The sequence below is a fragment of the Rhinatrema bivittatum genome, chromosome 18, assembly GCF_901001135.1.
Source record: "Rhinatrema bivittatum chromosome 18, aRhiBiv1.1, whole genome shotgun sequence".
Classification (NCBI taxonomy): domain Eukaryota; kingdom Metazoa; phylum Chordata; class Amphibia; order Gymnophiona; family Rhinatrematidae; genus Rhinatrema; species Rhinatrema bivittatum.
In genome coordinates this window covers 58,105,828-58,228,490 of record NC_042632.1, presented here as the reverse complement: position 1 = coordinate 58,228,490, position 122,663 = coordinate 58,105,828, and the positions used below count along the sequence as shown (strand labels likewise).

Here is a 122,663-nt window from a genome sequence, read left to right as displayed (position 1 = left end):
ATCCCGAACACTATATCCAAACCCATCGCAGACATCATAAACTCCTCCCTCTCTTCAGGCTCTGTCCCAGATGCTCTTAAACAAGCTATTGTCAAGCCCCTCCTAAAAAAACCAACACTAGACCCTAAAGACCCCGCTAACTTCCGCCCTATCTCTAACCTGCCCTTCCTATCCAAAATTATGGAAAAGATTGTAAACATCCAACTTACAGAATATCTAGAAAGCAACAACATTCTGCATCCAGCCCAATACGGCTTCCGTAAATACCTCAATACAGAAACCCTCCTGCTCTCCCTCACGGACCACTTACTCATAGGCATGGACCGAGGCAACTGTTACCTCCTCGCCCTACTCGACATCTCAGCTGCCTTTGATACCATCAACCATAACCTCCTCATCAACCGGCTATCCGAAATAGGCATCTCAGGCCTAGCCCTACTATGGTTTAAATCCTACTTATCTAACAGAAAGTTCTCCGTCAAGATAGGAAACGCCAACTCCACACTCTATCCCTTGTCTCAAGGTGTCCCACAAGGCTCCTCCCTCTCCTCCACCCTTTTCAACATTTATCTCACACCTCTATGTCAGCTCCTCACAGACCTCGGCCTCAAATTCTACCTCTATGCAGATGACGTTCAAATCGTCATTCCCATTCACAACTCTCTCTCAGATGCCCTTGCCTTCTGGAACACATGTCTTGCCAACATCAATGACTTCCTCACCAACATCCACCTCGCTCTAAACTCCTCCAAAACAGAGCTGCTCCTTATCTCTCCTCACCTCCCTCCCAAACCACCGATCTCCAACGATCCAGCTTTCAACGTCATAACACCCCAACCCACAGTAAGAGACGTTGGGGTTATCATAGATCAACAACTCAATCTCAAAAAACAGATCAACTCCATCCTCAAAGAAGGTTTCTTCAAGCTTCACATCCTGAAGAAACTCAGACCCCTCCTCCACTATCATGACTTCCGCACCGTCGTCCAAGCCACCCTTTCCTCATAGCTGGACTACTGTAATGCCCTCTTCCTTGGCCTACCCTCCTCCACCACCAAGCCCTTACAAATGCTCCAGAATGCCATCGCCAGGGTCATCACCAACTCAAGGAAAGCTGATCACATTACCCCAATACTCAAAGAACTCCACTGGCTCCCCATCGCATCCCGAATTCTCTTCAAAATTCTAACCATAGTGCACAAGTCCATCCACTCGCACAATTCCAATTGGTTGGATGAACCCCTTCGTCCTATACGCACTGAACGACCCACTCGCACTGTCAACAAAGGCACCCTCTCCATTCCCCCTTTGAAAAAAGCCCACCTCTCCTCTACTAGGGACCGTGCACTATCCATTGCAGGCCCTAAACAATGGAACACCCTCCCTACCACTCTCAGGCTAGAGCCATGTTACGCCAAGTTCAGAAAAAAACTTAAAACATGGCTCTTCCGACAAGCCTACCCTGATTAAGTACACCGACTTCTGCAAGTATCTTGCCTACGCCTTGTATATTCCTGTAAATAGTCCGTTGCAGTTTTTATTTATTGCTTTAATTCCTCCACCTCCTGCTCTTTGTATACTCCTCCTTGTTCGCCCTCCCTGTTCATTGTAATTTCTACCTTTAAAGTTACATTGTAAACCGGTATGATGTATGCATACTAATACCGGTATATAAAAGTTTTTAAATAAATAAATAAATAAATAACTCATTACACACATAAAATGTACCCAGTTATAAAGAGGTGGTGACGGAGGATTCCTAGGGGTGTGGTTACATGTTATCCAGATAACTCATTACACACATAAAATGTACCCAGTTATAAAGAGGTGGTGACGGAGGATTCCTAGGGGTGTGGTTACATTTTATCCAGATAACTCATTACACACATAAAATGTACCCAGTTATAAAGAGGTGGTGACGGAGGATTCCTAGGGGTGTGGTTACATTTTATCCAGATAACTCATTACACACATAAAATGTACCCAGTTATAAAGAGGTGGTGACGGGGATTCCTAGGGGTGTGGTTACATTTTATCCAGATAACTCATTACACACATAAAATGTACCCAGTTATAAAGAGGTGATGACGGAGGATTCCTAGGGGTGTGGTTACATTTTATCCAGATAACTCATTACACACATAAAATGTACCCAGTTATAAAGAGGTGGTGACGGAGGATTCCTAGGGGTGTGGTTACATTTTATCCAGATAACTCATTACACACATAAAATGTACCCAGTTATAAAGAGGTGGTGATGGAGGATTCCTAGGGGTGTGGTTACATTTTATCCAGATAACTCATTACACACATAAAATGTACCCAGTTATAAAGAGGTGGTGACGGAGGATTCCTAGGGGTGTGGTTACATTTTATCCAGATAACTCATTACACAGATAAAATGTACCCAGTTATAAAGAGGTGGTGACGGAGGATTCCTAGGGGTGTGGTTACATTTTATCCAGATAACTCATTACACACATAAAATGTACCCAGTTATAAAGAGGTGGTGACTGAGGTTCCTAGGGGTGTGGTTACATTTTATCCAGATAACTCATTACACACATAAAATGTACCCAGTTATAAAGAGGTGGTGACGGAGGATTCCTAGGGGTGTGGTTACATGTTATCCAGATAACTCATTACACACATAAAATGTACCCAGTTATAAAGAGGTGGTGACGGAGGATTCCTAGGGGTGTGGTTACATTTTATCCAGATAACTCATTACACACATAAAATGTACCCAGTTATAAAGAGGTGGTGACGGAGGATTCCTAGGGGTGTGGTTACATGTTATCCAGATAACTCATTACACACATAAAATGTACCCAGTTATAAAGAGGTGGTGATGGAGGATTCCTAGGGGTGTGGTTACATTTTATCCAGATAACTCATTACACACATAAAATGTACCCAGATACAAAGAGGTGGTGATAGAGGCTTTCAGGGTCATGGTTACATTTTATCTGGACAACTCATTACCTGTACAGAATTTACCTGGATAAAAATCAGTAATGATGGCGTCATTTTGGAGACATGGTTACATTTTAGTTAGTGAGCACAGACTACCTAATTAAATTTGATCAAAAAAATCTTTGCCTTACAGTTACCCAGAAAACTTCATGTGGGTGTCCTTAGGCACGCACCTATCCGGGGGTTTTCCACTAAATATCCAAGTAAAGTTATTTGGGTAACTTGTCTGCTCCCTGGCTGGCTGAATGTTGACCTCTGTAAAATAAGCATTACATCTGTCTGTGGATTTTATCTTCTCGCCTTTCCAAATGCAAGCTCTAGGCAAGTTACATTCAGGTATAGAAGGCATGTAACGTGCCCAAAGGCTTAGGATCTAATGGCCTCATTTACTAAGCATTTTTCCCATAGACATAAAATAGATATAAAAAAAAAAAGCTGCAGTAAGTAAGGATGATGATGAAGAGCAGCAGCAGCGGGATTTGAGCTCTCAGGCTGCTGTTCTACCATAGGGATACTCCTTTACTATATTGGTTTGTTACAAGTTTGGATTTGGATTTATGAAACTCTAAGACATCTCCATGTTTGTGTAACTTAAACATTTTTTCAAGATTGTTTATTATTAACTATTTGGTAAATGGGTGACCTTTTTAACACTTACTGTTGTAGTCCTGTGCTTAGTTTATGCTCTAAATAAACCTTTCTACCATAGTCGATGTTTGGAAAACATCTGCCGGTATTCACTGACTGCAAACCCAAAATAGAGGGAGTGAATGAAACCTGGAGAATATAATTACTGTGAGCACAAAATACTACTGTATTAGGACTGCACCACTTTCATCACACATCGCACAGGGCTCCCTGACTCTGCGAGCGTCTGTGTGCATTCACTGAAAACACAGAGGAAAGTTGTGCCACATCTGCACCCAGGCAATCTAAAAAGTTCTTAGTCCTTTCAAAGGTCTCATATTTTGCTAAGACTCCATGCATCTCAAACAAAGGGTCAAATATTTTTATTATAAATCACCCTGGATTCCAAGGAAGAAAAGGAGATACATAAATGTGAATATATTAAGTAAAAGTGTGCTGTGGACAGTTTTTTTTTCCTCTGTCAGAACAGCAGGAGCAGGTTTCTCTAGCATTGATCCCTGTATGAAATAGACCTTTAGAATATCTGCCTCAAGTGATGAGGTTTCCAAAATACTCCCAGCATCTCTTTCCATGCTTGCTTCTCTCTTGCTGCTGCTATTTCAGACTGTGCTGATCCTTTCTCCCAGATGTTAATGGCTAGGACTAGCTGAGACCAGAGATGAGCAAACTCACAGGTCTTTCTTGGAAATGAGCCTTTTGATGGGTGGGCGTAAGTGGAGCAGAGCTTGCTTGGGGAGGGGTGAATCCCTTTGCTGCCCATTAAAATGTTGAGGTCATAATGCAATGGAAGATTAGGAGAAACAGTTCATAGTTACCTAAGCGTAACCACAGAACACGCAGAAAATGGAAACCAGCACAACACCGTAGTTGCTTTAAAGTGTCCTAAACAGTCCCTCCCGCAGACATTGGACCCCTATCACTGCATTTATTGACAGGATCTGCTGGTAGCCAGAACTGCTGGGCTTGTCTGCACACAGCCTGAAGAATGTCAGACACTTCCACTAACCAGGAGGCCAATGAAATAAACCTGTGCTGAAATTCAGTGCACAATTTCTTATTGCAGGTGCTGGAAAAATGTAATTCCCGATGCAGTAAGCAAAGGATATGCAAAGGCACTGGGAGTTAAAAACATGAGCATTCTAAATCGGGTGGCTGGGAGGCTCTTTTAGAGGATTTATGCAAAATTTAAAAAATGCTTTCAACACAGAAAATATTTTTTGTGCAGAGAAATCATTTATGCACAGAAAACAGAAAGCTTGCACATCAGTGCTAGCACCGGAACTGCAGCTTCTGCCCATAGACTAACCTAGTGCTGGATACTTTACTCCACTTCACACCAGCAGTAAGATTTCAAGCACTATGAAAACTTAAGTTAAACTAGCGCTCCTCAATAGTTAATGCCTTCATTTGCATGGGATTTCCATGTGAGGGGCTAAGTTGTGTGTACAATTCTACGCACATTTCTTTATGAGCAAACCCAATTTACAATTAGCAGCTCACAGGAGTCTCACGTGCTCACCTCAGCTGCTGCTGGATGCTCCTGTTACAGCAGACACTGCCATCCCAGCCAGGCTACTGCCTCCCCTTGGGTGCACGCATAATATAGGCCCTGCAGCAGGAAACTCAGAGCACCACTTTCTGATGACATCAGCCCCATCGGGCTATTTAAATAAAGGCCTCGCTCAGCAATGTCTCCTGTCAAGAGCAGTACGTGTTGCTCCTGCGTTCCTGGTTCTTTGTTTCTGAATTCCTGTCCTCCAGCCTTGCCTAGCCCAGCCTTCTCGTCCATCCTTGGCCTGACTTCCTGATAGCGACTGCTTGCTTTGGACCTGACCATGATTATCTGTTGCCTGGTCTTGATCTCTTGCTTTGCATCTGAGCATATTGTCTGCCACCTGGACCTGACGTCTTGCCTTGCACCTGACTACGCTTGCTTACCACTTGCCCTGACCGTTGGCCTGTCCCAGTATCTCCCAGCCTGCTGCTCATCCTGACCCCTGCCTCTCTATACCACCCTTGAGACCCACCTAAGTCCTGGCAGCCACCAGAACCCAAGGGTTCAACCTGCGGGGGAGGTGGTTGCTGTAAACAAAGCTTCAGCCTGTCCCGCTTCAGAGCGCATTTGCCAGCTATCGGCGTAGATTCACCTACAAGGCTGCATCAACTATGCCACAGCATCAAGGGCTCCTACCCACACCAATCTTCACATCCACACTGAATCGGAAATAAAATTTGTGCACAAGAAATGTGCGCAGAACTGAAGATAAAACTGGGAATGCTGCTAAGCAGATCTTATTACATCAAGCCCATAACTTGAAACAAAGAGGCCAACAAAGAGAAAGATTTGCATAACTAAAAGTAAGTAATGCATGTGCACCCTAAACTGTGGGTCTGGACCCCAAATAAGGTCACAAAACCTTCAGCTGGGGGTCACAAGGGCCTCAAATAATAGCAATCTGCTGATGCCAGCAGCATTAGAGGAGGGAAAGAGGAAAGAAAGAAGTGAGAGGTGATCAGCTGGAAGGAAATGGAAGAGAAGAGGAAGAGTTGATGCTGAGAGGTGAGGGAGGGGATGGGGAATGAGAATGAGGAGGGAATAGGGCATGGGATGACTGGGCTGGGTTATAGGAAGATCTTGAGGGAGAAAGAGGATCAGCTGAGTGAATGTGAAAAAGGCTGGATGGGCTGGGGAGGTGATAGGAGCAAAGCTTGAGAAAGTTGTAATCCATTTAGCACATAATTTTGATATAAACAGAATATAAAACATTATAAAATAAATACATCATTCATCAAATGTGTTAGACTTACTGAGCGATAATCCCTATTTTTCACATCCTGTGTGAGAGTGAGAGAGAATCTACAAGGCAACTATTTATATCTCTATAGGAGGGCCACCTAATAGGTCAAAGTGAGGTGCTGGTGGTAGTTTAGGGGCCAATTTCTCATGTAAAGTGAGATATACGAACAGCACAGCACACCTTGGTGAGGATTTTATGTCATTTGTAGTGAGGAAAGCCTCAAAAAGATTACATTTCTATAACAGGGTACCATCAAGCTATGGTGAGATAACATAGTACAAAATGTCATCTTTTTGAGACTTTCCTCACCTCACCTCACCTCGACCTATCAGGTGGCCCTCCTATAGAGATATAAATAGGTACACACAGTGAGGCCCTCCCCAGAGGTTCTCTCTCTCTCCACTCCACTCCTCTCCTCTCTCCCTTCTCCCTCTCTTCCCTCTTCCTTCCCAAGCCCAAAAATGGCCAAAATGGAATTCCAAAAATGTATCACAAATTGCGTTATGGCCATTTCGGGCATATTGCCCAGCTTAACACCAGGAAAAAAGGCATAGTTAGTTCCGGTATTAAAATCAAGCGATAGCATGGATTATGCTATCGCATGGTGCTATATTGCCCCTGTTTTAACTAAATCCCACCAAAACTCCTCCCCCAATCCCGCCCACCTCAAAAATTTGCATTCGCACTATGTGCTACTATACCTTTTGTGTTAACGCCATAATGGAATTTTAATGAATGATGCAGTATGACTGAAAAAGTCCTACATTGGAGAATTCTGAATGAGAGAGGGATTTGTGAGAAAAATGTACTCAAAATAGTCCTAGGAAGCAAACAGATTCTCACCTTACTAACAAGGGGAGTCAGACCCTTGGGTACCCAGTTCTCAGACAGCAAAAAAATAAAAGTCAGGCAGGATGGAAGGGTATGCACCCATTCTCTTCCCATGGTCCTACCTGGGTCTTGGCCTTTTGGCTGAGAGAAGGTGACCTATCCAGGTTGGGTAACAGCAAATGACTGGCCCTGAGTTAGTGGAACTAAAATCACTAAAAGCTGAGAGTACGAAGGGCCTGAATCACTGAACACTAAACAAACCATGGGCCTAGTAGAGCTGAAAACCCAAGCCAGGAAAATCCCTTCTACCAAGGGAAAGGCACCGAAGGACAGTGGCAGATTGGGAGGGGACACCATCAGCAGATCAAACAGTCCTCTAGAAGAGTGTGGACCCAGTGGCAGATCAAGTGGTCCCCCAGGAAGAAGGGGACCCCAGCAGCAGGTCCAGAGGCATAGTTGGGTTTTCCAGAAGGGCATGGACCCAGCAACATTCCTGGAGGCAGTCACATCCCCAAGGAGGGCGTGGATCCCAGTGACATACTGGAAGGCAGTCAGGTCCCCAGGAGGGCGTGGATCCCAGTGACATACTGGAAGGCAGAGTCAGGCCCCCAGGAGGGCGTGGATCCCAGTGACATACTGGAAGGCAGTCAGGTCCCCAGGAGGGCGTGGACCCCAGTGACATACTGGAAGGCAGAGTCAGGTCCCCAGGAGGGCGTGGACCCCAGTGACATACTGGAAGGCAGAGTCAGGTCCCCAGGAGGGCGTGGACCCCAGTGACATACTGGAAGGCAGTCAGGTCCCCAGGAGGGCGTGGACCCCAGTGACATACTGGAAGGCAGAGTCAGGTCCCCAGGAGGGCGTGGACCCCAGTGACATACTGGAAGGCAGAGTCAGGTCCCCAGGAGGGCGTGGATCCCAGTGACATACTGGAAGGCAGAGTCAGGTCCCCAGGAGGGCGTGGACCCCAGTGACATACTGGAAGGCAGTCAGGTCCCCAGGAGGGCGTGGACCCCAGTGACATACTGGAAGGCAGTCAGGTCCCCAGGAGGGCGTGGACCCCAGTGACATACTGGAAGGCAGAGTCAGGTCCCCAGGAGGGCGTGGACCCCAGTGACATACTGGAAGGCAGAGTCAGGCCCCCAGGAGGGCGTGGACCCCAGTGACATACTGGAAGGCAGAGTCAGGTCCCCAGGAGGGCGTGGACCCCAGTGACATACTGGAAGGCAGAGTCAGGCCCCCAGGAGGGCGTGGACCCCAGTGACATACTGGAAGGCAGAGTCAGGCCCCCAGGAGGGCGTGGATCCCAGTGACATACTGGAAGGCAGAGTCAGGCCCCCAGGAGGGCGTGGATCCCAGTGACATACTGGAAGGCAGTCAGGTCCCCAGGAGGGCGTGGATCCCAGTGACATACTGGAAGGCAGAGTCAGGTCCCCAGGAGGGCGTGGACCCCAGTGACATACTGGAAGGCAGTCAGGTCCCCAGGAGGGCGTGGACCCCAGTGACATACTGGAAGGCAGTCAGGTCCCCAGGAGGGCGTGGACCCCAGTGACATACTGGAAGGCAGAGTCAGGTCCCCAGGAGGGCGTGGACCCCAGTGACATACTGGAAGGCAGAGTCAGGTCCCCAGGAGGGCGTGGATCCCAGTGACATACTGGAAAGCAGTCAGGTCCCCAGGAGGGCGTGGACCCCAGTGACATACTGGAAGGCAGTCAGGTCCCCAGGAGGGCGTGGACCCCAGTGACATACTGGAAGGCAGTCAGGTCCCCAGGAGGGCGTGGACCCCAGTGACATACTGGAAGGCAGAGTCAGGTCCCCAGGAGGGCGTGGACCCCAGTGACATACTGGAAGGCAGTCAGGCCCCCAGGAGGGCGTGGACCCCAGTGACATACTGGAAGGCAGTCAGGTCCCCAGGAGGGCGTGGACCCCAGTGACATACTGGAAGGCAGAGTCAGGTCCCCAGGAGGGCGTGGACCCCAGTGACATACTGGAAGGCAGTCAGGCCCCCAGGAGGGCGTGGACCCCAGTGACATACTGGAAGGCAGAGTCAGGTCCCCAGGAGGGCGTGGACCCCAGTGACATACTGGAAGGCAGTCAGGCCCCCAGGAGGGCGTGGACCCCAGTGACATACTGGAAGGCAGAGTCAGGCCCCCAGGAGGGCGTGGATCCCAGTGACATACTGGAAGGCAGAGTCAGGCCCCCAGGAGGGCGTGGACCCCAGTGACATACTGGAAGGCAGAGTCAGGTCCCCAGGAGGGCGTGGATCCCAGTGACATACTGGAAGGCAGAGTCAGGCCCCCAGGAGGGCGTGGACCCCAGTGACATACTGGAAGGCAGTCAGGCCCCCAGGAGGGCGTGGACCCCAGTGACATACTGGAAGGCAGAGTCAGGCCCCCAGGAGGGCGTGGACCCCAGTGACATACTGGAAGGCAGTCAGGTCCCCAGGAGGGCGTGGACCCCAGTGACATACTGGAAGGCAGTCAGGCCCCCAGGAGGGCGTGGACCCCAGTGACATACTGGAAGGCAGAGTCAGGCCCCCAGGAGGGCGTGGACCCCAGTGACATACTGGAAGGCAGAGTCAGGCCCCCAGGAGGGCGTGGACCCCAGTGACATACTGGAAGGCAGAGTCAGGCCCCCAGGAGGGCGTGGACCCCAGTGACATACTGGAAGGCAGAGTCAGGCCCCCAGGAGGGCGTGGACCCCAGTGACATACTGGAAGGCAGAGTCAGGCCCCCAGGAGGGCGTGGACCCCAGTGACATACTGGAAGGCAGAGTCAGGTCCCCAGGAGGGCGTGGACCCCAGTGACATACTGGAAGGCAGAGTCAGGCCCCCAGGAGGGCGTGGACCCCAGTGACATACTGGAAGGCAGAGTCAGGCCCCCAGGAGGGCGTGGACCCCAGTGACATACTGGAAGGCAGAGTCAGGCCCCTAGGAGGGCGTGGACCCCAGTGACATACTGGAAGGCAGAGTCAGGCCCCCAGGAGGGCGTGGATCCCAGTGACATACTGGAAGGCAGAGTCAGGCCCCCAGGAGGGCGTGGACCCCAGTGACATACTGGAAGGCAGTTAGGTCCCCAGGAGGGCGTGGACCCCAGTGACATACTGGAAGGCAGAGTCAGGCCCCCAGGAGGGCGTGGACCCCAGTGACATACTGGAAGGCAGTCAGGTCCCCAGGAGGGCGTGGACCCCAGTGACATACTGGAAGGCAGTTAGGTCCCCAGGAGGGCGTGGACCCCAGTGACATACTGGAAGGCAGTTAGGTCCCCAGGAGGGCGTGGACCCCAGTGACATACTGGAAGGCAGAGTCAGGCCCCCAGGAGGGCGTGGACCCCAGTGACATACTGGAAGGCAGTCAGGTCCTCAGGAGGGCGTGGACCCCAGTGACATACTGGAAGGCAGTTAGGTCCCCAGGAGGGCGTGGACCCCAGTGACATACTGGAAGGCAGAGTCAGGCCCCCAGGAGGGCGTGGACCCCAGTGACATACTGGAAGGCAGAGTCAGGCCCCCAGGAGGGCGTGGATCCCAGTGACATACTGGAAGGCAGAGTCAGGTCCCCAGGAGGGCGTGGACCCCAGTGACATACTGGAAGGCAGAGTCAGGTCCCCAGGAGGGCGTGGACCCCAGTGACATACTGGAAGGCAGTCAGGTCCCCAGGAGGGCGTGGACCCCAGTGACATACTGGAAGGCAGAGTCAGGTCCCCAGGAGGGCGTGGACCCCAGTGACATACTGGAAGGCAGAGTCAGGTCCCCAGGAGGGCGTGGACCCCAGTGACATACTGGAAGGCAGAGTCAGGCCCCCAGGAGGGCGTGGACCCCAGTGACATACTGGAAGGCAGTTAGGTCCCCAGGAGGGCGTGGATCCCAGTGACATACTGGAAGGCAGAGTCAGGCCCCCAGGAGGGCGTGGACCCCAGTGACATACTGGAAGGCAGTTAGGTCCCCAGGAGGGCGTGGACCCCAGTGACATACTGGAAGGCAGAGTCAGGCCCCCAGGAGGGCGTGGACCCCAGTGACATACTGGAAGGCAGTTAGGTCCCCAGGAGGGCGTGGACCCCAGTGACATACTGGAAGGCAGAGTCAGGCCCCCAGGAGGGCGTGGATCCCAGTGACATACTGGAAGGCAGAGTCAGGTCCCCAGGAGGGCGTGGACCCCAGTGACATACTGGAAGGCAGAGTCAGGTCCCCAGGAGGGCGTGGATCCCAGTGACATACTGGAAGGCAGAGTCAGGCCCCCAGGAGGGCGTGGACCCCAGTGACATACTGGAAGGCAGAGTCAGGCCCCCAGGAGGGCGTGGACCCCAGTGACATACTGGAAGGCAGAGTCAGGCCCCCAGGAGGGCGTGGACCCCAGTGACATACTGGAAGGCAGAGTCAGGCCCCCAGGAGGGCGTGGACCCCAGCATTGGCATGGACCTTTCAGCAGAGCAGAAACAGCACTGAGGAGACAGCAGAGGTTTAGATACAATGGACCCCCCAGGCCAATAATGCCCACCAGCCCAGTTTCATATTTTCACACGGGTGAGATTTTGGAAAACAAAAATAGGAAATATGTGAATCCTAAAAGCCTTCCAGTGATAGGGTGAAGGGGAGTTAAGGGGTGAAGAGGGTTTGATGGGGGTGGTGAAAAGGTGACTTATCAAACCTCCCCCCGCCCTTCCTCTTCCCCTATCATTGCAAGGCTTGTAGGACGCACTTATATTTTCTGTGATGTCATCTTTGGCTCCTTCTGTCCTGACCTGAGGAAGGGCTTGCAGGCCTCAGAGCTGATCAAGAAATGTATTCACTTAGTCCAATGAAAAGGTCTCCCTTTATATATTTTGTTAACCTTAATTTCCATGTATTCTGGTGCACATGACTTTATAGCAAAACATGAGAGAATTAAGTGGTTGATTAACTGCCACAGATTTCATCTTACTTTGGGAAAATAGTATCAGATATTCAAGTTCTTCTGGTCAATTTGGGAGGCATTCAAAGTGACACCTTGCCTAGAATAAAAATAGTTAGGGCTCATAGGAGGCAGAGCCAAAGTACACTCTCTTTAATGCCCTCTGCCTTGCCCCCAAATCGTTTAAAAGGAGATATTCATTCCCTCTTACTTTTTTTTTGTCTCCTGGAACCTTCAGCCTTAAATAAATGTTCTTCAGCTCCAAGGAGCAGAAAGCCATAGTAACATAGGGATGGCAGCAGAAAAAGACCAACTGACTCAGCCAGTCTGTCAAATTATTCTTGCCCACACAAACGTATAATAATTAATCTGTTTTTCCAGTTTCAGAGATTGTCCTTCACTAATTAACTGATCTGCATGGGTGCGAGCAGAGGAGCAAAGTCCTAATGCAAAACAGAGAAAACTGCTTTGCAACTTCCCTGCTGCTGGTTCCAAAAGACATGAAGCCCTGATTTTCTGTTGCTGTAACCCGAAGGTGATGCACATGAGCTCTGGAGAACACACAGCTCCTTTCTTCAGTTGTGATATGTAGAAAGGACCTATATGTGGTAATCACATGACAGCAGAAAAAGACCATGCAGCCTATCTAGTTTGTCCATTCACACCAACTGCTCAGCCCTACAACCCCTACCACACAAACCCCCCTGTGCTTGCCTTCTCCTATGTTTCTTGAATTCGTATATTTCCTTATTTCCACCTCCTCCACCAGAAATATTTCCTTAGTCTCCCTCATTCCATGACCTCTCATTTTAGAGCCTTCCTTCCATTGAAAGAAGCTCAGCTCCTGTGCAATGATACCTCTGAGGTATTTAAATGTCTTTATCATATCTCCTCATCCCACCTTTCCTCAAGAGAATACAAGTTTAGATCTTTAAATCTATCCCCATGTGCTTTAGAACAAAGACCACTGCCCATTTCAGCAGCCCCCTCTGGCCCGACTCCATCCTGTTTATATCCATTTGAAGGTGGGGTCTCCAGAATTGTACTCAGTATTCCCAGTGAGGTCTCACCAGGGACCTGTACAGGGGCAGTGTCACCTCCCTTTTTCTGCTGACCATTCCTCTCCCTCTGCAGCCAAGCAGCTTTCTGACTTTTGTCATCTCCTTATGCAGCCTCGGATCCTGCGATCCATTGGATTCCAGAAGCTGCACTCTCCTCTGTTTCAGCAGTGATTCCATTAGTTTGCTCCCCACAGAGGTCAGACTCACTGGCCTGTAGTCCCAGCCTCCTCCTTACTTCCACTTTTATGAATAAGAACCACATCTGCACTTTTCCAGACTCTAAAGAAGCACTGAAAAGGTCACCAGCGGAGCTGCCAGGACATCTCTAACTTCCCTCTGTACCCTTGGATGAATCCCATCTGGCACCATCGCCTTATCTACTTTAAGTTTAGTTAGCTCCTCACAAACACTCTGTCCTGAAAATCAATTCATTTTCACATCCAGTCTTAAGGGTGTTGAATTTCTGTGGTCCTACTCTTGGCCCTTCTTCAGTGAACACTGAATAGAAAAAAATCTTAAATAATTCTGCTTTTTTCTCATCAGCCTCTATATATGCCTCCTCTTCACCTTTGAGTCTCACAATACCAGTTTTGCATTTCCTCCTATCACTAACACATCTGAAAAAAAATCTTGCTGCCACATTTTTTCCTATTTACAATATTTTTTAAATTTCTATTTATAATTTTCAAATTATACAAGCGTACACCTGAACAGAAATAGAAGACTTATTTTCAATACAAATAAACAAAAAAAGTTAAAAAAAATAACAACATTTGTGTTCAATTAACCCACAAGAAAAGGTAAAGCCATTGAGGGTATGACAATCAGGAAATGGAAAAGGTAGATTTACATATATCAAACAACACCTAAACCGCCATTAACAGTATTTAACCAGAATCTGCATTCCCTCCTCCCACCAATTGTTTAGAATCAAGAAAAAAGGAGAGCTGTGAGGATTCAAAAACAGTGCAGGTAGCTTGTTGAGATTTACCTATGCACTTACAAGGAAAACAAACCACAAAAAATGTACCTAGTGATATCTCGTCACATTTCCAAAAAATTGTTTTTGTTGCTCGAGTATTTTTCTACACACATCAGGATATATCCTATGAGGAAAGGCTGAAGAGGTTAGAGCTGTTCAGCTTGGAGAAGAGACGGCTGAGGGGGATATGATAGAGGTCTTTAAGATCATGAGAGGTCTTGAATAAGTAGATCTGACTCGATTATTTACACTTTCGAATAATACGACAACTAGGGGGCATTCCATGAAGTTAGCAAGTAGCACATTTAAGACAAATTGGAGAAAATTATCTTTCACTCAATGCACAATTAAGCTCTGGAATTTGTTGCCAGAGGATGTGGTTAGAGCAGTTAGTGTAGCTGGGCTCAAAAAAGGTTTGGATAGGTTCTTGGAGGAGAAGTCCATTAATGGCTATTAATCAAGTTTACTTAGGGAATAGCCACTGCTATTAATTGCATCAGTAGTATGGGATCTTCTTAGTTTTTGGGTACTTGCCAGGTTCTTGTGGCCTGGTTTGGCCTCTGTTGGAAACAGGATGCTGGGCTTGATGGACCCTTGGTCTGGCCCAGCATGGCAATTTCTTATGTTCTTATGAGCTCCCAGAAAAACAGCATCCTTATTAAAACTCAGTTTTACTCAAGTAAATGCACTTTGCCCATGTAAGTGGGCTTTTGAAAATTGCTACAATATCTGCCATTGAATTATCCATAGGATTTATTTGCATAAGTGCACTTTACTGGAGTAAATAGCTTTGGAAAATTGCTACAATAGTAGTTACATTTACACGCAAAACTCCTTACTGTATGACACATATTACAAATGCATGGTGTTAAGCTGCCTTGGATTTGGGATAAGGTGGCATATAAATGTTTTTAAATAAATAAATAAACTTACCTTTTCCAGACATTGTCACCTGTCTTCCTTTTTCTGCAATCTCTTGTAGTTTATGAGTGCTAACCTTTTCAGCTACTTCTTTAGAAAAACATAGTGGTTTATTTGTCTTCTTACCTCTGTTTACTTTTCTAACAAAAATGTTTGTTGCCTTTATAATATCTCCTAGAGATGTGAATCGGAACCGGTATTGGTTCTGATTCCGGTTCCGATTCACATCGTGAAATTTTTATCTTGCAGTCCGATTGGGTTTTTTTTTATCGGCTGCGCCCGAGCTGATAACCAAAAAATACAGCCGACTCTTTAAAATGAGTTTGTTAGTGTCCCCCACCCTCCAGACCCCCCCCCCCCCCCGAAAATTTTTTAAATACCTGGTGGTCCAGCGGGGGTCCTGGGAGCATTCTCCCGTGCTCGGGCCGTCGGCTGCCAGTAAACAAAATGGTGCTGATGGCTCTTTGCCCTTAGCATGTAACAGGGTATCCGTGCCATTGGCCGGTCCCTGTCACATGGTAGGAGCAATGGACGGCCGGTGCCATCTTTAAAAATGGCGAGGGGCATCCAGTGCACCTGCCATGTGACAGGGGCCGACCAATGGCACCGATAGCCCCTGTCACATGGTAAGAGCAAAGGGCTATTGGCACCATTTTGATTAGTGGCAGCTGACAGCCCGAGCGTGGGAGAATGCTCCTGGGACCCCCGTTGGATCACCAGGTATTTAAATATTTTGGGGGGGTCCGGAGGGTGGGGGGATACTAAACTAATTTTAAAGGGTCAGTTTGTGTTTTTAGGTTGTGTCCTTTCTTCCCGCCCCCCCCCCCCCAATAACGATAAGAAAACCCACTAAATTAATCGTGGGGTTTCCTATTGCTATCAGGGACCCCCCGATATCTGACGATATTGAAAATATCAGACGATATTTTCAATCGTCAGATAAACAATTCACATCCCTAATATCTCCTTTTAGTTTTGCCCACTGCTTTTCTACTGAAGATGGTTTTCAAGGCTGATGGTTTGGGTGAACTGAACCAAATTACAGTGAACCTGGAGATGTAGTAGGCCAGACTGTCAAACAGAAAAGTAGCAAATCACCTGGACTGGATGGTATGCATCCTAGGGTACTGAAAGAACTTAAAAATGAAATTTGTGGCCTATTATTAAAATGATCCATTGTACATGAAGACTGGAGGGTGACCAGTGTAACCCCAATATTTAAAAAGGGCTCCAGTGGTGATCCAGGAAACTATAGACCAGTGAGCCTGACTTCAGTGCTGGGAAAAATAGTGGAAATTATTCTAAAGATCAAAATCACAGAATAAATAAATAGACATGGTTTAATGGGACACAGCCAGCATGGATTTATCTTGCCTCACAAATCTGCTACTTTTTTTTTTGAAGGGGTTAATAAACATGTGGACAAAGGTGAACCGGTAGATGTAGTGTATTTGGATTTTTAGAAAGCGTTTGACAAAGTCCCTCATGAGAGGCTTCTAAGAAAATTAAAAAGTTATGGGATAGGAGGCGATGTCCTTTCGTGGATTACAAACTGGTTAAAAGACAGGAAACAGAGAGTAGGATTAAATGGTCAATTTTCTCAGTGGAAAAGGGTAAACAGTGGACTGCCTCAGGGATCTGTACTGGGACCGGTGCTTTTCAATATATTTATAAATGATCAGGAAAGGAATACGACAAGTGAGGTTATCAAATTTACAGATGATACAAAATTATTCAGAGTAGTTAAATCACAAGCAGATTGTGATACATTACAGGAGGACCTTGCAAGACTGGAAGATTGGGCATCCAAATGGAAGATTAAATTTAATGTGGACAATTGCAAAGTGATGCATATAGAGAAAAATAACTCAGTATTTACATGATGCTAGATTCCATATTAGGCGTTATCGTCCAAGAGAAAGATGTAGGCATCATAGTGGATAATACATTGAAATTGTTGGCTCAGCATGCTGTGGCGATCAAAAAAGCAATCAAAATGTTAGGAATTGTTAGGAAGGGAATGGCAAATAAAATGGAGGATGTCATAATGCTTCTGTATCATTCTACAGAGTACTGCAGTTGGGATATCCCAGTCAACATCTGGAAGATTGAAATCCCCTAGCTCACAGCAGTCCTGGGAATATCCTCCATTAAATCTCTGTCCATCTCCTCTGTCTGTGATGGAGCTCGGTATATTACACCAGTATAAGTAGATGCTCCATTCCCTCTTTCCAGATGAAGCCACAGTGTTTCCTCCTTACCTCGTAAGCCCAGCAGTTCTGTTCCTTATATATAATGCCACGCTCCTCCCATCCTTCCTGAATAGATTGTAGCCCCTTGTCATGGTTTTCTGTGTAGCAGGTCTCCATTATAGCCGCTGTATCTAAATTGACCTCTTCCATGATTGCCTCTGGATCTGGGATTTTATTTTCCATACTATGATCATTAGGGCACATGACTTTCCAGATGCTGCCCTTTTCCCCTCATTCCTATACAATTGTTTACTTACCTGAATACTTTGTTTACCCTTCCCAGATATTCCTCCTCAGTACATTTTCCAGTCTGTCCTGGAAGATGCTTTGCCTTTTCTTTGATAGGTGAACCCCATCTATGCTCAGCACTCTCCTGGATGCATCTATACAAAATGCATTCATCTCCAGAATGTGAGCTTCCCTGCCTGTGCCTGTTTCCTTGCTGGGAGGATGAAGGAGAATACCAATTATGTTCCTGTCTGTTTTACTCTCTCTCCCAGTGCTATGAAGTCACTTTTGATCTGATCTGTGTAGTACCTAACAGTATGGATAAGATGCATTGGAGAATAGTCAACAGGTTTGATGATTCCCAGCAATCTCTCCACAATGGCACCCAGCAGACAGCTGGCTGGCAGATGGATGCTTCTGTGACCCTCAGAAAAGAGTCACCACCACCACTGTCCTTTGCTTTCTAGATACATGGTTCCTGATCCTGCAGCTTTCATCCTGGGACAGTTTCTCACCTGGTTCTTCAGCCCGCGTGAAGGTGGGGGTCAGGGTGAAGATTGCCTTGGGTACTCTGTATCCAGCTGTCATCTTTCCATTCAGTCTCTCCTTCCCCTCTGCTGGAGTTTTCCTTCTTAAACACCTCAAGAAGCAACTTCATCGATGTAGTCCTAAGCCTCACCACCCTCTCTCAGCTCTGCCACCTGTTTCCTGGATTAGTTGATCTGCAAGTGTATTTATTTAACACTGAACCAGCTCCTTGTTGTGGATTAGGATATCTGTCTGGACAGAGGCAGAACAAGTAACTGTTGACATGATGTTTTCCAGCCATCCTTCTAATTTACTTAAAAAGGATGTGCCAAATCCCCCGTGTTTACCTCAGGTGACCTGCAAGTTCAATGAGCTGGCTTTCTTTCTGCGAGTCCCTTTGTTTAGCCCTGCTTGCTTGTTCACATGTAATGGAGAAAGGTCTACAGGAAATAGTGCAGCAGGAACTCACAGCTGGTGCAGTCCCTGGCTCTCCCAGCAGGAGGTGCTGGCTGCGGGGGAGCTCACACACGGCTGCTCCTCTCTACTTTACTTAGCTGTGCATAAACCTTTTTGTTAGAGGTTAATCTTCCTTCTCCTCTGTTCTTGCTGTCATATTCTTAAAGCAGCTCTCACTGTAATAACTAAGAAGAGTTGGAACCTGCTTTGCCTGAAACAGACCCATTGAAAAGAAACATTTAATTAACTGGAAGCTGAAGAAATAATTGCTCATAGGCTCTGCGTTTTTCTTGCTGTTGTCTGCTTTGAAAGTATTTAAAATGAGGGCAGCATGAGGCTTCTCATTTATTGTTTAGCTCCCAGTTCATTTTAACCTCTTTTTACAAATGGGACACTTCAAGAAAAGTCTTGCCCAGAATCTTCCTTACTGGATGAAGTATTGCTCTGTCCATGGCTGAATTTGGTGCTTATTTATTTAACTTAATTACTCATTTACCCTTTACAGAGAAAACTGAAGTGGAGTACAACAAAATAATTTACAAAAACAGTAATTCAAAAATAACAAACAAAATATAAAACACACAACTGATTGCTTTCAAATATTCAGAATATTTTTTGTTTGTGAATTGTGATTGATTGAAATGTTTATCTGTAAGCACTAGAACTGGCTCATGAGATTTAATATGTGGATGTCCTGTAGAATTCAGATGCTGTGTGACACCCAATCTGACTCTCTCTCCAGATGTTTCTTTAAAATAACTTCCTGAGAGAGAGATGAGAGATATGGGTAGGCAGTGAGAGTATGTGTCTGTCCATCTGTCTGAGAGATGAGGAATATGGGTAGGCAGTGAGAGTATGACTGTCCATCTGTCAGAGAGATGAGGGATATGGGTAGGCAGTGAGAGTATGTGTCTCTCCGTCAGAGAGATGAGGGATATGGGTAGGCAGTGGGAGTATGACTCCATCCTTCTGTAAGAGAGATGAGGGATATGGATAGACAGTGAGAGTATGTGTCTGTCCTTCTGTCAGAGATGAGGGATATGGATAGGCAGTGAGAGTATGTGTCTGTCCTTCTGTCAGAGATGAGGGATATGGGTAGGCAGTGAGAGTATGTGTCTGTCCTTCTGTCAGAGATGAGGGATATGGGTAGGCAGTGAGAGTATGTGTCTGTCCTTCTGTCAGAGATGAGGGATAAGGGTAGGCAGTGAGTGCATGTGTCTGTCCTTCTGTCAGAGAGATGAGGGATATGGGTTGATTGTAGATCTGTCTGGGTGCTGTGACTTGGAAGGGGAGTGATTCTCAGTCTGTGATGCTGCTGTCTATACCTGACTCGTGTGGTGACACTGGTCAGCAAGCATTAATGAAGAACACAAGCAGCAGGAGGATGGATTCATCGTTCTTGCTGGAGCACTAGGGCTCAGTATACTGAATGGATCAGCTTTCTGCATCTCTGAGCTTGCACCAGCACATTCAACCTGCCCAGGAAGCTGCAGGAAATCTGGAAGAATGAGATCCTTTTTAGAAAGCAGACCTCGCTGGTCATCTGCCCGGCAGCTCTGCACTCGGTTCAGAAGCTCAACCAGACCTGTTAGAACAATATTTGGAGCAGAATTACTCAGTCTGTCCAGTCTTTCTATTGCTTTCAAGGCACTGATGTGATGAGACATCAACCTGGGCAGTGACATCACAACTCTATGACACTGGTGACCTCATCCTGGGCAAGATCTATTGTATCTACTAACTGTCCCCTCTGTCAAATCAGCACATCTCACGCAAGTAAGGGAAAGAGCACTGTCACTGGCTGGTCCTGTACTCTGGAATACCAAGCCACTCGAAATAAGACTGCAGAGAAATCTGAAACTATTCAAAACTAATCTGAAAACCTGGCTTTTTAAACAAGCATTTTATAAAGAGAAAGAAAAGGAGAAAAATAGTTGAGCGATAAGGATGCACCAAGCTAGAAGTTTTTAGTAACCTACATAAGCATATTAATGTTAAAATCAAACTGCCTAATTTGTTCCTAACAATCAGGTTTAACTTACACATCTATTTATTATTTTACATTGTTACCGTACTATGATGGCACACGAGTAATTTGTAATCTATACCACCCATATTTCTCTTTATCGTGCCCTTCTGTAAACCGTTGTGATGGTATTTAAACTTAACGACGGTATAGAAACTTTTTAAAATAAATAAATGTCCCAATGAGGCATTTTAACAGCATGACCTCATGAGTCACATGACCTGCATAAAGCACCAACAGACTGCCCAGCACTTTCTGAGCCATCCCAGGTGAAGCCTGGCTCTGCTGACATCATGCTCACCTTTTTCTCTATCCAAAACCCTGAGAAAATACTTCACCTTCTATATCCGTTGTCTGCCGATGTGAGAGATTCTTCCTGGGTGGAGTTCCCCTGCTTCTTGCAAAGACTGGAGAATTTAACAGGCAATCATCCCCTCCTGCCGACCCCATGGATGAAATCTGTGGTTTTCCTGCCTCTTCATGATTCACAGGGTTGGAGTCTCTCTGTAACCAAGCAAAACTTAGAAATGAAACATGTGATTATATAATTACTCTCTCATGAGGGTTTCATTTGGAAGAGACAAATCTGTCCCCAGAGAGAAATCCTGCCCATGCTCGAAGCTTTGCATAACAAATTCTGCTGGTGTCTGATACAGGGAGAGGGGCTCCCTCAGTCTGTGCTGGTGTCTGATACAAGGGAGGGGCTCCCTCAGTCTGTGCTGGTGTCAGATACAAGGGAGGGGCTCCCTCAGTCTGTGCTGGTGTCAGATACAGGAACAGAGGCTCCCTCAGTCTGTGCCGGTGTCAGATACAGGGAGAGGGGCTCCCTCAGTCTGTGCTGGTGTCAGATACAGGGGAGGGGCTCCCTCAGTCTGTGCTGGTGTCAGATACAGGGAGAGGGGCTCCCTCAGTCTGTGCCGGTGTCTGATACAGGGGGAGGGGCTCCCTCAGTCTGTGCCGGTGTCAGATACAGGGAGAGGGGCTCCCTCAGTCTGTGCTGGTGTCAGATACAGGGAGAGGGGCTCCCTCATTCTGTGCTGGTGTCTGATACAGGGGGAGGGGCTCCCTCAGTCTGTGCTGGTGTCTGATACAGGGAGAGGGGCTCCCTCAGTCTGTGCCGGTGTCTGATACAGGGAGAGGGGCTCCCTCAGTCTGTGCTGGTGTCTGATACAGGGAGAGGGGCTCCCTCAGTCTGTGCTGGTGTCTGATACAGGGAGAGGGGCTCCCTCAGTCTGTGCTGGTGTCAGATACAGGAACAGAGGCTCCCTCAGTCTGTGCTGGTGTCAGATACAGGGAGAGGGGCTCCCCTCATTCTGTGCTGGTGTCTGATACAGGGAGAGGGGCTCCCTCAGTCTGTGCCGGTGTCTGATACAGGGAGAGGGGCTCCCTCAGTCTGTGCTGGTGTCTGATACAGGGAGAGGAGCTCCCTCAGTCTGTGCTGGTGTCAGATACAAGGAGAGGGGCTCCCTCAGTCTGTGCTGGTGTCTGATACGAGGGAGGGGCTCCCTCAGTCTGTGCTGGTGTCTGATACAGGGAGAGGGTCTCCCTCAGTCTGTGCTGGTGTCTGATACAGGGGGAGGGGCTCCCTCAGTCTGTGCTGGTGTCTGATACAGGGAGAGGGGCTCCCTCAGTCTGTGCTGGTGTCATGATACAGGGGGAGGGGCTCCCTCAGTCTGTGCCTGGTGTCATGATACAGGGAGAGGGGCTCCCTCAGTCTGTGCTGGTGTCTGATACAGGGGAGAGGGGCTCCCTCAGTCTGTGCCTGGTGTCATGATACAGGGGGAGGGGCTCCCTCAGTCTGTGCTGGTGTCTGATACAGGGAGAGGGGCTCCCTCAGTCTGTGCTGGTGTCTGATACAGGGAACAGAGGCTCCCTCAGTCTGTGCTGGTGTCTGATACAGGGAGAGGGGCTCCCTCAGTCTGTGCTGGTGTCAGATACAGGAACAGAGGCTCCCTCAGTCTGTGCTGGTGTCTGATACAGGGAGAGGGGCTCCCTCAGTCTGTGCTGGTGTCTGATACAGGGAGAGGGGGCTCCCTCAGTCTGTGCTGGTGTCAGATACAGGAACAGAGGCTCCCTCAGTCTGTGCTGGTGTCTGATACAGGGAGAGGGGCTCCCTCAGTCTGTGCTGGTGTCTGATACAGGGAGAGGGGCTTCCTCAGTCTGTGCTGGTGTGAGGCACCATCAGACTTGTCTACAAATTTATGTTAATGCTGTTCCTTGGCTTTACAACCCCAAGTTTAGTCTAAAGATATTATCTTGGAGGTTCTTGCCTTTAGTTTGCTGCAACTAGATTGCTGGGAATCTCTCCTTCACCTACCAGTATTCACCATGACCGCTGGTTCTTTCCCTGCCTACTTCCTCATGAGTAATCTGTTTGCCTGTTCAGGATATTTTGTAACCATGCACCTGAAGACAACTTATCCTATGCTCTCCCACATCTGCAAAACACTGGCTCATAAGTATAAAAAGCAGAATAGTGAGAGCGTGAGTTGCTGAGCTGCTCTGGTCCAATACACACACGCACACCAATAAGGAGAAGGGAGCACACAGGCAGAAGCAACCCTCACGCCTCCGACCCCACCTGGCTTTGCTGCTGGATAGGCTTCTCCGCGGTTATACAGACATCGTCCATTCTTGTCTCTAGAAGACAAAAAATCCCAGAGTGAAATGATGAGATGTAAAATATGATCCCTGCAGAATCTTATACATATTCAGCCCCTCACTGTGGTCTAGGTGTATCCTATGAAACCATCAAGTGCCCAACTAATACCCAAAATATACTTTGCACTGCGCTCGGCCTCTTCTTTATCTGTGCTCACGCGTTGGTCTCACTTATGGTCTGAAGAAAGGTCTTTAATACTTTTAGTAGCAGGACCTTCGATGGAGAGCAAGTTGTTGGATGTGTCCTGTATATAAGTGTTGAGTGGGCATCAAGGCGTTGGATCTGTCCTATACAAGACAGGCAGCAGGATGTCCCATATATCATGGGTGGCAGGTGTAGCCCATATATCATGGGTGGCAGGTGTAGCCCATATATGATGAGTGACAGGATGTTGGGTACGTGGCAGAGTGCTGGGAGTGTCCTGTGTAAGATGCGTGGCAGGGTATTGGGTGTATCCTGTACATGATGGGGGCAGGGTGCTGACTGTGTCTGTACATGATGGGTGGCAGGGTGCTAGGTGAACCCTATATATAAAATAGGTGGCAGGATGTTGGGTGTGTCCCATATATGATGGTTACCAAAGGAAGAAAGGATCAATAAACACCAGGAGTTCTTTACTGATCACAGAACGTAATAAAAGCCCGACTCAGGCCGAGTTTCGCTCATAGAGCTGCTTCAGGGGCTAGCAAGATAAACATATATGAAAACATGTAAATACAAATAAAGAACATATACACCAAACATACATAATTAAATCATATAAAATGATATGAAATAATATAGAGGAAAAACAAATGTAAAAAAAAGTTTTTAAAAGAATGACAAACTTAATCACAAAACAAAATGTTAATCAGCCGTGGTCTATAAAAATGTTATGAATAATTAGTATCTATATGAGTAAAACCACACGCAGTAGTATATGTTCACATATAAATTCTTGCATAAAATGAAAAGGTGCTGTCAATTAAATTGGTGCAATTAGAGTAAAAAGCTATAAAGATAGCTATTCATTCTCTAGCAGATGGCTTTTCTCCATGTATCAGGTGAACATTTTTCATTGAGTTGAAAAATGACTTTGTTGTCTCTATACGAAACAAAGTAGCATGTCATTTGAGCAGTTCTAACGATCTGTGGTTTTACTGAAAAGAGCAAGCAACAACCAACAGAACGAGTATAGCAGGACTCCTACTAATCAAGCAGATACTGTATCCACTCGTCGGCTAGACATAGAAGATAAATGAAGAATTTGCTACCTTAGAAGATGGAAGCACATTGCATTCAGAAACGTTTAAGCAAAGATAGTGCTGGGCTGTGCACCATGATTGCTATCAAAATGCATTGACTGAACAGTTATAGTAGAATTTTGCACACCTGGTCAGTCATACCTCAAGCATGGAAAAAATAGATATATTATATAAAAGAAATTTCCTTGAAAAACAGGATGACATATCTTTTGAAAGAAATCATTTGAAAAGAATCATTTGAAAACATTTTTTAACTGTGAGTAATCAGATTGTGCTTTTGACAGTTGCACTGTGAAGCAGCACTGTCAAAAGCACAATCTGATTACTCACAGTTAAAAAAAATTCTACTATAACTGTTCAGTCAATGCATTTTGATAGCAATCATGGTGCACAGTCCAGCACTATCTTTGCTTAAACGTTTCTGAATGGCATGTGCTTCCATCTTCTAAGGTAGCAAATTCTTCATTTATCTTCTATGTCTAGCCGACGAGTGGATACAGTATCTGCTTGATTAGTAGGAGTCCTGCTATACTCGTTCTGTTGGTTGCTGCTTGCTCTTTTCAGTAAAACCACAGATCGTTAGAACTGCTCAAATGACATGCTACTTTGTTTCGTATAGAGACAACAAAGTCATTTTTCAACTCAATGGAAAATGTTCACCTGATACATGGAGAAAAGCCATCTGCTAGAGCAGCGGTTCTCAACCGGAGCACGCGACACACTGGGTAGTGCGTCGCGTGCTCCGGGTCCCTCCCGCTGCCGTTGCCGCCGGGCTATCAAGACGTTCAAGCCCAGCGGGAACGGCAGCGGCGCTAAAAGAAGCTGTGGCACTTGTGGCTGGGCCTTTTCTTCTTCCCGCGCGCCCCCCCCCCCCCCCCGTGACCCGGAACAGGAAGTGATACGCGGTGCGCGGGAAGGAGAAAGAGCCGGCCCGTGCCGCGTGATAAAGTAGCAGCAGCAGCAGCGTCATCGGCCCCCGGGCAATCGAAGCAGCCGGAAATCAAGAAATGAGAGAGAGAGCAGCTTGAGCCTCCCGCGGCCGATGGGATTCTACTTTCTTGGCCTGCGGGGGCTGGAGGAGGAGGAGGCTGCAGTTTCCATTTGTGCCCCGGGGGGGGGGGGGGGGAGGAAGTGAGTGAGAGAAAGAAGCAGCCAGCCTGCGTGTGAGTGAGAGCCTGCGTGTGAGTGAGAGAAACTGGTCAGAGAGCTGATGTGTGTGTGTATGTGAGAGACAATGAAAGTGACTGATGTGTATGTGAGAGTGTGAGACATTAGTCAGGGAGGTGACTGATGTGTGTGTGTGAGAGAGAGAGAAAAAGCATGGAAGTGAGAGGTCTGGGTATGTGAGAAAGCAAGGGGGTAAGAAGCCTGGTGTTGGGGGGGAGGGGGTGTGTGTGTGAAAAAAAGCATGGGAGTGAGAAGCCTGATTATGTGAGAGAAAGAGCATGGGAGTGGGAAGCCTGTGTGTGTGTGCATGCATGAGAGAGAGACTGGTTGGTAAGGTGACGGGGTGTGTGAGAGAAAGAGACTGGTGTGTGTGAATGTGAGAGAAAGAATGTGATTCAGGGAATGAGAAGCCTGTGCAGTGGAGAGCGAGCATGGAAATGAGAGAGAGACTGGTGTGTGTGTGTGTGTGTGTGTGTATGTATGTATGTGGGTGTATGTATGTGGGTGTAACAGAGAAAGTGATTATGGGAATGAGAAGCCTGTGCATGTGAAGAGAGTGAACATGGGAGTGAGAAACCTGGGTGTGTGTGAGACACAGCATGTGAGGGAGAAGCCTGTATATGTAAGACAGAACATGGAAGTGGGAAGCCTGTGTGTGTATGCATGAGAGAGATCAGGTGATTGGTGTGTGTGTGTGTGTGTGTGTGTGAAAGAAAGTGATTATGGGAATGAGAAACCTGTGCATGTGAAGAGTGAGCATGGGAGTGAGAAACCTGGGTGTGTGTGAGACACAGCATGGGAGTGAGAAGCCTGTATATCTGAAAGAACATGGGAGTGGGAAGCCTGTGAGTGTGTATGCATGAGAGAGATCAGGTGACTGGTGTGTGTGTGAGAGAGAGACAGAAAGAAAGTGATTATAGAAATGAGAAGCCTGTGCATGTGGAGAGAACAAGCATGGGAGACTGGTGAGTGTGTGTGAGACAGAGAAAGTGATTATGAGAGTGAGAAGCCCGTATATGTAAGTAGAACACGGGAGTGGGAAGCATGTGTGTGTATGGCATGAGAGAAACTGTTCAGGAAGGTGACTGGTGTGTGTGTGTGTCAAAGACTGTTTGGGAGATGATTGGTGTGTGAGAGACAGAAACTGGTCATGGGGGCATGACTGGCATAGTGTGTGTGTGTGAGAGACATGGGCCCTAAGGAAGAGGACCATGAGTATAGAGCTTAGCCTCTACTGCTGCTTCTGCTGTGTGCTACGGCCTGCATGGAAGAGGAGCAGGAGAGCTGCTGGAGGGGGTAAGTAAAGGTGGCTTTTTAAGTTTATTTTTCTTGATGACTGCCATTTTAATTATTAATATTATGTGATGTGTCTGCTTTTTTTTGAAATATTTTATTGGTGTTTGGAGAATTTTTTAATAGTTTTTAATAGTTTTTTAATTGTTGGATGTTATTCTGTTCATAGCTATTTAGAAACATTTATTCTGCTTATTAGTATAGTTTTACAATTATTTCTGTGTGGGGATCTATAGCTGCTTGCTAGTTCTGTTTTCCTAATAAGAGGTGTATTGGTGTTTAGGGCCTGATTTAATATTTGTAGTGTTGCCTTTTCATAGATAGGGTTGCTCCTGTTTGAGTGTATTCCATAATACAGGTGTAACTGTGTGCGGATTCGTTTATGTGCATTACTACAGATCCTGGGAGTATGTTAGGTCGGTTCTGTGTCTGTTACCGAGATGAAATATTTTACTAGCATGTAAGAGTTTTATCAGTCTTATTTGTTGTGTTTTCTCAAGAGGACATGCATTGGTGGTAAACTGCTGTCTTTTCATAAGTAGGGCTATTGAGCCTGGAAGTAGAAGGAGTTTGAGTTGCTGTTACTGAGATGACACCAGAACCAGAATATCTTTTTTGTAGGGTGAGTTGTATGGGGAATGTCATAATTCTGCTTTACATCCATTATTGTGGGTCAGGGGGGTTCCCGTGGATGCAAACTGAACTTGTACATCTAGCCCCGTGACGATCATGGGTCAGTGTGTCACGCATGTGAGAACCATTTATTTATTTTATTTATTTAAGGTTTTTCTATACCGGCATTCATGAAAGCGTTCACATCATGCCGGTTTACATGAAACAGGGGTGTGAAGAACAAACCAAGAACATAACTAACGTGATGAAGAGATGCAGTTACAATTAACAGGGGCTGTAAACTGGGAGGAGGAAAAATAGAGAGAGAAAGAGGAGGTTAATTATATACAATAGTACAGTATATATACATAATCCGAAATATATAGTTGCTGAGTGGAGTCTTTAATGGTTGGCGTGTTAAGTGGAGTTCGGGAAGGCTTGCCTAAACAGCCATGTCTTAAGTCTTTTCCTAAAGTTAGTAGGCATGGCTCATTTCTGAGATCTGGTGGGATAGTGTTCCATAATTGTGGGGCCTGCTGTGGAGAAAGCTCGGTGTCTTAAGGTACTGTGGTTAGTGGTTTTGGTAGGTGGAACAATGAGGCATCCTTTGTAAGCTTCTCTGGTCGGTCTGTGGATATGTGTGGACGTAAAGGAATTTGTAGGTCAATTGTAGTGTGATGGTGAATGATTTTTGTATATTAAGGTGATAGATTTGTAAATTACTCTGAAATGAATTGGTAACAGTGGAGGTCTTTTAGGACTGGGGAGATATGGTCTCTTCTCCTGGTGTTAGTTATTAGTCTGGCTGCTGCATTTTAGACCATTTGGAGCGGTTTGGTGTGTAGGAGGAGGGGAGGCCAAGTAACGTAGAGTTACAATAGTCTAATTTGGAGAATATGAGAGCTTGGAGGATGGTTCTGAAGTCTTTGGTGTGGAAGAGGGGTCTTATCCTTTTTAAAACATGCAGCTTATAGAAGCAAGTCTTTGGTTGTTTTGTTTATGTGGGCTTTGAAGTTTAGTTTATTGTCAATTAGAACACCTAGATCTCTTACTTGAGTAGTTTGTAGGTTGGTTGGAAGACAAGTTGAAGGATTGTTGTTCTCCGGAGAAATGAGTAATAGTTCTGTTTTATTGGAGTTAAGTACCAGATTTAGGCTGTTGAGGAGGTTTTTGATTTCTTGATGACAGGACTCCCAGAAATCAAGTGTTTTTGAGTAAGATTCTTTGATGGGGATCAGTATTTGTATGTCGTCTGCATAAAGAAAGTGATTTAAGTTTGAGGTTGGTGAGGAGTTGACAAAGAGGCATGAGGTAAATATTAAAGAGTGTAGGGGATAAAGAGGAGCCTTGAGGGACTCCAATTGTCGAGTCGAAACGTGATGATTCTTTATTTTGGATTTTAACTTTATAACCTCTGTAGTGAGAAACGATTTGAACCAGGAGAGCGCCAATCCAGAAATTCCTATTGTAGATAATTGGTTTAAGAGAATAGAATGATTGACGGTATCAAGGCTGCTGAAAGATCTAGAAGGACCAATATGAAGGATTTGTCCCTTTGTCTATGCCAAGAGTAAGGAGGTCTGTGAGGGAGGTTGAGGAGGGATTCTGTGCCTAGTTCTTGCGGAATCCATATTGTGAGGCGTTATAGCAGTTTTGTTATCTTCAATGTAGTCTGATAATTGGGATTCACCAGCCTTTTCCATAATCTTGGCACTGAAAGGAAGATTGGCTATAGGTCGGTAATTGTTAGGGTCATTTGGTTCCAAGTTGGTTTTTTTTTAAGAGTGGTTGAGAGAGGCCTGTTTTGAGGTCTTCAGGGACGGCACTTGAGAGAGTGACAGTTGATGATGTCTGCCAGTGTTTTTGGATATAGTGTCTGGGATTGACCGAAGAAGTTTTAGTAGGGATATGGTCCGCTGGGTGCGAAGAAGGTTTCATTCTTCTAAGGATAGTTTGGATTTCGGCAGCTGTGGTAGGTTCAAGAATACGAGGTGATTGTTTTTGATGGGAGGCGAGTAGAAGAGCAGTAGAGATGATGGAAGGGGGCAATTTTGGAAGGAAGTTGAGTCAGAAGATTCGTGATTTTATTTTGAAAAAATAGTGCAAGTTCTTCAGCTTTAGATTGAGCTTGGTTACTAGGGCACTCTGGAGAGGGTATTTGGGTGAGGGTGGATACATAGTTGAATAGGGCTTTGGCGTCGAAGACCAAGTTGTGGATTTTAGAAGCATAAAAGTCTCTCTTTGATTTGTATGTGGAGGCCTTGTACTGGTGAAGCGTGAATTTGTAAGTTGAGAGTGTGTTGGCGTTTGGGGTTTTTCTCCAGTTGGATTCCTTTTGTCTTAAATTTTGTTTGAGCCTTCTGAGTTCGTTAGTGAACCATGGTTGTTTTTTGGAGGAGTTTGGGTGTGATTTTTTAGTTGTTAGAGGGCAAAGTTTGTTGGCTATGCTTTCTGTGATTGCATTCCAGGAGCGTAGGGCCGTGTTGGGATCTGAGAGGACTATATCTGTGAGGTGATTGGTTAATTGTTTGGTGAGTTCATCAGATTGGCAAGCTTTCCTGTAGAGAAAGGAAGGTGAAGGGGTATTAGGGGCACTCGAATTTTCCAGCTGAAATGATGTGGAGATCATGGAATGATCTGACCAAGATACCTTCAGATTTTTTGGCGGGGAGGACGATTTTATGCCTTTGTTGATAAAGATCAGGTCCAGCATATGACCTGCTTTATGTGTAGGACTGTTGACCGTTTGGGTGAAGCCCATCGCTGAGAGGGCTAGGAGCAGTGTTTGGCAACTTGGTGAGGGAGAAGGGTTGTCTATATGGAGATTGAAATCTCCTAATATTATTGCTGGAGTGTCTAGGTTGATGAGTGTAGTGGTTATTTCGATGAAGGGTGAGACATCAGATTCTAATAGTCCTGGGGGGGCATAGATGAGAAGGATTTGAAGTTGGTGTGTGGATGTGAAGAAGCCGATTTCAAGCTTGGTGTCGGAGTGGACCGGATGGTGTGAGAACCTGAGGTCTTTTTTAGTTGCAAGGAGGATTCCTCCTCCCCTCTTTTTCAGTCTGGGAAGAGAGAATATGTCGTACGTTTGCGTTGGAAGTTGGTTTATTATTGCGGTGTCTGAGGGTTTCAGCCAGGTTTCCGTTATTGCGCAGATGTCCGGCTTAGAGTCATTGAGGTAGTCGTGAGGATTAGTGATTTTTGGTTAAGGATGCGCATTGAATAGGATAGGGTAAATAGAGTAAGTCCTAGGAGCTGGGTTATCGGAGTGGATTAGGATTGGTGTGAGAGATTTTAGGTTACGATGGTATGTTTGACTGGTTGGTGTTCTTTTCTGAGAGAGGCAGTGATATAGGATTGGGATTGGGAAGGTAGAAAGCATATTGGAAGCTTGATTTGTATTGAATGTTGGCATCATTTGCGAAGATGGTGGGGTTGTCTGAGGAGTTTGTTTGTCTGAGTCAGGCGTTGTGTGAGTGGATGCTGGAGTCCTGAAACGTTTGTCTGCGTGTGGGGTTGTCTGAGAAGCTGTCTGTGTCAGGCGTTGTTGAGTGGATGCTGGAGTCCTGAAACGTTGTCTGCGTGTGGGGTTGTCTGAGAAGCTGTCTGAGTCAGGCGTTGTTGGGTGGATGCTGGGTTTGTGATTGTCTGCGTCGTTGGTTGTGGAGTGGGTATTTTGAGATGTAGAAGGGGCGATCCACGTGGTCCGTCGGGGTTTGGGAGAGTTTGGGTTTGGGAGAGTGTAAAAGAATTCTGGAGAGAGTCTTACCCCGTTTCCTAGGGATGGCTGCGGCTCTTTCTCTCGGCAGGTCGTCCTTCGGTGTTATAGTCGCGTGAGAGGCCGGAGGTCAGTTGGGAGCCGGAGGTCAGTTGGGCATAAAGGTTCTATGTCGTGTCACTTGTGAATGCGTAGGCCCTGGGCCTCGGGCACTCCAAGGGGCGCGCTAAGGGCAGGCCCCCTAGGTCGCGCTCCTTCGTGCGCGCGACGCCTGGCGTGCGACGCCGCCGTGAGGATTTTAGATTTAAAGGGCTTCTAGCTGCCCTCTGATAGGCCTATTGCCGTTCCAGGGGCGCGGCTGCACTCACCGCGTGGCGTCAGGGTTTCTTGTTCCTGCCCTCTCCTATTCGATATAGGAGCTTTTTAAATTTTTGTTTCTCGTTGCCGCTGGTGCCTCCTCTGCACGGCTCACCGATCTGTCAGGTGTGTCCCGACAGAAAAAAGGTTGAGAACCGCTGCTCTAGCAGATGGCTTTTCTCCATGTATCAGGTGAACATTTTCCATTGAGTTGAAAAATGACTTTGTTGTCTCTATACGAAACAAAGTAGCATGTCATTTGAGCAGTTCTAACGATCTGTGGTTTTACTGAAAAGAGCAAGCAACAACCAACAGAACGAGTATAGCAGGACTCCTACTAATCAAGCAGATACTGTATCCACTCGTCGGCTAGACATAGAAGATAAATAAAGAATTTGCTACCTTAGAAGATGGAAGCACATTGCATTCAGAAATGTTTAAGCAAAGATAGTGCTGGGCTGTGCACCATGATTGCTATCAAAATGCATTGACTGAACAGTTATAGTAGAATTTTGCACACCTGGTCAGTCATACCTCAAGCATGGAAAAAATAGATATATTATATAAAAAAAATTTCCTTGAAAAACAGGATGACATATCTTTTGAAAGAAATAATTTTAAAGAATCATTTGAAAACATTTTTTTAACTGTGAGTAATCAGATTGTGCTTTTGACAGTTGCACTGTGAAGCAGCACTGTCAAAAGCACAATCTGATTACCCCAGGAATTAGAGATACTCCTTCAAGAGAAACAGAGTTCAATCACATGATATGATTTGAGGAGTATGAAAAGCATGGTGTGTGGCCTGTGAGTCTCTTGAAATAATATCAAGCGTCACTGTAATGGCTAGTGATGCCTGCAGATTCTTATGGCTATGGGCTCATCTTTTTGTGAGAATGTGTAGGAAAAGCTTGCAAATATGCCTTGCAGTGCTGGAAATCTCTTCAGAGGTAAGGGAAGGAGTAGAACTCATGAAAAATCACCACTGTGTACTTCAAATCTTATCTACTGCCATCTCCAGAGCATATACTACATCTTGGTTTCATAGTGGATCTACTCATGCCGAAGTAACTGAGCTGTAGATAGAAACATAGAAATGACGGCAGAAAAAGACCAATCGGCCCATCCAGTCTGCCCAGCAAGCTCCCACACTTATTTTCCCATGCTTATCTGTTTCATCAACCAGCAAGTTCAGGGCCCTTGTTGGTAACTGTTTGATTCAAATTTCCTGCCATCCCCTGTCATTGATGCAGAGAGTAATGTCTCATACCCCACGGATGAGTCTCATACCCCACGGATGCGTCCATTTCCGCAACTCAAAGGAACTGTTTCTTGACTAATTGCACTATCTTATAACTTGCTTAATTCATATACACTATGTAAATTTGTACATAATTCTTACATTGTAAGCACCCTCTCCTGCTTTTGCCCTTCTCTCCAGTTAGAATCTGTTTAACCTATCTTTTCTCTAACAGCCTAGTTCCACTTTCCCTGTTATAATGTAACTTTTTGCTTTCTCTGTTAACTGGTTCCCCCTAGTTTATTGTAAACTGGTACGATAAGACCTGGTCTTGAGCATCGGTATATTAAAAGAATTTAAATAAATAAATAAATTTACTTGCCTGTTTGGTTTTAGAAAACAGTTTGGAAACATGGAGTATAAGATATATTCTTGATGAAGGTGGTTAAAGTGATGTTTGGAAGTAAACGTGACTTATGATTTGAAGCTGATTTGGGAGTTTTACGCGGTTTGTGATTAAAAGTCGGGAGCTGCAGGTTAGTAGGGGTAATTTTTAATACAGTGATGTATTATATATTGAACGCTATTATGGCGGTTGACTTGATATTTACTTTTGATGGTAGGTGTGGAGAGTGGATACCTTTCATATTAAGTCCCTGAGGAAGCCCCAGGTGTGAGGTGAAACAAAGATCTTTTGTTGGACCGGGAGGAATATGATCGCCCTTTATGATGAATATTAACAGAGAATTTTGAGTCGTGATATCTGGACACAGTTTCGGATTGATTTACATGTGAAAAATTTTTATATATAAGGGCTCATTGATATTAGCTGTTATAAGATACTGAAATGAAATGTAATTACAACTGTATAAAAAACACAGTATTAAATTGTAAAGTGTATTGATGATAACAATGTTTACAGGTGTTATATGTTTTAAGTGGGATGAATGTGTGAGTGGGTGTTTTGACTAGATAGTTTTTAATTGTTTAGATAGGATGTTATATTTCAGGATATAATAAAGTTCATATATGTTGTCAATTTAAAATTGTTTGTATAATTGATTCTCTGTGTTTGAGTAGGGTTTACAGTAATAGAGAATTCGTATATCCCTGTGTGTCATTTACCTTGATGCTTATACATTGATCAGACACAATTTGACTAACCTGATTTGGTTTCCAAAATGAGCCGCTGAGTCGCTACTGCACTCACTGAGATATCCTGGTTCAGTGCTCGTGATTCGCCAGACTATTAGTGGAAAACAGAAAATGAGAAGCGGCTAGAGGGAGCAGGAGTATGCATGTATGGGTGAAGCTCGCTGCTGACTTCTGCAAGAAGAATAATGCAAGTTAGGAGAATGTCAGGAAGCACATGAGAACAGATATTGTAGAATTTGTGATTTGATAATTCACATCAGAGATTGTATTTGGGAATATTATAATATTTGCAAGACCTAATTGTAATATTCATTACTTTCCAATTGTAGCAAGTTTAGGTTATTTTGATATTGTACACAACTCAGCATGCATAAGCAGGTGTACCTAAAGTTGTGCCAGGATTTTATGGACTCTGCATGTATCACCACATCAAAAGTATCTATATATGTTTCAGTAGATGCACATTTTATTTAATGCAGGGATCTACATAGTTTATACACTCATTTTATAAAAGTACATAGATATTTTGCGTGACATGTGCACATAAAAACTCAATTTATGTGCCGAGGCAGGTATTTTATAAAGTTGGCAGGGATCTTGCTTATGAAAATATTTACTTGTGCATGTATTTATCTGGAAAAGCTAAGAGAAACTGGAAAAGTAGTCAAGAGAGCAAAGATGCAATTGGAAGAAAAAATAGCAAAAAAGGGAGTAACAAGACTTTTTTTTAGATATGTTAGTGATAGAAGGAAGAGCAAAAGTGGCTTTGTGAAACTCAGAGGGGGAAGGGGAGGAATATGTAGAGGTTGACAAGGAAAATGAGAAATTACTTGCTATGGAGGCAATGCATACAAATTTATCCTATGAAATTTCATTGCAGATATCCTGAAAATCTGAATGGCTGGTAGTCCTCCAGGACAGGTTTGGGAATTACTGGTCTAGGGGGTGAAGTTCATCAATGCAGAAAACAAGAGTGGGATCTGTCACGGTACTGAGCCCTTGTGCGGCAGAGTGGTTGATGCAGCCTTGTAAATGAACAGGTCCATGCTGACAGCCGAAGGACAGGCCCTGCCAGGAGCACACAGGAGCTTCACCTGTACCAGTCCCGAGCGGCAGAGTGGTTGATGCAGCCTTGTAAATGAACAGGTCCATGCTGACAGCCGAAGGACAGGCCCTGCCAGGACTGCACAGGAGCTTCACCTGTACCAGTCCCGAGCGGCAGAGTGGTTGATGCAGCCTTGTAAATGAGCAGGTCCATGCTGACAGCCGAAGGACAGGCCCTGCCAGGACTGCACAGGAGCTTCACCTGTACCAGTCCTGTGCGGCAGAGTGGTTGATGCAGCCTTGTAAATGAGCAGGTCCATGCTGACAGCCGAAGGACAGGCCCTGCCAGGAGCACACAGGAGCTTCACCTGCACCAGTCCCGAGCGGCAGAGTGGTTGATGCAGCCTTGTAAATGAACAGGTCCATGCTGACAGCCGAAGGACAGGCCCTGCCAGGAGCACACAGGAGCTTCACCTGCACCAGTCCCGAGCGGCAGAGTGGTTGATGCAGCCTTGTAAATGAGCAGGTCCATGCTGACAGCCGAAGGACAGGCCCTGCCAGGAGCACACAGGAGCTTCACCTGCACCAGTCCTGTGTGGCAGAGTGGTTGATGCAGCCTTGTAAATGAACAGGTCCATGCTGACAGCCGAAGGACAGGCCCTGCCAGGACTGCACAGGAGCTTCACCTGCACCAGTCCTGTGCGGCAGAGTGGTTGATGCAGCCTTGTAAATGAACAGGTCCATGCTGACAGCCGAAGGACAGGCCCTGCCAGGAGCGCACAGGAGCTTCACCTGCACCAGTCCTGTGTGACAGAGTGGTTGATGCAGCCTTGTAAATGAACAGGTCCATGCTGACAGCCGAAGGACAGGCCCTGCCAGGACTGCACAGGAGCTTCACCTGCACCAGTCCTGTGCGGCAGAGTGGTTGATGCAGCCTTGTAAATGAACAGGTCCATGCTGACAGCCGAAGGACAGGCCCTGCCAGGACTGCACAGGAGCTTCACCTGCACCAGTCCTGTGCGGCAGAGTGGTTGATGCAGCCTTGTAAATGAGCAGGTCCATTCTGACAGCCGAAGGACAGGCCCTGCCAGGAGCGCACAGGAGCTTCACCTGCACCAGTCCTGTGTGGCACAGTGGTTGATGCAGCCTTGTAAATGAACAGGTCTATGTTGACAGCCGAAGGACAGGCCCTGCCAGGACTGCACAGGAGCTTCACCTGCACCAGTCCTGTACGGCAGAGTGGTTGATGCAGCCTTGTAAATGAACAGGTCTATGTTGACAGCCGAAGGACAGGCCCTGCCAGGACTGCACAGGAGCTTCACCTGCACCAGTCCTGTACGGCAGAGTGGTTGATGCAGCCTTGTAAATGAACAGCTCCATGCTGACAGCCGAAGGACAGGCCCTGCCAGGAGCGCACAGGAGCTTCACCTGCACCAGTCCTGTACGGCAGAGTGGTTGATGCAGCCTTGTAAATGAACAGGTCCATGCTGACAGCCGAAGGACAGGCCCTGCCAGGACTGCACAGGAGCTTCACCTGCACCAGTCCTGTAAGGCAGAGTGGTTGATGCAGCCTTGTAAATGAACAGGTCCATGCTGACAGCCGAAGGACAGGCCCTGCCAGGACTGCACAGGAGCTTCACCTGCACCAGTCCTGTGCGGCAGAGTGGTTGATGCAGCCTTGTAAATGAACAGGTCCATGCTGACAGCCGAAGGACAGGCCCTGCCAGGAGCACACAGGAGCTTCACCTGTACCAGTCCTGTGCGGCAGAGTGGTTGATGCAGCCTTGTAAATGAACAGGTCCATGCTGACAGCCGAAGGACAGGCCCTGCCAGGAGCACACAGGAGCTTCACCTGTACCAGTCCCGAGCAGCAGAGTGGTTGATGCAGCCTTGTAAATGAGCAGGTCCATGCTGACAGCCGAAGGACAGGCCCTGCCAGGAGCGCACAGGAGCTTCACCTGCACCAGTCCTGTGTGGCAGAGTGGTTGATGCAGCCTTGTAAATGAGCAGGTCCATGCTGACAGCCAAAGGACAGGCCCTGCCAGGAGCACACAGGAGCTTCACCTGTACCAGTCCTGTTCCCTGCAGGTTGAGCCCTTGGGTTCCAGCAGGACTTAGGTGAGTCTCTCTTGAGGAGAGGTAGAAAGAGATAGTCAGGCACAGGCAGAAGTCAGGGCAGGCAGCGATCAGGCAGTAAACAGGTCCAGGCTATGGGTCAGAGCAGGCAGCAAGCAGAAAGTGGTCAGGGTCTGTAGCAGTCGTCAGTACAAGGCAGCAGGCAAGAGAGGGGTCCAGGTCCGTAGCAGGGGTCAATATCAGAGAATCAAGCCAAGACGAAATGGGACATCTGGGAACCAGGCAGGTCAGGCAGACTGGACAAGAGAGACAGGCAAGGAACAGAGAAGGCAAAGGAATGGACAAGACAATAAGGAAAGGCTTAGACACAAGCAAGGCAAGGCAGGGCAGTGCACAACAAAAGATAGAAAGCAAGACCAAGAATAGCAACCAGCTCTGCAGGCAAAGCAGCTGAGGCATTGAGAAATGGGATGGCAGCCTCCCATAACATCAGAGCTTTCCACCACGGGGGCCTATTAAAGAGGAGAGAGTGCGCACCCACACCTATGGACATTTCAGCTGCAGAGGAGATTTTGGCAGCTCCTGGGGGTGAGTGCACTGCTCATAGGGCATCCTGCAACCAGCCAAACATTACAGTATCCCCCCTTCTAGGGCTTCTAGGCTTCAGCTTTTGGGGAAAGTGTTGATGGAATTCCTTGATGAGTTTAGGGGCTCCCAAGTCTTTTCCAGAAAATGAGGTAGTCAAACCGATTTCGACGCCTCCTAAAGTCAAGAATCTCCTGCACCTCATACTCTGTATCTTTTTTGGTGATAACCTCCACCAGTTTAAGAGGAGGCCGTGAGGGCCAAGACCAGAATACAGTCTTGGGAAGGGAATTATGGAACACATTATATATCTTGAGTGTGGGTGGGAGTCACAACTGGTCCCACCCTGCTGGACAATGGGGAATGGCCCAACAAACCCTGGTGCAAACTTGGCTGAGGACATTTTGAGATGCAGGTTCCCAGCACTTAACCACACCCGTTCTCCTGGCTTGAACTGCAATGACAGCTGACAACTCTTGTCCGCTTGTTTCTTGAACCTGGTAGCAGCTGCAATAAGGAGCTGATGTGTTTTCTGCCAGAGGTCCTGGTCCATGGTGTTGGCCACAGGGCAGGAAACTGACACCAGAATGGGGAATGGTACCTGGATGTATGCCACATACAATCTGAAAAGATGAGGCTCCAAATGACCTCCTGTGGCAGAACTCTGCCCAGAGGAGAAGTTCATAAAGCCTAGGAGGCACTGCAGAGCCCATGGGATGTGGCCAATGTGAATGGCTTTAATCTTCTCTGGAGGTGGGGTCCCCAGCACCAGATCAAGAGGCAGAGTTTAGTCCCCCAGTAGGGCCTGAAGTGGAGAAAGGGAGATGGATGGAAAGGCAGGGAAGAGGAGGTGCTGGAGTTTATATTATGTAGAAGGTGGTGCAATAAACGGCATTTGTCCCAAGCAGACCCACAGATATCCTCAGGAGAAGGGAGAGAGACAGAAAGGGAGAAGAAGAGCTGTCCTGCGGTTCAAACCTACCAGGCGGAGCAGTGCCTGCTGCATATCAAGTCCATACTTCCTCACAACTGGCTGCAGTGCTTGATGCAAACTCTTTGTAGACTTGGCTATAATGCGAATAGTTTTCTTTATAGGGAGAATTTCCAGCCTGAAAAAAAATGAACCAAAATCTAAGTGCACAGAAAGTCCCATGTTACTAACTCCAGACTTCCAGTACGTCTCAGCAGTAAGGATCTCACTGCCCCCATGGACTGCTCAGTGCATTCAGATTAATATCCAGAATAAAATATTCCCACTTAGACAGGGTCAGGAGGTGACACCAGGCTGAATGCTGAGTAACCTGGGCTTTGCCAGTCTTCTCAGATGAATCTCATCAATGTCTGTTTTTATTTTTCATATTTTGAATTTAACAAGAATAAACTGGTTTAAAAAATGAAGAGTCTTCTTCTGAGTAGCAATTAACAATGTCAATAAAGTAATATAAACCATTAGAAAAGAAAACAAGAGAAAAGGAGGAAAGTTATAAAGAAGAAATGCACAGAAGGTAAAGGCATTGACGTGATAGCTGGGATAAACCTTCGAAACGCCAACTGGGCCCTCTGGAGAAGCATCGGAAATTCCCTTCTGATGCAAGAAACGTTGAACTGTGCAGAGGAAAAGAACTGGCATCTGAGAGCAGTGTTTTCACAAGACATTTACCGAGACACTGTAAGTGAGAATGAATCGCCAGTACCCCCCGTGCATAACATGGCTTTACCTTAGTAACATTCAGCTACGTACAAATTCTTTTGCAATAAATATGAGACACAGTTTTACGGAAATAAATTTTCAAAATCATCTTCAAATCTGTTCAAACAGAAAGGGCAACCAGTAAGGATGGTTCCTTCCACTTCCATCTGCAATGAAAGAGAAAGAGAAGCCCCTGCTGCTTCCCACTCCTCCTCACTCCAGGGAGAGAAATCCCTTACGCAAAAGCAGGACAATTTCCAGGCAATATTTCTTCATAGGGGCTCTCGCAGCTAAGCCAGAACTTTAGGGAAGCTGAGATGTCTTGCATCGCTTTCAGCCATGGCCAAGAACAGAAGGTCGCAGTGCAGAAAGAGCCCAATGCCACCCACAGCAGCGTCCACTGATTACATCTGCACTGTATTATTTCTACAGCACTAACTCAAAGAAACCCAGAGGTGCATAAACCAAACGTGACCCAAAAACAAGAATTCACCTTTGCAAACAGAGACAAATATCTGATATATTCAAAATCTATATGAGCATCATACGAGGATGTGGGAGCGTTGTTCACATCCACACTTTCTGTGGACTCAGATTCAATTCTCAGTATTATTTAGAGACAACAAAAATAATATTAACGTTTTTAACAGTTGGCAGGAACCAAATTATCACCCATGCATAGAAGATACTGCGGGTCCCCTCTAATCAATTGGTCTGATGCTCCACTTTTTCCTAGTTTAGTAATGCAGATACAAAAATGTTGTAAATAAACTTTCCTTACGAAGACCACAGCCCAGCATGATGCCACGTTTCACTGGTGCTGCTTCTATTGCCACGAAATCCTGCTGCTCAGTTTCCTTTTAAACAAATATTGATTATTGTCAGCTTTCCTTTGGAATCCCATTACCATTCATTGCCTCTTCCCGGTGGGCATTCCAGGCATCCATCACCCTTTCCATGAAGAAATATTTCCTGGCATTATTCCGGACTCTTTCCCCTTTGGAGTTTCATATCCTGACCACTAGTTCTACTGCTTCTTTTACATCAGAAAAGGTTTGATTTTTCTGAACCATTAATAGCTGAAAACTTTAGCTGAATAACTTGTCTGCTAAATGGTTTCTGAATATCTGGCAGGTAACTATTTATTCGCCCTGCTCTCAGCCCCTTCAGAGTTCAGGAATGCCTGGGCTAGAAGAAGGCTGGAAGGCTGCTCCCAGAATGCTCACTTGCACAAAGAAGCTGCCATAACCATAGAGGGAGAGGGAGACGGGTGCAGAAGATCACACTGTGGAGCTGGGCAGAGGGTCATTTCCGGGTGAAATGAAGGAGGTCATGCTACACGTTTAGGGAGAGAGGACGTCCTAGAAACCTACATGATACTGTGTGACCCCAGAGAGAGGATACCATGTGCACAGAAATATACTTACTCAAAGCTGATCCTGTTCTCCAGCTTTACCTCTTCATCTGCCAGAACCATGCTCTCTTGGTCCAGCGCTAGGGCTTTCTGAGAAGAGCGTATAAACAGACGTTTGGCTGGGCAGGAGATTCAAACTCTGTGCAAACCCCAGTACAATAAAGCTTCCTTACAACAAATGAAAGCTGTGCTCCAGGAATCTTACAAAGATGATAGTTATATAACAAACTTTCTTCATGAGCAAAGAGAGTGATGGACTTTGAGAAATGTAGAGAGAGACAGCTGTGTATACATACACAGAGACAGCCAGCGACACATATTCAGGGAGTGACATGCACACATAGAGACAGAGAGAGACATGCTCAGTCAGACAGAGACATGCACAGCCAGAGACAGAAAGAGAGACATGCACAGAGAGAGAGAGAGAGACATGCACACATAGAAACATGCCCTACACAGAGAGACATGCTCACTCAGACAGAGAGACATGCACATCCAGAGACAGAAAGAGAGACATGCACAGAGAGAGAAATACATGCACACACAGAAACATACACACAGAGAGACAGAGAGAGAGATGCTCACTCAGACAGAGAGACATGCACACCCAGAGACAGAAAGAGAGACATGCACAGAGAAATACATGCACACACAGAAACATGCACACAGAGAGACAGAGAGAGGGTCATGCCTACACAGAGAGAAACATGCTCACTCAGACAGAGAGACATGCACACCCAGAGAGAGACATGCTCACTCAGACAGAGAGACATGCACACCCAGAGACAGACATGCTCACTCAGACAGAGAGACATGCACACCCAGAGACAGAAAGAGAGACATGTACAGAGAGAGAGATACATGCACAAATAGAAACATGCACACAGAGAGACAGAGAGAGACATACATACACAGAGAGATATGCTCACTCAGACAGAGAGAGACATGCAGAGAGAGAGAGAGACATGCACAAACAGAAGCAGACAGATACATGCACAAAGAGAGAGAGAGAAAGACATGCTTACTCAGAGAGACATGCACATAGAGACAGAAAGAGAGGCATGCACAGAGAGAGAGAGGAAGACATGCCCACACTGAAACATGCACAGAGAGAGAGAGAGACATACATATACAGAGAGAAAGACATGCTCACTCAGAGAGAAACATGCAGAGAGAGAGACATGCACACACAGAAACCGACAGAGAGACATGCTCACTCAGACAGAGAGAGACATGCACACACAGAAACAGACAGAGAGAGAGACATGCTCACTCAGACAGAGAGACATGCACACAGAGTCAGAAAGAGAGACATGCACACAGAAACATGCACAGAGAGAGAGAGAGAGAGAGAGAGAGACATACACTCAGAGAGAGAGCCATGCATGGAGAGAGAGAGAAACATGCACACACAGAAACAGACAGAGACATGCACACAGAGAGACAGAGAAAGACATACATACAGAGAGAGAGAGAGACATGCTCACTCAGACAGAGAGAAATGCACACAGAGTCAGAAAGAGAGACATGCACAGAGAGAGAGAGAGAGAGAGACATGCACACACTGAAACATGCACACAGACAGAGAGAAATACATATACAGAGAAAGAGAGAGAGACATGCTCACTCAGAGAGAGAGACATGCACACACAGAGAAACATGCCCACCCAGAGACAGAGAGAGAATCATGCATACACAGAGAGAGAGGCATGCACACCCAGAGACAGAAAGAGAGACATTAACAGAGAGAGAGAGATGCACACACAGAAACAGAGAGACATGCACTCAGAGAGACAGAGAGAGAGATACTCATACACACAGAGACAGAGAAAGAGTCTCATGCACACAGAGAGACAAAGAGAGACATACATACACAGAGAGAGAGAGAATGCTCACTCAGACAGAGACATGCACATACAGAGAAACATGCACACCAAGAGACAGAAAGAGAGACATGCATACACATAGACATAGAGACTTGCTCACTCAGAGAGACATGCACACCCAGAGACAGAAAGAGACATGAACAGAGAGAGAGAGAGACATGCACACACAGAAACAGAGAGTCATGCACACAGTGAGACAGATACTCATGCACACATCCATACTTACACAGAGACAGAGAGATAAACTCATGTAGAGACAGAGAAACATCGCACAGAGACAGATAGAAAGACACTCACACACACAGAAACAGAGAGAGAGAGACATGATTATTGCTTATCAGATAAAGAGAGAGACATGCTCACACAAAGAGAGAGAGACATGCTCACACAGAGACAGAGAGAGAAAAGATATGCACAGAGACACATGCTCACATAGAGAGATAGAGACACTCATGCACACACAGAGACAGAGAGACATGCTCACACAGAGACAGAGAAAGACATACACACAGAGAGAGAGAGAAACATGCACACACAGAGACAGAGAGAGAAAAAGGCATGCACAGAGAGTGAGACATGCTCACACAGAGACAGAGAGTGAGACATGCTCACACAGAGACAGAGAGAGAAAGATATGCACACAGAGAGAGATATACACAGACAGGGAGAGAGACAGGCACTACAGAGGCAGAGAGAGAAAGACATGCACACAGAGAGAGACATGCACACAGAGACAGAGAGAGAGAGACATGCTCACACAGAGAGAGAGACATGCACACAGAGTCATGCCCACAAAGAGACATGTACACAGAGACATGCCCACTCAGAGACAGAGAAACATGCACATAGAGAGATACATGCTCACTCACAGAGAAACATGCACAGAGAGAGACATACTCACTCATAGTCAGAGAGAGAAAGACATGCACACAGAGAGAGAGAGAGACATGCACACACAGAGACAGAGAGAGAAAGACAAGCTCACACAGGGCCAGAGAGAGAGAAAGAGAAGTGCTCACACAGAGACAGAGAGAGACATGCTCACAAAGAAATAAAGAGAAAAAGATGCACACAGAGGGAGACATGCTCACAGAGTCAGAGAGAGAAAGACATGCACAGAGAGAGAGTATGACATGCACAGAGAGATTTTCTCTGTAGTACCTGTCTCTCTCCCTGTCTGTGTATATCTCTCTCTGTGTGCACACACAGATACAGAGAGATAGAAACATGAGCACACACAGACAGACAGAGACATGCTCACACAGAGAGAAACATGCACACACAGAGACAGAGTGAGACACGAGCACACACAGATACATGTTTCTCTGCATGTGCATGTCTCTGTCTGAGTGAGCATTCTCTCTCTCTGTGTATGCATGTCTCTCTTTGTCTCTCTGTGTGCATGAGACTCTTTCACACAGATAAACATGCACACACAGATACAGAGAGATAGAAACATGAGCACACACAGACAGAGACATGCTCACACAGAGAGAAACATGCACACACAGAGACAGAGTGAGACACGAGCACACACAGATACAGAGAGATACAGACACAAGCACACACAGACAGAGACATGCTCACAGACAGACAGAGAGAGACATATGCACACAGAGAGACAGACAGAGACTCATGCACACAGAGACAAAGACATGCACACACACACATACAGAAAGAGACAGAGAGTGAGGAAGCACCACACACAGGCAAGACATGCAGACACATACACATAGAGAGAGCGATAGAAATAGGCAACTAGCATAGTGAGGGTTAAAAGAGGTTTGGACATGCTCCTATAAGAAAGATCCATATGCATTATTAGCCATGAAGACTAAAGAAAGCTATTGCTAACCCTGGGTGGGAGTTTGTAACAAGAAATAGAACTACATTTTGGGACTGGCCATAAACATGTGATGTGGATTGTCCTTTGTCAGAGACAGGATGCTGGGCTTGATGGACCCTGGACTCTTGTGTTATTATGTCCTTGACACACACACACACATCGCAGTGTGCGAGGTCAGGCACAGGAGGAAAGTGTTTGCACTAATTCCTTATGTTATTATGTCCTTGATACACACAAACACACACACACACATCGCAGTGTGCGAGGTCAGGCACAGGAGGAAAGTGTTTGCACTAATTCCTTATGTTATTATGTCCTTCACACACACACATCGCAGTGTGCGAGGTCAGGCACAGGAGGAAAGTGTTTGCACTAATTCTTTATGTTATTATGTCCTTGATACACACAAACACACACACACACACACATCGCAGTGTGCGAGGTCAGGCACAGGAGGAAAGTGTTTGCACTAATTCCTTATGTTATTATGTCCTTGACACACACACACATATACATCGCAGTGTGCGAGATCAGGCACAGGAGGAAAGTGTTTGCACTAATTCCTTATGTTATTATGTCCTTCACACACACACATCGCAGTGTGCGAGATCAGGTACAGGAGGAAAGTGTTTGCACTAATTCCTTATGTTATTATGTCCTTCACACACACACATCGCAGTGTGCGAGGTCAGGCACAGGAGGAAAGTGTTTGCACTAATTCCTTATGTTATTATGTCCTTCACACACACACATCGCAGTGTGCGAGATTTATTTATTTATTTTATTTATTTAATTTTATATACCGGCAACCGTTTGCACATCGTGCCGGTTTACAAGTAACTTACAACAAAAGATATATAGGCGTAGCCTTTACAGAGAACGGTGTATAACATAAACGCAGTAACAGAATAAATAACTAAATAACTAATAAATAACTAAATAACTAAAGGGAGGGATGGAGGGGGGTAGTCGAGACAATTGGGGGGGCAGGGGGAGGGTGCAAAAAGACACAGGGGGATAAGATATGAATTGGGATTCGAGGGAGAAATATGTACACTTGTTATATACAAAATTGTATGAATCATTAGAAGGGGAGGGTATTGGGTGTGGGACCTGAACGGGGGATGTTGGAGAGAGATGAGGGTTGGGGTAGCATGTTAGTTGGTGGAGCTGATGAGGGAAGGGGGTAAGCTTGGAGGAAAAGCCAGGTTTTGAGTTTCTTTTTGAAAGTAGGTGTGGAGGTTTCGGTACGTAGGTCAAGAGGCATAGAGTTCCAGAGGGAGGGGCCTGCAAGGGAAAGGGCTCTATTGGTGGTGGAGATGAGTCTAGTGGATTTTATGGAGGGAGGGATAAGGGTTCCACGGAGGGAAGCACGGGTGGGTCTTGTGGAGGTACGAGGGAGGAAGGGTGGGTTTAGCCAGTTGTAGTGTTCGTTAGTAATACTTTTGTGGATGAGGGTGAGGGTCTTGTAAATAATTCGTGAGTGAATGGGAAGCCAGTGGAGATCAATGAGGGTGGGAGTGATGTGGTCTCTCTTATTGACATTGGTGAGGATGCGAGCAGTAGCGTTTTGGAGGAGTTGTAGAGGTTTGATGTGGGTAGAAGGGAGTCCAAGTAGGAGAGCATTACAGTAGTCAATCTTTGAAAAAATTATGGATTGGAGTACTGTACGGAAATCGGAAAAGTAGAGAAGGGGTTTGAGTTTTTTGAGGGTTTGTAGTTTGAAATAGCAGCTGCTAAGGATAGATTTGATATATGGTTTGAAGGTTAGTTGGTTATCAAGTATAACACCCAGGTTTCTTGTGTCAGAGAGAAGGTTGGGGGAATGTAGGGTGGAGAGAGTGGGTGTGGCTGCATGTCTAGAGGAGACGAGGAGGAGCTCAGTTTTTTGCGGATTGAGGGCTAGGTGCATGTCAGTGAGGAGCTGGTTTATTGAGGCGAGAATGGTGTTCCAGTTTTGGATAGCAGTGAGAACAGAGTTTTTGAAAGGGATGAGGATTTGCACATCATCCGCATAAATGAAATGTGTGATACCAAGGTTGGAGAGGAGGTTTGTAAGGGGGAGCATGTAAATATTGAATAAGGTGGAAGAGAGGGAGGATCCTTGGGGAACGCCACAGTCGAGATTAACAGGAGGGGATGTAAAATTGTCTGTGAGGACTGTGTAGGTACGGTTTTGGAGGAAGGACTTTATCCAAGAAAGAGCAGTACCTGAAATTCCTATACTGATGAGGGTGTTGATGAGAATGTTGTGATTTACGGTGTCGAAAGCGGCGGAAATATCTAGCATGGCAATGAGGTAGGAGTTACCGGCATCCATTCCTTTGATGATTGTATCTGTAAGGGAGAGGAGTAGGGATTCCGTGCTAAGGTGTTTTCGGAAACCGTATTGTGTTGGTAGGAGTATATTGGATTGTTCTAGGTATTCAGAGAGACGGGAGTTTACTAGTTTCTCAATGACTTTGGAGAGGAAAGGGAGATTGGAGATAGGACGGAGGTTAGATAGATTGGAGGGATCAAGGGCGGGTTTTTTTAGAATGGGTTTGACCACAGCTTGTTTCAGTGAGTTAGGGACCAGGCCGTGTTCTAGGGAGCAGTTCACGATTTTGGAGAGTGTGGTGGCTATTGTTTTAGGAATAGCGAGGAGAAGTTTAGTTGGGATGGTTTCCGAGGGATGGGAGGAAGGTCTCATCTTTTTTAAGATGTTCTCTATTTCTAGAGTTGAGGAGGGTTCAAACGAAGGGAGGATGGTGGCTGTGTGTGGGGTGGGGGGGGTTATGCTGTTGGTGTTAGGGGAGTTTTTGGTATTAGGGGTGAACTTGGCAGTGATGTTGGATATTTTGTTCTTAAAGAAGAGGGCAATTTCATTGCATCGGGTCTGTGTGGAGGGGACTTGGGGTGTAGACATGTTGGGTTTGGTGAGGTTTGAGACTAGGGTGAATAGTGCCTTTGGGTTGAATTGGAGGTGGTGAATTTTTTTAGCATAATATTCTTTTTTGGTTGTTTGAATGGCGTTTCTATATGTGTGCATGAGTTGGTAATAGGTGGTTTTTGTGGCAGGAGAGGGGTGTTTGCGCCAGTGTCTTTCAGCTGCTCTAAGCTGGATTTTTTGGGTTTTGAGCGTATGGGTGTACCAGGGTTTTTTGGATGCTTTGGTTTGTGTGATTGTTTTTCGAATGATTGGGCATAGGTTGTTGGCGATTTTTTGGGTAGTTTCTGTCCAGGAGGATATGGCACTATCTGCTGACTCCAGGTCAATGTGATTTGGGATGTTGGAGCAAGCCGTTGCTAGGGTGTCTAGGGGGCAGGTTTTACGAAGTTGGAAGGATTTAGGCTGAGGGGGAGAAGATATGGATGGGGTTTGTAGAGAGAGGGTTGTATTGATAATGGAGTGGTCAGACCAGGGGACAGGGAGGCATGTTGGGGGGTGGATGACGTTGATGAGTGAGTTGATGAAAATAAGGTCGAGGGTATGACCGGCTTTGTGGGTTGGGGAGTGGATAAGTTGGGTGAGGCCCATTGAGTCTAAGGATGAGATGAAGGCTTCGCATGGTGGGGATTGTGGAGTGGAATCGACATGGAGGTTAAAATCGCCAAGGATTATCGTGGGGATGTCGGGGGAGAGAGAGACGGTGAGGAATTCGATGAGGGGGGAGGGGTCTTTTTCTAGTAGACCAGGAGGAGTATAGATTAGGCAGATTTGTAGAGATTGCGATTTGAAAAAACCTACTTCGTATTGCTTGGGAATATTGCAGGTTTGTGGGGTGAGCTTGAATTCTCTTTTAGCTATGAGGAGTAGGCCCCCTCCTCTTTTCTTTTTGCGGGGAATAGAGAAAATGTCATAGGTTTCAGTCGGGAGTTGGTTAATGAGGGGGGTGTCACAGGGTTTAAACCAGGTTTCAGTTACTGCAAAAATTTCTGGTTTGGAGTCAGTTAAAGTATCGTGGAGGAGGTGAGTTTTTTGCTTCAGGGATTGGGCGTTAATGAGAAGGAGAGAAATGAGGGAGAGGGTGAGGGCTTGAGAGTTAGGAGATATAGGGATGGGGGTTAGACGCCTTTTTTGAGTGTTGTGTTGGCTGTAGGGGGGGAGGGATAGCTTTGAGGGGTATCTGAATAGGTAATTGGGGGGACAGAGGTAGTCGTGTGGAGGCATTATTGGATGGGGGGCAAGTAAATGTGTGTTGGGGAGAGAGACAGGTTGTGCGATGAGGGCACAGTAATGCTATTGAGTAGATTAGTGCAATTGAGAACAGATGATTGCAAGTAGTTAAAGAGATGCAGTTTGGCAGATTAATGCAGTTGACAGCAGCTGGGTGCAATAGAACAGTTGAATGCAATAGAACAGTTGAATGCACTAGAACAGTTGAATGCACTAGAACAGTTGAATGCAATAGAACAGTTGAATGCAATAGGACAGATGAATGCAATAGAACAGTTGAATGCAATAGAACAGTTGAATGCAATAGAACAGTTGAATGCAATAGAACAGTTGAATGCAATAGTTGAATGCAATAGAACAGTTGAATGCAATAGTTGAATGCAATAGTTGAATGCAATAGAACAGTTGAATGCAATAGAACAGTTGAATGCAATAGAACAGTTAAATACAATTGAACAGATGAGTGCACTGGAAATAGGTGAATGCAGGTAAGCTGATGAATGCAAGTGAACAGAGAAATGCAATAGTACAGGGAGGGTAGGCAATTAGGTAGAGTAGGTTATGAGATGCGGATACTGTAAAGTCATTTCCCCGAGACAGTCATTTGAAGGAGACACACTTACGTATTATACGCTTGAGGTGAAGGTAAAGTGTGTTGGAGGATTTATCTGGAGGAGCGGTCTATGTCCTGTCTTTCGTGAGCGTGGATTCTCTTGGGGCGTTTTCTTATTTTCGAGATGACAGGTGCGGTGGCTCCAGGCTGGGTCCTCTTGGCTTTAGTCACGTTGCTGGGTACAGGTTGGGAGGTATGAGAGGCTGCTGCTCGGGGTGAGCGAGGGTCGACACGAAGGGGCGAAACAAAGGGGCAGGCCCCTTTGTTGCGCTCCTTCGTGCACGCGACGCCCGGCGCGCGACGCCTGGGAGAGTGTCTGTTTAAATACGCCGCCGGTCGCGCCTCTGACGTCACCGCAGCGACGGCTTTGTGGGCGGTTCGTCTTTGTTGTTGGCGGTTCGGGGCGTGGGCTCGTGGCCCGGATCGAGGCCGGCAGGAGGCGTGAGCTCTCGGCCCGGATCGAGGCCGGCAGGAGGCGTGAGCTCTCGGCCCGGATCGAGGCCGGCAGGAGGCGTGAGCTCGCGGCCCGGATCGAGGACGGCAGGAGGCGTGAGCTCGCGGCCCGGATCGAGGCCGGCAGGAGGCGCGAGCTCGCGGCCCGGATCGAGGCCGGCAGGAGGCGTGAGCTCGCGGCCCGGATCGAGGACGGCAGGAGGCTTGGGCTCGCGGCCTTGCAGGTAGGATGAGCAGATGGAGAGAAGGGCCGGCGATCGGCGAGGGAGCCCGATCGGGGTGAGCGGAACAGGAGGCCTTACCCCGACGGGCTTCAGCGCCGATTGCGCAGGCCAAGTTCACCGCGTTCACCGATGGGGCGCCGAGGAGAGCCGAGGAGAGATCAGGTACAGGAGGAAAGTGTTTGCACTAATTCCTTATGTTATTATGTCCTTCACACACACACACACACACACATCGCAGTGTGCGAGGTCAGGCACAGGAGGAAAGTGTTTGCACTAATTCCTTATGTTATTATGTCCTTGACACACACACATCACAGTGTGCGAGGTCAGGCACAGGAGGAAAGTGTTTGCACTAATTCTTTATGTTATTATGTCCTTGACACACACACATCGCAGTGTGCGAGGTCAGGCACAGGAGGAAAGTGTTTGCACTAATTATGTTATTATGTCCTTGACACACACACATCGCAGTGTGCGAGGTCAGGCACAGGAGGAAAGTGTTTGCACTAATTCCTTATGTTATTATGTCCTTCACACACACACATCGCAGTGTGCGAGGTCAGGCACAGGAGGAAAGTGTTTGCACTAATTCTTTATGTTATTATGTCCTTGACACACACACATCGCAGTGTGCGAGGTCAGGCACAGGAGGAAAGTGTTTGCACTAATTCCTTATGTTATTATGTCCTTGACACACACACATCGCAGTGTGCGAGGTCAGGCACAGGAGGAAAGTGTTTGCACTAATTCTTTATGTTATTATGTCCTTGACACACACACATCGCAGTGTGCGAGGTCAGGCACAGGAGGAAAGTGTTTGCACTAATTCCTTATGTTATTATATCCTTGACACACACACATCGCAGTGTGCGAGGTCAGGCACAGGAGGAAAGTGTTTGCACTAATTCCTTATGTTATTATGTCCTTCACACACACACATCGCAGTGTGCGAGGTCAGGCACAGGAGGAAAGTGTTTGCACTAATTCCTTATGTTATTATGTCCTTCACACACACACATCGCAGTGTGCGAGGTCAGGCACAGGAGGAAAGTGTTTGCACTAATTCCTTATGTTATTATATCCTTGACACACACACATCGCAGTGTGCGAGGTCAGGCACAGGAGGAAAGTGTTTGCACTAATTCCTTATGTTATTATGTCCTTCACACACACACATCGCAGTGTGCGAGGTCAGGCACAGGAGGAAAGTGTTTGCACTAATTCCTTATGTTATTATGTCCTTCACACACACATATCGCAGTGTGCGAGATCAGGTACAGGAGGAAAGTGTTTGCACTAATTGTTTATGTTATTATGTCCTTCACACACACACATCGCAGTGTGCGAGGTCAGGCACAGGAGGAAAGTGTTTGCACTAATTCCTTATGTTATGTCCTTCACACACACACACACACACACACACACACACACACACATCGCAGTGTGCGAGATCAGGTACAGGAGGAAAGTGTTTGCACTAATTCTTTATGTTATTATGTCCTTGACAGACACACACATCGCAGTGTGCGAGGTCAGGCACAGGAGGAAAGTGTTTGCACTAATTCCTTATGTTATTATGTCCTTGACACACACACACACACACATACATCGCAGTGTGCGAGATTTCATGCACAGAAAATTACTTTGGACTCCCAGATGTTTTCATGCCGTGTGCCCCATACCTGCTCCTTTCCCACCAGATGTACTTTCACATCTGTCAGGGAAAATCCCCGTTTCTGGCAGATCCCCAATAGCATCTCTCGAATAGTTAGGCCTGGCCGAACGGCTGTCAGTGAGGCTGTCCCATCTGGGAGATAAATGCAGCAGTACTTCATCTCCTGGATCCCTGTTTCTGGTTCCTTACCCCTGAGGCTCACCCCATCATTCTGAAATAGAAAAAGCAGTTAGCAGTGCTATCGCGCCTTCACAAAATGTACCCTTGCTTTCTGAGGTGTTATCCCTGCTGTGTGGAACTGTTATTATTCAATAATTATCACTAACCCCCAGAAATAAGAACAGCATTACATGGAATTATGGCTCCATCACTGCCTAGACGTGCACTGGCCTTGGACTAAGAGGATCTTCCCATCGCTTCCTGTGTACGCAGATTACTACTGAGGTGTGCGAGCTGTACATTCATAGCTCGGTCTATGCATCCATGGCTCTAGTTTGGAGCAGCACAGAAGGTAGTGCTCCTGCCTTACTGATTGCTCCATGCTTTCTATGGATGTGGAGCATCCTGTAATTCTGCACACCTCAGGGTGTTGAATGGACTACGATCGACACCTGCATGTTATAAAATCGATGCGCACATGGATGCCCGCGCAGTTCTTTGAAACTTTGCCCTTTAGTGATAAAGAGGCCATGGGAGATACCCTGGGGGCTACTCCTGATGATGTTGTGACAGAGGAGTAATTCATCCCTTATGTTATTAGACTGACCTCAGAGAGCTGCAGACATTAATTCTTGATATTTTGTGGAACTTTATATTACCCGTTTAGTTTTCTTGTTTGTATACTCTATACCTTACAAGAAGTAAGTCTTGGACTTTATCTAAAAAGCAGCAAACCAATAATTTGAAACCACAGCAATGCAAGTTAATTTACACAAGTTCGGACTAGCGTTACAGCTGTTAGTACCTTGGCCTGACAGCTGCACCACACTGTTAAATGTTCAAACTGTCTGCACTGGCACGACGGCTGCGGCTCCTTCTGACCCATGGACTTTGTACCAATTTTCAGAGTGAAAGTGCCAGCTTTTTCTGCAGCTGATTTTTTCTTTGAAAATATTGCATGTCTATTTGCAAACGCCATCTATGAGTGCTATTTTCCTCCTCTCTGTGTGGGGAACCCGGTGCAGGCTTTTAGAGACATTGAGGGAGGGCAATGCAGTGAAAATGCTTTCTTTTATTTACATGTTTATAGTGTGCTTTCCCCTGGAGACCAGAATAAAATTATGAAACAGACCAGGCTAACTACAACATTAGCCCAGGGTCATAGCTTCTATTATACAGATCAATTGTCTAAGGCTTTAGGCACCTTTCAAACTTAGGAGAACAAACTGCCCCTCTGAAACGGACTTGTGTTCAGTAATGTGAGTAGCCAGGGATGGGGATCAGGCAAGGGGAAGGAAGGTAACAGCAGCTAGATCTAGCACTGCCCCAGTCCTCTATCCCTCCCTCCTGCAGCCCTCCAGCCCCCACTCTCTCTCCTCCCTCCTGCTGCTTTCAAACGTTGGATGGGGCACACTGCCAGCAGCCTCCCCGGTCATCTCCCCGTGATCCTCTCCTTTCCTGCCTGCCAGAAGAGCCATCAGAGCAACACTGGACATCAAGCCGGCAGGAGAGAAGAGTGAAGTCACCCTAGAGGATGAATTGTGGGGAGGGGGGCTGAAGGGGAGGGAATGAGAAGAGATCGCCAGGGAATCTACTGGAGGAGGGAGAGCAGTCTGCACACCCAGGCCAACATTTGAAAGGTGATTCGCCCCAAACTTTCACTTTTTTGTGACCAGTGGAAGATGAGGGGAGGGGACAGAGCTGGCTAGTACTGATTTTAGGTGCTGAAAGCCTGAGAGCCCTCATTCTAGGTGACTAACGTTTAGCCACTAAGAAATCCAGGTTGTTATATTCAGCTGAAAATCAGTTTAAGGTAGGTGGCCAAAATGTATCCCAAAGCCTTTTCTTGATAATTGGCCTGTTGCTGCCTGAAATGTAAAACATATCAGCACCTAAAAGCAGAGCAGTTTGCAGCCCTTCTCTGCTGCCCTCTGAGGACGACACAGGAGCACAGGATGCTGATAAAATCAATCACTTATTACCTCACATTTGGTGTTTAATGAAGAGAGAAAGCCCAGCTCCATGCTTGCGGCAGAACTCAGTGAACCCTGGGACTCACGGCGTGGTGACAAGAGACATTCTCCTTCTGACGTGTCTGGAAAGCAGAATGATTTATTTAAAAGCAGCAAAGGCAGATTACATAGCAAGAGGAAGGGAGTAAGGATGCTGAAGCACTGACCTTCAGCCAGCAGGGGTTATCCCTGGGCTGAGCACACATTTTTACTGACAGATTACCAGTCCTCTCCTCCATGTAAATCCCATGTTAATGAAATCATTCGTCGTTATTACTCCACGGTGCTGCCACTCCAGGCTGGGACATTACCAAACACTAACACTAGCCCCAGATATTTGACTTAACTTTTCTCCACCAGTCACCCAGCATTACATTTCCAATCCTAGGGGATCTAAATCTGGGACTCCAAGCCAGAGACCCTCTGCCCCAGGGCCCCGATAGTTTTTAAAATTCCATTATGGGTATGGTGTCAATTGAGTGAGGAGCAGGGTTCAGTTTGTTTATCATGTTCTCGACTTCAATTTGTGATATCTCTTCAAATTCTGACCATATGTTGACGTCCCTTCTGGGCATCTTAATCTCTTATTTGGTTGTGTTAGGGATTTTTGTTCTTAAGTTTTCAATTTTATCTTTAGTATATGTGTGTAGTATTAGTGTACATGTTTAGTGTTAGTACATGGTATAGGGTTAGTGTATGTATATGTAGTGTTAGTGTATATGTTTAACGTTAGTACATGTGTACAGTGTTAGTATATGTGTGTGGTATTAGTGTATATGTTTAGTGTTAGTACATGTGTATAGTGGTAGCACATGGATGTATAGGGTTAGTGTATATGTTTAGTGTTAGTACATGGATGTATAGGGTTAGTGTATGTGTATGTAGTGTTAGTGTATATGTTTAGCATTAGTACATGTGTACAGTGTTAGTATATGTGTGTAGTATTAGTGTACATGTTTAGTGTTAGTACATGGCTGTATAGGGTTAGTGTATGTATATGTAGTGTTAGTGTATATGTTTAGCATTAGTACATGTGTACAGTGTTAGTATATGTGTGTAGTATTAGTGTACATGTTTAGTGTTAGTACATGGCTGTATAGGGTTAGTGTATGTATATGTAGTGTTAGTGTATATGTTTAGCGTTAGTACATGTGTACAGTGTTAGTATATGTGTGTAGTATTAGTGTATATGTTTAGTGTTAGTACATGTGTATAGTGTTAGCACATGGACGTATAGGGTTAGTGTATGTGTATATAGTGTTAGTGTATATGTTTAGTGTTAGTACATGCATATAGTGTTAGTAATGTGTACAGTGTTAGTATATATGTGTAGTATTAGTGTATATGTTAGTACATGGATGTATAGGGTTAGTATATGTGTATGTAGTGTTAGTGTATATGTTTAGCGTTAGTACATGTGTACAGTGTATATGTGTGTAGTATTAGTGTATATGTTAGTACATGGTTGTTTAGGGTTAGTGTATGTGTATGTAGTGTTAGTGTATATGTTTAGTGTTAGTACATGTGTATAGTGTTAGCACATGGATGTATAGGGTTAGTGTATGTGTATATAGTGTTAGTGTATATGTTTAGTGTTAGTACATGCATATAGTGTTAGTAATGTGTGCAGTGTTAGTATATATGTGTAGTATTAGTATATATGTTTAGTGTTAGTACATGGATGTATAGGGTTAGTGTATGTGTATGTAGTGTTAATGTATATGTTTAGTGTTTAGTATAGAAACATAGAAACATAGAAATGACGGCAGAAGAAGACCAAATGGCCCATCCAGTCTGCCCAGAAGTTGGATCCATAGTATATGTGTGTATAGCGTTTGTAGATGTGTGTATAGGGTTAGTGTTTATGTATGTAGTGTTAATATATATGTTTAGTGTTTAGTATGTGTGTATAGGGTTAGGGTATATGTTTAGTGTTTAGTATATGTGTGTATAGGGTTAGTATACATGTATGTAGTGTTAATGCATATGTTCAGTGTTTAGTATATGTGTGTATATAGGGTTTGTAGATGTGTGTATAGAGTTAGAGTATATGTTCAGTGTTTAGTATATGTGTGTATAAGGTTAGTATATGTGTATGTAGTGTTAATGTATATGTTCAGTGTTTAGTATATGTGTGTATATGGTTAGTGTATATGTTTACTGTTTAGTCTATGTGTATGTAGTGTTAATGTATATGTTCAGTGTATAGGGTTAGGATAAGTGTATGTAATATTAGTGTATATGTTTAGTATTTGTGTGTAGCATTGTTGGAAGGAGCAGAAAGGAGTATGAGAGTGAATGGTGAGGAAGGTTTAGGGGATAATGATGCACTTCCCTTTTTAAAATCATAAGATGTGTTCCTATGTGTCATGTATGAAATTCAGTCAAATATCTTTTTCCGTGTATTACCAGATTTTAAAATGGCACAATTGTATGGCCTATTCTTTCTTAAGAAGGGCATAGGACAATTTCTTTAAAAACAGGATTATCCTGTATAAACAAGAAACTAGGCCAGCTTAGAAGTTGGATCCATAGCAAGTTCCGGGTGTCTGTAACTGATTTAGTGCTATATTGGCTTGGTCTAATAAAATGTAAGCTAAATTTTAGCTCAGGTTTTCTTTACTCATGAGGTAAAAACTGAGTTAACTCCTAATGCAGTAAACTAATGGTATGCAAATGCATCAGGAGTTTAAAAAAAGCACGTTAACTTAAAAGGCACACACAAAAATCTGCATAGTGCTCATAAAACATGATTTTAAAACTGAAAAAGCTCCCTAGGTAGGTATAAAGATGAAAAAAAAGCTATTTCCCTTTGGTGCAGGCACTTAGCATAGTTGTTATCACTGTGCACAAAACTGTATGTGCAACTGTGTATGGTTAGGTAAGCTCTTTGAGGAAGGCACTTGTAGTAACACAAGTGTCACCATTGTGCAACGCTTACTGTCTGATTCTGTTGCCTCATTCTTCTCCAGTTTGTTGCGTAAGGCCTACCATCCCCTCCGTTACACTGTTGTCATTGAGCTACTGTGAGGCCCACAGTTGTGCACAGAGCAAGTGCTGCACGATGGTGATAATGATGCATACCCCAAAGGACTTACTCTCAGTGAATGCTTGCACATACAACTATTCTGTATCTGCATAGCTTTATCAGACAATATCTTAAGAGGCTTTGATACAGGAACACATTACATTCTGATTCTATTGGATCTCTCGGCAGCATTTGACACTGTAAATCACAAAATACTAATCAATAAACTAAAAGAAATAGGACTCAATAACAAAACAATAAACTGGTTTGAGTCATACTTAAGCAACAGATTTTTCCAAGTATAAATCAAAAACACACTATCAGACAAAGTTAAACTACAAACAGGAGTCCCACAGGATTCAGCCCTGTCCACAACACTCTTTAACATTTATCTCCTCCCAGTATGTCACCTACTCGCTAGACTTGGAATAATACACTACATATACGCGGATGACATACAACTACTGTTACCCATCATAAACACAATCGAAGAAACTATGAAACTGGCTAATATGTATCTTGAAATAATCAAACAACTCCTAAACCAAATAGAACTGGTAATAAACATTGATAAAACTGAATTCTTACATCTAGAACGAAAAAATATACACCCTACACAACCTACAATCGCAATCAAAAATAATCAAACTGTAGAGTTAGCAATAAAAGTACGGAATCTAGGAATAATAATTGACCCTGAGCTTAACATGAAACAACACATTTCACAGAAATTAAAAGAAGGTTACACCAAACTAATGGTCCTTAGAAGAGTGAAACCCCTGCTAACACTGAATAATTTTCGTACAGTCCTACAGGCAATGATATTCGCGAGCACAGACTACTGTAACTCTCTGTTATTAGGGCTACCTCAAGTTACTATTAAACCACTCCAAATATTGCAAAATTCCACTGCTAGAATTTTGACAGGCAAAAAGAAAAGAGACCACACACATATACACTCATACTACATTATATCTGTATCCTACACACATATAGTAACATTAAACATAACATCTACACTCACACTACACATTATATCTGTATCCTACACACATATACTAACATTAAACATATACACTCACACTAAATTATATCTGTATCCTACACACACATATACTAACATTAAACATATACACTCACACTAAATTATACCTGTATTCTACACACATATAGTAACTTTAAACATATACACTCACACTACATTATATCTGTATCCTACACACATATACAAACATTAAACATATACACTCACACTACATTATATCTGCATCGTACACATATAGTAACATTAAACATATACACTCATACTACATTATATCTGTATCCTACACACATATACTAACATTAAACATATACACTCACACTACATTATATCTGCATCGTACACATATAGTAACTTTAAACATATACACTCACACTACATTATATCTGTATCCTACACACATATACTAACATTAAACATATACACTCACACTACATTATGGGGTAGATTTTAAAAGAAGCGCGATCAGCCTACTTTTGCTTGCGCATCAGACTCAAGCAAAAGTACGCTGGATTTTAGTAGATACGCGCGGAGCCGCGTGTATCCACTAAAATCCCTGGATCGGCGCGCGCAAGGCTATTGATTTTGTATAGCCGGCGCGCGCCGAGCGCGCCTGCCTACCCCGTTCCCTCCAAGGCCGCTCCGAAATCGGAGCGGCCTCGGAGGGAACTTCCTTTGCCCTCCCCTCACCTTCCCCTCCCTTCCCCTACCTAACCCACCCGCCCGGCCCTGTCTAAACCCCCCCCTTACCTTTGTCGGAGGATTTACGCCTCCCGGAGGGAGACGTAAATCCCCGCGCGCCAGCGGGCCTCCTGTGCGCCGGGCCGCGACCTGGGGGCGGGTACGGAGGGCGCGGCCACGCCCCCGGACCGCCCCGGGCCGTAGCCACGCCCCCAAAACGCTGCCGACACGCCCCCGAAACGCCGCGACGACCGGGCCCGCCCCCGACACGCCCCCGACATGCCCCCCTCCGAAAACCCCGGGACTTACGCGAGTCCCGGGGCTCTGCGCGCGCCGGTAGGCCTATGGAAAATAGGCTTACCGGCGAGCAGGGCTCTTAAAATCCGCCCCTATATCTGCATTGTACACACATATAGTAACATTAAACATATACACTCTCACTAAATTATATCTGTATTCTACACACATATAGTAACTTTAAACATATACACTCACACTACATTATATCTGTATCCCACACACATATACTAACATTAAACATATACACTCACACTACATTATATCTGCATCGTACACACATATAGTAACATTAAACATATACACTCACACTATATTAGATCTGTATCCTACACACATACATACTAACATTAAATACATTATTTTTATCCTACACACATTTACTAACATTAAACATATACACTCACACTACTCATTATTTTTATCCTACACACATTTACTAACATTAAACATATACACTCTTACTACCATTATATCTGTATCCTACACACATATACTAACATTAAACATATACACTCTTACTACCAATATATCTGTATCCTACACACATTTACTAACATTAAGCATATATACTCACACTACACTTTATTTTTATCCTACATACATTTACTAACATTAAACATATACACTCACACTACTCATTATTTTTATCCTACACACATTTACTAACATTAAACATATACACTCTTACTACCATTATATCTGTATCCTACACACATATACTAACATTAAACATATACACTCTTACTACCATTATATCTGTATCCTACACACATTTACTAACATTAAATACATACACTCACACTACATATTGGGGTAGATTTTAAAAGGTGCGCACGGGAGTAGATTTTGTTCATGCAAACCCAGCACGAACAAATCTACTCCCGATTTTATAACATGCGCGTGCTGCCGCGCGCACGTTATAAAATACCAGGTCAGTGCGCGCAAGGCTGCGCAAAATCGGCAGCCTGTGTGCGCCGAGCCGCACAGCCATCCTCCGTTCCCTCCAAGGCCGCTCCAAAATCGGAGCAGCCTCAGAGTGAACTTTCCTTCTGGCCCCCCCCCCCCCACCTTCCCCTCCCTTCCCCTATCTATCCCACCCCCATCCCTAACTAATTCCCCCCTTACCTTTATTTTACAAGTTACGCCTGCCTGAGGCAGTAACTTTTGCGCACCGGCCGGCTGCCGGCGCACCATGTTCCGGTCTAGGAGATGGTCCGGGGGCCGCAGCCACACCCCGGAACACCCCCGATGACGCGCCGCTACGACACGCCCCGACACGCCCCCCAGGAAAGCCCCGGGATGCGCGTAAGTCCCCGAGATAGGCTCAGCGCACGCAGGGGATGGAAGGGGCAACTTTTCAGGGGTTATGCGCATAACCCTTTGAAAATCTGCCCCATTATTTTTATCCTACACATATATATACTAACATTAAACATATACACTCACACTATACATTATTTTTATCCTACACAGATATATACTAACATTAAATACATACACTCACACTATACATTATTTTTATCCTACACAGATATATATACTAACATTAAACATATACACTCACACTATACATTATTTTTATCCTACACACATATATATACTAACATTAAACATATACACTCACACTATACATTATTTTTATCCTACACACATATATATACTAACATTAAATACATACACTCACACTATACATTATTTTTATCCTACACAGATATATACTAACATTAAACATATACACTCACACTATACATTATTTTTATCCTACACACATATATATACTAACATTAAACATATATGTGTTTTATTTATTTAATGTGTTTTGTATACCGTCATTCGGTTTCGCCATCAGAACGGTTTACAGAATCATGAAATATTTATTTATTTATTTATTTATTTATTTAAAATTTTTATATACCGACATTCATCCAGGATATCATATCGGTTCACATTGTAACATAAACTGGCGCCACGCATGGCGCTTTACATTGAACGATTAAAACATGCGAACAAGGTATTAAAAGGGGGTGGGAGATAACATGGGACAGTTTGCATTAAATTATATTATAACAACGTTTGCAATTATATACATATGTACAATGGAAAATAAAGACTAAGAAGTGCAGGCAGGCTAGTGAGGGAGAAAGGGGAAGAGGAGAGAGGAGAGCTGAGAAGGAGGGAGGAGCGGGGGAAAGAAGTAGGAGGGGGGAAAGAGGGGAGGGGAGAGAGGGACAGTGAAGGGGAAAGTGGAGGGGGGAGTGGAAGGTGGAAATAATGGATAGGAAGAGAGAAAAATTAGGTGTATGCTTTAGCAAAGAGCCAGGTCTTAAGCTTCCGCTTGAAAGATTTGAGGCATTCCTCTTGCCGTAAGTCAACTGGCATTGTATTCCAGAGGGTCGGCCCGGCTATCGATAATGCACGGGCTCTCGTGGAAGTAAGTTTGTAGAGTTTAGGAGAAGGGATAGGCATGGTTGCAAGGTGTGCATGTCTGGTAGGCTTATTAGACTGGTGTAAATGGAAGGAATCATTGAACCAGTTCATTTCAGGGTTGTATAAGGCCTTATGGATTAGAGAGAGCGCCTTATATTGTATGCGGGAAGCTATTGGAAGCCAATGTAAATCTTTTAGAACAGGGGTAATATGGTCATGTTTACGTAAGTTGGTCAAGATCCGGGCTGTGGTGTTTTGCAGAATTTGAATGGGATGGATGGCATTGTTGGGTAGGCCGAGAAGTAGGGAATTGCAGTAGTCAGTCTTGGCAAAGATTGTAGTTTGAAGCACTGTACGGAAATCGGGGGGATGTAGTAGGGGTTTGAGTTTTTTTAGTGTGTGGAGTTTAAAGAAGCCGTCTTTGAGTATGTTATTGATGAATTTCTTAAGTGTGACATGACCATCAAGGATGATTCCCAGATCACGGACTTGTTGGGCAAATTGGAACTGCGTAATAGGGGGGAGGATTGGTTGGTTTTGGGGTGAGATGAGCATGATTTCAGTTTTCATGGTATTAAGGGCTAGGTGGATGGAAGATAGGAGATTGTTAATGGAAAAGAGGGTTTCATTCCAGAAATCCATGGTTTTCGATAAAGAGTCGGTGATGGGTATGAGCAGCTGAACATCATCAGCGTATATGTAATGAGGGAGATTTAGACTGGAAAGGAAGTAACAGAGAGGTAGGATGTAAATATTGAATAGGGTTGAGGATAGGGAAGAACCCTGGGGGACACCTCGGTTGAGGGGGATAGCCTTGGATACGTGATTTCCTAATTGAATTTTGTAATCTCTGTTGCTGAGGTAGGAATTGAACCAGTTGTGGGCAACGCCTGTAATGCCAATTTCAGTCAACCGCTGTAGGAGAATAGGATGGCTGACGGTGTCAAAAGCGGAGGATATGTCAAGGAAGGCAAGAATGTATGATTGCCCTTTCTCAAATCCTTTGATAATGTGGTCTGTCAGGGAAAGTAAAAGAGTCTCAGTACTATGAGATTTCCGAAAACCGTATTGTGCGGGGCAAGGATATGATTATCTTCAAGGTATTCTGTGGAGTTGCTTGTTGACAGTTTTTTCAAGGAGTTTAGAAATGAATGGAAGATTTGATATAGGGCGATAATTAGCTGGATCAGAGGGGTCAAGTTTGGGCTTCTTTAGAATAGGTTTGACAATTGCCTGTTTCAGGGGGAGGGGTACCTGCCCAGAGTTAATGGACAGGTTAATGATTTTTGTTAAAGGTTTGGCAATGATGTTGGGTATTGTGAGGAGATGTTTAGTGGGTATAGTGTCAGATGGGTGAGTGGACGGTTTGGCTTTCTTGATAAAGGTTTCTATTTCTAATGTTGAAGTGCAGTCTAGGGAGGAGAGAACTTTAGTATAGTTACTGGTCTTTGTTTGATTGATGTCCAATTCGAAGTGGTTGCTGGGACCGGTAGAGGAGGAGAACTTGGATAGCAATTTATCTACTTTGGTTTGGAAGAACGTGGCAAGTTCTTCGCATTTGGATTTGGCTACTACATCAGGGGATGTCGGGAGTAGTTGTCTTGGTGAGTGAATTCACGTAGTCGTATAGTACTTTAGGATTGTATTGGAATTGGTGTATTTTGTTGGCATAGAAGTCTCGCTTTGTCATGTTAAGTTTGTCACTATAGAGGTTTAGGGAGGATTTAAATTGTGCCAGGTGAGTATGTGAGGGATTCTTACGCCAGATCTTTTCAGATTTCCGAAGTTGTTGTTTAAGGTTTTTTAGCTCTTGGGAGTACCATGGTTTCTTACTCTTGTTGTTTTGCGGACAGACACGTTTAGATTGCAGGGGACAGGTGGTGTTAGCTATGCTGTTGGTAATGTCATACCAGGAAACAAGTGCTGTATCTGCATTGGTGAGCTCGAGGTGGTCAAGTTTGTGTCGAGAGCTGATATAAGGTCATCTCTGGTGCAATTTTTTTCTGTAATGAATGGTTTTGTATGTGTTGTCATGGCAGGAGGGTGTCTTAATGGAGAGAGAGGTTTTAATGAGGTGATGATCTGACCAGGGGATGGGTGTGTGAGAAGGGGGGGTCAGTTTGTATGAGGGCATTGGTGAAGAGTAGGTCGAGGGTATGGCCCGCCTTGTGAGTAGGAAAATGGATCAATTGCTTATAGCCTAAAGCATTAATGATTCAAGAAAAGCATCACATGAAGGGGTGCGGGGGGAGCTATCACATGCAAGTTGAAGTCTCCAAGTATGATGGCTGGAATGTCAATGGAAATGTTCGTTGCAAGGTATTCAATGAGGGTCGACGGGTTATTATGTAGGGTACCTGGGGGAGCGTAAATGAGGCATAATTGTAAAGAGGGGGATTTGAAGAGGCCTATTTCAATTTTTGGAGGGGGAGAGGTAGGGTGGAGAATCATGTGAAATTTTTTCTTTATGATTAAAAGTAGACCTCCACCTTTCCTTTTTGGCCTGGGGATGGAGAAAGTGTCGTATGTTTCGGACGGAAGCTGATTTAGGAGAACAGTATCGGAATCCTTTAGCCAGGTCTCTGTTAAGGCACAGATATCTGGGTCTTGGTCAGTGAGTAGGTTGCAGAGAAGAGGTATCTTTTTGTTTAGAGACTGGACATTGAGGAGTACGAGGGATAGAGCAGTGAGACCGATAATTTGGGTAAGAGGGGGGGGAGATCATGGAGGGGAGGATAGTTTTTATATGAGAGTGGTGTCGTGGGTGTAGGGGGGTATTGGGCCTGCATTTGTATGTTGTATATGTTGTATAAACATCATCACAGCATCTTATCATGTACACTTATCACACTACACATTATCTGTATATGTTGTATAAACATCATCACAGCATCTTATCATGTACACTTATCACACTACACATTATCTGTTTCCTAGTCTTTGTTTTCATGGGGCCAGTCTTGGTCATTTGATTAAAAAAAACATTGATTATCCCCAATAGGGCACAGGAGACTGTGGGAATGCTGCAGTGTTGGGGAGATCCTGGAAGTTGAGTCTGGGCTCCCAAATTTGTCCGACGGGATAAGGGAACAAGAGGTTGTTGAAGAACAAAATCCTCGCAATGAGAGAGAGATAGCTACCCCCAGAACATCAAGACAAGAAGGGGGAATGAGCACAAGTGAAAGCAGGGTGAAAGAGAATCCAAAGGCTTTGAAACTGGAGGTGTTACAACAAAATATGTCATCTGTAACTTTGGAGGGCATATGTGGAGAATTGAAAGCTATCGAGTGTTCATTAGCAAAGTTAACACAGTCTACTATGGATATTAAAAATTAAGTTTTGATAAATACAAATTTAATATCCACATACAATCAAAAATTAGAAGATTTAGACAAAAGAGTTATACAAACTGAAAAAATATCTCAGAATTTGGTAAAATCAGAAATGATAATAAATAGAAGATTGGAAAGTCTAGAGAATGCTTCTAGAATGTGTAATTTAAGAGTGCTAAATTTCCCTGTGATTAGGCTGACATCTCCGTTAGAATTATTTAAATCTTACTTACAGAAGGTACTGGATATTCCAGTGCCCGCTTTTTACCAGTAATTACTAAGATCTATTATCTTCCACAAGCTAATATGAGAGATCAGGGGGAGAGAGATCAGCCTGATCAGCTGGATATTTCTAATATATTAGAAATTTCGAGTGAGACAGAAATATCTCAGAGGAGGTCAGTACTAGTGACGTTTGCATTTATATCAGAACGTAATAATATTCTGAGGATGTTTTTTTGTAAAAGAAATTCATTATTTTATGGCCAAAAGATCTGGGTTTACCCAGATCTGACTAAATGTACACAAATTAAGAGAAAAACATTTCTTATGTTAAGATCAGAGGTGTTGAAATTGGGAGCGAGATTTATGTTACGTTATCCATGTAAATGTGCCATAACATATAAGGATGCTAACTATGTCTTCTTTGAGATAGACCAGTTGAAAGGCTTTTTGGAATCTCATACCCATGATAGCACACTTGTGGTCCGAATGTATAATAGCTTGGCAATCTAATCAAAATGATTATCTCATTATAGTATTTCTTTATTGATCCGCTTTGAATGTTTGTTCTCCTTTATTACCTTTATTTCAGTACACGGACTTTTTAATTGAATTAGTTTTCCATTTTTCCTTTTCTTTATTGTATCTGGGAAAGTGTACAGTATTTCCCTAGCAAGAATGTATACTTGTTATAATTTGTTGAAATTTTGAAAATAAAGGAAAAAAAAACAACATTGATATTCAAGTGTTAGGTATTTTTCCAGGGACTCGTTTGTGTGTAGGAACCTTCACTGTCAGTTTTTATTGTATTTTTGCCAGGAATGTATCAATGTTTATTATAAGGAATGTGTCAATGTTTATTATAAGGAAAAAAAATGATATTTACCTGGAGAAATGCTTAGTTATTTTTTTCATTTTATTCTTCTTGCAATAAATCCTGATAAATTCACAGGAAACTGAACCTGAAGGTTCCTACAGATGTCTAATCTTGAAAGTGCTGTATGTGTTTTGCCTCTGCTAACACTTTTCAAATACTTTCTGGAGGTTTTTCCCCTTCCTAGCAGTGCTCATCCTGACAAGCGAGCCCATGACTTATCCCAACAGAAAGGCTTTCCCCCACTTAGCACAATTTTACCCCGTTTTTCCCTTTCACCTGTCCACATTTCTCGCCTTTCCCTTTTCCTGAATGACCTTCTGGTTGGTTTGGCAGAACGGCCGAGTGTCTCTGCTCCCAGAGCCTTTCCTGACTTCAGCTTCTTCTAAATAGAAACAGAAAACTCGTGTTCACAGCAAGGCCTAGAGAGGAGTGGGAAGTCAGTCCCCCACTCCCAGTAAGATCAAGCTTGCAGACCTTGCTGACATCTGAAGGCCCGTCAGTGTGTGGAAGAGAAAGCTCCGGCAGGGGGCGTCCATCCACTTCTGCCAGGATGCACTGCAGGTACAGCTGAGACTTCACGAAGCGAGAGTAACTGTCGTACTTCATCAGGTTAAAGACCTGGAAGGAAGAGGAAGAGGAAACGTTGATGGAAGTGGGAGGGAAGATTGTGGGTGGGCAGGAAGAGGAAAGGACTGGGCCGCAGCAGGGGAGGGCACTGTCAGGCCCCCCGCCTCAATAAATGGGCAACAAGTTATACATTTGGGGTTTTGTTTTGATAGCTACTTACAGTTTATTCCTCACTTAAACTCTCTTCCTTCTAAAGGGCTTTTTATAAATTAAGAATGCTCTGTCATTTGGATCCATCCGGTTATTCTCTGCTGCAGAATCCTTTACAGGTGCTTGAGTTACTGAAAAAGCCATGCAGCAGCTCCTTTTGAACATCACTCCCCAGTTACAACGATTACACCGGTTGCCAGTTGCTCAGAGGTTAAAATTTAAGGTCATAATAATGGTGTTTAAGCCCTTGCAATCTGATACTCCAAGTCTTTTAACAAGACTGTTCAAATTTTATTCTCTTGGTCAGTGCCTTTTACGAGTGCCAGCAGTGGGTGCAGCTTGATTACAGAAGACAAGAAGTCAAGCCCTCTCTATACAATGATTTACCTGCAGAGCCAAGGCAGATGCAGGATATAAAACTTGTGGGAAATGCTTAAAGCACATCTTTTTAAGGAGGCATTTGGTGCGGTGCAGTGGTTTGATAGCAGTATGTATAGGTGGAATTTTATATTTATAAATGTCGGTTTAAGTACGTATTATGATGTCATGTTTGATGTTTTTATGTTGTAGTGTTTACTTTTGTAATCCGCTTAGCATGAATTTATTTATTCTAAGCATGCTATAAGTATTTTTAAATAAAATAAATAAGTGTAACATTAAGGAGCCCTCACAAGTCAGACTTTACCCACAGCAGGTAGTTGCTGATTTGGCTTCTGATTAGCTGGAAATGGTCTTACCTGGAGTTGCTGGAGCCGAAACATATCTGGGGTGGGTGTGCGTAAGCCCTCCTCAGTCAGCGTGGCTTGGCAATCGATGTTAACAGGACTGCAGGAAGTGCTGGACAGGAAGACATCATAGATCCTGTGGCACTCCTGCGAGAGCTGGTGATGGGAAACGAGGAACAGCGCGTTATGTAGGGGGTAAGAGAGAGAGGAAGGGGGGGGGGGAGCACAGCTTACCTGATGTGTTCTCCTCTGCCAGAGCCCTGTGGGGTTTTGACTGCAGAAGGAAGCAGTTGCAACAGGTCTGAGCTGCTCCCCCCACTCTCTCTGCCATGAAGTGCGGGAAGGAGGGGACAGATGATTTCTCGGGGAGAGAGGGAAGGAAAGGTAGGGCAGGTGGGGAGGTTTGGAGGGGATTGGGAGCTGTGATAAAGTGAATCCAGTGCCAGGTGGGGGTAGAGCTTTCCTAGAGAGCATACATACCTGTCAGCTGACACTAAGGCATCTGGAAGTTTTAAAATGGTTATAAAGAAAGTACAAGAAAAACCTCTATGCAATTAGAAACCTCACTTCCCCCCCCCCCCCCAGCAAAACTACTATTAAAAGTATTTGATAGCATCATTCAACCAATCCCCAGGTCTGTCATTAACATCCAACTATACAGAAAGGGGCAATACAAACCCTATCTCCTGTTCTGCAAACAGACATTAGGAAGTTCATATTCGAAAGGAGTCAGCCAGCCAATGAAGATTTGGGCACTCAGCCGGCTAAGTTAGGGGTGTACTAGGGACATAACTGGGAGGAGATGAGTTAGCCATATAAGTTTATTCAGCTAACTTTGCTATCCAGACAGTGATTGAATGTGGAATGCAATAAACTTTCTGTTTCAAAACAACACTAACTGCCAGCACTCAAACAGCAACAGCTCTGCCTATGAAAGTTAACACTGTAAATATTACACCAGGCCTAAAATAGTAATACACCCCCTATTAGAAAACAGAACAAGCCAAGCTGATATATAGATTATTACATAAAAACTACACACTAACAGAATAACTCACTTCGGTCACATGCAAAACACAGATAGGCCCTCAAATACAGAATAAAGAGACCATACAGTATAAATAGAAATGTACAGACAAAAACTGAACTGGAAACCACAACAAGCCAAATTCTGTATGCACTGCAACAATGTAAAAAACTGAAACATTACCATTCCTCATAAAACAAAATTAGTAAAAGCATACCAATAAAAATAATAATTCAAAACAATTAATGAATAGAATAACATTCAAAAATTAAAAACTCATACAAAAATATCCCAAACATCAATAACATATTTCAAAACAGACATATCAAATCACATCCAACAATTAAAATAAGGATTTTAAAAAATTCCCCATTATCCGTACCTTGGAACTTTTCATTTCCAGATGCCCTGACATTATCATGGATTAGCAGGAAGAGGAAATGGGGTAGTTGTGCACACACATGCTCCCTCTCCACACATGTTCTCTCTCACTGTCCCACATACATGCTCTCTCACTCTCCTACACACACATGCACGCATGCTCTCTAGTCCCACACTCACTCATAGCAGGCAGCAGCAGTCTCCTTCTTCAGCCCCCATACCCAAGGGAATGACTTCCAGCCCAAGGGGCACTAGACTCCTTCCAGCAGGGCGCGCTCCTCCTCCTCCTTCTCCTCCTCCAAAGCAGCGCGGTCCTGCCAGAATCAGCAGCGTTGCTAGCAGGGCCACAGTGCTTTTCCACTTACTAAGGCCACGCCGACCACGCCATTGATTTCACAGGGCAGTGCTGCATTTTCTTTTTTCGTGTACACCAGCCGCACTGCTCTCCTTGGCTCACGGCAGTGGTAGCGGCGCCTTTTCATAGTGGCCATATCGGCCATAGGCAGACTACGGCTCTGACCAATGCACCTCCTATTGGGAAAACAGTGTTGCGGTCTCTACCACTTCCCCCTTGCTAGCCGTGTTCAGGACTCACCTCCAAGGCCGGGAACGCTGCCTCTGCGGCTCTGCTGAGCATTCAGGGCGTCCGCCATTGCTGGGCCGTCTCGCTGCCGCCCTGCGCACACGCGGGGACGCGCGTTATGGACGTACGCTAAACGGAAGCCTGACCCTGCCTGAGCTGACCACGCCACGCCCCAAGCCCGATATAACCGGTGTCCCTCAGTCCTCTCATTGCCTTGCAACGAGGGTCGCTACTGTGTGTAGTTCTTAGTTGCACTTCCATTGTTCTGCTTCAGCTACCGACCTCTGCTCGTTCCTGACTCTGCTTCTGCCTGCCGCCAGCCACCAACCTCTGCTCGTTCCTGACTCTGCTCCTGCCTGCCGCCAGCCACCGACCTCTGCTCGTTCCTGACTCTGCTCCTGCCTGCCGCCAGCCACCGACCTCTGCTTGTTCCTGACTCTGCTTCTGCCTGCCGCCAGCCACCGACCTCTGCTCGTTCCTGACTCTGCTCCTGCCTGCCGCCAGCCACCGACCTCTGCTCGTTCCTGACTCTGCTTCTGCCTGCCGCCAGCCACCAACCTCTGCTCGTTCCTGACTCTGCTCCTGCCTGCCGCCAGCCACCAACCTCTGCTCGTTCCTGACTCTGCTTCTGCCTGCCGCCAGCCACCGACCTCTGCTCGTTCCTGACTCTGCTCCTGCCTGCCGCCAGCCACCGACCTCTGCTTGTTCCTGACTCTGCTTCTGCCTGCCGCCAGCCACCAACCTCTGCTTGTTCCTGACTCTGCTTCTGCCTGCCGCCAGCCACCGACCTCTGCTCGTTCCTGACTCGACCGCTGCCTGTCGCCTGCCTCAGTCCTCAGCTTCTCTTCCGCAGCTGCTACGCTCCTGTCCTCCGGACAGTGCCTCCTGCAGGTCTGGGCTGGAACCACTACCAGACTGTCTTGGGTCCCGAGACCTTCTACTTCCTGCCAGGCTCTGGCCTACTCGCTGCTGGCTCCCATATTGCACCCTGCAAGCTCCAGTCAAGACACTACTGACTCTGATCCTGTTTCCGCTTGCTCTGTGCTCCCTGGCCTATTGGCTCTTGCTGCTGGACTCTGTGCTTACTCCTTGCCTGGGCTTTCCTAGAGAGACTACACTGTGCAGAAGTCCCAAGGGACTGGGACCCTACGGGCTCCTCCTGGGGGGTTCCTGGTTCCCGGGTGAAGATCTGTGCCTGTGGCTTCGCCTCCCGAGCTACTCTACCCAGGGTGGTTCGGCTCAAGGGTCCACTCTCGAACCGCAGCTACCCAGGCTGCAACAAACAGGACTGCTACAGATCCCTACACAAAGTGCATGTTAGCAGAATCCCTCCAGACACAGAACACGGTCAGGCCCTCGCCAAATATAGAACAAAGAGACCATACATTAGAAATAGAAAGATGCAGACAAAAACTGAACTGGAAATCCTATGAAACCTGACTCTGCAGCAGTGCAACACCAGAAATGCATTTTCTCCCACTTCCCCTCCAGCAGGAGAGCAGGACTGGGGTCATCTCTCCCCCCAGGCCAGTGTTTGAAAAGGAGCAGCTTAAACCCTGTGAGCAGTCGCAGTGATGGCCCTGAGCCATGTGGAAAGGGTGTGGTACCGACCCAGTGGCACAGAGCCACCAAAAGTACAAGGCCCAAGGCAGACTTCCTACTCTGCACACCCTTAGCGATGGCCCTGCTATAGCAGCAGAGTATACTTATCCTACCCCAGACCAGAAACAGGCTGACCAAGGTCAGTATGGACAGGGAAATTTGAGCTCTTATTATTATTAGCACTATTATGTATATTTTTCTCAAATGATTTTAACCACGTTACATATTACTTCGGTAACGTGTGATTAAATTGTCATGCCAAATGCGTTTCCTGAATCTGATGTAGGCCGGGATATAGGGAGCAGAGAAGAAAGAGAGGAGGGGGAGGCAAGATGGGTTGCAGGAGATAGGAGATGAGAGAGAAAAGAGAGGGGTAGGATGGATTGTAGGAATGGGAGAGAGCGAGGGGGACAAGATGGGAAGTAGGGGACTGGAGAGAGAGTTGCACACAGGACAGGAAGTAGGCAGTTACAGAGAGAGCACGCAAGTGAGGGAGACAAGGGAGAGAAAGAATATAAAAAGACAGGATGTGCAGGACAGAAGAGAACGAGAGCAGGGACAGGATGGGAGGGAGAGAGGGAGAGGACAGGACTGAATATAGGGTCAGGAGAGAGAGGTGAGATAGGATGGGATGTAGGGATGGGAGGGAGAGAGGACAGGACAGGATATTGGGGAGAGGACAGGATGCAGTAGGCAGATAGCAGGGACCACACCTTGAATACTCTGTGCAATTCTGGTTGCCGCATCTCAAAACAGATATAGCTGCACTGGAGAAAGTGCAGAGAAGGGCGACCAAAACGATAAGGAGCATGGAACAGCTCCCCTATGAGGAAAGGCTAAAGAAGTTAGGGCTGTTTAGTTTGGAGAAGAGACAACAGAGGGGGATATGATAGAAGTCTACAAAATCATGAAAGGACTTGAACTAGTTAATGTAAATTGGTTATTTACTCTCTCAGATAATAGAAGGATCAGGGGAGGGGGGACTCCATGAAGTTAGCAAGTAGCTCATTTAAAACAAATCGAAGAAAATTCTTTTTCACTCAGTACATAGTTAAGCTCTGGAATTCATTGCCAGAGGATGTGGTTTCAGCAATTAGTGTTCCTGGGTTTAAAAAAGGTTTGGATAAATTCTTAGAGGAAAAATCCATAAACTGCTATTAATAAGGAATAGTAGCTTGTGATTTATCTAATATTTGGGCACTTGCCAGCTACTTATGACTTGGATTGGCCACTGTTGGAAACAGGATCTGGGCTTGATGGACCCTTGGTCTGACCCAGTATGGCATGTTCTTATGTTCTAGGAGGAGGACAGGATGTAGGGGTAGGAGGGAGAGAAAGGAGAGGACAGGACAGGATGTAGGGAGAGAACAGGGAGAGTCAGTGTACCCTGCTAAAGAAAGCAGAACAAATGGTAGTGATCGATATATCAAGGGATTCTTTACTGGAATATGCCTGACTCTGGCCGAGTTTCGCTCACGCAGGAGCTACCTCACTGTTCCAATGGTTATTTTTCATAAATCACACTTCAATGTGAGAGCAACACTTAGTGTTGATTAAAATTCTTGAGAATCAAAGTTCAATCATTGGCTTTTTCTACTGATCATGCGAAACAGGTTTTTCAGAGATATGATGAACCTACTTTGGATTTTTCAACGAAGCCAATGGTTGAACTGATTCTCAAGAATTTTAATCAACACTAAGTGTTGCTCTCACATTGAAGTGTGATTTATGAAAAATAACCATTGGAACAGTAGCCCCTGAGGCAGCTCCTGCGTGAGCGAAACTCGGCCAGAGTCGGGCATATTCCAATAAAGAATCCCTTGATATATCGATCACTACCATTTGTCCTGCTTTCCAGCATTATTGATCGGCTTCCGCTTTGCTTTTTGGGTCCCTGCTAAAGAAATACACATCACTCCTTGCTAATACTGTCAATGGAAATGAATGGAAACATGCAATAAATTTAGACTTTTTGGTAAAGATAAAGGTGTCGATAGCGGCTCCAGATATTCCCCGTTCCCAGTACCTGCTGACTGTCAGCTGCTGGGATCCGCTGGAATCGCTCACAAGCCTCCCAGAAGGAAATATTTTCTGCACTGAACTCCTTCCTCAGGAACTCCTGGAAAGAAAGGAGAATCAATCAGGGAGAGCGTGGAGACACTGCTGAGCGAGCCATTTATGACCATGCTTGTGCTGGAAAGACAGATTTACACAATTGCTGAGGGAGGAGATGTGCTGGTGACTACTTCCAGCAAAGCAACTAACATTACTAAGTGGAACTAGGCCTATTCCTAACTCAATGAAGGACAAATAGTAACAATATTTGATTTGATTCTAGAAACACAAGCAAACTTAGAGAGAAATTTACTAAAAAGTATTTTACCACTGCAAAAATTACCCTGGGATTTACTATTCTGTGGTTCCAAATACTGCAGGATAATAAATCCCAGGGTGCGCAGTCCTGGCAACGTGCCCCAAGAAAACGTTATCCCTGGTGGTCTAATGGGCCCCAGGGCCTAGGACGTCAGCCACTAGGGGGCGGTGAGGAGCAGCCATGTGGGGCCACGAGCAGAGCCCAGAAAAGCAGAAAGTTCACCTGGGGGCCCCTAACACCGGTCCTGACGGGACCCCCAAAAACTCACATTCTCCCCTCCAAGGCCTCACCTCCTAAGAAGGCCCTACCCTCAGGGGTCTCTAAATTAAATCCTTCATACTGTGCCCTCTCAACATTTGTGATGTTCAGCGAGCGAAGTCCTCCTTGCACTGTAGTGGTGAATATTTCATTACCACAGGGTATTATACCCGCATCTTGAAAACATTGTTAAAGAAAGCAGATCCCTCCAATTTGAGAGTAATATCCTCTTTGCCTTTTCAGGCAAAATTGCTTGAAACCATAATTTCAAAGCAATGTGGTGGCCACCAAGGGACTTCATCCCACTGGCAGCCAAAGAGGGAAGGAGGACACAATGGCCACTGTTGGCTGAAGAAGTCCAGGACCTATGTGTCTGTGTGTGTGTGTATGTGTGTGTGTGATTGTGTGTGTGTGTGTGTGTATGTGTGTGTGTGTGTGTGTGTGTGTGATTGTGTGTGTGTGTGTGTGTGTGTGTGAACATAAAAACATAAGAAAATGCCATACTGGGTCAGACCAAGGGTCCATCAAGCCCAGCATCCTGTTTCCAACAGTGGCCAATCCAGGCCATAAGAACCTGGCAAGTACCCAAAAACTAAGTCTATTCCATGTAACCATTGCTAATGGCAGTGGCTATTCTCTAAGTGAACTTAATAGCAGGTAATGGACTTCTCCTCCAAGAACTTATCCAATCCTTTTTTAAACACAGCTACACTAACTGCACTAACCACATCCTCTGGCAACAAATGCCAGAGCTTAACTATAAAACTGAAAGGGGATACATTCAGGACTAAGGCAAGGAAGATAAGGACAGAAAGGCATAAAAAGTCAGTCCAAGCATGCGCTATCAATGTCATAAGTTGCAAAGCGCTTGTTTGTATGGCACAAGCTGCCTCTCTCTTGTGCTCTGAGCTGCACCTGCTCTTCATTGGGACACTCTGTGCAGTGCAGAACATGACAGATCTCTCTAGCAGAATGCCAGAAGCCCCCTGCACAGCACAGCAGACCCCCACAGAATACCTGCAGCTCTTGTGAACGTGGCAGAAGTGGTTGCACTCACAGTGAAGTATTTGACTCCAGTGGGATCCTGCAGGAGCCTCTCAAAGGAAACTGCCCAGCTGGCCACTGGCCGCTCAGAGGCAAGGCCTCTTGTATGGTCACTAGGCAGACTGTTCAGGCTCTGGTCACTTCCCCGTCCATCTCCCTCCAGGCTGTTCAGTTCTGCAGATGAGAGAAGAAACGCTGGGTGAGAGGTCACTCACCTGTGTCCATGAGAGGGGCTGTGTGTTCCTGTGTCTATAACAGCTGAAAATACTTCCACTGCGATCGGATATAAGTAAGCAAGCGATATCTTAGATGGCACCAGGCAAGCGTGACAGTGCGAGCAATTTCTACAGGTAAACGGGTGTTTAGCCACAGAAAAAAAACTCTGAAAATTGCCCCCTCATATGGTGAACAAGGGTGCGGCCAGCAAGATACACGCAGGGATTTCATTTTTACATCCTTGCACATGTTTAAAACATGGTAAAGACCTCCCAGGTACCGCCCACCACCAGATTTATTTATTTATTATTTTTATATACCGACATTCGATCTGAGATATCACATCGGTTCACATTCAGGTGCTATAGGTACTATAGGTACATTCAGGTACATACAGGTACATTACATTCAGGTACTATAGGTACCTATAGGTACATTCAGGTACATTACATTCAGGTACTATAGGTACTATAGGTACATTCAGGTACATACAGGTACATTACATTTAGGTACTATAGGTACCTATAGGTACATTCAGGTACATACAGGTACATTACATTCAGGTACTATAGGTACCTATAGGTACATACAGGTACATTACATTCAGGTACTATAGGTACCTATAGGTACATTCAGGTACATTACATTCAGGTACTATAGGTACTATAGGTACCTATAGGTACATTCAGGTACATACAGGTACATTACATTCAGGTACTATAGGTAGCTATAGGTACATTCAGGTACATACAGGTACATTACATTCAGGTACTATAGGTATATTCAGGTACATTACATTCAGGTACTATAGGTACCTATAGGTACATTCAGGTACATACAGGTACATTACATTCAGGTACTATAGGTACTATAGGTACCTATAGGTACATTCAGGTACATTACATTCAGGTACTATAGGCACCTGAATGTAATGTACCTGTATTCCCCCCTGATAATTGGCCTGCAGTACCACTGGGAGTCTGAAAGTTGGCCTCAGTGTCTGAAAGAATGTGACAAGACAAGAAAAGGTAAGAGAAGTGAATACGAAGGTCAGGAGTAAAAGCAAAGCTGCATAGCTGTAACACTTGTTCTCTGTACTGAATGAAAAAGGCCTATAAGCCTGTAACTGCCCATGGAAGAGGGAAGGGTTGTGTGAGCGTCCAGCAGCTTCAGTTTCTCAGATGACAAGCAGGCCAGCGAGTTACACACATGGGGGCTCCCTGGCTAAGGGAAGATCAGCAAACACTGTCAACAGGCAGAAACTATTCTTTGTTGGGAAAAACCCTTTGCTAGTTTATTTTATTTGTATTTTATTTTTCATCTTGCAAATCAGGAAAGATGACTTGAAATGATAACCATGGATGGAGTTAGGCTCGTATTTATCAAAGTGTGCTTGGAAAATGGAGGATCCATTACTTATCCCACCGGGAGGCCATATCTGCACAGCAACGTGAACAGGGCCATATCTGCTCCCTCTTGCTTACCCTGCATTTTAATTTTGTTTAAATATATGGTATTTTTTAGCAATAAAAAATAAGGAAATAAAAGAGGAAACAAATATATTTAAAAAAAGAATTGGTGAACCTGACTTAGGTGTAGAATCCAAACATAGCCAATTTCATTTTCTCTCTGCAACTACCCAAAGCTGATGAAAGGCAACTTTCCTGGTACTGCATGTGGCTAACAAGGGTATTAAAAACATGAATACCTTTACAAATTTAGGATTAATTGAAAAAATTGTAAATTAAAAGCAAAAAGTCCAGCTAAGCACATGCTGCTCTCTCGGGTCCCTGACAGCAGTGGAGCTGTGCTGTCCCTCCTCCTGCCTCTTCATTCCATGGGGGTCGACCGTGCTGGTAGCAGGGAGGCTCAGGCTCTTACCGCTGGACGCCGGCTGGTAGATAAGACCCCTGCTACTTTCTAGTTGTTCCCAGCAACCTGAAGGCTGCTGGCTCTGTGTTCTCACGCTGGACTTCACCCTACTTGCCCCACACCTGGACTGCGCCTACCTACCTGTGGATGTCATTAAGCATTGTGTCTGGACTGAGCTTTTGGATCCTGACTGCTAAGATTAAAGTGGACCTGTTACCTGGTATAACCTGATCTTCTCTTTGAGAACCTGTATTACATCTGGCAAGGGATCTGCCAGTTGTACTGGGAACCTCCCTCTGCCCCCAGTAACTTTCTGCAGAGATGGTGTCCTCCTCCCAACCAATTGAATTCCTGTGAGGGCAATTCACTGCACTGGCTGTGGCATCACAGTACCAAGTGACTCCGCTGCAGGTGGGAAATGCCACCCTTTAATACCCAAATTATAGCAAGAACAAATGAATTAGTCCCTGTCACTTCAACAAGTAGTTTGCAGCACTTCGGAACGCACATAGCGGCTTAAACCTGTTAACCGACTGACCGCACTAATCAATCCACCGCAGTCCTATTTTGAAGTTCCCTGAAGGAGTAACCTAACTTCGAAACCTTGCAGTGTCGGATAGAAGATGCATTGCTGCATTGTGGATGAGATAAGTGCATCATAGCTCCTATATGGAGAATATATAAATTGAACTTCAGTATACATGACCCATGATTAGAAAGCCCTAGCGCTTCAAAGGGTTTCTACAAAGCCAGAAGTAGCAAGAGGCACTATATGATGGTCATTGTATACTAAATAGATATAAGCTCCTTGATATAGCAAACTTCTCTTTATTGTGACCCTTCATCCTGCTACAGGCTTGGAATCCTGTAATACCACTCCTGGAGCATTTAGACAGTAGGCCAGGATGACACTGAAGTTTCATCGGTCAATGCCAGCTTCAACTTACCTTGAAATCTGCAGCAATTCCTCAGTGAAAGAGTGAAGCTGGGTTTGGTACTGATATTATTGACTAGGGAGGCCTTAAACTGGGTTTAACAGGACAGCTCCTTGTTAGCTAGCTAGACTGCCTTCCTATGACCCTTCTTCCAAACATGATTTACCTGTATACATTAGCTTTTTGAAAACTGCCAATTCTTACTGCAGATACAAATCACATTTGTTCTGCAATATGCATTGTCAGACGAAATTCCTGAGGGTGAGTTTAGATCAGGGAAGGAAGGTAAATCATACAGATTACACTTCCAAATCTATGTGCATTACATTTTTCTCCACACAAACAAAGACACAAATACTATGGCAATTTTGTATGAGGCAATGATCAAAGCAAAGCTCTACGTGCATTGGTACCAATACGGGCAGTTTGATTATTGACTCCTGGATGACCCCCGAGATGATGCTACAGCAAGTAAAACAAGAGCCAAGGTCACTAATTACGTATGTAGTCCAGGTTCAACATTGGGTGATTGATATAACCTGAAATGAGCCTGAACATGACTAGGGGATGAAATCACAAGAATTTGCCTGAAGAAATAGATGAGATTATCAACCTGGACTAAAAGCCTCCTATGGAGACATTCAAACTTCACCTGCATTCCAGGGGAGAAACTCCTTTCCAAGACGGCCTTTGTATACAGCAGTAATAATCACACTGCAAGCTGATTGTGACTTCCAACTTAACTTTATTGACAACTGATGACAGAATAGTGAAAAGGATTATGTACAACTCTTCATGCAATCCAATCCATTTTCATGTTTGGCTCTTCAATAAATCTATGACTTTATAACTCATAATGCATCATTAGTTTATTCCTGAGCCTTGGTCAATTGTAAAGTAATTTAGAAGTTCCTCTAATTCAGATGAGCTACCCAGCCCACTGGGAAATAATAAACTCAAGGGCATGGGTAAACTTTAAGGATATTTTAGTATTATGAACCCTTCAGCTCCCCTAAGAACTAGTGGAGCTCTGTCCTGAGCCAGGCCAAACCTGTCTGAGCCTCAGCTTCTCCCTCACTCACCTCCGTCAGAGGCTGCAAGCATCTGAAAGAGAGAAGAATAAGCAAGCAGTCATTACAGGCATCCCCATCGCGCCGCTCCGAAAGTACATTTCTTATCCCACTCCCAGCGGACAGCGTCAGGTGCTGCAGATACAAAGGGAGGAGACTCAGCCCCCTTCTGCCTGGGTGCAGAGACGCAGATTCACTTCACATTTTATGTGCATAGCTGATGTTGTCTTTGTGTTTATTTCACTGCAGCATTTAGAAAATAAAAGGAATTTGTAAAGATTTTGTTTCTTCCAGTCAGCAAATGGTGGAGCCTCACAAAATGGCTAATCCCTTCCTGACTCATTTTATAACTGCAGCCACCCAGGGATCTAAGGTCTGAGTGAAATTCCAGAGGCCTGACCTGTATCAGAGCCTCCCCTTGGAGGGCCATATTCTTACACTTATTCTCTACCCCTAAGAATTCCTTCGTCATGTACAAAGTTTCAGATTTTATTTATTTATTTATTTTGCATTTCTATATACCGACATTCTTGTATCAGATACAAATCATACCGGTTTACATTAAAAACAGAGTATGCAGGAAAATAGGTTTCCTAAGTCAAATACATTGAACATATTTAATAAACAAAGGATTACTAAACACTAGGAAATAGGTTAATTAACAAAGGAAAACTTAAGGGAATTAAAATAAGCGTAGCACAAAGGATTGCACGAAGGGGTGCACAAAGGGGAGAGCCCCTTTGGCACACCCCTTCGGCGCGCGACACATGGCGTGCGACGCCTGGTGGAAGGTGGCCGTTTACCGGCTCGCCGCTGAGCGTGATGACGTCGGGGGGGGGGGGGGGGGGGGGCGGGTCTCTTCATCCCTGAGTTCACAGCATTCTCAGTTTCAGCGCGAAGTGTTTTTTCAATTTTTTTGGTCTCTTTTTCTCTCAGCAATTGCCCCTAAAGGTTCCCAGTACTGGTGGGCTGCCCCTCCGCACCACTGCCAGATGTATGAAGAACAGAAATAGAAATAATGCAGGCTACCCAAATAACTCTGCCCTGCACCTCCCTCCTGCCCTGCAGCACCCCCTGCTATTCCAGTACTGAGCCCCCCCACACACAGCTCTGCCAATGCACCTCACTCCTGCCCTGCAGCACCCCCTGCTATTCCAATACTGAGACCACACACACAGCTCTACCAATGCACTTCACTCCTGCCCTGCAGCACCCCCTGCTATTCCAGTACTGAGACCCTCAAACACAGCTCTGCCCTGCACCTCCCTCCTGCCCTGCAGCACCCCCTGCTATTCCAGTACTGAGCCCCCCCACACACAGCTCTGCCAATGCACCTCACTCCTGCCCTGCAGCACCCCCTGCTATTCCAATACTGAGACCACACACACAGCTCTGCCAATGCACCTCACTCCTGCCCTGCAGCACCCCCTGCTATTCCAGTACTGAGACCCTCACACACACAGCTCTGCCAATGCACCTCACTCCTGCCCTGCAGCACCCCTGCTATTCCAGTACTGAGACCCCCACACACAGCTCTGCCAATGCACCTCACTCCTGCCCTGCAGCACCCCCTGCTATTCCAGTACTGAGACCCTCACACACACAGCTCTGCCAATGCACCTCACTCCTGCCCTGCAGCACCCCTGCTATTCCAGTACTGAGACCCCCACACACAGCTCTGCCAATGCACCTCACTCCTGCCCTGCAGCACCCCCTGCTATTCCAGTACTGAGACCCTCACACACACAGCTCTGCCAATGCACCTCACTCCTGCCCTGCAGCACCCCCTGCTATTCCAGTACTGAGACCCTCACACACAGCTCTGCCAATGCACCTCACTCCTGCCTGCAGCACCCCCTGCTATTCCAGGACTGAGACCCTCACACACAGCTCTACCAATGCACCTCACTCCTGCCCTGCAGCACCCTCTGCTATTCCAGTACTGAGACCCTCACACACAGCTCTGCCAATGCACCTCACTCCTGCCCTGCAGCACCCCCTGCTATTCCAGTACTGAGACCCTCACACACAGCTCTGCCAATGCACCTCACTCCTGCCCTGCAGCACCTCCTGCTATTCCAGTACTGAGACCCTCACACACAGCTCTGCCAATGCACCTCACTCCTGCCCTGCAGCACCCCCTGCTATTCCAGTACTGAGACCCTCACACACAGCTCTGCCAATGCACCTCACTCCTGCCCTGCAGCACCTCCTGCTATTCCAGTACTGAGACCCTCACACACAGCTCTACCAATGCACCTCCCTCCTGCCCTGCAGCACCCTCTGCTATTCCAGTACTGAGACCCTCACACACAGCTCGGCCAATGCACCTCATTCCTGCCCTGCAGCATCCCCTGCTATTCCAGTACTGAGACCCTCACACACAGCTCTGCCAATGCACCTCACTCCTGCCCTGCAGCACCCTCTGCTATTCCAGTACTGAGACCCTCACACACAGCTCGGCCAATGCACCTCATTCCTGCCCTGCAGCATCCTCTGCTATTCCAGTAGTGAGACCCTCACACACAGCTCTGCCAATGCACCTCACTCCTGCCCTGCAGCACCCCCTGCTATTCCAGTACTGAGACCCTCACACACAGCTCTGCCAATGCACCTCACTCCTGCCCTGCAGCACCCCCTGCTATTCCAGTACTGAGACCCTCACACACAGCTCTACCAATGCACCTCCCTCCTGCCCTGCAGCACCCTCTGCTATTCCAGTACTGAGACCCTCACACACAGCTCGGCCAATGCACCTCATTCCTGCCCTGCAGCATCCCCTGCTATTCCAGTACTGAGACCCTCACACACAGCTCTACCAATGCACCTCCCTCCTGCCCTGCAGCACCCTCTGCTATTCCAGTACTGAGACCCTCACACACAGCTCTGCCAATGCACCTCATTCCTGCCCTGCAGCATCCCCTGCTATTCCAGTACTGAGACCCTCACACACAGCTCGGCCAATGCACCTCACTCCTGCCCTGCAGCACCCCCTGCTATTCCAGTACTGAGACCCCCACACACAGCTCGGCCAATGCACCTCACTCCTGCCCTGCAGCACCCCCTGCTATTCCAGTACTGAGACCCTCACACACAGCTCTACCAATGCACCTCCCTCCTGCCCTGCAGCATCCCCTGCTATTCCAGTACTGAGACACCCACACACAGCTCTCCCAATGCACCTCATTCCTGCCCTGCAGCACCCCCTGCTATTCCAGTACTGAGACCCTCACACACAGCTCTGCCAATGCACCTCACTCCTGCCCTGCAGCACCCCCTGCTATTCCAGTACTGAGACCCCCCACACACACAGCTCTGCCAATGCACCTCACTCCTGCCCTGCAGCACCCCCTGCTATTCCAGTACTGAGACCCTCACACACAGCTCTGCCAATGCTCCTCACTCCTGCCCTGCAGCACCCCCTGCTATTCCAGTACTGAGACACCCACACACAGCTCTCCCAATGCACCTCATTCCTGCCCTGCAGCACCCCCTGCTATTCCAGTACTGAGACCCTCACACACAGCTCTCCCAATGCACCTCATTCCTGCCCTGCAGCACCCCCTGCTATTCCAGTACTGAGACCCTCACACACAGCTCTCCCAATGCACCTCACTCCTGCCCTGCAGCACCCCCTGCTATTCCAGTAGTGAGACCCTCACACACAGCTCTCCCAATGCACCTCACTCCTGCCGTGCAGCACCCCCTGCTATTCCAGTACTGAGACCCCCCACACACAGCTCTGCCAATGCACCTCACTCCTGCCCTGCAGCACCCCCTGCTATTCCAGTACTGAGACCCCCACACACAGCTCTGCCAATGCACCTCACTCCTGCCCTGCAGCACCCCCTGCTATTCCAGTACTGAGACCCCCACACACAGCTCTGCCAATGCACCTCACTCCTGCCCTGCAGCACCCCCTGCTATTCCAGTACTGAGACCCTCACACACAGCTCTGCCAATGCACCTCATTCCTGCCCTGCAGCACCCCCTGCTATTCCAGTACTGAGACCCTCACACACAGCTCTGCCAATGCACCTCACTCCTGCCCTGCAGCACCCCCTGCTATTCCAGTACTGAGACACCCACACACAGCTCTCCCAATGCACCTCACTCCTGCCCTGCAGCACCCCCTGCTATTCCAGTACTGAGACCCTCACACACAGCTCTCCCAATGCACCTCACTCCTGCCGTGCAGCACCCCCTGCTATTCCAGTACTGAGACCCCCACACACAGCTCTACCAATGCACCTCACTCCTGCCCTGCAGCATCCCCTGCTATTCCAGTACTGAGACCCTCACACACAGCTCTGCCAATGCACCTCACTCCTGCCCTGCAGCACCCCTGCTATTCCAGTACTGAGACCCTCACACACAGCTCTGCCAATGCACCTCATTCCTGCCCTGCAGCTCCCCCACTACTCCAGTACGGAGAACCCCCCATGTGGTTCTACCAATGCACCTCATGCTTGCTCTTCAGCACCCCCTGCTATTCCAGTACTGAGACTTGCACCTCCCCCCATACACATACACAATTCACCTGACTCCTAATTAATTATAACCCATACCATATGTTGTTAGAGCAACTATGACCCACAGAGTCCTGGTAGTGGAACCCACATGGTAGGGGACAAAACTGGACCTGGCGCTGAGCAAAGGGGAGAGTATCTCTCCCCTTTGCTCAGATGGGGTGGTTCAGGTGCAGGAGGTGAAGGTTCATTCAAAAGCAAGGGGTCCTAGACTTCTAGAAAATTAACTTTTCTTAAAATAGGAGAGTACCTCAAAACGTCATGAGCTGAATGGGGAATGAGGGGGAAGTAGAAGGGCAGTGGGCAAAACTAAAGGGGGATAATATCAGAAGGGCAACTAACCTTTTTGTAAGGAAAGTAAATAAAGGAAAGAGATAAAAGAAGCCACTATGGTTTTCTAAAGAAGTAACTGAAAAGGTGAGAGGGAAAAGCTTAAAAGTAGCAGATATTGTAGCAACTTTCAAAAGTCCATGTATGCACATAAAGTGCATTTACACATTCAAAACCCAGTTTTAAGCATGTAAATGCTTTTGAAAATTACCCTTTTTGCAATCATAAAGTACAAGAGATGGCAGAAAGAGGAAATCAGGTGACAATATCTGGAAATATTAAGAGAAGCTGAGAAAGTAGTCAGGAATGTGAAAATTCAAATAGAAGAAAACATAGCAAATACAGTAAAAGATATGTTAGTGATAGAAGGAAGTGCCAAAGTGGCATTGGGAGACTCAGAGGTGAAGGGAGGAACAGGTAGAGGCTGATGAGGAAAAAGCAAAATTACTTAACAAATATTTCTGCTCAGTGTTCACTCTGGAAGGGCCTGGAGCAGAACCACATGAAACAAGAAATAAGATTGGAAGTGAGGTAAACCTCAATCGATTTTCAGAACAGTGTGTTTGTGAGGAGCTAACTAAACTGAAAGTAGATAAGGTGACGGGGCCGGATGGGATTCACCCGAGGTTACTGATGGAAGTTAGAGATGTCCTGGCAGCTCCGCTGGTGACCTTTTCAGTGCTTCCTTAGAGTCTGGAGTAGTTCTGGAGGACTGGAGATGGATGGATGTGGTTCTTATTCATAGAAGTGGAAATGATTGAATTATGGAAGTTTTATTGTTCACTGCCTAGGGCTTAGGTATTGGCAGTACTGAAATCCAAATGCAAAATAAATGAAATAAGTTAGGAGGAGACTGGTTAGTCTGATTTCTGTGGTGAGCAAATTAATGGAATAATTGCTAAAAAAGAGAATAGTGCAATTTTTGGAATCCAATGATTTGCAACATCCAAGGCACTCATAGTTTTATCAGAGGTAAATCTTGTCAGACAAATCTGATTAATTTCTCTGATTGGGTGACCAGATAGTTGGATCAAGGGAAAGAGTCAGATGTAATGTACTTGGATTTCAGTAAGATCTTTTGACATGGGTGACATATACAGAGCACCCTTGGTATGGGCCACAGAATGACTGGACTGGGTTAGAAACTGGTTGAGTGCGAAGTGACAAAGGATACTGCTAAATGGAGTTCATTCTGAGAAGGAGGGCATTACTAGCCCTGTGCCTGGGAGATCAGTCTTTTGATCGGTTCTTTTCAACATTTTTATGAGCTCTATTGTGGAAGAATTGTCGGGGAAAGGTTTATTCTTTTATTGATGATACCAAATGCTGCAACAAGATAGACAGCCAGGAAGGTACTGAAAATACAAAAAGGGATCTAGTGAAATTAGAGAAATGATCTAGGGTCTAGCAGCTTAGATTTAATACTAAAAAAAAAAAATGCAGAGTAATGCATTTAGGATGCACAAACCCAAGGGACAGGTACAGTATTGGAGGTGAAATTCTTCTAAGCACAAAGGAAGAGCAGGATCTGGATGTGATTGTATCTGAGGATCTGAAGGTGGTCAAACAGGAGGATAAAGCAATGGTAAAAGCCAGAAAGCTGCTTGGCTGCAGAGGGAGAGGAAGGGTCAGCAGAAAAAGGGAGGTGATATTGCCCCTGTACAGGTCCCTGGTGAGACCTCACTGGGAATACTGAGTACAATTCTGGAGATTGCGCCTTCAAATGGATATAAACAGGATGGAGTCGGGCCAGAGGGGGCTACTAAAATGGTCAGTGGTCTTTGTTCTAACGCCTATGGGGATAGATTTAAAGATCTAAACTTGTACACCCTAGAGGAAAGACAAGACAGAGGAGATATGATAGAGACATTTAAATACCTCCAATGTTTCTATGCACAGGAGGCAAGCTCTTTTAATGGAAAGGAGGATCTAGAACAAGGGGGTCATGGGATGAGATGAAATGAGGTAGACTCGGGAGTAATCTTAGGAAATATTTCTTTACAGAGAGGGTAGCAGATGCATGGAACGTCCTCCCTGTGGAGGTGGTGGAGATAAAGACAGTATCTGAATTCAAGAAAGCATGGGATAAACACAGGGGATGTCTGAGGGAGTGGTGGGAATTGTAAAGCTGAATTAGTTGGGCAGAAGGCTATAAAGTCTTTTTCTGCCATCGCATTTCTGTTTATCAAAGTGTAGGACTTCATTTAAACTGATCTGCTGGTTTCAGTTTCCCTCAAAGAGTAGATGACACAGAAGACTTTGCCAAACCAATAAGTTCATTTTTTCCTGAATGATTTTCCCTTCTGTGAACAATGAATGTGTTTTCTGGTAAAGTTTAAATTAGGTTTAAATTTCAGCATCTGCAGTGCCTTGGTTTTGTCCTGTCCTGTACTTGTCTTGGCCAGGTCTCTACTTCTGCATCCTGTTATGGGGTAGTAGCTTGAACTGCAGCAACCTTCACATTCAGTGTAATACCAAGGATCTTTGCTATCTATTTTCTCAACATATGACTAAACCAGACAGGATCCAGCAGAACTAGAGGGGCTCAGAGCGGGACAAAATTCTGTTGCATTGAAGAACTGACCCAGACTCAAACATTAAGAAATCATCTTAAAGTGGCATGAGGGCAGCACACCTTACTGCTTATTATATTACAAAGTTTTCCATGTCCTCCCTTATTGCTTTTGATTGCTATCAAGTCCCCTTTCAAATTTCTCTAAAGCAGAAATGATGAGTATGACTTGCCACAGTGCAATAAGAAGGCACAGATGGGTAGCGGCTCTTGTGAGAGGAGGTGTGGGGAAGGAATAGTTACTGCCGATCGTATTGCTTATTGTAATTGATAGTTATGCTTTGCTGTTTGATGTATGTAATTATATATTTATATATACTATTATTCTGCTGCTCGTTATTGCTGTATATGTTATTATATTTGATTGCTATATTATAAGCTGCCTGGGTCCTTTTTTGAAGGAAGGTGATATATAAATGGAAACGGAAAGTTACTGCTGTGTACAGGTTTTACCTGAACTAAAGGTGGCTGAGGAGGGATCATTACTGACAAGACGCCCTATGAGATGAGACTTGCATATTATCTAACCTTGAATACCCTAAAGGGGAGATGTGATAGAGAAGATATGACAGTGACTTTCAAATACCTGAAAGATATTAATAATGCACAAAAAACAAATCTGTTTCAAGCAAAAGAAAGTTCTAGAACAAAGGCTTACACTATCAGTCTCTGAGGAGGCAGACTAAGGAAACATTTTTTCATGGAAAAGGTGATGGAAATGTGGAATGTCTTGGTCCTTTTTTTTTCATAGCAATGGCTAAAACAATAATGGCATTTAAGAGGGGATGGTACAAGCACCGAGGATCCTTAGTTGCTAAAAGTAGAGAGAGCACAACGTACACCCTTTGGCACATGTTTAAGCATTCACAGTGCTGAATTGCTCAGATTTAAGCTATTGTGACTGCAGAATGACTGACAAAAGTGATTCATAGGAAAGGTTAGAAACTCTGCTGGAAACATATCAACCATGTGGCTGGGTTTGTCTGACAGGCTGAGATGCTGGAACTGCCTGGCAGGCTGCAGGTCCTGTAATAACTGGAAGTCCTGGTGGAAATGCAGGTGACTCGTGTACCTGGGGACCTAGAATGGACACACTAGCATTGCTAGCAATTTATATTTACTACAGAGCCTTGGGATTAGGCATGGGAAAGGTAGGTGCTGGAGAGGATAGAGATCTTCTACACAAGACGCTGGTGTAGAGAAGAAGAGGGATAAAAAGACATCATGTAGCTGGTCACACACCTTGGCTGGCAGCAGGGAGTTGGCGAGAATAACTGGACAGGCTGGGCTTTTCTGCCATCATTTACTGTTATTATGCATAGCCTGCTGAGAATTTTTCTTCAGAAATTACTTGTCACATAATCCAACCAAGAATCAAGGACAGGATTAAGCTGGGAACGTAGTGTCAAAGAGTAGGGGAGCTGCCGAGTACCTCCATATTGGAAACAGCATGGCACTTGCACATGTCTGCTGCTGCTGCCTCCTTCCCTGCATGCAGAGTCTGCTCAGTACTAATACTGAATCCAGGCAGCTCTGCCCACAGATGACCACTGCCAATCTCAGCTTTCCTTTCCCATCTTTGCAACTAAGAATGCCCTGTACTTACCCCAAGGTTTCATAATTGCATTACTAATTCTGCCTCCACCATCTCCTCTAGAAGTCCAGTCCATGCATCCAACATCTTTTTCATAAAGAAGTATGTTCTGAAGTTACTCTCCAGTCTACCCACCTAACAGCCTCATATTGTGACCTGTAGACCTAAAACTTACTAAGGTACAATGTTTGCTTATTTTACAGTGTTTATACCACTGAATGTCTCTCTCATATCTCTCCTTTAGGTGTTACATATTTGAAGGTAGATTTTAAAAGCTTTGTGCGCACCAAAAGTGGGAGATACATGCGAGTTGGGACGGTGCACGCAAGCGGATGTTATAAGCCGTCCATGGAAGCTCGTACCTCCCGCTGCGTGCACAAGTGAAAAGTTTCTAAAAAGGGGTGGAGCGAGGTGAGATCTGGGCAGGGTGTGGGTGTGTCAAGGCCTGGCCAAAAACCATGGGTGTACTTACGCACAAAGGTGCGTGCCAGTGTCCCCTGCCAATTACGTTTACTTCTGCTGTGGAAGACTTTAGGCCAGGCAGCAGGGATTTAAGGGCGGAGCTAACATGGGGGAAGGGAGGGGCTATAAAATTAGGGGGGGTTGCAAGTTCTATACCTAAACTGGGCGAACTGGGAATGAACTGGGAAAAATACCTATGACGTCGGCATACATCCCTTGTTTAATTTTACCGACTTACGGCGATAGCCGCCAGATTTCCATGTACATGCATGCATTCAGCTTAATTTATAACATGCGCATATGTTATAAAATGGCTGTGTCCTTTGGCGTGAGCTGGCATACGCGCATACATGTGTGCCCGTGCGACCGTTTAAGTTACCGTCTTAGCTCATTAAATTGCACATCGAAGGACTTTTGGTGCAGATTGAGCAGTTTGGACAGAATCTTCACTGGATCCCTTCTACTCTTGTTTCTATCCTCCTAGAGGTTATGAGCTCCAGAACTGAACCCAATATTCCAGGCGAGGTCTCACCGATGTTTTGAGGCATTACCAGCTCCCTCTTTATGCAGCCTCGGCTCACTTCCTTGCATTAGCCTGAGAGGAACAGATATGATCACCCCGCGCTCTTTTTCCTGCTTGTTGCATATCAGTACTTCACCCCACAGTGAGCAAAGTCTTACATTACTATATGAGTTCATTTGAATACGTAGAAATAACAGTCAGCAAACATGTCTTTTTATGGGATGAAATCGGTGCATCTGTGACAAATCTCCTGAAAGGAGCACAGCTCTCAGAAACTCGTCACTATAGCTTGTTTGTTCACACCCAGCACAGGGGAGCACAACTGACTGCCAGTGGATGGCTCCAAGGAGCCAAATAAAGCACCCAGCACAGAACTGGGATCCATGACCCTGCCAACAAGGAAGGAGTGTGAGAATCAGATATCTATGTATGATGGCTTGGAGTGAAATCATGTTTGCGGAGACAATAAGAGGGCTTATAGGAGTATATCCAGAACAACCACCATGATACTGATAATTCCCTCTACTGGGCACTGTTTCTTTCATCACATCTCTATCACCCAACACTCACACCTCACTTACCATCCCACCGTTTGGAACACCAATGGATTTCATTCTTTCCAGAACCTTTGATGGAGGATTTTCCTATTACATTAGGATATGTAGATCTGAAATGAATGTGTAGCTCAGTTCTATGCCCTCAAATGCTCGACTCACTACCTCTTTTTAAGAACAGCACCACAGGAAGTGTTAGCATGGAAACCAAACCACAGCAGGAAGTGGGGTTTAGAGTGAAACAAGCTCTTCCTCGTCAGCCATGAATTCACAATAATAAAGAAAACGTTGTGAGAGAAGAGAGGCTGGAAAATGTAGTCTTAGCTTTAGTTTAAGATCTTTCATGTCTTCTGAAGTCTTTTCTCTCTGTGGCATATTCAGTGTGGACTCTAAGATTGGTTACATCAAGGTTGAAGTGGGTTTCTTTAGTTAGTGCAACTGGTTACATAATCACAATTAAATAATTAAGGATGTGGAGAAGGCAGAGTGGTCGGGTGTCCTGTTTATAAGCAACAGAAGTCCTGTTTAAGCAAATACAGAAAATCAAACATAGGGCCTTCTCATGCACCGGGCCCACCTTGTGGAATACGCTGCCATTGAATCTAAGAAATGTAAAACTTTGCTTTTCAAAAGGCTTTTAAATAACTTGTTTTACTGAATTTCATTAATGACACAGAGGGAAAGATTAAGGATTTAAAAAGCAGCAGGAGATGCATATTAATCCCCTTATTCCTAGTCTCCCCCAACATTCTCATCTAGCATAGTGGGATTTAAGAGAGGTTTAGACAAGTTCCTGGTAGAAGAGTGCAAAACCAGGGAGACTACAGAAAGTGAATGCTATCCCTGGTAGTGAGTATCAGGAATAGATCTAGCTTGGGGATGCCGGGCTCAGTGGAACTTGATCTGACACAGCAGGAATAGATCTAGCTTGGGGATGCCGGGCTCAGTGGACCTTGATCTGACACAGCAGGAATAGATCTAGCTTGGGGATGCTGGGCTCAGTGGACCTTGATCTGACACAGCAGGAATAGATCTAGCTTGGGGATGCAGGGCTCAGTGGACCTTGATCTGACACAGCAGGAATAGATCTAACTTGAGGATGCCGGGCTCAGTGGACCTTGATCTGACACAGCAGGAATAGATCTAGCTTGGGGATGCCGGGCTCAGTGGACCTTGATCTGACACAGCAGGAATAGATCTAGCTTGGGGATGCCAGGCTCAGTGGACCTTGATCTGACACAGCAGGAATAGATCTAGCTTGGGGATGCCAGGCTCAGTGGACCTTGATCTGACACAGCAGGAATAGATCTAGCTTGGGGATGCTGGGCTCAGTGGACCTTGATCTGACACAGCAGGAATAGATCTAGCTTGGGGATGCCGGGCTCAGTGGACCTTGAGCTGACACAGCAGGAATAGATCTAGCTTGGGGATGCCGGGCTCAGTGGACCTTGATCTAACACATCAGGAATAGATCTAGCTTGGGGATACCGGGCTCAGTGGACCTTGATCTGACACAGCAGGAATAGATCTAGCTTGGGGATGCCGGGCTCAGTGGACCTTGATCTGACACAGCAGGAATAGATCTAGCTTGGGGATGCCGGGCTCAGTGGACCTTCAGCTGACACAGCAGGAATAGATCTAGCTTGGGGATACCGGGCTCAGTGGACCTTGATCTGACACAGCAGGAATAGATCTAGCTTGGGGATGCAGGGCTCAGTGGACCTTGATCTGACACAGCAGGAATAGATCTAACTTGAGGATGCCGGGCTCAGTGGACCTTGATCTGACACAGCAGGAATAGATCTAGCTTGGGGATGCCGGGCTCAGTGGACCTTGATCTGACACAGCAGGAATAGATCTAGCTTGGGGATGCCAGGCTCAGTGGACCTTGATCTGACACAGCAGGAATAGATCTAGCTTGGGGATGCCGGGCTCAGTGGACCTTGATCTGACACAGCAGGAATAGATCTAGCTTGGGGATGCCGGGCTCAGTGGACCTTGAGCTGACACAGCAGGAATAGATCTAGCTTGGGGATGCCGGGCTCAGTGGACCTTGATCTAACACATCAGGAATAGATCTAGCTTGGGGATGCCGGGCTCAGTGGACCTTGATCTGACACAGCAGGAATAGATCTAGCTTGGGGATGCCGGGCTCAGTGGACCTTGATCTGACACAGCAGGAATAGATCTAGCTTGGGGATGCCGGGCTCAGTGGACCTTGATCTGACACAGCAGGAATAGATCTAGCTTGAGGATGCTGGGCTCAATGGACCTTGATCTGACACAGCAGGAATAGATCTAGCTTGGGGATGCCGGGCTCAGTGGACCTTGATCTGACACAGCAGGAATAGATCCAGCTTGGGGATACCGGGCTCAGTGGACCTTGATCTGACACAGCAGGAATAGATCTAGCTTGGGGATGCCGGGCTCAGTGGACCTTCAGCTGACACAGCAGGAATAGATCTAGCTTGGGGATGCCGGGCTCAGTGGACCTTGATCTGACACAGCAGGAATAGATCTAGCTTGGGGATACCGGGCTCAGTGGACCTTGATCTGACACAGCAGGAATAGATCTAGCTTGGGGATGCCGGGCTCAGTGGACCTTGATCTGACACATCAGGAATAGATCTAGCTTGGGGATACCGGGCTCAGTGGACCTTGATCTGACACAGCAGGAATAGATCTAGCTTGGGGATGCCGGGCTCAGTGGACCTTGATCTGACACAGCAGGAATAGATCTAGCTTGGGGATGCCGGGCTCAGTGGACCTTGATCTGACACAGCAGGAATAGATCCAGCTTGGGGATACCGGGCTCAGTGGACCTTGATCTGACACAGCAGGAATAGATCTAGCTTGGGGATGCCGGGCTCAGTGGACCTTCAGCTGACACAGCAGGAATAGATCTAGCTTGGGGATGCCGGGCTCAGTGGACCTTGATCTGACACAGCAGGAATAGATCTAGCTTGGGGATACCGGGCTCAGTGGACCTTGATCTGACACAGCAGGAATAGATCTAGCTTGGGGATGCCGGGCTCAGTGGACCTTGATCTGACACATCAGGAATAGATCTAGCTTGGGGATACCGGGCTCAGTGGACCTTGATCTGACACAGCAGGAATAGATCTAGCTTGGGGATACCGGGCTCAGTGGACCTTGATCTGACACAGCAGGAATAGATCTAGCTTGGGGATGCCGGGCTCAGTGGACCTTGATCTGACACAGCAGGAATAGATCTAGCTTGGGGATGCTGGGCTCCGTGGACCTTGATCTGACACAGCAGGAACAGATCGACCCAACCTGCCCTCACCCCATCAAAATTCAGAAACAGATTCATACAATGTATGTAGGCTCTGGGGAGTGAGGTTCCATCTGTAATAAGCCGTACAGGTGTTTTTGTCAAATGAACAGACATAGAAACTTTGGCCATCCTCAAGCGTATATCTTCCCAATCCTCTTCCTTTGTGGCACAACCTAGATCCTTTTACCAGTCCAGCTCGTGTTTCAACTTCCTCATTGGGCTTGTAATTAGAATTTTATAGATCCTCAATATGGCTCCCTTAGACGGCATCTTATAGCAAAGGATCTCAAAAGGAGAAAAGGCTTCTGAGCAACCTCCTTACCTATTCAATTATAAAGATAGTGGCATCCTTGTAGATAAGCAAAAAACTCCTTGCTTAACAACTCATATTTTTCCCGAGAGCAGCAAACTCCAAATATCCCTAAGGTGCCATCAGCTGAACAAATATCCATCTTCTTTTCACACGAAAAGCTGAGATACAGTGGGCATGTGTTCCTTGTCACTTTGGCAGCACTTACTCCAAGGCATGCTTCCTTTGTAAACAGGAAGCAGGATGAGAAAGAGAAGCAGATGCAGACTGGGAGTGCATGCTTACTGAATCCCCATACTGCTGTCAGGAAGAAGCAGAGGTAGAGGACAGTCAACCTTGGAAATGTACTATTGGTTGAAAGAGGCTCACCTCCTGTGCATTGTCTCTATCATATCTCTCCTATCTCACTTTTCCTCTAGAGTATACATGTTTAGATCTTTAAGTCTATCCATTACCTGCTATTAATTAAGTTGACTTAGATAATAACCATCACTATTACTAGCAACGGTAACATGGAATAGACTTAGTTTTGGGGTACTTGCCAGGTTCTTATGGCCTGGATTGGCCACTGTTGGAAACAGGATGCTGGGCTTGATGGACCCTTGGTCTGACCCAGTATGGCATGTTCTTACTTTAGAATGTACTACGTTAGATGTAATACTAAGTTTTTTGGTTTATCTATAATGCTTATTAGGCACGCCTTGTTATATGTATCCCTCATGTTCGATGTAATTTCTAACTTTAGTTCTCTGTAAACCGACGCGATATGTACTATTACATTTATTATTTATTTAAAAACTTTTATATACCGGTATTAGTATGCATACATCATACCGGTTTACAATGTAACTTTAAAGGTAGAAATTACAATGAACAGGGAGGGCGAACAAGGAGGAGTATACAAAGAGCAGGAGGTGGAGGAATTTAAGCAATAAATAAAAACTGCAACGGACTATTTACAGGAATATACAAGGCGTAGGCGAGATACTTGCAGAAGTCGGTGTACTTAATCAGGGTAGGCTTGTCGGAAGAGCCATGTTTTAAGTTTTTTTCTGAACTTGGCGTAACATGGCTCTAGCCTGAGAGTGGTAGGGAGGGCGTTCCATTGTTTAGGGCCTGCAATGGATAGTGCACGGTCCCTAGTAGAGGAGAGGTGGGCTTTTTTCAAAGGGGGAATGGAGAGGGTGCCTTTGTTGACAGTGCGAGTGGGTCGTTCAGTGCGTATAGGACGAAAGGGTTCATCCAACCAATTGGAATTGTGCGAGTGGATGGACTTGTGCACTATTACATGAACATCGGTATAGAAAAGCCTTTAAATAAATAAATAAATAAATAAATAAATAAATGTAGACCACTGACCATTTTAGTAGCCACACTCTGGACGATTCCAACCGGTTTACATCCTTTTGAAGGTGCAGTCTCTAGAATTGTACAGTACTCCAAATATGGTCTCTCCAGGGAATTATACAGTGGCAAAATCACCTCCTTTTTTTTGACCATTCATCTCCCTATGCACCCAAGCATCTTTCTGGATTTTGCTGTTACTTTATCCGTTTGGCCACCTTGAGATCATCAGATTGAACCCAGATCTTGCTTTTCTTTTGTGCACAGAAGAATTTCACCCTCTATACTGTACCCCTCCCTTGGATATTTGTATCCCAAATACATGACTGCATTTTTTTTAGCATGCAATCCAAGATACTAGACCATTCCTCAAGCTTTCCTAGATCCCTCATGTTTACCCCAGCTTCCTGGGTGCAGATTTTGGTATCATCTGCAAAAAAGACAAACCTTTCCTAATAGTCATTCTACAATATCATTTATGAAAATGTGAAGAACCGATCTCTTAACGCACACTCCTGGGAATAAGCTCCATTTACCACTATCCTTTGTCGCTTCCCACTACATCGGTTTCTTACCCAGCTAGTTAATCACTTTAGGGCCCAAATGACCAAGGCTGTTCAATTTATTTACAAGTTGCTTTATACAGAACAATGTGAAAGGCTACACTGTAAGTTTAGGGGTGCAGGGACCTGTCTGCTACAGGAGACTTTCAGTTACCCTTCCACTTTACTTCACGATCCTAAGTTCAGGAAATAGACAATATGTTCTCCTCAGAAATAGACTTATTTAAACATAGAAAACATAGAATATGATGGCAGAAAAGGACCAAACAGTCCATCCAGTTTGCCCAGCAAGCCTATGGTAGCATCTGCCGTGTCATACAGGTCACCCCCATAATTAGTTTCCCAAACTGTCAAAGTCAGGGCCCTTGCTGGTTGCTGGATTTAGCATTAGAAGATAACAACAAATCCTGTCTCTAACATCCTGGCCTCTAAGTAGTAATTTAACTTAAGAAAGTTCTGTACCACGGGTGGTTTCAAACATGCCATGAACCTTAGCCTCTTAATATATTAATTCTTATGGCTAACTTACTTACCCCTGGTCCCAACTTCAGGTAATATCCCTCTGTTCACCTCTGAAGCAAGCTCTGGCTGGAGGTCTGGAGAGTGAGGGCAGGGGAGAAGGCTGGCTTCTGGGTCTGGTACTGGCAGAGCTGGCAGACAGTCCAAGGAGGAGGCTGGCTTCCGGGTCTGGTACTGGCAGAGCTGGCAGATGGTCTGAGAAGGAGGCTGGCTTCCGGGTCTGGTACTGGCAGAGCTGGCAGACGGTCCGAGAAGGAGGCTGGCTTCCGGGTCTGGTACTGGCAGACGGTCCGATAAGGAAGCTGGCTTCCGGGTCTGGTACTGGCAGAGCTGGCAGACGGTCCGAGAAGGAGGCTGGCTTCCGGGTCTGGTACTGGCAGAGCTGGCAGACGGTCCGAGAAGGAGGCTGGCTTCTGGGTCTGGTACTGGGGGCTATATGGGGGCTTCTGGGTCTGGTACTGGCAGAGCTGGCAGACGGTCCGAGAAGGAGGCTGGCTTCTGGGTCTGGTACTGGCAGAGCTGGCAGACGGTCCGATAAGGAAGCTGGCTTCTGAGTCTGGTACTGGCAGAGCTGGCAGACGGTCCGAGAAGGAGGCTGGCTTCTGGGTCTGGTACTGGCAGAGCTGGCAGACGGTCCGAGAAGGAGGCTGGCTTCTGGGTCTGGTACTGGCAGAGCTGGCAGACGGTCCGAGAAGGAGGCTGGCTTCTGGGTCTGGTACTGGGGGCTATATGGGGGCTTCTGGGTCTGGTACTGGCAGAGCTGGCAGACGGTCCGAGAAGGAGGCTGGCTTCTGGGTCTGGTACTGGCAGAGCTGGCAGACGGTCCGATAAGGAAGCTGGCTTCTGAGTCTGGTACTGGCAGAGCTGGCAGACGGTCCGAGAAGGAGGCTGGCTTCTGGGTCTGGTACTGGCAGAGCTGGCAGACGGTCCGAGAAGGAGGCTGGCTTCTGGGTCTGGTACTGGCAGAGCTGGCAGACGGTCCGAGAACGAGGCTGGCTTCTGGGTCTGGTACTGGCAGAGCTGGCAGACGGTCCGAGAAGGAGGCTGGCTTCTGGGTCTGGTACTGGGGGCTATATGGGGGCTTCTGGGTCTGGTACTGGCAGAGCTGGCAGATGGTCCGAGAAGGAGGCTGGCTTCTGGGTCTGGTACTGGCAGAGCTGGCAGACGGTCCGAGAAGGAGGCTGGCTTCTGGGTCTGGTACTGGGGGCTATATGGGGGCTTCTGGGTCTGGTACTGGCAGAGCTACCAGGCTGCTCTTGGCTCCTCACTGTCTTAGACTGCACGGCCGTTTGACCCCCAGCAGGGCATCTCCTCGCTCCGGTCGCCTGGCCACACATAGTCTTCGCCCTCCATGATAGCAGGAGGTTCTGGGCTGCTTCAGGTTCACTCTTTCCTCGTTCGCCCCCTTCTCCTCCTTTGCTTTATTTACCCCACCCCCAGTCTTATACTTTCCAGCTGATAAATATGCATAAGTAAGATAATTGCATATGTTGGATGATAATTGCAGATTTGTAAACCGTTATGATGGCTTTACCGAATAACGGTTTATAAAACCCTACAAATAAATAAGCTCAAGCATAATCACATGGTAGGTGGAGGGTCTTTGCCACATTCCAGATCTTTTCCCCCTCCCCATTTCTTCAGGGGTGGGGGATCCTGCCATGTCTTGAACAGAAGCCAGTGGATCACTTGAACTCAGGGTCTCTGCCTCCCCCTCCCCCCCCCATCAAGCTGTATGCCAGCATCAGCATTTTCTCCGTGACTCCTGCTTATGAGCTTAAGTTGCTGCATTTTCCCTCCGCCTTGCTTTTATTTACACAGGCAAACAGGCGGATCTTAATAAATATCCTTCAGTGCTGGTTTAAAGTTCTCATCTAGGCAAACTTTCTTTTCTTTAGCTGTGTTGACCTGTCAGCACACTGGTCTGCATAATTCCTGGCTACTATGATTCAGATTTGGTGCTTTCAGTGGTAAAACATGGGATATCTCCCTCAACACTATATCTAGTGCTCTCCCTTGATTCAACTGTCTGGTCACCCAATCAAAGAAATTGATCAGACAAAACTTATTTTTGGCAAAAAAAACCCCAAACACCATGCTGCCTCGGATCTTGCAATATAGTGACTTCCAGAAAATGCACTACCCTCTCTTTTAGCAAGGATTCTATTAATTTATTCACCACAGAGGTCCACTTTTATGAACAGGAACCACATCCACCTTTCACCAATTCTCTTGAACTACTTCTGATGCTAAAGAATCATTGAAAAGGTCACCAACAGAGCTGCCAGAACTTAATACCCTTGAATGTATCCTGTCCGGCCCTATTGCTTTATCCACTTTTAGTTTTGTGTTATGACTGGTGACTTGCAAACCGCTGTACTCACCTCCGACCCTGCCGTGCAGGACTCATGGCCAAGACACTGCCTCTCACATAGGCCACTCCACATGGTGAGAAATGCTGCCAGCCGCCATGCCCCATGTCCGTCCCTAGCGTGCACACACCCGACAACCACTCTCTTAAAGGGCCCATGGCAGGAAAAGGGCCACGGTGCCCACTGATGACATCATTGGCCGTAGCCCTTATAAGAGCTCTTCACTCAGTCTTCCCTTGCCTCAGTAACAGGTCCCCTGGTGTCTTGTGTTCCGGCGCATGTTGCTTCGTATGTGCTTCCTTTATCCTTCTGCCTTGCCTTGTTTTTCCTTCTTGTTGTCCGTGTCTTGCCCCCGTCTTCTCCGTGCTGTTGCCTAGCCTTGTTTGTCAGATCTGTTTTGTTCCTCGTCTTCCCTTGGCCTGAATTCCTGGTATTGACTTTGGCTTGGATCTGACCCTTCACCTTGGAACCGACCTCGATCTGTCTGCTGCCTGCCTTGACCCTTGGCCTGTTCTCTGTTTTCGCTGTCCCAAACTATGCCTGGACTGAGACTTCCCTAGGGACCCTCCTAAGACCTGCCGGTCACCAGCACCCAAGGGCTCAACCTGCAGGAGAGGCAGTTGGTTAAATCGAAGATCCAGCCGGTCCCTCCACAGGGCTTCTCCACCAGCTGGCGGTGTGAGCCTAGTGAGCTTGATCACTAGACAGCGCCAACCACACTCCAGCACTAGTGGTCCCCATCTAGTGCTGAAGTGTGGTTAAGTTTCGCTAATACCTCACAAAGTCTTTTCAAAATTGTATTGAGATTTACCTCCCTTCCAATTCTGTTTGTGTCTATTTTCTGTGGTCCTGCTCCTTCCACAGTGAACACCAATCAGAAATGTGTTAATTAATTTTCTTTATCAGCCTTCATATAGTAATCCCATTCACCTATGAGCTTTACAATGCCATGTTTGCATTTTTGCCAAACTCTAGCCTCTCTTAAAAAGAAAATCTTGCTCCCCATCTTATCGTGTTTGCTATTTTTCTTCCATTTGAATCTTTGCATTCCTGTCTACTTTCCCAGCGAGAAGCAGTATATAGGGGGGGGGGGGGGAGAGGGAGTGTAAGATGGCTGTGCCCTGGGGCAGTAGAGGTGAGGCAGTATATGGGGGTTCTACCCTGCTGGGAGGGGGTTATGTGAAGAGTGGTGGTTCCCTGTAGGGTGGCTGTGACCTGGGGCAGGGGAGGAGAGGCAGTATATGAGGGGAGAGGGAGTGTAAGATGGGCAGGGGAGGAGAGGCAGTATGTGGGGGGAGAGGGAGTGTAAGATGGGCAGGGGAGGAGAGGCAGTATGTGGGGGGAGAGGGAGTGTAAGATGGGCAGGGGAGGAGAGGCAGTATGTGGGGGGAGAGGGAGTGTAAGATGGGCAGGGGAGGAGAGGCGGTATGTGGGGGGAGACGGAGTGTAAGATGGCTGTGCCCTGGGGCAGTAGAGGTGAGGCAGTATATGGGGGTTCTACCCTGCTGGGAGGGGGTTATGTGAAGAGTGGTGGTTCCCTGTAGGGTGGCTGTGACCTGGGGCAGGGGAGGAGAGGCAGTATATGAGGGGAGAGGGAGTGTAAGATGGGCAGGGGAGGAGAGGCAGTATGTGGGGGGAGAGGGAGTGTAAGCTGGGCAGGGGAGGAGAGGCAGTATGTGGGGGGAGAGGGAGTGTAAGATGGGCAGGGGAGGAGAGGCAGTATGTGGGGGAGAGGGAGTGTAAGATGGGCAGGGGAGGAGAGGCAGTATGTGGGGGGAGACGGAGTGTAAGATGGGCAGGGGAGGAGAGGCAGTATGTGGGGGGAGAGGGAGTGTAAGATGGGCAGGGGAGGAGAGGCAGTATGTGGGGGGAGAGGGAGTGTAAGATGGGCAGGGGAGGAGAGGCGGTATGTGGGGGGAGAGGGAGTGTAAGATGGGCAGGGGAGGAGAGGCAGTATGTGGGGGGGAGGGAGTGTAAGATGGGCAGGGGAGGAGAGGCAGTATGTGGGGGGGAGAGGGAGGGTAAGATGGGCAGGGGAGGAGAGACGGTATGTGGGGGGAGAGGGAGTGTAAGATGGGCAGGGGAGGAGAGGCGGTATGTGGGGGGAGAGGGAGTGTAAGAGCTGTGACCTGGGGCAGGGGAGGAGAGGCGGTATGTGGGGGGGAGAGGGAGGGTAAGATGGGCAGGGGAGGAGAGGCAGTATGTGGGGGGAGAGGGAGGGTAAGATGGGCAGGGGAGGAGAGGCAGTATGTGGGGGGAGAGGGAGTGTAAGATGGGCAGGGGAGGAGAGGCAGTATGAGGGGGGAGAGGGAGTGTAAGATGGGCAGGGGAGGAAAGGCAGTATGTGAGGGGAGAGGGAGTGTAAGATGGGCAGGGGAGGAGAGGCGGTATGTGGGGGGGAGAGGGAGTGTAAGATGGGCAGGGGAAGAGAGGCGGTATGTGGGGGGAGGAGGGAGTGTAAGATGGGCAGGGGAGGAGAGGCGGTATGTGGGGGGGAGAGGGGAGTGTAAGATGGGCAGGGGAGGAGAGGCGGTATGTGGGGGGAGAGGGAGTGTAAGATGGGCAGGGGAGGAGAGGCGGTATGTGGGGGGGAGAGGGAGTGTAAGATGGGCAGGAGAGGAGAGGCGGTATGTGGGGGGAGAGGGAGTGTAAGATGGGCAGGGGAGGATAGGCGGTATGTGGGGGGGAGAGGGAGTGTAAGATGGGCAGGAGAGGAGAGGCAGTATGTGGGGGGAGAGGGAGTGTAAGATGGGCAGGGGAGGAGAGGCGGTATGTGGGGGGGAGAGGGAGTGTAAGATGGGCAGGGGAGGAGAGGCGGTATGTGGGGGGAGAGGGAGTGTAAGATGGGCAGGGGAGGAGAGGCGGTATGTGGGGGGAGAGGGAGTGTAAGATGGGCAGGGGAGGAGAGGCGGTATGTGGGGGGAGAGGGAGTGTAAGATGAGCAGGGGAGGAGAGGCGGTATGTGGGGGGAGAGGGAGTGTAAGATGGGCAGGGGAGGAGAGGCGGTATGTGGGGGGAGAGGGAGTGTAAGATGGGCAGGGGAGGAGAGGCGGTATGTGGGGGGAGAGGGAGTGTAAGATGGGCAGGGGAGGAGAGGCGGTATGTGGGGGGAGAGGGAGGGTAAGATGGGCAGGGGAGGAGAGGCGGTATGTGGGGGGAGAGGGAGGGTAAGATGGGCAGGGGAGGAGAGGCGGTATGTGGGGGGAGAGGGAGGGTAAGATGGGCAGGGGAGGAGAGAGGCGGTATGTGGGGGGAGAGGGAGGGTAAGATGGCAGGGGAGGAGAGGCGTATGTGGGGGGGAGAGGGAGGGTAAGATGGGCAGGGGAGGAGAGGCGGTATGTGGGGGGAGAGGGAGAGTAAGATGGGCAGGGGAGGAGAGGCGGTATGTGGGGGGAGAGGGAGGGTAAGATGGGCAGGGGAGGAGAGGCGGATGTGGGGGGAGAGGGAGGGTAAGATGGGCAGGGGAGGAGAGGCGGTATGTGGGGGGAGAGGGAGGGTAAGATGGGCAGGGGAGGAGAGGCGGTATGTGGGGGGGAGGGAGTGTAAGATGGGCAGGGGAGGAGAGGCGGTATGTGGGGGGGAGGGAGTGTAAGATGGGCAGGGGAGGAGAGGCGGTATGTGGGGGGGAGAGGGAGGGTAAGATGGGCAGGGGAGGAGAGGCAGTATGTGGGAGGAGAGGGAGGGTAAGATGGGCAGGGGAGGAGAGGCAGTATGTGGGAGGGAGAGGGAGTGTAAGATGGGCAGGGGAGGAGAGGCAGTATGTGGGGGGGGAGAGGGAGGGTAAGATGGGCAGGGGAGGAGAGGCAGTATGTGGGGGGGAGAGGGAGGGTAAGATGGGCAGGGGAGGAGAGGCAGTATGTGGGGGGGAGAGGGAGGGTAAGATGGGCAGGGGAGGAGAGGCAGTATGTGGGGGGGAGAGGGAGGGTAAGATGGGCAGGGGAGGAGAGGCGGTATGTGGAGGGAGAGGGAGTGTAAGATATCTGGGCGCTGCGGTGTATGGAAAGTGAGTACAGGGGCAGAGGAAGCCGGACACGTAGCCTCCTTCCTTTTCATTCGTTACAGTTTGTGACGAGCTCGTCATTGATTGGCCATTACGTCACCGGATGGCAGAGCTTTCGGAGGCGGGGCGCTGTCCCATAGGCGGGAGGACAAGGGAAGGGCTTTATGTGGAAGCGGAAGTGATGTCAATGCGGAAGTGTAGTGTTTGTGGAGCTCGAGGATGGCGGTGTGCGTCGGAGGCAATGGCTGGGTTGGTTCGCTGCTGCTGCTCTTGGGGCTACTGCAACTTCAGGCGGTCAGCGGGGATATGACGGATGGGAACAGCGAACACATGAAGCGGGAACATTCACTTATCAAACCATATCAGGGTGAGGAACATTAGAGGAAATGTAAAAAAGAGAGGAGAAAGCTGATGGGGTGAGGGAGGAAGGAGGGAGAGTGCCGATGTGGGGTGGGAGGGAAGAGTGAAAGGAGGGAGAGTGCCGATGTGGGGTGGGAGGAAGGAGGGAGAGTGCCGATGTGGGGTGGGAGGGAAGGGTGAAAGGAGGGACAGCGTCGATGTGGGGTGGGAGGAAGGAGGGAGAGTGCCGATGTGGGGTGGGAGGGAAGGGTGAAAGGAGGGAGAGTGCCGATGTGGGGTGGGAGGGAAGGGTGAAAGGAGGGAGAGTGCCGATGTGGGAGGGAAGGGAGAAAGGAGGGAGAGGCCGATGGGGTGGAGAAAGGAGGGAGGTGAGACCTCACTTGGAATACTGTGTATAATTCTGGAGATTGCACCTTCAAAAGGTTATAAACAGGATGGAGTCTGTCCAGAGGGAGGCTGCTAAAATGGTCAGTGGTCTTTGTTCTAGAGCATATGGGGATAGACTTAAAGATTTAAACATGTACACTCTAGAGGAAAGGTGAGAGAGGGGAGATAAGATAAAGACATTCAAACATCTCAAAGGTTTCCATGCACAGGAAGTGAGCTCTTTTCAATGGAAAGGAAGCACTAGAACCAGGGGTCATGAGATGAGGGTGAAAGGGGGTAGAGTCAGGAGTAATCTTAAGAAATATTTCTTTACAGAGAGGGTGGTCTTCCCGTGAAGGTGATGGAGAAAAAAACAGTATCTGAATTCAAGAAAGCTTGAGATTAACACAGAGGATCTCTGAAGGAGTGGTGGGAATTGTAAAATTAATTGGGTGTATGAGCAGACTGGATGGGTCTTTTTCTGGTGTCATGTTTCTGTTAGGGTGCTACCCCTGTAAGCATCCGAGGCATCTCTGCCTGGTATGAATCCCGACTGATCATGCTCCAGGTCAGGGGCCAACCTCACAAGCCTACTTGCCAGAATTCTTGGTAGAATTTTTATATCTGTTGTAAGAAGCTTAGGGCTATAATTTATCCTTTCCACCAACATTGCATTGTATAAAGCGCACACAGGTTTCACAAGTGTACTGCTGAATCTTTTATAAAAGCTTGCAGTGAATCCATCCAGTCCGAGGGATTTATCTGATTTTAAGGCCTTCATTCCTTGTTGGACTTTTTAAATATGTGTACATTGCTCATTTTCAGGTAGTTTCTCTTTGAAAATTTGCATGAAGTAACTTGCCAATAAAATTTCTTTCTCTCAGAGACAGAGAGAGAAACTTGGGAAACGGGGAGAAGAAAGAGGCTGGGAGGGAAATGGGAGGTCCAGAGGCAGAGGGACAAGACTGAAAGTAGCACCAAGGGAGAGAGAACAAGAAATAGGGGAAGAGAAATGCAGGATGGAGATTATCTTCCTTTTTTTCTGCCTTCCACACAGCTCTTCTTGGTGGTTGTTTTAGGTGTTCTCTGTTTTTGTTCATTTAGCATACATGAGTTTGTTTACATGTTATTTATCCTTTGTTAAAATATGTTTTATGCTTTCGATACCGTAAATCATGCCATCCTCATAAACCAACTCTCAACCATTGGAATAACAGGCACGGCTCTAGCCTGGTTCAAAACTTTCCTCAACAATAGAGGCTACAAAGTGAAAATTCACAACAAAGAATCTTCCCGACAGGACACTCCTGTAGGAGTCCCACAGGGTTCCTCCTTATCACCCACCCTGTTCAGTATTTACCTTCTTCCACTGTGCCAGCTTCTTACTGACTTAAAACTTAAACATTTTGTCTATGCGGACGATGTCCAAATAGTGATCCCTCTTAAAGAAACATTGGGCAAAACTCTCATATTGGGAATCCTGCCTCGCAAAAATTAATGACCTGCTCGCCAGCCTAAACCGTATCCTAAACACCACCAAAATGGAACTCATGCTAATCTCTCCAGAAATCAACCACAACGCCCCCCAAGCAACTCACTCTCCTCCCAAGTCAGAGACCTAGGAGCTTTAATTGATAAGATGAACATGAAAGCATTTGTCAACCGTACTACCAAGGACTGCTTCCACAAACTCCAAGTGCTGAAAAGGATAAAACCGCTTTTCCATTTCCATGACTTTAGAACAATTCTTCAAGCAATTATCTTTGCAAAATTAGATTACTGTAATGCTATCCTACTAGGTCTCCCTTCGTCGTACACGAAACCGCTACAGATGGTCCAAAATGCGGCGGCAAGAATCCTTACCAACACCAGAAGAAGAGACCACATCTCCCCCATACTAAAAAATCTTCACTGGCTCCCCATCCATTTCAGAATCATCTATAAGTCTATCACCATCATATACAAAACCATCCACTACCTTACATCACTCGACCTTCAACACCCTCTCAACCAACATAACTCTAAAAGACCGACCAGAGAAGCATACAGAGGATCCCTCCAGGTACCCAATACGAAATTCACACGACATATAACCCTGAGAGAACGGGCCTTTTCGACAGCTGGACCATCTCTCTGGAACTCCATTCCCACGAATCTTCGCCATGAACCTTGCCTCCCGACATTCCGAAAAAGACTTAAAACCTGGCTATTTAAACAAGCCTTCCCTGAACACTCCTAAATCTCACCTCATCTACTCAAAGAATGTATCCACTCCGGGCTCTGTAAATAATTATGATGTTAACTTACTTTGTCTTTCTCTCTCTTCTCCTAGTTCCATTACCCTTGTTCAATGTAACTTCATTTCCTATGCACTAGTTTCAGTTTTATTGTTATCCTGCACTCCTTGTTCAAATGTAAACCGACATGATGTGATCTTATCATGAATGCCGGTATATAAAAAACCTAAATAAAATAAATATGTATGTTATAGATTATGACTCTATAAATAGAAATAAATGACCTATCTCCCCTCTGCTTTAATTTTCTCTCTTTAATCCCTATAGGCTGTAGACACTAACTACCTTCTTGTCCTAACTCTAGGCGTTGGCTCTAGTTCAATGCCACTCTGGGACTTTGGAGGCAGCACTATGCTGACCAGCCAGTATGTACGCCTGACGCCAGATGAACGCAGCCGTGAGGGCTCTATCTGGAACAGAGTGGTAAGTAGATCTGGATGTAAGGGAAGAAGAATACTTTATCTGAAAACCATGTTTTACTCACGTATGTAATGTTATGCACATGGGACTTCTGGTGCGTTCATGTCTTTTGTGCCCGTGGCTTCAATAGTGATGCACATGGGTGGCAGCATGGGAATGCAAGTAGAGCCCTCCCCCATGGAGGATGCTTGTAGTACGTTTAACATAGGGTGAAGGTGTAGTGGGTGTGGGTAGCATGGGTCATGAGTTAGTGCAAGCTTCCTTATTTCTTGCAGCCTTGTTTCCTGAAAGACTGGGAGTTGCACATTCAGTTCCACATTCATGGGGCAGGGAAGAAGAACCTGCATGGAGATGGCTTAGCGTTGTGGTACACGAAAGACAGGCTCTCCCCAGGTACAGCACAGTATCTTGAATCCTCTGTGCTCGACTGCAAAAGTCACTCTCCCAGAACCGGAAGTCAGGGTGCCATGAGTGCTGGCCCCCTTCCAGGCATGCACTTTTGGGAGACCCATCTCTTTATACTATGGCTTAACCACCTTCCCTCTCCTCCCCAAAAGCCCTGCAGTACAACACTTGCTTGTCACTGCTGCCCCTACACTGCCATTCTCCGGCGTTTTGCTGTTTGTCATTGTTACCCTGCTCTATCACCCCTCCTGTTGCTGTGTTTTGCTGTCTCCTGCATGGTCTCTGTCTCAGTGCAAGTGTCTGTCAGAAGAGAAGATTGTCATCAGCTCCCTTTTCCTTCCAGGTCCTGTCTTTGGAAGCAAAGACAAATTTCATGGTCTAGCCATCTTTCTTGATACGTACCCCAATGATGAAACCACAGAGGTGAGAATCTACTGCTATCTATGAGATTCCTTACCTGCCCCTCCCCCGTTTGTCCCACTATGTAGGGCAAGCATTGTCTGCTCCCTTTAACCACATCATATTATTGATTTGTGATGGTGTGCTGCCATTCTAATACGTTGTGTCCTACTTTGGGCGGGTAATAAATCAAAACATCCAGACTGGATTCTGAGCCAGCTATGCTGCAGCTAAAAAGGTGACTGGCCACTTAGGAAGGGTGGGGGCTGCCCAGAGTCCTGCCCTCTTGCTGTGTGCTGATTGGTGGTTGTTTGTCCTGCCAGCGGGTATTCCCCTACATCTCAGTTATGGTGAATAATGGTTCCATGCAATATGAGCACAGTAAGGATGGACGGAGTGTGGAGATAGCTGGCTGCACAGCGGATCTACGCAACCAGAACCACGATACCTTCCTGGCTATTCACTACTCGCAGGGCAGGCTGACGGTGAGCTGCTGCTCCTTTCTTTACCTATTGTGGTCTCACTCTCTGGTTCCTCCTGCTCATTGATCAATCCCTCTTCTCTCCCTTTTCCATCACTCTGCAGGTGATGACCGATATAGAAGACAAAAATGAATGGAAAAACTGTATTGATATCTCTGGAGTTCATTTGCCCATTGGGTATTTTTTTGGGGCCTCTGCAGCCACAGGAGACTTGTCTGGTGAGCTGACTCGTAATTTGAAGTTGTTTCATGAATCGGTGGCTCTTGGGGTCCAGCTCTGCTCTGTTTTGCCTACATCTCAGCACTGCTCACACATCCTGAGTGTGCTTACATGGGATGTGGATGTTTTACAACATTTGCATGTCATGCTGAATCCTAAGCAGACTTTTCCTGCTCCCTGTGTTTGTCGCTGGTAGATATTTATTTTGATTTATATTCTGCTTTTTCAAGCACTTCAAAGCAGACTACATTCAGATACTGTAGGCATTTCCTCTCCTCAGAGGACTCCGATCTAATTTATACCTGAAGCAATGGAGGGTAAAGAGACTTGCTGAAGGTCATAAGAAGTGCAGCGGAATTTGAACCCTGGTTCACAGCCTGTTGCTCTCACTAGAAAGCTCTCTGCGATCCACTCAACTCCTTTGCTTAAAGTATTTTCAATTTTTATTTTATTTTGCCTGGGAGTTTCAATGTTAGAACAAAAAAATCAGTGGCAAAATAAAAACGAAACCCGAGGGCTTTATGTATAGGCTGCTTGTGATACTTCCATGACTTAAATTGATTCTGTCGCTGCTTCTTCTGGCTTTATTCTAAGTTATTCCCGTTGTCCTAAAGTATAAGCAGGTGTTGATATTTTTCTGGATTAAAAGATGTGCTCCTGATATGGCCACACCCCTTATTTAAGAAATCTTCTCAATTGAAATCACTCTTAGGCCATTATAGTAACATCGAAGATGAGCAAATTAGCCATCCAATCTGACCACTTTTCCTCTCCACACCTCGAGGAATACATGTAGGACTTCTGATTTTAGGTTTAACAATAAACAGGATAAATCACCCTAATGCAAAAAAATAAAACTAGCATTTATAGAATAAACATTGGAAAATCCTACATTCCCCCTAGTACTCTCTCACAATTCTTCCCTTGCCTGCCTTGGTCCTCCATTCCTGTTTCTGGGCCTTTTTGGTGATACCTACGGGTCCCTCCCCCAGTCTAGAATTCCTGATGTGATTTCCGAGATCCCTCAGAGGTAAGCCTTGGTCTGGTAGCCGGTTCCCGGCGTGGACTTAGCCCCCAGGAACGGGAGTGGCTGAGAGGCGGAGGTGAAGGTAATCTTCCCTCTCCTCCCGCAGTTCGGGAGACCGCCCGGCCCCAGACCGGGAAACACCAAGACAAGGAAGGAAGTCTCCGGTCTCTGAGGCTCTGACAATGGTGCAGATCGCCATCCGGCGTCTGTCCCATCGGGTTGATCAGCCCTGTCCGGGCTAAACCCCGATCTGGCTTGAGGGTCTGCCCACGTGGAGACCCTTCAGGGTGGTTGCCATCTTGCTCGAAGTGGTCGCCGGTGCCATTTTCCTCCTTGATCGCCATTCTATCCGCCTGAGCCGTGTGCACAGCGGCGAGCCAGGCGCATAACTTACCTATGCGCCACAGCGGCGCGCACATAGGTGCCGTGCGCACAAGTTTACGACTGCGCGCACAGCGGCGTGCGCATCTCCGTGGGCGCACATACTGGCTTGCACGCACATCTTCGGCGCACCCGGCCCGCATATCTAAGCCTCCCCGTGCGCGCACATAAACGCACAGACCGGGTTTTCAGAGACCCTACGCGCACAAACCATGGCACTACCGGCTAAGAAAGCCAAGGCACCGGCCCTCTGCCCAGCCTGCCACATAAGAGCTGCGCAGCATGAAGAGGCCACAGCCCTGTGTTTACAGTGCGAGGTGGCTCTGGGAGAACCAGGGCAAGGCCTTCCCCAACCAGTACAGGAATCTGGATCCACCGATAGTACCCCGGACCTCTCTATCCCCAGCTCGACCCTTCCTCAGATGGGGCCCTTGGGGAACGCCGCTGGGTTCAATATAGACCCAGGAACCTTTTCCTGGGTGGAATTCTTTAAAGGTCTGCAAACCTTTGTCCAGATGCAACTGGTGACACAGCCACAGCCTCCACCAGAGAACCCTAACCTCCCAGGTCCTTCTCTGCCTCCCAGAGACATGCCTCCCCCAGCCAAAAGCCTCACCATAGGGGACACAGACACCGCGGAGGAAGATCAAGACTCCCTGGAGGAAGGGGAAATTCCTCCAGGAAGGCAACCTTACCGAACCATGATGCGCTTCTTCTCCAAAGACGAGTTATCAGATCTCTTGTCTCTGAGCCTGAAGACGCTGGCCATCCCAGGCACAAGCTCCACAGCAGAACCAAAGATGAATCCTCTTCTGGTCGGGCTCAGTCAGGCCTCCTGCCATTTCCCATTGCTGCAGGCTGTACAACAACTGATCGACCTGGAATGGGATGCTCTGGAGGCCAGTTTCAAAGGAGGACGGACCCTAGAAGCCCTATACCCACTGGAACCCTCAGCCAAAGATCTCCTGGTGTTTCCCAAAGTGGACGCTATGGTCTGCGCAGTCACAAAGCGCACTACCATTCCAGTCGAGAGAGGAGCGGCACTCAAGGATGCCCAGTACAGACGTCAGGAATCCATCCTTAAACAGTCATTCGACGTCTCAGCTATGTCACTGCAGATTGCTGCCTGCTGTGCCATGGTGACACGTGCCTGTTTGTCACTTGCCAGGAATGCCACCACGCCCATCAACACTAGAACCAGCAATATCCTTCATTACGGATGCGACCTCCGACCTGGTGCGCGTCTCATCCATTGTGGCAGCCAGAAGGCAACTCCGGCTCCGAAGCTGGTCAACCGACGCAACTTCAAGACAAAACTCATGAGAATGCCCTTTAAAGGAGCCCTCCTGTTCGGAAGCGAACTGGCGAAGTTAGCCGACAAATGGGGCGAATCCCCAGTACCTCTGCTACCGGAGGACAAGAACAAAAGAAGCTAACGCCCCTCTCCCCAAACATCTAAGGGCAGAGGATCACAGCGTTTAGACCATACAAAAATACATACCAAGCACCTCGCCCCGCAGGCAGGGGCCAGTCCTTTCGGAACAAACACAACAAGAAGGGAGCCGGCTCAGACCCAGGCCCCAGCCGCACCCCACAATGAGAATCAGCTGACCCACCCTCAGGAAGAAGCCATAGGGGGCAGACTTGCCCTATTCTACCAAAGATGAGTCAAGATAACATCGGACAAGTGGGTCCTAGCTATCATTCGAGAGGGATACTATCTGGACTTCCACAGCATCCCTCTGGACAAATTTGTGAAATCCCCCTTGCCACGTCTCTTCCAAGTGGATGGCAGTGGAAACTACACTGACCAAATTGCTCGCCTTAAAGGCCATAACGCCGGTGCCTATGCACCAACAAAATACTGGGCCCTATTCCATCTACTTTATCGTTCCCAAGAAAGAGGGAACGTATCGACCCACCCTGGACCTCAAGTCTGTCAACCGCTACCTGAGGGTATCACACTTCCGCATGGAAACCCTACGCTTGGTCATAAGGGCGGTACAGCCGGGAGAATTTCTGACCTCCCTGGATCTGTCAGAAGCCTGTCTGCACATCCCGGTCCACCACATCATCAGCGCTTCTACCCTTCACGATCCTTGACCACCACTACCAGTTCCGGGTGCTATCTTTCAGGCTAGCCACATTCCCCCGGACATTCACCAAAATCATGGTTTGTAGTGGTGGTGACACTGAGGAAAGAAGGAATCTCGTACATCCATATCTGGACGATTGGCTGATCAGGGCAAAATCTCTAGATGAAAGTCATCATGTGACCACCAGAGTCAAGGAATCTACTAGAGAACCTCGGGTGGGTTGTCCACACAACCAAGAGCTGCCTGCAGCCCTCCCAATCTCTAGAATACCTGGGAGTCCGGTTCGACACCAAACAAGACAAAGTCATTCTTCCCCCTACAAGGAGAAGAAAACTGATGAGCCAATTGCAAAATCTGCTAAGAGGTTCTCGCCCCAAGGTATGGGATTACCTCCAAGTCCTTGGCCTCATGACATCAACCCTGGAAGTGGTCCCATGGGCAAGAGCTCACGTGCGACCGCTACAATGCTCCCTACTGTCATGATGGAACCTGATGTCCCAGGACTACTCTGTTCGCCTCCAGCTACCGGAGAAGGTGCGGACCCAGCTTCAATGGTGGCTACAAGAAGACCATCTGAGCAAGGGAGTAAGGCTATCCCCATCGACCTGGATCTTGCTCACCACGGATGCGAGCCTGCAAGGGTGGGGAGCCTGCTGCCAGGAACTGACGGCACAGGGGCAATGGGACAAGGAGGAGTCGGGATGGAACATCAACCAACTAGAAGCCCTGGGCAGTCAAACTAGCCTGCCTACAATTCAGCCACATGCTCCAGGGTGAATCTGTTCAGTCATGTCGGACAACACCACAACAGTTGCCTACATCAACCAACAGGGAGGAACCAGAAGCCAATAAGTGTCCCTGGAAATAGACCCCCCTAAGGACATGGGCGGAAGCAAACCTTCAAGGGATCTCAGCCACCCACCTCGTGAGAAAAGACAACGTCACTGCGGATTACCTCAGCAGAGAGAGTCTAGACCCAGGGGAATGGATGCTGTCAATCACAGCCTTCCAGTTGATAGTAAAACTGTCGGGGAACACCCAGCCATGGACCTTCTGGCAACCCGGTCCAACGCCCAAGTTCTTCAGCTGCAGCGAGAACCACAATCCCAGGGGATCAACGCCCTCGTCCAGACCTGGCCACAGGAAGACCTGCTGTAAACCTTTCCTCCATGGCCATCTACTGGGCGGGATTATCCGCAAGATAGAACACCACAAGGGGGCTAGTACTTCTAGTGGCCCCAGACTGGCTAGAAGGCCGTGGTACGCAGACATGCGAAGACTGCTGGAAGGGATCCCCCTGTGTCTACCTCCACACAGGGACCTGCTCCAGCAAGGACCGATCCTCCACGAAGACCCCAACTCTATTCTCTCTTACGGTCTGGCCATTGAGAGGACTCTCCTGAAGAAGAGCGGATACTTGGGGGCAGTGATTGATACATTGCTCCGAGCATCGCAAGTTCTCGATGTCTTCTGACCTACATGGAATATGGAGAATATTCGAAGCCTGGTGTGAAGACTGCGACATCCTTCCGTGGACAGTCAAAAATCCCCACGATCCTGGAATTTCTGCAGGAAGGATTACAGAAGGGTTGTCCATCAAGGTTCAGGTGGCCGCGCTGGCCTACTTCAGGGCCAAAGTGGAACAGCATCAGTCTATCTCCCATCCAGATGTCTCCCGCTTCCTGAGAGGGGTCAAGCAAATTTTGACCACTACTAAAGTGGCCGATACCCCTGTGGAATCTCAACTAGTACCGCGGTCTGTCCCTACGACTTCTGACCTTGAAGACTGCATTCCTAGTGGCAATATGTTCGGCTTGTCGTATCTCCGACTTCAAGCACTATCCTGTTGGGAACCTTTCCTCAGATTCACACTGAGATCCATACAGCTACGCACGGTCCCCTCCTTCTTTCCAAAGGTGGTTTCGCATTTCCACCTAAACAAAACAATCTCGCTGCCATCCACAGATGAGCATAAGGACTCTGAAGACTCTCACCTTCTTCGCCATCTTAACGTCGGCAGACTCCTAGTCCGATACCTGGAAAGATCGGAATCCATACAAAAGACGGACCACCTATTCATCCTTCACAGCGGGAAGAAACAAGGGGAAGCAGCTTCGCGGGCAACCATAGCCCGCTGGATCAAAGAAGTAATCAAGGCGGCCTACGTAGAGGCAGGCAAGCCTCCGCCCCTACAAGTCAAGGCCCATTCCACAAGGGCCCAGGTAGTGTCCTGGGCAGAAACCGTCGGGCGGTGACGTGGTCCTCCATCCACACCTTCTCGAGGTTCTACCGCCTGGATATTCAGGCTGGTGAGGACACAGCATTCGCAAGGGCAGTACTAAGTGGGTCACGGGCAGCCTCCCACCCGGTTCAGGAGTAGCTTTTGTACATCCCATTGGTCCTGAGTCCATCTGCTACACGCTAGGAAATGGAGAAATTACTTACCTGATAATTTCGTTTTCCTTAGTGTAGACAGATGGACTCAGCATCCCACCCATGGCTGCCCCCAAAATTCGGAAACCTCAAGAGCAAGACAAGCACGGGTAAGCCGGACTTTACCCATAGTTAAGACACCTATATTTGCCAGGTGTCTGTGTTTCTCGGTTGAGGGCACTGGCTGTCTCCAGCTAGAATTCACATCAACCACTTCAAGTTGATAATGAAGAGCAGAGCTTCCTGCACGGGTATATCTAGTGCTGACGTCAGATTGAAATCTGACTCCTTCTCCAACTGCTATCAGGAGCACACTATACCCATTGGTCCTGAGTCCATCTGTCTACACTAAGGAAAAGGAAATTATCAGGTAAGTAATTTCTCCATTAAATGTGGTGGCCACAGCACATGGCGGGGATATTAGCGCCATGTATTTACTTCTGCTCTTGATGAGGGTAGAAGTCTGCAGAAATCTATTTTTAGGCCTAAAGCGTCAGGGTGAGGGGTCTAGGTACACTGGGGTGTGCAGGCTGAAGAAACCAGAGGGCTCTGGATGATATAGAGTTACGCTGGCTAAAAGGGATGGAACAACTCCCTATGAAGAGGGGCTGAACGGGTTGGGGCTCTTCAGCCTGGAAAAGAGATGACAGGGGATATGATCGACATTTATAACATCATTAGTGGGGGTGAAACTGGGGACGATTATTTGCCCTTTCCAATAGTACTAGGACTCATGAAGCTAATGGATAGCACTTTTGGAATGAATTGGAGAAGATATTTTTTCACTTGGTGTACAGTTGGACTGTGGAATTTGTTGCCAGAGGATGTGGTGCATCTTTTTATTAATGCCAGCTGCATTTAAAAAAGGTTTGTTCAAGTTTCTGGAGGAAAAGCCCGTAAAGCACTATTAGCTACTGTTTATGCCAGTTATAAGTAAGAAGGATTGGATCTATTCTTTGGGATCCTGCCGGGTACTTTAGAACATAAGACCTGCCATACTGGGTCAGACCAAGGATCCATCAAGCTCAGTATCCTGTTTTCAGCAATAGCCAATCCAGGTCACAAGTACCTGGCAATTACCCAAACATTAGACAGATCACAAGCGACTATTGCTTATTAATTACCATCATAGCAGTTTATGGATTTATCCTCAAAGAACTTATCTAAACCTTTTTTAAACCCAGTTACACTGACTGCTGTAACCACATCCTCTGGCAATGAATTCCAGAGCTTAACTATGTGCTGAGTGAAAGAATTTTCTTTGATTTGTTTTAATTTTTTGTTTTTTTGTAATTTCCATTCTATAGTTTCGCTGTAAACCGATATGATGTCTCTACAAATATCGGTATAGAAGACTCTTTAAATAAATGAGCTACTTGTTAACTTCATGGAGTGCCCCCTGGTCCTTCTATTATCTGAGAGAGTAAATAAGCAATTTACATTAACTTGTTCAAGTCCTTTCATGATTTTGTAGACTTCTCTCATATCCCCCCTCTGTCGTCTCTTCTCCAAACTGAACAGCCCTTTAGCCTTTCCTAATAGGGAAGCCATTCCATTCCCCTTATCATTTTGGTCGTCGTTCTCTGCACTTTCTCCAGTGCAGCTATATCCTTTTTGAGATGCAGCGACCAGAATTGTACCACAGTATTCAAGGTGTGGTCTCACCATGGAGCGAATACAGAGGCCTTAGACATTTTCCTTTTATTCACCATTCCCTTTCTAATATCCTAACATTCTGTTTGCTTTCTTGATCACCACAGCTCACTGGGCCGACAATTTCAATGTATTATCCACTGACACCCAAATCTTTCCTGGGTGGTAGCTCCTAATATGGAGCCTAATATCGTGTAACTACAGCAAGGGTTATTTTTCCCTATGTGCATCACCTTGCACTTGTCCACCTTAAACTTCATCTGCCATTTGGATGCCCAATCTTCCAGTCTTGCAAGGTCCTCCTGTAATGTATCACAATCTGCTTGTGATTTAACTACTCTGAATAATTTTCTATCATTTGCAAATCTGATCACCTCATTCATTGTACCCCTTTCAAGATCATTTATAAATATATTGAAAAGCACGGTCCAAGTACAGATCCCTGAGGCACTCCACTGTTTACCTTTTTTCTACTGTGAAAATTGACCATTTAATCCTACTCTCTGTTTCCTGTCTTTTAACCACCTTGTAATCCACGAAAGGACATCGCCTCCTATCCCATGACTTTTTAGTTTTCTTAGAAGCCTCTAATGAGGGGCTTTGTCAAACGCCGTCTGAAAATCCAAATACACCACATCTACCGGTTCCCCTTTATCCACATGTTTATTAACCCCTTCAAAAAAAAATGGAAGCAGATGTGTGAAGCAAGACTTCCCTTGGGTAAATCCATGCTGGCTGTGTCCCCTCAAACCATGTCTGGATTGGTCACAGCTTGATGGACTTTTGGTCTGACACGGCATAGCATTTTGTATCTTCTTAAAGATATTTGGAAGCTACAAGAGGCAGAGCCCACTCACACTCTCTCTTCCTTTGCTGAGGTGCCCATAGGGCTAATCCTTCCCTAAGGCCTTTACCCCAAATATCTGTATTCTAGCTCGGCACTGGAAGACACCCAGCTGGCCTCTGTATTACCCCAAATGTCGGTATTCTAGCTCGGCACTGGAAGACGCCCAGCTGGCCTCTGTATTTCCCCAAATGTCGGTATTACAGCTCGGCACTGGAAGACGCCCAGCTGGCCTCTGTATTACCCCAAATGTCGGTATTCTAGCTCGGCGCTGGAAGACGCCCAGCTGGCCTCTGTATTACCCCAAATGTCGGTATTCTAGCTCGGCACTGGAAGACGCCCAGCTGGCCTCTGTATTACCCCAAATGTCGGTATTCCAGCTCGGCACTGGAAGACGCCCAGCTGGCCTCAGTGTTCTTTTCCTTTTCTTTCCATGAATAATGAGAACAAGAATGTGCCACATTATTTCCTCTTTTCCTCTTTCTGATTCTACTGCATTGAGATTGAGAAGTTCTTGGGATAGGGAGGGTTGGGAAAAAGTCCTATTCTGGAGCAGTTTCTTGCCAATTTTGAAGTCTTATGATGGCTGCAACACTACTTTGTTAAAAAGTGGCTTTACCCGACCCTACCAAGCATGTGCCCAGCGCCTCATCATCCGCTTACATTATCTGCACTGAAGCTGTACCCATGCACCTTTCCACCAAATAATAACAAAGAACAATCTTCCTGTACTGGTAAATAAAATAATGCATTTTATTTACCTTTTGTCTTACCTTCGGGGTTGGCGGGGGGAATTCTTCTGCCTCTGGGTAAGGTGGGATTTGGGCTCCTCCCTCGGGAGGACACCACCTTTTCAGCTAAAGAAGACAATCAGTCCCTCAGACAATAGCGAGAGTGAATAAATTACCAGATCCCAGGCACTGCATGCATACAATCCACTGGTTGCAGGTCTGGTCTTCAGGCCCCCGGCCCCTAAGAGAGGCTCTGGTAAGAAAATCTGGTAAAAGGGGCTCACGTTAAGAAACCTGAAGAATAGGAAGGCACAGAAGAGAAGATGCCAGCAAGAAGAAAGTAATGCAATAAAGTATGAACCCCTCCCAAAAATGTACAAAATAAAATGTCAACATTAAAATATACTTAAAAAGTGTTACAGAAATAACCTTTGAAAAAATACTAACATAAAGACAAAAAAAATCAGGAAAGAAATGTTATCAACATGACCATGTTTCAGTGAATTATCTGCATCAGGATAATTCAAAAGGTTACAAGGGACAAATAAAAACTAAACTACCAACAAGACAAAGATAAACAGTGCAAGAAGTGCAAAGGTGTTACTTGTCCAACACAAGCCTAGATCTGTCAGGGAAACTGGCCAGGAGAGAAGAATTTCAGTGCGGACGATCTGCTACACACGTAAAGAGAGCGTAACCTAAACAACTATCAATTGGTTGAAGCCAAAAGTGAATGAAAGTACGACCATCTATACAGCGTCTCTCAAAGTAAACTTATCTGAAGGAGCTGACTGACATGATTTTGTACAGATTTGATATTTCATGTGTTTGCTGCCACTTTTTTGTGTGCGCCTGTCTCATTTACGCTGTAAGGTGTGACTCGCTTCTCGGGAACAGGCAAACACGTCACTGCATACAACAGAGGATTGAGAAAGCAAAGTCACAACACTCATGCACAGAGGGACAGGAAACGCCACACAGAGGCAGCACCATCTATGAAAAGACAGCATGAATCTCCTCCACCAGCTGCAGGGGCATCCTTGCTAGTTCTCTTTCTGATATGCAGGAGACAAAGTATTTTCTTCTAACCCTGGACCAGAAGCCTCCATCTTCAGGAGTGTGGGTGGGTCTGAGAAGCAATCCCACCCCCCAAAACAACTGATGCTTATCAGTCGAGTGAATGCAAGAGTATTTGTCTAGAGAAAAGCAGCACACTGTCGCAGGATGTGGGACTCTACCAGCCACCATCTCTCACGCTGCTGAGCTACGTGGAAGGGGTTGCAAGGCCAGAACAGCAGTGCAGGAGGTGTCCTGAAGGATGATGTAGATGGAAAAAGCTTTTTTTTTTGTTTGTTTTGTTTAAGCCTAGGCCACAGGCCAGCAGTTGCTACCCCAGGGCATTGGCGATTACTTTTCTGAGTGTGTGAGAATAGTGAGGTGAGTAAGGGCTTTCAGTGAGTGGGAGCAGGGTATGTCTCGCTGCTTACCCTCGGATCGGGCTGATAGCATGGCTTGAGCATGCTCAGTGCTGGTTTCCTGCTTTCTTCTATAGGGGACTGACATCACCAGAGCAACTTTGATGTCTGAAATTAGAGAATGAGGCAAAGGAGGGTATTGCAGAACACCTCATTAAATGCCCATCTTTGCTCCAGCTTTGAAAAGCAATTATTTGTATCAATCATCCTTCAGTCCTCAATGGGTGGATTAACAACCAAATGAATTGTATAAATATTGTGCTGCTATTGGAGCTTTAAACTTGCTAAGCTGACCCTGAGCTGCTGAATGATAGGAATGTCGAGATGGTGTTTGTAACTTGGGACATTGAGCTTAATACAGTTTTTGTTTTAACAATTTTTCTTCTATTGTCTTGCTGACTTGATATTTCTGTCTCACTCAGATAACCATGACATTATCTCCATGAAGCTGTTCCAGCTGATGGTGGAGCATTCTCCTGAAGATGAGAGTATTGACTGGACCAAGATTGAGCCAAGTGTCAGCCTGCTGAAGTCTCCAAAAGGTGCCCCCTTTGAGGCTGTCCCGTGTCTGTGTGTGCCTGCCAGCGTCCTCTCTGCTAGAGCATTGCTCTCAGGCGCTCCTCTCCCACAGTATCACCCAGCCCTGACTTGCTTATAAAGGCTTCTCATTCTCCTGCTGCTGCAGGGTTTCAGGTACTGGGTCTCTGCTGGGAGTGCAGGAGGAAAGCAGGCGAGAATAAAGATGTGGCTAATAGGAAACTTCATCCTTCCCCCCCTTTTTTTTTTTGTTTTTGATAGAGTGAGGATATTTATCTTCATTGTCTGCTGATGGATTAATGGTTTTTTTTCTCTTTCTTTCTTTCCAAGATAATACGGATGACCCTACAGGGAACTTCCGCAGTGGACCTTTGCAGGCTGGAAAGTTTTCCCTTCTGCTGCTTTGTGCGCTGTTGGGGCATTATTGTCTGTGCTGTGGTGGGGGCTGTTGTTTTCCAAAAGCGACAAGAGAGAAACAAACGCTTCTACTGAAACCCGCTGCAGGAATAGGAACTCTTTTTTTTACATCCTGACTGTTTCAAAGATTATTTTTAAAAGCTATTTCAAGCAAGATAATATTTTCATATTTCTCAAAGGTGGCTGGAAACAGGGCAGATTTGGGGCATGCACTGGACACGTGGGGCATGATTCTGGTGTAATACAGGCACAGATTTTTGAAGACCAGAAGCCTGTCTGCTTTCTGAGAGACTGGAATTTTATTTTTCATTTTAATCTGTTTTTGATTTAAAGTTCAGGATCGACGTGAAGCGAGATCAGAGGTAGGAAAAGTTTGCAGTACAATGGAAGAAAATAAGATTCTCTGCTGAGACAGAGTGCGAGGAGGAGAAAACGGGGGGTTTGGTTTGGCCTCTCTGATACCGGACCTGGGACTTGGTAATTTACCGAAGAGGAAGAGGGTTTCCTGGGGCCCCCGTGGCTGTTTACTGCAGGAAGTTTTCTGGACCTCAAATACTGCCAGGATGTACCTGGCTTTAGGACAGCTTGGTGCAGTGATTCTGAGTGGGAAATAATGGTGATGGGTAATAGCTCACTCCTACTAGGTACAGAAGGAAGAATAGACATTTTGCCTGGCTTTTGAGGCTGGAGTTTTGCAAAAAGTGGGACACGCTGGGCACTTTGAATACTTTCAGCTGACTGCTCATGCTGTGTCCTCTGTGCAGTGTTTCACAGGAGCAGAATAAAGTGAAACATTTTGATGTTAAATCATCCATTTTCAAATTTCTTGAAGAGTTCCCAGGAGTTTGTGCCTGTCCTGACACTGGATCTGATGGGTCCCTTTTTAGCTGTGACATTGCATGGGCTTGGCTTGTGGCAGTGTTGCCTTTGGCTCATCCACCCCAGTTTCTGTTCCCTGGCCGGTTGAGGCTGGTGCTTCTGTGCAAACAATATTCATGGCCCCTGGGCGCAGGAAGGAAGGGAGTTGTCACTTCACAGTGGTGATGCCTAGTGGCCATATCCAGGGTACATGCATACATGGGTCTGTGGATCCTGGCACATAACCATCACTGTGCTGCCTAAGCTACAGGGGAGGGTTAAAAGAAAATGTGGAAATGCTAGGAAGTTGTGAAGGAAGCTCATGATGCTGGGCTTCCACCTGATTACTGGTTCCCTTACGTCAGTCGCTCTTCAAGATCTCCAGCGTGGATGAGGAGATCAGGGTGCTGACCCAGCATCTGCAAAGTGATCTTATTCAGATTTGGGAAGCCCTGCATTAGAGCTTGGCTCCAATTAAACTGGACTCTAAGAGTATGAGTGGTCTCAGCAGGGCAATAGTCCCCCAACCCTTCTTCACTCTCCCTTCCCCATCAGCGAGTCCCCCTCCTAATGAAGTGGCAGGAGGAGAGCATTCGTGTCCTCTGCCACTTTGACCCTCGCAGGACCCCCTCTGTAAATGTGCTACAGCCAATGTTGCCCCATTCTATGGAAACGCTTTCTGATACTCTTCCTACCAAGGCTTCCCCCAGAAGTGCCAAGGTAATGCTTAAACCATTTTAGAAGATGTGTGTAGTGATGTTTACAACCCTCTTGCTCAGGCTGTGTACTTCTGACGTAACTAACGGTACACAGTCCCCTCGCTGGATGGAGTTCACTCTGTTCTTAGTGCCACAGTGCCCTCAGTCCCATGTTTTGCCTGTGATTGCTTTCCCAGCAGCTATACTGCCTTTATACAAGGCTGGAGCTGTGGTCTGATGAAGATATAGTAAAATTGTGTTCAATTTGACTGTAAATAAAGGAACTGTGCATTAAACGGAACAGGTAAAAAGTGGTAAGCCCTCTGAAATACTTTTTCTTAATGTAGAACATGGCAGATAACTGTAAAATTTTGAAATACAGAGTGTTCACTATTGAATGTAATTAAAGAAAGGAAAAAATAGTCCACTTATCTCACACTTAACTAAGCACAACAAGCACCTTAGTAGTTGATGAATGGATCTTCATATTAACTACATTCATTGCAAGCACCTGAAAGATACTTGATAATAAACCATGAGATGGCACTCTACTCTTGCAAGAACACACACTCAGGCTGATGCAATACTGTATACTCAGGGCTAGTGCACCGGTTAACCTGCAGTCCATGACCCCTGATGCAATAAGATCAGCGTGTCCAACACGCACGTCCAAACCAGGGAATAGCTAATAGTGCTCATCACATGTAAATGCCATGTTTAACTATTACCCTTCCCCGTGTAAACAATGAAATAGTGTGCCCAATGTGCATATTTTAAACCCTCAAAAATTAACGTGAGCCCCAAAAATTGAACTAAAAAAGAAAATACTGCTTTTCTGTGGTTCTGACCAATATCATGGCGATATTAAGTCGGAGGGACCACAGCACGTAACATGAAAAAAAATTAAAGTTTTGACAGTGGTCAGGTTAGGAAAAGGAAAACAGATGCTCAATTGATGAGTGTTCATTTGCTAACCTGTGGTTGTGCACTGGTTAGAAAAAAAGTTGATACTCGTTAAATTGAACAAGGTGATGCTGTATTTATACATGTTAGGTTCCATATTAGGAGCTACCACCGCGGAAAGAGATCTAGGTGTCATAGTGGATAACACATTGAAATCGTCGGTTCAGTGTGCTGCGGCAGTCAAAAAAGCAAACAGAATGTTAGGAATTATTAGGAAGGGAATGGCAAAAGGAAGGGAGGATGACAATGCCTCTATCTCTTAATGGTGAGACCGCACCTTGAATACTGTGTGCAATTCTGGGTGCTACATCTCAAAGAAGATATAGTTGCACTGGAGAAAGTACAGAGAAGGGCAACCAAAATGATAAAGGTCATTGAACGATTCTCCTATGCAGAAAGCATAAAGAGGTTAGTAGGGCTGTTCAAGTTGGAGAAGAGACAGTTGAAGGGGGAAATGATAAAGGTCTACAAAATCATGAAAGGACTTGAATGTGTAAATGTGAAATGGTTATAAACTCTTTCAGATAGTACAAAGACTTGGGGGTCACGCCATGAAGTTAGCAAGTAGCACATTTAAAACAAATAGAAGAAAATTCCTTTTACTCAGCACACGATTAAGCTCTGGCATTCATTGCCCAGAGGATGTGGTTAAGGCAGCTAGTGTAGCTGGGTTTAAAAAAGTTTGGATATGTTAGTTCCTGAGGGAGAAGTCTATAAACTGCCAGGTACTTGTGACTTGGATTGGCCACTGGGCTTGATGGACCCTTTGTCTGACCCAGTATGGCATATCTTACCTTCATGCCAGACGTGTGGGATCTTTCTCCCCTGAGGCACCCCAGGATTCGCAGCGTCAGAAGGCACAGCCTGACATATCCATGAGGCCCGCCATGCTGCTGCCATGAAAAGGGAAAATGGCCAAGCTCTCCAACTCCTCCTCTCTGCAATCGCCAAAGATCAAACTGTTGCCAGACTATTAAAAAAGTCAAGGCTCGTGTTGGTTGTCTCGGAATCCAAACTCCTCTTTCCCTCCACCCCCACTCTCCTTCTTCGAAGCAGACAGCGATAGTGCAGTTGCATCAAAAGCATTGGTTAAGGATAGTGATCCCATCCTTTGTGTTAAGGGTAGTAACTGCTGCTTTGTGCAGGTTACCTCCAAGCATATCGGATCGCCAGACCGTAAAAGTCAGGGCCCTCGTTGGTTGCTGTATTAATCCATGTCCCCTTTTCCTCTGCAACTGAAGCAAAGCAATGCTGCAGTTGCATCAAAAGCATCAAGGCTTATTAAGGGTAGTAACTGCTGCACGCTTTCTTTGTTTCCTTTAGAACTTGGCCATAGAAGCAGTCCTGTGCTTTTTCCCTTATGACTGCATAATGGTATCGCAGACCATGGAAATCAGGGCTCGCGTTGTTGCCTGAATCCAAGTCCTCTTTCCCCCATGAAGTCTAAGCAGGGAGCAATGTTGCAATTGCATTAAAAGCATCAAAGCATATTGGCTAAGGGTAGTAATCTCCATGCCTTCTGCTAAAGGTAGAAACCCGCTGTACCAGCAAGTTACGCCCCTGCAACGCTTTGCTCATTTCTGTCCTCTAGCTTTTAGAGATCCACAGTGTTTCTCATGCCCCTCTGAATTCTTTTACTGTTTTCTTCTTCACCACCTCTTCCAGAAGGGCATTCCAGGACTCGACCACTCTCTCTGTGAAGAAATATTTCCTGACGGTTCTAACTTGTCCTCCCTGGAATTTCATTCAGTGACCCCTAGTTCTACTGTTTTCTTTCCAATGGAAAAGGTTTGAAACCTTTTAGTTATCTGAAGGTCTGTATCATATCTCCCCTGCACCTCCTCTCTTCCAGGACGTACATATTCAGATACTTCAGTCTCTCCTCATAGGTCTTCCAATACAGACCCCACACAATTTTTGTTGCCCTTATCTCGACTGCCGCCATCCTATCCTTTTTGAGATATGGGATCCAGAACTTAACAC

At 46.5% G+C, this 122,663-nt stretch overlaps 2 protein-coding genes across 3 annotated transcripts; one reads left to right on the top strand and one right to left on the bottom strand.

Moving 5' to 3' along the window:
* Nucleotides 1–19,012: 19,012 nt before the first annotated feature.
* Nucleotides 19,013–89,345, bottom strand: RGS14 (regulator of G protein signaling 14). Of its 2 annotated transcripts, XM_029583366.1 has the most exons (15): nt 89,241–89,345; nt 78,662–78,683; nt 74,570–74,730; nt 72,907–72,999; nt 67,300–67,443; nt 66,260–66,403; nt 66,062–66,167; nt 53,847–53,959; nt 51,713–51,916; nt 40,863–40,939; nt 38,728–38,854; nt 34,050–34,131; nt 23,171–23,229; nt 20,928–21,093; nt 19,013–20,148 (listed from the first exon to the last, which is right to left on the bottom strand). In XM_029583366.1, the coding sequence occupies exons 1-15, from the start codon at nt 89,271–89,273 to the stop codon at nt 19,883–19,885; spliced, it is 1,797 nt and encodes a 598-aa protein (XP_029439226.1). In that variant the 5' UTR covers nt 89,274–89,345; the 3' UTR covers nt 19,013–19,882. The 2 variants fall into 2 exon arrangements, with proteins under 2 accessions (XP_029439226.1, XP_029439225.1); XM_029583365.1 differs by lacking the exons at nt 72,907–72,999; nt 74,570–74,730; nt 78,662–78,683; nt 89,241–89,345 and having other exon boundaries at nt 67,300–68,182.
* A 12,453-nt stretch (nt 89,346–101,798) lies between these two features.
* On the top strand, nt 101,799–120,018 carry LMAN2 (lectin, mannose binding 2). Its single transcript, XM_029583643.1, is given in 9 exon segments — nt 101,799–101,986; nt 104,947–105,065; nt 105,338–105,455; nt 105,811–105,890; nt 106,190–106,351; nt 106,452–106,566; nt 117,630–117,749; nt 118,075–118,160; nt 118,162–120,018. Coding segments are annotated over 9 exon segments (1,023 nt in total). The 5' UTR covers nt 101,799–101,838; the 3' UTR covers nt 118,237–120,018.
* The last annotated feature ends 2,645 nt before the right edge of the window (nt 120,019–122,663 follow it).

Bases quoted from the DNA above. Each gene is read 5' to 3' on its own strand.
- RGS14 (XM_029583365.1), bottom strand. From the start codon at position 67,761: ATGCTCTCTAGGAAAGCTCTACCCCCACCTGGCACTGGATTCACTTTA. The intron at 66,168-66,259 runs GTCTGCAAGCTT...GTTTCTATTTAG, and splicing joins GGCCTTCAGATGTCAGCAAG to AAGAAGCTGAAGTCAGGAAA. The intron at 51,917-53,846 runs GTAATAAGTGAT...TTTCTATTTCAG, and splicing joins CATTAAACACCAAATGTGAG to AATGATGGGGTGAGCCTCAG.